The sequence below is a fragment of the Cryptomeria japonica genome, chromosome 10, assembly GCF_030272615.1.
Source record: "Cryptomeria japonica chromosome 10, Sugi_1.0, whole genome shotgun sequence".
In the NCBI taxonomy this organism is placed as follows: Eukaryota; Viridiplantae; Streptophyta; class Pinopsida; order Cupressales; family Cupressaceae; genus Cryptomeria; species Cryptomeria japonica.
Window position 1 is genome coordinate 689977232 of NC_081414.1, and position 144179 is coordinate 690121410.

The following is a 144179-nucleotide window of genomic DNA, read 5'->3' on the forward strand; positions in this document are numbered from 1 at the left end:
GTAGTTGTACAACAGTTGATGGCCTAACCAACTGTGAGCTCTTTATATATGGATCCTGTAATACTAAGGGGATGGCATGTAATGGTATGAATGAATATACTAGTTCCACAATACTTTTATCTTGTAACAGATTGTTCCATGTTGACGAGTAATACTATATGCCATTTCTACTCTATGTTGTTCTATCTTTCATGAATGTTTTTACTGTACGTGTGTGTGCCATATGTGTGCCAAGTCTGTTCCTGTTCGTCCACACTCTATCAACACTTAACAGGGAGGTTGGGTGTGGGGGGGGTGAATCAGTATCTCAATATCTTTATTCAGATTTGATAAAAACAAATTGAAACACATAACAAATTGAGAAGACACATGAATTATCTTGTAGAAAACCCTTTCGGATAAAAAACCACAACACAATTAAACTTCATTAAAATTAAATGGGCTCCAACCCTGAATTATTAAAAGAGCACCAACTCACGATTTAAGAGGCTCCTACCTCAAACTAAGAACCAACACACTAAAGACCACTTTCAAATTTTTTATGAGAATTACAACTAAGAGTAGAGTGTTTTATGCAGCAGTGCATAAAACTCTCATGATACACAACACAACAACATGCTCTTCTTCAGTTAAATTTTTATATTGAATGAACTTTGACTGCACATTAATCCTTACCAAAAAAAAAAAAATCACACAACTTCCATAAAATCTATAACTACTCTGAAATTTTTTCACTCAGCTGTCATAGTGACTTTGATAATCATTCTTAACAACACTTTTTCATACAGTCTCCTCCAAGGCGAAACTCATCATATGGATGTCATTTTAAAAAAAAACTCTCATAACAATTACAGCAAATATAGGCACGTTATCTGCTTCCAAACTAAATCAGCAAAAGTCATTGCAGATTTTGAAATGATTGCACATAAAATAATCTATCTGAAGCTCTCTTCTTACAACTTCATCATCACTGCTCGATATATAGGACCTTTATAATAACAGTTGCAATACACTTTCTGACAAGTAGAACATGTCCAGCGATGACCTTCAATGAAATATTTTCAAACACACTTCGAACACCCTGTTCATTAGAATCATGCATTCCTTACTTCTTCAGAGAAATCTGCATATCAAATACTCTAACACTAAAATCACACGCATTCCTTCTCGATTTTCCTACCACACATTCACTCATTCAAGGACATCGAGAATCAACACTCCAAAACAATTATCTAAATCTGTTTCATCTTATTTTCGAATACCACACTTCCTTTTTCATAAAAAAACTTATCCACACATAGATCAATCATGCCGGATCTTTTTGAAGTCATTATTATTACTGGCAAAAAAATATCAAGTGAAGTGAACTGTTACACTTCTCTACCTCCATTGAACTCAAGTAATGACAAAATCCTTTAAAAACAAGTGTAGAAAAAACTTAAGAATACACCAAACCTTCCAGAATCAAAGCTCATACAAGATAAGCTCCCAGCTAAATACGTTATTTAAGAACGCGCCAACATACTTTTTCGGAAAAAAACACCTGTCACTAATAAGAAACCGTTGCAACATAGCTGAACATGAAATGTGAAGGGTCACCTGAAGATTTCAGAAAAAAACGCCTCAAGAAAGACGACATACAGACAGGTATTGCCACTTGTCATACGGCTCAACAGAGACAAAGAAACTGAAGCTGCTTTTTTTACAAAAATGTAGAAATTTCAGAGAATAGAAGAAGACTACGCTGCAGAAACCTCTGACACAATAAAAAGATGCTGCCATACAGGTGGCACAAGCTGAAGAGAAGAGAACACTGCTCTGCATTGATCAAGATCATCCAAAACACATGTCACAGTCACAGATAGAACAAAGGAAATCAGTCAACTGAACGAATAAAAAACAATCTGCACTTGACATCAATGACATCATTCAACAGAAAATACATTGATCATCTGATAACACACTATGAAATAGCTTATTTGAAGGCAAAATAGCTTGTCTTTTATTGATAAAGTAGTTTTATAACAGTATATAAATTTGAAATTTGAGTTACAAACTTACAATGCATAGTAGGCAAGGAAGAATCTATTTCAAGTTACAATGCCTAGGTAAAACAACAAGAACTAACTTAAAGTTGAGCTTTATAGCTGTGTAACAACTTGCTACAATAAAGGAACATGTGCTTGAAGAAATAAAGTCATTTGTTACATTACTTGTTGAGTCAAATTCCTTGAACTTCCAACTGAGTTGTTCCCATGATTAAGCTTTCAAAAGTGCTCCAAAATGTTGTTTGAATAAAGGAAAGTTATTTCTCTCCAAAATGTTGTTTGAATAAAGGAAAGTTATTTCTCTAACCTTATCTATCAATTAAGGTTCTTTGAACAACTCCTAAATGCTTGGATGATGCTCAACTGAGTCAAAAAGCTTCCAAAATTATCTCAACCACTTGAAAAAGTCTTCAAAATGCCCTATATTCTCTTCTTATATTGCAACTGCTGACTTTACTTCTTCAACTGCCGTCATCTCTTTAGCCCACACATTTAGGGCATGTGTTAGAGTGTTGAAAGAGTCTTGAACCTTAATAGGCATGGAAAATATTTGGGCCAAAGGTCATGTCCTATGTCATAATCACAAGGCTTTCCCTACTCATGCATACCCATTATATCTGAAAGATTTAGATGAGCCTTTATCTTCATTCAAGTCACCTTTACAAATGCATTCTATAACTTTTGACTAAAATTTGTTCCAAGCACGAGGCCATTGTTTGGTATATGTGCTTTTACTGTCACTTTGAAACTTAACATGAAAGGTATACTATCATGGAAGAAAAACCTTGTTATGAACTCTTTCCCTTTGGTTACATATTCTCATTCAGTGTGAACTCCTAAAGCATGTCTCAGAAGCTTGATTCTTTCTCACCAATAGTCTATAGAACTCCTCAAAACAATGCTCATTTCTTTTTGATGCTCTTTCTTACTGTTATCTCAATCTCATTGTGCATTCTCTGTCGTGTGGCTTACCATCATCATGGACTTGAATTGTAAAATCATCATAGGACTGTCCCTAACAATGGTTGTCCATTACTCTCTGCATGTCATTGTGTTTGTCCACTTGGATCTCGCTACCACTGTCTTCATGCCATAGGATTGTCATATTTGTTACACATCTCATGCATTTGCTTCTTGAACCATAAACTGCTAAAACAAGGTCTTTGCTAATGACAAGTCAACTGGTTTGGCAGAAGCAAGACCTGTAACTGATTGCTCACTATGTTCTTGGTGCATCACTATCATTTGGGACTGTCTATGATCATCTTGACTTTGTTATGCTTTGATACTGCCCTTGAGGATAAAGGAATACTATCATTTGATGTTTCCACCTCCTTGTCATTATACTACTGTGTGCTTTCTGCTATATCATACCCTTGCTAGTTATCAATCCCTTTTTAAACATACTGTGACTGTTTGGAATATCTTAATGTTTCCCTTGACTGTTCTTTAAGCTTTTCCTTTTAGACTTCACGAGCCTTACCTTAGCACACCCCTTATTATGTAAAGGACTACCACTTTCATGATTACTTTTGTCTTGTCATGCCACTGTCCTATAAGGGACTGTAACTTCATACTTCATACTTCCATGTCAATAACAACACTTTGAGCTCACTATCACATATAGTTGATGCTTTACCTCCAAACTCTGTCATGCATTTCCCGACTGTTAGCTCATGAAGGTGTATCTCTGTGTATCTCATGATTGTAGTGTGTATTGGCCTCTTAATCTCACTGAATGTTGCCCTTTTGAAGCTCTGTCCACTGCATTTGTGATATTTTTCCCTCTTGTGGTGCTCTTTCTCTCTGCATTCTAAAACTATCATCTCTGCTTATTCTCCTCCTGTCATACCTATTGCATCCTCTTATGACTACCATTAGGTTTTCTTCGATTGCCTATGGATCACTGTCATACTCTCTCTCTTGTGACTTGCATATGCAGATAGAGGGAATTGTTCTTTTAGCAATGTCTACTTGTATGCTGCCTAGGTTGCCATAATGCAACATTTGTGGCACTGTGCATTGCCAACCAATAAATCTAGCAAACTGATTATGATGACAAAACATTACAGAACTTCTTGCCACTCTCAACAGAGTTGTAGGCTTCCTTTGTGTAAGGCTTCATGAACAACAAATATCGATAGAAGCAGCAACAAAAGTGTATCAACTCTACCAATATCAACAACTGCATCAGGGGTTATCACAAGCATCTTCCAAGTGCAAGACAATCTCATTCTTCAACATATGAATCCACGACTTGGTATAACAATCAGTATCACAACACCAGTATCAAGAAGTCATAAAAATGTTGTACTAAGGGACACTTTAGCAGCAACACAATGTATCACTTTAATTTGAAGAAACAACACAAGTCTACTTTGTAACATCAACTCTCCCTCTTGTCAATTACAACTACTCTTTATGGCAAATTTTTGCAAATGAGTTTCATGTATATCAGAATTAATGATTGTCATATAACAGACCTCCGAACTGTTCCTTTTCCTGCACAAGACTGCCCCTTACTTGTACAACCATTACAGTCCCTTTAAGTCTTCAATCACCTTCGAGAGCATTTGTAATCCTTTTTTTTTTTGATTCGTATTTGCAATCCTATATTAATAAACAAACCTTCGAAAAGATTTTTAGCAGACATGTTTAGATCCCTAGCATTCCTTTTTACAAGGTTCACCAACACAACATGGAGATTATTTTGAAGTATTGATAGTTTTGACTAGAAGAAATAGTTTTCTTTGTTGCTGATAAGGGCTTTGTCTTAACCCCTCTTTGGACATTGGATTATTGTGATTAAATAAATATGATAATTAAAACATTTATTAATTAACATTTAATAATATTGGAAAATCGTCTCATTTATGAGACTTCACGATTTTTTTTCTAAAGTGAGAGGGTTGTCATAACCCCACATCCTGGTGATGTAATTAATAATAGATTTTGTGATTCTTCATCATAATAATAAATTATCATTTATTATGTAATTAATAATTGATGTTAATAATATTAATAGTAATATTAATCATTCATTAATATAAAAATAATATTAATATTATAATAATACTATAATCATATCAATATTAAATATTATTTTAATACAATATCATACCCAAGAATGTCCAAGATTATTATTAAATGAATAACGGATTAGGGTATTAGAAGCAGTGTGATAATACGACAAGGTGGAAGTGGACAATAATCAAGGAACGATTCCTCACACAAAATATGATAATTGACTTCATAAAGATTGTCTATTACATATTACAGTCGGCATGGCATCTCAGAACTAATCGATATCCCAAAACCCATGCAAAGCTGGATAATTAAATAGTATTAAAAATTGATTATCATCTATACCTAGCGATTGATATCATATGAAGAAACATGGTATTGACCAGTCCGTGATTACCAAAACTATTAGCAAGCACCGACTATTAAGAAGATTAATTATGAGATATACAGTGACACTTGATTACATACAACAATAACAATCAGATCATTCATCGAGCAGTGATTAAGAAGTCTAATTGATAACCATAATCATCTTCAAGAGGTGCGATTAGTATGAGGAAGGGACACGATGATGAATGGACACGACTTGTCATTCCAATTGCAACATATAAGAAGACATTTGAAATCACTTCAATGGGAAGGGGGTCGGGGAAAAATAGGGTCTCTTATCTGTGTCGGATATTAGTTCTTCTGAGGATCGAACATTTAGTTATTGACAAATCTAGTTATGGGATTATTTATTCCTTTTTCTTATTCATATGGGGGTTAGGGGATGAAAAGGTGTGCGACGGAGTTAAAGAGATTAAAAATATCATATACGCCAGTAAATAAAGAGTAAGTATTAAGAGGATTGTTAACAGATTTGCAAGGAGATATTAATAATGGATTGGATCAGAACAGAACTGTTATTTAGTTACAGGCAGTAGCATCTTTATTCTTTATGGTATGCACGGGAATGTGCTTAATATATATATGCATAATATATGGAGCCCGATATCATCCTTATGTAGGATTTAATAAACTTAATAATAATAATAATAATAAAGCTGTAATTATAATTATTATATAGTGTTAATGATATTATGTGGGAATACAACTCAGAAATTATTCTTTTAGACTGATCTTCAGCAGACTTGTAAAGGAAATCCCAAGATAGGCAAATTACATAATATTAGCATAAGAGCGAAATATATGTAAAGCCAATATAGAAGAACATAAGAATGGCAGACGAGATCTGTTATGTGTCAGATCTGTCTGCCACATTACTATATTTACTTATTTATGTATCTATATAATTAGAATGATCAATGAGGGATAACATAAAGATGGATAATAATAAATATTAATATAATAATTATAGTTAATATTAATATAATAAAAAGTAATTATTAATTAGTAAATTAATAAATATTTATTAAATCACCAAACAAAGTATTTATTAATTAATTGATAATAATAAGTATTTATTAATTAAAAATTAATAAATGCGTAAATGGTTTATAAATCAAAAATAGGATTAATAATTTAATTATATAGTATGGTAAGATAGCTAGTACTTGATAGACTAAAGAAAAGGTAGAACATCCTAGGTTGGATTCATGTTAAGATAGTTTTGTCTCTTAACCGTTTTAGTTAAGTTATAAATATATTGGAAATCGATTAATTATGGTTAAAACTGTCTTGAACCAAGTAGGGGACATTACAGGCTTTCACAGTGTCTAACCTCCTTGGATCTACTCTTTGCTTACACCATTTTCTTACTTAACAGTCATGATTAACATTACAAAAGTTCTTCACACTTGCCATATATCCCCTTGAAATATGTTTTGAAGTTTCTTGATCTCTTGAGAAAACTCACACAATACCAAACAGGTTCCTTGACAATATCTTTATGACTGTCCCTCCACCTATGACTGTGTATATTGGTCTTCAACTGACAACCCTTTCTATAATCCGTTCACAAATCAAACTTGTAGTCTCTAAAATAAATGTCATCATGATGTTTTTCTTGGCATGCTTGACTGATCTTTCATTTTCTGCTATCGTCCTTTGCAAAAGACTGTCACTTCCTTGTTGAGTTGTCTCCTCATATGGCCCTGGTTTTGCCTAAGTGATTTCCCTCGAATACTGTCATGTCTTTGGTATATCTTCTGCTCATTCATGAATAGCAGTACTAATAACTTCCATGAATAATATTATGGACTGTGCTGCATCATTATTAATTTTGTGCTGCATCATTATTAATTTTTCATAAGGTTGTAAACTCTGCTCTTCAAAATCAGGACGACACTCCAGAAACATGCATAATATAGGTTTGCCATCCTTTGTTGGCAAGATCTTCTTCTTCGATAAATCTGCAATGATCAAAACTCATCCTCTATCCTTAATGGCCTGTCATCTCTCTATTCACTGTTTTTTGCTTTCTTTTTCCCACCAGCACGTGATAGTTGACTTCATGGAGCTACCTAGAACTTCTTTATTTATCTATTTAAAATCTGAGCAAGTCATTAGATTATCTTCTATTAAGAAAGAGCTAAAGCAGCTGAAATGGTATGATCAGTGCTCTTCCATGGTAAAATGTTCAACACTATTGCTCTGTACCTGACCTATCTATCAACATTGCCCCTACAATCTTATCAAGGATTGGTAGTGTCCACTGTTACATGACCTTGTAGGAGATTTTATAATGGGTTTAAAACTTCTTAGACATTCACAACATTGATATTGCATGCTCATTAAGAACACTTTAGGTGCTTCTTCTAGGTCTTGCATTGTCCTAGGATTTATAGGATAACACAAATTCTGAATATCCTTCATATTTGTTCTCTTCATTGACACCTGTTTCCACAGTCCCTTCATAGTATTCAATAACCGTTAAGCCATTGATGCATTTTCTTTTATTTGGCCACTCAAATTCCATGTTTTCCAATGAGTTTTCTATACTAGATACCACTGTTTTACTCCACATTTGACATCCAGCTGCAGTTAGCTCTTACCTTTCATCACTGACTTCTTCAAGCATCTGGAATTCTCTATGCCTTTTTATTTACTCCCCAAAATCCCATAAACTCCATTGATGATAGAAAATCAGGATCAGAACTAACATCATCCCCAATCTCACTTGCTTTCATGTGAAACTCCTTGTATCTGTGACTAACTGACAGTCCTAATAAACAATACTTTACTCTTGGTATGGATAAAAAATCAGTACTACCGTTCAGACTTTTGTACCAAATTATAGTCACCTTTGGTTCTATATCCACAAACAAACTTTTAAGAAAGCTCTTCCACTAGTATGTCAAGGATCTTTGTCCTCTCATGCTCATGAACAAGACTTATTATTGTCCAGATGACCTCAAAGCTCTCAGATTCCTTATTCACACTTAAGATCACGTTTCAATGTTTCAAGCTTCAGTGGCTTTTCCAGAATTTAAAAAATATGCATGAATAAGTTCTGTGCAAGTAACCTAGCTATGCAAAGACATATGTGCCCTACACTTTGTATACAATCTTATCAATGAAATCTTCATGCTAAATTTGAACTGAGCTTTCATTAACTCCTTTCAACTAATACCTGAGTTTAAAACCCCTTCATACGCCAGACATTAATGGCTATAAATAGCATTTCATAATAAGAAAAAAGTTAAAACTTCTGAGCTGCCATATTTTAAAACTCCATGTGTATGGTGATGAATAGTTTTTGAAACATGCTTCTCATAAAATCCTCCTTACATCCTCATGCAAACTTGAAGCCTCAAACTGTTCCTCAACTGCCTCATTCACACACAGGCCACTATAATAGCTCTTTTGTTGTTCTTTGCAGTGATGAAGCCCTAAATGTTAACTTATCCAATCTAGACACAAACTCTTTTTCACATGTGACTCTCTCTTCCTCATGCAACGTAGGCATAGAGAAGTTGTCCAAAATTGTTCCAGAAAGTGTCAATCATCTTCATCAATCCATCTAGACACACTAGCGACATCAAAGTACTCCTTTGATCATGTTGACACCAACCCAAAAAGCCAGCACCAACTACACTACAAGAGAACTTGAAAATGGGGACATTACGTAGTCCTTGTAAATCAAGATGTCCATACCTTTGGTGCCATAGTTGTTGTGCATCCTTAATAGTAGCTTAACAAACAATTGATTCACTTTTTTTTATTCTCAAGGGAAACATTTGTTCCCTTGTGATCTAATGTAGCAATTGGCTTTCCTTCTTGTTGCTTATCATAGATGGTAAAATCTTGATCATTCAATACTACTTTAAGTCATTTTCAATGATCTGTGTTGGATACTGGTGGTCATTGCTGCTTCTAGGGTATGTTGTTGTCATTGATGTCAACATATTCTTGTGATTTGTTCCGGTGTGTTTGAGAAGATCTTATGACCTGGTTTTGCAATGTTGTTCTGCTGATCACTATTTTGCAGAGCTCAATATTTCCTTTGGTATATTCTGGTGTGATCAGATCTTGTGCTGAGATTTTGGGATATTGCTTGGGATGGTCTTGTGTATCTTCTGTTTAGATGGATTGTGATTTGGTGCTCCACAAGTTATCTTTCTTCGTAACAGTTGCCGATTGGTTGTGTTCTTGAGCTTTTAGACGTTGACCAATGAAGATTTGAAAAGTGGTGTTGGTGCAACTGTTCTTGATGATTATGACGTGCTTTCTGGTGTTTCCTACTCGTGTCCTATTTTTTTTTGTGATCCACATTGATCGTTGTGCGAGTTTTTGGTGGTTTGCATCAACCGGTGATGATTTTTCGTGTTATGCGACATTTTTGGTGGTGTAGCGTGTTGCAGTTGATCTTGGTGTGATTTTCAGTGGAGTTGATCATTTGGGAATTTGATTTAGGTCCATGTTATGCTATGCAAATCATTGTATTGGTTTGGTGATCGATATTTGTATCGTGTGATGTAATTTTGTAATTGAGGGTTGAGGTTTTAGCTGACCATGTTATCAAGGTTGATGAATTGTATATATAGGTGATATATTCATGTAATTTAGGTATTGATGATGTGTTTGCATTATCAGAGAGAGGTGTATGTGTGAACAAGTTACTTATCCTTTGGTGTTGTGTTGAGGTGAGATTGGTGTTGTAGAGAAGACAACTGTGCTTAACCGAAACTATAATCAGGCATTTGGAGATGCTATTTCTTCAGTTCATTTCTTCCGTATTGTAGTCCAAATCTTATTGTAAGTCAGTGAGACTTCCTTGAGGTTTGTAGCCTTCCGGGCCATTATATTTGAGCAGTAAGCTCTAGGTAGTGTGCCTGAATGTATGTGCATTCTCCATTGCAATATTTTCACATACTACTGTAGAGTATCATCTTACTGTGGGTAGGTTCTCATCATGGTTTTTCCCTTAACCGGGTTTTCCACGTCAAAAATATTGGTGTTGTGTGTTGTGCTTTCAACTTGCTTATCTATCTTATTACTGCAGTCTATCTGATATGCTTTTGGTGATTAGAATTGCTTATCCGATGAAGACTGATTCACCCCCCCCTTAGTCTTCCTTGTTGGTTGTTGCTAACAATTGGTATCAGAGATAGAGCCTCCGGTAGAAGCTTGATCGCTTGAGGAGATTCAAGATGGCAGCTCAAGGTATTCTCTTTAAGAAAGACAGTTTGAGGTTTGATGGAAGTAACTATGCTATATGGAATAACCGGATGGAAGTGCACTTTAAATGTCTTGGAGAAGATTACTGGAAGATTACAAAGAATGCCTATACTGTTCCTTAGAATGGACCCACTACCCCTAATGAGATCAAGGAAGCTGAACATAATATTAGAGTGAAGGAAGCATTTCTTAGTGCCTTGATTGATTCTGAGATGACAAATGTAATGGGACTTTAGACCGCACATGAGATCTGGGAGAAGTGAGATCATGTATGAAGGTGATAAACAAGTGAAAGTTGCTAAGTTGCAGAGTTTGAAAGGAAAATGTGAGACATTGAAGATGAGAGATGATGAGAACATATACTCTTACATGGCTAAGGTGAATGATCTGGTCCTAGGTATCAGATGTGCCAGTGGAACAATTGAGGAAGATGAAATTGTTGCTAAGGTGCTGAGATCTTTGCCTCTTGCTTATAAACATAAGGTTCCTAGTATTGATGAGATCCAAAGTGTGACTACAGTAACAAGAGATGTGTTGGTTGGAAAGATTGCTGCATTTGAGTTGAGTGAGTTTGGAGAATCACATGGAAAGTTTGAGACAACATCAAGAGCATCTGCATCTGTATCCAGTAAGAAAAAGTATGATCCCGATGAGTGTAGAATATCTAGATATGAAAGAGAGAGAAAAGGGATGGAAGAGCAAGAAAGAGAGCTAGATGAGCTGGAAGCATTGATTGTCCGAAGATTGCCTGAAGGAGCCGGTAAGTAGATGGAAAGTTAACTTTGAAATCTTTTTCCTGTAATAAGATAGGACATTTTTGCTTCTAGATGCCTGGAGAGAAAGGCTAAGTATGACATGCATGATAAGTATGATAGGAATGATAGATATGAAAAGCATGAGAAGTATGATAAGACTTACAAGTCTAACCGAAGTTTAGAAATCAGAAGAACTGCTATTATGCTGCTGATGAAGGTTTTACAGATGAAGAATCAGAAGGAGATGAAGTTGTGTTTATTGCCATTAAAGAAGATAGACTTGTACCTATTGATTCCATAAGCTACACTATTGAGAAGACTTTAATTAGCTGCTAAGGTTGAAGAGAAAGATGAATGGGTAATTGATAGCGGTTCTTCACATCATATGATTGGTGATAAAAACAAATTTGTAAGCATGGAAATATATGATGGTGGAATAGTTAGATTTGGAGATGACAAAGCCTGTGTGATTCGTGGGAGAGGTTCTATTTCTTTTGATGGTAAGCATAACACTGATGATGTCTTGTATGTTGAAGGTTTGAAGCATAATCTTTTGAGTGTTGGACAAATGGTTGATAAAGGTTATGATCTACAATTCAAGGATGGTAAATGCAAGATCTTAAATGCCTCTGGTATAGATATTGCATCTGGAACTAAGACAAAGGTAACATTTTTCATTCGATTGCTGGTGAGAAAAGTTGTTTGATTTCTTAGATTGATGAGAGTTGGTTGTGGCATAGGAGAACGTGTCATGTAAATTTTGATTCAATGATTAAGATCTGTTCTACACATGTTGTTAGAGATTTGCCTAAGATTAAGCTTGCTAATCTAGTATGTAAGGAATGCCATTTGGGAAAGCAAACAAGGATTTCTTTCAAGAGAAACAATATACATCTGATGGACTACTAGATCTTGTGCATACTGACCTATGTGGACCTACAAATGTTAGAAGTGTGCAGGGTGATATATATTTTATGCTACTAATTGATGATTATTCCAGGATGATGTGGGTTGTTTTTTTAAAGGAGATATCATAAGCATTGGACAAATTCAAGATATTTAAAGCAAAGGTTGAGATTGAGTCTGGACTGAAGGTGAAGTGTTTGAGATCTAATAGAGGTGGAGAATTTTGTTTCGTTGAGTTAAATTCATTCTGTGAGATGCATGGAATTAGAAGACAATTATTTGCTCCTGGAACCCTCAACAAAATGGAGTTGTTGAGAGGAAGAACAAAACTGTGTTGGATGCTGCAAGGATTATGCTGATTGAGGGAAATGTTTTGAAGATCTACTGGGGAGAATCCATTAGCATTGCTATTTACACATTCAACAGAGGTCACATCAAAGGTGATACCGGTAAGACCCCTTATGTGTTATGGTTTGGTCATGTTCCTACTATGAGATATTTCAGAGTATTTGGTAGCAAATGCTATATCTAGAGAGATGAGGATATATGAAATTTTGATGCTAGAAGTGATGAAGGAATTTTCTTGGGATATTCTACAAAGAGAAAGGCCTACCAGTGCTACAATAAGAGACTGAGAAAGTAGAAAGTGCAAATGTGAAGGTGCATGAGAACCTTGGGAAATATATCAAAGCATGTGGTTATGATGATGGACAACATACATTATTTTAGCTCTCGTTCAAATTGAAGAACCTAAGCAGAATGATCTGGTAGATATAGTTAATCCGGCTGCTGCTGCTGCTCGTGAGGGAGTGCAAGAACCTGAGAATCAGAACAATCATAAGACTCCAAGGTATGTAAGATTGAATCATTCTGAAAATCAGATTATTGTTGATAGGAATAAAGGTGTAATGACTAGAAGAAGGTTAGTTGCTGAAGAAGTATGTTTGATTTCTAAAGTTGAACTTAAAGATGTTGCTGAAGCTTGTAAAGATGAAATTTGGATGAGAGCTATGGAAGAAGAACTAGATTAGACTGAAAAGAATAATACATGGGAACTTGGGCCTAGACCTAAGGATAAGAATGTTATTGGTACTAAATGGGTATTCAGACACAAATTGAATGAAGCTGGTGAACTTGTCAGAAATAAAGCTAGATTGGTTTGCAAAGGATATTATCAGAAGGAGGGAATTGATTATGAGGATCCTTTTGCTCCGTTTGCTAGACTTGAAGCTGTTAGATTGTTGCTTGCATATTGTTTTGACGTATTCACACATCGCCCCATTGCAAATGGGGACCCCTACTTTTTTTGCTTTCTGGGGTTTGCTTTCTAGGTGTTTAGGGTTTGTCTGTTAGCCTTTGCATTTTGAGTGTCGCCAGGGGATCAATAGGATGGTAGGCTTTGCTTGAGCCAGGGGAGTCAGTAGGTGCCCCAGAATAAGGGTTTCTTTGAGAGTCGTCCTTAGGGCATGGTTTTGCTCTCGTTGCTAATTGTGTCTTGCTTTGTGAGTGGGTATCATTCTTGAAGGTCCGAGCTAGGTCGAGTTGGTGAGTGATGAAGTCTGAAATGTCATCCTGATTTTCAAATGCCCTGAAATTTGGCTAAGTCTGGAATGTCCTGATCCTGAAATTTGACTAAGTCTGGAAAACTGAAGAATCCTACAAAAACTAGATTTTGCAATATAACTCCTGGAGGTCAGAAACCACTCTCAAACATCCTGAAAGTATATATGGAATATAACTAAAAGTATAAGAAAGGAAATGTCACTTATACTTAAATGTTATATTCCATAAAATGATCTTGTAAAATGATCCTGACGGAGATTCCAAAATGTCAAATTTCGCTCCTGACCCTTCCAAAGGGTCTAGAGCGAAATTCTCCATAGGACATTCTACTTTGACCAAAACCTAGAACTAACGCATTCCCAGACTTGAATGAAGGAAAAAATGCTTGTTTGAATGAAGAAATGTGAAAATGAAGTCAGGATCTTGGCCAAGATTAGGAATTTCGCTCTTGACCATTCCAAAGGGTCCAGGGCGAATTCCTTTGAAACGGCTATTTTTCACCTTGTTGGGGCTAGGCGAGGAGCTAATTGTGAGGTAACATTGAAAGGAGGTCTAAATGAGTCAGGAATGCAAAATTCGCTCCTGACCCTTCCAGAGGGTCTAGGGCGAAATTCTTATAGGGCCTGTCCCTGGAAAGAGTCTTGAACTAACTTCATTTTAATATCTTTTGTTGATGATTTAAGGTGTGAAATATTATGTTGAAATAAATTTATTATGTGTCCTTAATCATCTTTTGATTTGTTTTGCAGATGAAAGAAGATCAAGCCAAGACAAGGACGACCTTCTCCAGTCCGACATCAACAAGGACGACCTTCTCCAGCCCAACATCATCAAGGACGGCCTTCTCCGGTCCAGCATCATCAGGGGCGACCTCTTCCAGTTCAGCATTCGAAGGAAAGGTACACCATCCATCCTGCACATCGAAGACAAATGAAGTTAAAGCAAGGGTTCGTTGAAGAACAGACAGTTTTAGAAGAGTTAATTAAAGCTAGCTTCTCAGCGACATCAAATTGAATATCTACCAAGTTACAAGTGTCAGACAAGGTGGCATCCCAGTCCTCACTCCTCTGGTCGGATTGGTCCACCTCGGCGTGTCCAGATTCAATGTACCTGACTCATGGGGGATGGCACAAACTTCGATGTACCTACCCCGGTTTTCCATTGGTCGAATATTCCAGAGAAGACATGTGTCCAAATAATGCAATTATTTCATTGGCCAGAATTGAGTTTGTTGTAACAAACCCTAATTAGGGTTTTCATTGTAAAATCTCGGCCATTGATCTCAAATTGATCTAAGCCATTGAATTGTATTGTGGGCACTATATAAGCCTTGGCTCTTCATTTGTAAAAAAGCTAATAGTTAGTCAGTAGTTAGAAGGTGAATAGTTAGAAATAGTGAATAATCAGTTGATAGAATAGCAATTAAAGTAGAATAGAAAGAGAAGGCAAAGATTGTTGCCAAGATGTTGTAAAAGACTTGTAAAACTTCATTGAAGAAATGGTGAAATTTATGGGTCGATTCAACAATTTGCATTGTCTCTATACTTCTCATATTTGATTTCATGTTATTAGATGAGTGGAAGAAATGTGTTTGATTGATGGTGAAATTCGTATATCCATACTACTAGCAGTTTGTTGATTACAGACTTGCCTTGTGTAGTCAACTGGAATCATTCGGTTTAAGCTTAACTTCAATTGTCGCTTCTTCACTGATATGCATCAGCTTGATGGTGTCTATGCATGTAGCGATGATCTGAACATCATAAAGCTTTCCTCCGAAGATCGCACTAATCTTGTGGAGATGGTCCTGGGATGTCAAAACAAGACTTAGTTAGAATTTCATCGAAGATCATTCATTGCTCCTACATTCTTGGTGTCAGAATTAGATCCTTTCCTCGCCCTCATGCTTTTCCTTTTCTTTCAGAAATCTAGGCTAGTGAAATCCTATTGTCCAACAATGTTCAAAGCAAATCAGCCGTTTAGTCATCAAGTGTAAGTCCCCTTGTGATTCCAACAAAATCACATCATACCACAAAGAGCTTATCCACGAGTAGAGAACCTACATGCAAGAACCTTGTAGTTGCCTCGATTGATCCTTCGACGAGATCTTCAGCAGTCAGGAAACTTTGCTCAAGAGAGGGTAAGATACCTCTGGGTATTTTATTCTGTGTTTGGTCGTGTATAAAATACACATCAACACATGTCGCTTATAAAGATTTCAAGGTATATCAGATGGATGTCAAATCTGCCTTTTTGAATGGTGATCTAGAGGAAGAAGTCTACATTGAGAAACTTGATGGATTTTCATTGTCAGATGATGGAGACATGGTATCTAAGTTGAAGAAAGCTCTTTATGGATTGAAGCAAGCCCCTAGAGCCTGCTATGCTAGATTAGATAAATATTTATTGAAATTGGGATTTACTAAAGGTGTTGCTGACATTAATCTGTATTTCAAGATTGAGAATGATAACATCCTGATTGTTGAAGTCTTTGTTGATCATATTATCTTTAGTGGTGAGGATGACTTGAGCATGAAGTTTGTCAGTGATATGCAAAAAGAATTTGAGATGTCTATGATTGGTGAGATGAAATTTTTCTTAGGTTTGCAATTTGCATAGACTGAAAAAGTTATATTCATATCTCAAACTAAGTATGTGAGGGAATTGTTAAAGAAGTTTGGGTTAGATGACTCCAAACCTGTTGGAACTCCTATGGTGACTGGTTGTAAACTGTCTAAGAATGATGAATCTCTGAAAGCTAATAAGAGTTTGTACAGATTATGGTTCGTGGATTGCTATATCTTACTCAAACTAGGCCGAACTGTATGCATACTGTGTGCATGGTTGCTAGATATCAAGCTAATTCGAAAGAAAGTCATGTCATTGTTGTGAAAAGAATATTTAGATATCCGAAGGGAACTATGGATTATGCTCTGTGGTATTCGAGGAATGATGATTTCATGCTATGTGCCTACACAAATGCAGATTGAGCTGGTGATATTGATGACCGACAGAGCACTACCAGTGGAGCATTCTTTTTGGGTAAGAAACTAGTTTCATGGGCTAGTAAGAGACAAGATTCAGTGTCCTTATCTATTGTTGAAGTTGAGTACATTGTTGCTGCTAGTAATTGCACTCAGGTAGTTTGGATGAAGCAAATGCTGAAAGATATCAGAGTTATCTATGGCGAGCCTACTATCATTTACTATGATAATTCCAATGCTATTAACATGCCAAAGAATCTGGTGCAACATTCAAAGATTAAGCATGTGTCAATCAAATATCATTACTTGAGAGAGCAAGTCAGTGAAGAGAAGGTGAAGCTAGAGTATGTATCTACAAAGGAACAAATTGCTGGTATTTTCACTAAGCCTTTTCCTGCATATACATTTGTCTATTTGAGAGACATTTAGGGGTATCGACCCCTTTTGATAAGAACTAGATGCATTGAGTTGCATCAATTCGGTGGATTTCAGAGCCTTATCCCTTTATCCAGATTGATGAGTTGGTGTTGCTCCTCTGCTGGAGTAGTCTATTGACTTGGTTGTGTGTTCCAGGGGGAGAGCGATATATGTTTCTATTTTGGAGAGTGAGTTTGGTTTTCTGTTTTGAGATCTTTGGCATTACTGTCAAAGGGAGAGAGAGATCATGTGAAAAAGTACTTTATATGTCTTGATTTTAGGGGGAGTTTGTTGGAGATATCTTCTTTCTTTGCATTGACTGTTTTTCACATTCATATGTTGCTATCAATGCCAAAGGGGGAGATTGTTGGATATTGGTGGTCATTGTTGCTGCTAGGATATGTTGCTGTCATTGATGTCAGCATATTCTTGTGATTTGTTCCGGTGTGTTTGGGAAGATCTTATGATCTGGTTTTGCAATGTTGTTCTGTTGATCACTGTTTTGCAGAGCTCAGTATTTCCTCTGGTATAATCTGGTGTGATCAGATCTTGTGCTGAGATTTTGGGATATTTCTTGGTATGGTCTTGTGTATTTTCATTTCAGACGGATCATGATTTGGTGCTGCACAAGTTATCTTTCTTCGTGATAGTTGTTGATTGGTTGTGTTCTTGAGTTTTCATACGTTGACCAATGAAGGTTTGAAAAGGGGTGTTGGTGCAACTGTTCTTGATGATTCTAACGTGCTTGTTGGTGTTTCCTAGTCATGTCCTATTTGTTTTGGTGATTTGCATTGATCGTTGTGCAATTTTTTGGTGGTTTGCATCAACCGATGATGATTTTCATGTTATGTGGTATTTCTGGTGGTGTAGTGTGTTGCAGTTGATCTTGGCGTGATTTCCGACAGAGTTGATCGTTTGGAAATTTGATTTAGGTCCATGTTATGCTATGTAAATCATTGTATTGGCCTGGTGATCGATCTTTGTATCATGTGATGTAATTTTGTAATTGAGGGTTGAGGTTTTAGCCGACCTTGTTATCAAGGTTGAAGAATTGTATATATAGGTCATATATTCATGTAATTTAGGTATTGATGTTGTGTTTTCATTATTAGAGAGAGGTGTATGTGCGAACAAGTGATTTGTCCTTCGATGTTGTGTTGAGGTGAGATTGGTGTTGCAGAGCAGACAATTGTGCTTAACCGAAATTGTAATCAAGCATTTGGAGATGATATTTCTTTAGTTCATTTCTTCCAGATTGTAGTTTGAATCTTATTGTAAGTCAGTGAGACTTCCTTAAGGGTTGTAGCCTTCCGAGCCATTATATTTGAGCAATGAGCTCTAGGCAATGTGCTTGAATGCATGTGCATTCCCCATTGTAATATTTTCACATACTACTGTAGAGTATCATCTTATTGTGGGTAGGTTCCCACAGTGGTTTTTCCCTTAACCGGGGTTTCCACGTCAAAAATCTTGGTGTTGTGTTGTGCTTTCAACTTTCTTATCTGTCTTGTTACTACAGTTTGTTAGATCTATTTTTTGTGATTAAATTTTCTTATCTAGTGAAGACTGATTCACTCCCCCACCCCTCTCTCAGTCTTCCTTCTTGATTGCTGATAACAATCTGTCCAACATTTATTGGATTATGCTTTAATTGTGATGGCTTATATGCATCAATAATTTCTGCTTTTCTTTGTTTGGTGTCTATATCCATCTTTACTTTTATACAAAGTTTTGAGTAATTTATTATCACCCAACTTTACTTTACTTTTGAAATTTTTCACCAGTCTTTGAGAATGCAACTCATTATTTGGAAGTACAATGGATCTTAATCTGTATCTTTGAAATATTCCTTCTGCAAAATTTTCATAATTCTCAAATTTGATGGCCTCATCCTCCATCATGGGTCTCAATTGTAAAAATGTGTCCAATATTTTAATCTAGGAGTGTGTGGTACATTTTTTTGAGCCATCGAATGTAGGAAGTGTCAACTTATCTAGTGCTCGTTTGAGGTCTTGTGGATTTGTTTTTTGTTTTGTCTCCTCTCTCTAACCACCCTTGTTTTTCTTCTAGCTCATTAAATTTGTGAGTGACATGGCCTCCTTAATTTTAGTTGGTAGGAATTTGTACTCCTTGTAACTAGCCACTGTCCACAATTATGGAAGTCTAGATTTACAGTTCAATAATTACTTCTTCACCATAGATAAATTTATGTTGGAAAGGTCCCGGAGTGGAACCTGCAACTATTCTTCGATTGTTTTGGTGAATGTTTTCCCTTGACAAGCTAACTTCATCATTGTGTGCCCTCAATATGTTGTTATTTTGCATAGTTGAAACCAACTATTCTTGAATATTTGCAAACTGTTCCTATCCTTGTACAAGCCTCTCAAATCGGGCATCCATTGCATTCCTGTTATTTTGATCCATTCACTTGTCTTTTTGAGGTTCCTCTCTATCGTGCTATCTTGTAATAGTTTATGACTGATCCAAATGTTTCCTCCTTTCTCTTTGATAACGCTTGAGTTCCTTGTCATTTCCATGCATCAAGTTGGTTCTAAATTTTTTCACAAATTTAGTTCCCGTGATTGGTAAGAAATCTGCTTTGATGCCATTGAAATATTCCTTTTACAGATCTTAAAATTCCCAAAATATTTTTGTTTTCCAAGAATGTCATTTTATGATTCCCACAATTCCTTTTTTCTCTTTTCTGCTTTCAAATAATTTATTATTTCCTTTTATTTTCCCTTTCAAAATATGTTTTGACAACATTTTATTGAAATAAAATAATATTGATAAAATTAAAATTAAATATTAGTAATATTTTAATTTTGCATCACCTCCTTGTCTTTTTGAGGTTCCTTCGCAACCTTTTGTCCTACAATAATTTCTTGTTGATCTGAATCTTTCCTTCTTTCTCTTTGATAAAACTTGATTTCCTTGTCACTTCTGTGCTTGAAGTCGGTTCTAAAAATTTTCACACAAAATTATTTCCCATAGTTGGCAGGAAATCTACTCTGATACCATTGATATATTCCTCTTGCAAAATCCTTACATATCTTGTTTGATTTATGTCCGTAACATGTACGATTCTTGTCTACTTTGTGTATGCTCTATGACTTGTATGAGTTTACTCTATGTTTTGTATTTTTTGTGAATGACACTGTGCATTCACTAAGTTCCTTGATGTGTTTGTTAAATTCTAGGGATGACACTTGGTATTAAGACAACCGTACATGACGAGGTCTCTTTACCTCACTTGGAATATTTGTTTGCTAAGATTGTCATTATATGCTTCAAGCTTGTCTTGCATCCCATATGTGTTTTCTCCGTGTCTTGCATGTTTTGTGTGTGTGCTCTGTGTCTGATGTATATACTTTGTGCCTTACATGTTTGTATCATGTTTGCTTTGTGTATGCTTTATGTCTTATATGTGTCTACTCCATGTTTTGTATTTCTTGTAAATTAGATTGTTGATTGATTAAATTCCTCAATGTGTTTGTCAAATTGTGATGATGGTGCTTGGTGTTGAGACAATCCTTTATATTGAGGATTTTTTACCTCATTGCTTTGGAAACTATGTTTGCTAAGATTGTCATTATATTCTTTGTATTTGTATTGCTATATATGTTATATGTGTTTGCTTCATGTTTTGTATACCGCATGAATGATATTGTGTATTGATTAAGTTCCTTAATTTGTCTATTATATCTAGGTGATTCTAGGGATGGTGCTTGGTATTGAAACAAACTTTCTTATTGAGGTCTCTTTACCTCACATAATTGGACTCTTTGTTTGCTAACATTGTCATTATCTTCTTTGTAATTGTCTTGCATATCATAAGTTTTTTAGAGTCACCCATGTTTTGTGTTTTCTTTGTGTCTTGCATATTTGCTTTGTGTCTTACCTCTTTGAATATCATGTTTTATTAATGTTTGTTTTGTGTCTTCTCTATGCTCTATATGTATCCAATACATGTTTTGTATTTTCCGTGAATTATATTGTGGATTGATTAAGTTCCTTAATGTGTTGTTTGCTCCATGCTTTCATGATTTGTGTGTTTTCTTCATCACTTGTGTCTATGTTTTCTGTCTTACATGTCTCGTACTTGGAATCTTTGTTTGCTAATATTGTCATTATTGACTTGGTATTTGTCTTGTATACAAAATTTGTTTGGTATGTGTCTTATACATTTTGTGTGTGTGCTTCTTCTATTCGATATATGCTTTGTGCGATTTGTGTTTTCATCATCTCTAATTCATGTTTTGATTTGTGTATTATGCTCTATGTTTTTGCTCCGTGTTTTGTATCTCACATGAGTGATATTGTGTATTGATTAAGTTCCTTCATGTGATTGTCATATTTTTGGATTATGTTTGATATTTAGACAACTTTTCATACTGATATCCTCTTCACCTTACTAACTTAGAATATTTGTTTGGTAACATTGTCATTGTAAGCTTTGTAATAGTCTTCTATATCACATGTGTTTTCTTAATGTCTTGTTTTTTTGTGTGTTTGCTCCATTTTTAGCATATATTCTTTGTGCCTTAATGTTTGTATCATGTCTAATTGATTTCTACTTTGTTTATGTTTTATGCCTTGCATGTGTTTGCTTCATATTCTATATTTCTCGTGAATGACATTGTGGATTGATTAAGTTCCTCAAAGTGTACACTAAATTTTGGGGATGATGTTTGGTATTAAGACAACCTTTTATATTGAGGTCTATTTATGTGACTGCTTTGGAATCTTTGTTTGCTAACATTATCGATATATGCTTTGTAATTGTCTTCCATATCATGCCTTTTGTTAGAGTCGCACGTGTTTTGGGTTTGCCTGTCTGTATATCATGTCTTTTGTGCCTTGCCTGTCTTAATATCATGTCTGCTTCATGCTTGCTTTGTGTATGCTTTATGCCCTACACGTGCCTGTTCCATGTTTTGTATTTCCTGTTATTGATATTATGGATTTATTAAGTTACTTAAAGTGTATGTTAAATTATGTGGATAATGTTTGGTCTTGAGACAACATTGCATACCAAGGTCTCTTTACCTCACCAATTGCAAACCTTTGTTTCCTTAAATTGTTCTTATATGCTTCCTTTCTATCTTCCATGCCATATTTGTTTGTTCGGTTTTAGCAACAAATTTTGTGGATAGTTGCTTGCTCAGATGATTCATGACATTGACCCTTGGCAAAATATATTCAGGATCATAGAACCTAGTGTCGGAGGCCTGTTCAGTCAACGTTAACTTTCTATCCCAAGTTCCTCTCTTTATTTCATTTTCAAATCTGCTTTCCTCTTTTGTAGTTTTATTTTGTGCTTTCTACTTTATGTAAAAATTGTTTAATTTAAACGACTTAAGACTAGTTCATTGCACACACGGAACCAAGATCCTTTTGCAATCGAGTTGTTTATTATGTTGCAGCTAATATAAGAAATTTGTAGTTCTATATGGGGATTATTGTCATTCATAGTGGTCTATGAATCAACCAACAGAAGGAATCTTGTTGGATAGTTGAATTCATTAGACTCATATTCATCACCTAGTATAAAACATCTTTCTAGTTTGTGATATTTTGCCAACTACATTCCCTAAGGCATTGGTGGTCTTTGAATCACCCAAAATGACACAGCTTGCTGGCTAGTGGAATTTATGTCTCACCTTGATCACTTAGCATAATATAGCTTGCTAGTTTGTGATCTTTTGTTGGTTATTCTCTTTGAGGCATTGATGTTGTGTAATCACTTAACATAACATAGTTTGTTGGTATGTGGAATTCATATGACTCACCTTGATCACCAAGTATATTGCAACTTGTTAGTTTTTTATTTTTTGTTGTTTATGCTACTTGAGGTGTTACTTGTTTATGAATTATCCAACATAACACAACTTGCTGTCTAGTGGAATTCACAAACATGGTTTGTCATGCATGGTCAGATAGAATACAACAAGTTGCTATAGCTATTAGGCCTTCATCTTGATGATGGATCACTGAGTGTGATCCGAAACATTGATGCAAAAATCTTGTACACAATTAAATCCAGAAACTGCACTCCTGTTTCTATTAGGCCTTTTTAATATGCATAAACCCTAGCAACAAGCATGCGAGTGCTCAAGTTATGCACACTTATGGTCATCTAGCATAATTTTTCTTGGTAGCTTGTAATTTATAAGTCTATTTTGGCATGCATGACCCCTAGTGGGAAAGCAAAGGTAGTGCGAGAGTTATGTACCCCTGCGTGTTTGCATTAACTAAGTACATGTGTGTGTTTTATTGAGTTCCTGCATATGTTTATGTTCTTCTATGTTTATTGTATATTGAGTTCTTACATTGTTATATGTATTGATTAAGTTACTCAATGTGTTTGTTATATTCTGGGGAGGATGTTTTGCATTGAGACAAAATATCATCCCGAGGTCTCTTTACATTACAAAATTGGAATCTCCGTTTGCTAACATTGTAGTTATATGCTTAGTAATTATCTTGCATATCATGTCTTTTTTCAATGTTTTGCGTGTTTTGTGTTTGCTCGGTGTCTTATGCATATGTTTTGTGTTTCTATCATGTATGATTCACATATACTTTGTGTGTGCTCTATACCTTGTATGAGTTCAATCCATGTTCTATATTTAATGTGAATGACATTGTGTGTTGATTATGTTCTTGAATGTGTTTGTTAAATTCTAGGCATGATGCTTGGTATGGAGATAGCCTTTCATGCCGAGATCTCTTTACCTCAGTAATTTGGAATTCTTGTTTGCTATGATTGTCATTATATGCTTTGTATTTGTCTTCCATGTCATATGTGTTTGCTCTGTGTCTTGCATGTTTTGTGTGTGTGTGCTCTGTGTCTTGCATGTTTTGTGTGTGTGTGCTCTGTGTCTTGTGTGTATGCATTGTGCATTAGGTGTCTACAACATGTGTTATTCATGTTTGATTTGTGTATTCTTTATTCCTTGTATGTGTTTGCTACATTTTTTGCATGTCAGATAAATTACATTGTGTGTTGATTAAGTTTCTAAATATGTTTATCATATGTAGGGGATGACGCTTGATATTGAGACAACCTTTCATATCAAGGTCTCTTCAATTGCTTGACTTGGTATCTTTGTTTGGTAACATTGTCATTATATGTTTCGTAATTGTCTTGCATGTAATGTGTAGACTCTATGACCTACGTGTTTTGTGTGTTTGCTCTGTCTCTGACATATATGATTTGTGCTTTATGTGTTTGTATCATGTATGCCATTTGTATGCTTTATGCCTTGTATTTGTCTATTCAATGTTTTGTATTTCTTGTAAATGAAGGTGTGGATTGATTAAATTCCTTAATGTGTTTTTGAAATTATGGTGATGACATTCGGTATTGAAACGACCATTCATATCAAGGTATTTTTACCTCACTGACTTGGAATCTATGTTTGCTAAGATTGTCATTATATGCTTTGTTTGTGTATTGCATACCATATGTGTTTGCTCCGTGTTTTATGTGTTTTGTGTTTTCTTCTTGTCTTGCGCATATGTTTTGTGCCTTGTGTGTTTGCATCATGTCCGATTTATGTTTGATTTGTGTATACTCTAAATGGACTATCGGTGCTTGCTTCATGTTCTGTATATCACATGAATGATATCATGTATTGGTTAACTTTCCCAATGTGTCTGTTATATTCTGGTGATGATGCTTGGTGTTTAGACAGGGTTTCATGCTAAGGTATCTTCACCTCATTTACTTTGGATGTTTGTTTGGTAACATTGTCATTATATGCTTCGTAATTGTCTTCCACATTAATGTGTGAGCTATGTGTCTTGTGTGTTTTATGTGTTTTCTCGTGTCTTGTGATATCGTTTGTTCCAGAAGTGTCTGTATCATATATGTATCATGTTTTCTTTATGTATGCTTTATGCCCCAAAAGTGTCTTCCACATGTTTTGTATTCAGCATGAATGACATTGTGGATTGATAAAGTTTTTGAATGCGTTGTATTTCCCATGAATATCATTGTCGATTGATTAAGTTTCTCAATGTGTTTGTGAAATTCTTGGGATGATGCTTGGTATCCAGACAACCTTTCTTACTAAGGTCTCTTTACCTCCCATACTCGGAATCTTTGTTTGGTAACATTATCATTATATGCTTCGTAATTGTCTTGCATATCATGTCTTTTCTTAGAGTTGCCCCTGTTTGGGGTTTACCCGATGTGTTGCATATATGTTTTTTGCTTTTCTTGTTTGTCTATCATGTCGGATTCATGTTTGATTTGTGTATACATTATTCCCTACACGTGTTTGGTCCATGTTCAGTATTTTTTGTTAATGATATTATGGATTTATTAATTTCTTCTAAGTGTATGTTAAGTTTGAGGGATAATGTTTGGACTTGAGACAAGCTTTCGTACCGAGGTCTCTTTACCTCACTGATTTGGAACCTTTGTTTCCTTAGATTGTTCTTATATGTTTCATTTTTTGTCTTCCATGCCATGTTTTGGGGAGGGGACCATGCATCGAGATAAAATTTCATACCGAGTTCTCTTTACTTTACATACTTGGAATCGTTGTTTGCTAACATTCTCATTATATGCTTAGTAATTGTCTTGCATATCATATGTCTTTGCTCACTGTTTTGCTTGTTTTGTGTTTTCTTCGTGTCTTGTGTATATGTTTTGTGTCTGTATCATGTATTGTTTATGTTTTTTTGTGTATGCTTTATGCCTTGTATGTGTTTACTCCATGTTCTGTATTTGTTGTGAAGGACATTGTGCATTCACTAAGTTCCTCAATGTGTTTGTTAAATTCTGGGAATGATGCTTGGTATTGAGACAATTGTTCATGATGAGGTCTCTTTACCTCACTTGGAATATTTGTTTGCTAAGATTGTCATTACATGCTTCGTTCTTGTGTTTCATCCCATATGTGTTTTCTCTATGTCTTGCATGTTTTGTTTGTGTGCTCTATGTCTGACATATATGCTTTGTGCCTTACATGTTTGTATCATGTCTGCTTTGTGTATGTTTTATGTTCTATATGTGTCGTCTCCATGTTTCGTATTTCTTGTAAATTAGATTGTTGATTGATTAAATTCCTGAATGTGTTTGTTAAATTATGATGATGGTGCTTGGTATTCAAACAACCCTTTATACTGAGGTCTTTTTAGCTCACTGCCTTGGAAACTATGTTTTCTAAGATTGTCATTATATTCTTTGTATTTGTATTGCTATATACGTTGTATGTGCTCGCTTCATATTCTGTATACTGCATGGATGATATTGTGTATTGATTAAGTTCCTCAATTTGTCTGTTATATCTATGTGATTCGAGGGATGATGCTTGGTATCGAGACACACTTTCTTACTAGGGTCTCTTTACCTCTAACATTGTCATTATCTGCTTCATAATTGTCTTGCATATCATAGGTTTTTTCAGAGTTGCTCGTGTTTTGTGTTTGCTTTGTGTCTTACCTGTCTAAATATCATGTTTTTAATTAATGTTTGTTTTCTGTTTTCTCTATGCTCTATATATACTCTGTATGTATTCAACCCATGTTTTGTATTTCTCGTGAATTATATTGTGGATTGATTAAGTTAGTTAATGTGTTGTTTGGTCTGTGCTTGCATGATTTGTGTGTTTTCTTAGTCACTTGTGTATATGTTTTCTGTTTTACATGTCTTGTACTTGGAATCTTTGCTTTCGATTATTGTCATTACTAGCTTGGTATTTGTCTTGTATGCAATATTTTTTTTCTATGTGTCTTATTGATGTAGAGGTATGGTTCAAATAGCTTGAAAATGTTCCAAGTTACTCACTTGCTCAACCAAGCAACAAACCCTCCTTTTTAAGGATTCACTCCAACCAAGCCTCACACCTTTAAGAGCATAAATTCAACATCCCATCTCACCTATTTCCATCCCCATAACCCCACAATGGGACATTGTGCAAAGTTATCAATATTTGGTTTCAAACCCCACAGGCAAAAATGCTCAAAATGGCTCAAATTGCTCACAACCCCTCCAAATGGTTTGATAGGCCTACCAAGGCTCAACCTAGGTTCAATAGGTTCCTACAAACTCAAATGATTCCCAACAACCCTCTGATTTGGTTGTTCAAGTCCCAAAAGTCACAAAGTGCAAAGTGGCTCCTTAGACCTATTAGCCTTCAAAACTCACTTTATAGCTTCCCACCCAAAAACTCCAAAGGACAGGCTAATATTGTTTGATTTTATTGAACACCAACCTGGGGTAGCACTTTCCACCAAATGACAAGTTCTGGAACCTCTTGCAAGTACCATTACTAATGAACCCTCATCTATGGCTAAAAGGGCTAATTTAAGCACTTAACAAAGGAACTACCCTCAAAAGCTGCAATTTATCAAGGGCAGGAATTGGAACACCTTGGGGTAACCAAATAATCACCAAATACCAAGTTATAGCTTCTGGTTTGCATTAAAACTAAAGTTATGGGAACTGTTCATGAATTCTATTCAATTCCCACAACCAGTCACATAGAGATGCTTGGCCAAATTTAATAAAATCTCACCCAAACTGCATCCTTTCGATCTGAAACCTTTTGGATATTAAAATACACTCCCAAATCCTCCATTTCACCAAGTTTTAGAATTTTCCCATGGTGGATTTGGAAGAAATGGGAAATTGAAGTTGAAGCCCTAGGAAAGGGCACTTTTCCGGGCTGTTTGGATCTGTTACAACTTTTCTCCCTCAATACTCCACCTCCAGACCTCTGGTTGGATTCAAAAGAAAGGTATTTCACCCCTCTAACTCCCCATGAAAGAATTTTTCAATTTGGAGGTCGTGAAATTGCGTACCAACCAAAAGAACAACAAATTTTCTGGAAAATACAGTTTTTTTTATTGATTTCAAATATCAAGTTTTGCAAATTTCGACCACACACAACCCCCAAACGAGTTTGTCGAGGCATTTTATAGTTTTCCCAACACGTTCAAACTGATTTTAGATGGTTATGAACATTGGGCAACTAATTACAACAACTTTTTGAAAAGTTGCTTTACAAATTGACAACTTTGTCAATTTTTGACAGTTTTTGACAATTTTTGCATTTTGCCATTCAAACTAATTTTATCATCAACCTAGGGACCTAAACACATTGAAATGGATCTAAATAGACCAAAACAATCTTGACTCCCTAATTCTATTCATCCTAAGTCCCTTTGACCATAGTTGACCATAGGGTTTATAATGCACCCTAGGCCACTAGGCCTTACAAAATGGACAACTAGGACCTTATTACAAAACAAAACATAAACAAAGGATTCTTTGATCCTTTCCAACACCTTGCTATCAGAAACCTGAAGTTTTCAATCAATAAATTATGAAATTGAGGCTTGTGCCCCTGCACCATACTCCAAGGGTGGGCTGATCTCATTTCCACATGAGATAAGTTGGTCCAATGAAGTGCCATGCTTCAGAATTTCTGCCTCATCCATCCATATTGCCTCTTCAACAGGTTGTCCTACCCATTTCACAAGGTATTGTTTGTATTCTTTATTTCTGGTCTTCTTAATGACCCTTTCATCAAAGATCTTTTCAAGTTTCTCTGGTGCATGAGGAGGTATACCAGCAATGTGCTCTTGAATCTCCTCCACATGAAAGTCTATACCTACAGCAACATGCCCTTTATAGGGTGTTAGATAACATACATTAAAGATAGGAGAAATACCAAGGTTAGAGGGAAGAGATATCTCATAGACATTCAACCCATGTTTCTTCAAAACCTTGCAAGGATCCACTTTCTTCATGAGTAACTTTGTATGCTTCCCCTTTGGTAATCTTTCTTTTCTCAGGTACACCCACACCATATGACCAATCTGAAATTGTACATCCCTCCTCTTCTTATCAACAAGTTCCTTGTACTTTTGTGAACTCTTTTGGAGGACTAGCCTTACTTGATTATGCACTTCCTTCATGCTATCAGCAAATTGTTTACCATGAGCACTTGTTTGCCCATCATGTGGAAGGTCTCTCAACTCCAAGATGCCTCTTGGGTTCTGTCCATACACAATCTGAAATGGACTCCTTCCTGTACTCCTATTCATAGAATCATTGAATGCAAATTCAGCTTGTGGAAGTACAACATCCCACTTCTCTCCATATTGTTTTGTCAAGCATCTCAATAGGTTTCCCAAGGACCTATTCACAACTTCAGTTTGCCCATCTGTTTGTGGATGGTAGGCTGAACTAAAGTTCAAGTTTGTTCCCAACCTCTTCCATAAGGTTCTCCAAAAATGGCCAATGAATTTCACATCCCTATTAGACACAATTGTTAGAGGAAGTCCATGTATCCTTACAATCTCTTTGAAAAACAAATTTGCTACATAGGTTACATCACTTGTACTCTTACATGGCAAGAAATGTGCCATCTTGCTGAACCTATCTACAACAACAAAGATGCTATCAAAGCCTTTTTGAGTCCTAGGCAGCCCCATTACAAAATCCATACTACAACTTTCTCAATGCCTTGTAGGTATGGGTAATGGTTTACACAAACCTGTATTGGTGGAAGCGCCTTTGACTTTCTGACAAATAGTGCATGTTTCAACAAATTTCCTCACATCACTTCACATCTTGGGCAAAAAATAATGTCTTCTTACCTGCTCAAGGGTTTTATCCAACCCAAAATGTCCACTCATGCTTCCACAATATTCTCCCTCATTGAACACCTAGGAATGCATAGTTGATGTCCTTTGAACAATAAACCATCTTGGATCAAGTAATCAATATATTTAACATGGTATGCTTCAGAAAAATCAGAACAAACTTTATAAATTTCATAAAAGTCTTCATCACCTTCATACATACCTTTCAAGGAGTCAATCCCCACACTTTGCAACTTCACCTCTTGCACTGTCAAGGATCTTTTACTCAAGGCATCTGCCACCTTGTTTGCAACTCCCTTTTTGTGTTTGATTGTAAAGGTATATGCTTGGATAGATTCTAACCATTTCATATGCTTGTGACTCAACTGCTCCTGTCTATTCAAGAAGCTAAGTGCCTGATTGTCAGTAAAAACAACAAATTCTTTTGGAAGGAGATAATGCCAACACTTTTTCAAGGCTTGAACTAATGCATACATTTCCAAATCATATGAGGAATACTTCCTTTTTGCCTCATTGAGTTTCTCACTAAAAAATGCAATGGGCCTACCCTCTTGGCTCAAAACAGCCCCTATAGCAACATTAGATGCATCACACTCAATTGTAAAAACCTTTTGGAAATCTGGAAAAGCAAGTACAAGTTGCTTTGCTACCTTTTGTTTGAGACTTTGAAAAGCCTCCTCAGCTTCCTTGGTCCATACAAACTTGCACTTCTGCCCCCTTTTGATTGTTTCTAGGATAGGTGCACAAACTTGGCTAAAACCTCTTATAAACTTCCTGTAAAAGGAAGCCAAGCCATGGAAGCTTCTAACTTCAGTCATTGACCTTGGAGAAGGCCAATTCAAGATGCTCTCCACCTTCTCAGGATCCATCTTGATGCTCCCACCTGAAACTATGAAACCAAGATACACCAATTCTTCCTGCATAAAAAGACACTTGTCCACATTGATTAGGAGCTTTTCTTCCTGCAATCTCTTAAGGACCAAATTCAAATGCTGCATATATTCATCTCTATTCTTACTGAAAATAAAAATATCATCCAAGTAAACAATAACAAATTTACCAAGGAAAGGTTTTAGAACTTCATTCATGAGTCTCATGAATGTACTAGGTGAATTGGACAAGCCAAATGACATCACTCTCCACTCATAAAGGCCTTCATTAGTCTTAAAGGCTGTCTTCCATTCATCTCCAACCCTTATTCTGATTTGATGGTACCCACTCTTCAAATCCACCTTTGAATACCACCTTGCACCTCCTAGATGATCCAACAAGTCTTCAATCCTAGGCATAGGGAACCTATACCTGATAGTAATCTTGTTAATGGCCCTTGAGTCTGTACATAACCTCCATGTACCTTCTTTCTTAGGTGCTAGCACGACTGGAACAACACATGGACTCATACTTTGAGAAATCAAACCCTTATCTAAGAGTTCTTGGATTTGTCTTGCCATTTCCTCATTCTGTTGGGGTGTTAACTTATAGGCAGCCTTATTGGGAAGTGTAGCCCCTGGAATCAGATCAATGTTATGGCTAATCTCTCTAATAGGAGGTAAGGAATCAGGTAACTCCTTGGTTACAATGTCTTTGTAGGTCTCAAGCAAATCAACCACCTCCTTTGGTCCTACCCTCCTAGATTCTTCCTTCTTTTTGTGCACCTTCTTTTCTTCATGTTTTAGCAACACAACCAAAGCATAACAAGGAGTATCGTCCTCTTTCAAGCATTCTAAAAACTCTTTCTCACCTACAAACATGATTTTAGAGTCTTTTGCTTCTTCACCATTATCAAGTAGGGGTAGTAAAGTTACCTTCTCACCATCATGCCTTGACTTCATGTCATATTGCCATGGCCTTCCAAGCGGCAAATGGCATGCATCCATGGGTACAATGTCACAAAGTACCTTGTCCTTGTACTTGCCAATAGAAAACTCCACCCATGCTTGTTCTTCAATGATGGTTTGCTGCCCCTTTGTGAGCCATGATACCTTGTAGGGTTTTGGATGTTTAATCCTCTTCAATTTCAGTTTCTCTACTGCCTCAATGGACAACAAATTATCAGTAGAACCTGAATCAATCACCACACTACATACTTTGTCACCACTTCTACAAGTAGTTCTGAAAAGTGCCTTCCTTTGGGGTGGCTCTGGTGGACTAGGTGCTTTGATCAATGTCCTCCTCATCATCATGATCTCTCCTTGTTCAGGCTGCACAAAGGATCCATGAGAGTGAACACTATGTGTGTCCTCATCTCTCACCAAATTTGCTCTCCTTTCACCTTGTTTGTTTGCCTTATCTGGACATTTGGATGCAACATGCCCCATTTGATGACACCTATAGCATTTTATGCCTTCTAGGTCTCTTCCTCCACCTCTTCCTCTAAAGTTTCCTCTCTTTCCTCTGAAATATCCTCTAGAATTGCCTTCCCCTTGTTCATTTCCTTGACTTGATTCACCAAGGCCTTTGGAACCTTGTCCTCTTCCTTGAGACATATTTCTGCCCCTATTTCCAAAGTCTTTTTGTCCTCTCCCTCTACCACTTTGATCACTCTTCCTCTTGAGTTTCTCCTCAACCTTCAAAGCAAGTTGAAAGCATTTTTGGACTGTGGGAGGGCTGCTTAGATTGAGTTCATCTTGAATGGTAACTGTCAACCCTTGCAAGTATCATTACTAATGAACCCTCATCTATGGCTAGAAGGGCTAATTTAAGCACTTAACAAAGGAACTACCCTCAAAACCTACAATTTATCAAGGGCAGGAATTGGAACACCTTGGGGTACCCAAATAATCACCAAATACCAAGTTATAGCTTCTGGTTTGCATTAAAACTAAAGTTATGGGGACTGTTCATGAATTCTAGTCAATTCCCACAACCAGTCACATAGAGATGCTTGGCCAAATTTAAAAAAATCTCACCCAAACTGCATCCTTTCGATCTGAAACCTTTTGGATATTAAAATACACTCCCAAATCCTCCATTTCACCAAGTTTTAGAATTTTCCCATGGTAGATTTGGAAGAAATGGGAAATTGAAGTTGAAGCCCTAGGAAAGGGCACTTTTCCGGGCTGTTTTGATATGTTACAACTTTTCTCCCTCAATACTCCACCTCCAGACCTCTGGTTGGATTCAAAAGAAAGGTATTTTTCCCCTCTAACTCCCCATGAAAGAATTTTTCAATTTGGAGGTCGTGAAATTGCGTACCAACCAAAAGAACAACAAATTTTCTGGAAAATACAGTTTTTTTTATTGATTTCAAATATCAAGTTTTGCAAATTTCGACCACAACAACCCCCAAACGAGTTTGTCGAGGCATTTTATAGTTTTCCCAACATGTTCAAACTGATTTTAGATGGTTATGAACATTGGACAACTAATTACAACAACTTTTTGAAAAGTTGCTTTACAAATTGACAACTTCGTCAATTTTTGACAGTTTTTGACAATTTTTGCATTTTGCCATTCAAACTAATTTTATCAACTTAGGGGCCTCAACACATTGAAATGGATCTAAATAGACCAAAACAACCTTGACTCCCTAATTCTATTCATCCTAAGTCCCTTTGACCATAGTTGACCATAGGGTTTATAATGCACCCTAGGCCACTAGGCCTTACAAAATGGACAACTAGGACATTATTACAAAACAAAACATAAACAAAGGATTCTTTGATCCTTTCCAACATCTTGCTATCAGAAACCTGAAGTTTTCAATCAATAAATTATGAAATTGAGGCTTGTGCCCCTGCACCATTTATGCATTTTGTGTGCGTGCTTCTTGTATTCGATATATGTTTTGTGTTATTTGTGCTTGCATAATCTCTGATTCATGTTTTGATTTGTGTATGCTTTATGCCCTGTATGTTTTTGCTTCATATTTTGTATATCATGTGAATGATATCGTGTATTTATTAAGTTCTTGAATGTGTTTTTCATATTTTAGGATTATGCTTGGTATTTAGACAACTCTTCATACTGAGGTCCTCTTCATCTCACTAACTTAGAATTTTTGTTTGGTAAGATTGTCATAGTAAGCTTCATAATAGTCTTCTATATTACATGTTTTTGCTCAGTGTCTTGCTTGTTTTGTGTGTTTGCTTCGTGTTTAGCATATATTCTTTGTGCTTTAATGTTTGTATCATATCTGATTGATGTCTGCTTTGTTTATGCTTTATGCCCGACATGTGTTTGCTCCATGTTTTGTATTTCATGTGAATGACATTATGGATTGATTAAGTTCCTCAAGGTGTACGCTAAATTATGGGGATGATGTTTGGTATTAAGACAACCTTTATATCGAGGCCTATTTACATGAATACTTTGGAATCTTTGTTTGCTAACATTATCGTTATATGCTGTGTAATTGTCTTGCATATCATGTCTTTTGTTAGAGTCGCATGTGTTTTGGGTTTTCCTATTTGTATATCATGTCTTTGGTGCCTTGCTTGTCTTAATAGCATGTTTACTTCATGTTTTCTTTGTGTATGCTTTATGCCCTGCACGTGTTTGCTCCATGTTCTATATTTCCTGTTATTAACATTATGGATTTATTTTCTCAAAGTGTATGTTAATTTATGAGGTTAATGTTTGGTCTTGAGACAACATTTCATATCGAGGTCTCTTTACCTCATTGATTTCGAATCTTGTTTCCTTAGATTGTTCTTATATTCTTTCTTTCTATCTTCTATGCCATATGTGTTTGTTCGGTTTCTTGTATGTTTTGTGTGTACTTCTTGTCTCGTGTATATTCTTTAGCCTTATGTTTTTGCATAATGTTTGATTCAAGTATGATTTGTGTATGCTTTATGTTTTGTGTTTGCTTAATGTTGTGTATGTGTATGTGTATGTCTATGTGTGCAATTGTTTTTTTCGTGTTTTGTGTGTTTGCTCCTTAACTTGTGTATATGCTTGTGCTTTACGTTTTTGCATTACATTTGATTCAAGTCTGTTTTGTGTATGCTCTATGTTTTGAATGTGTTTGCTTAATGTCCTGTATGTGTGTGTGTGTGTGTGTGTGTGTGTGTGTGTGTGTGTGTGTGTGTGTGTGTGTGTGATTTTTTTCTCCGTGTTCTATGTGTTTGCTCCTGTTTCTTGCGAATTTTCTTTGTACGTGAGGTGTCCATATCATGTCTTCTTCGTGTATGCTTATGTTGTGGATGTGTCTTCTTCATGCTGTGAATTTGTCACAAATGAAATCTTGGATTGATAAGTGCCTTAAGCCTCGATTTCTCTGTAATTTATCATGTGCATGGGCGTAAGCGCATACCTTTGCTAAAGTCAGGGCTATACGTAGTCTCATAAATTGTTCACTCACAATTTCACATTGTGTTTAACACCAATTTTTCCGTTTGTGACTAGTCATGTGTGAATGAACTTTCCCCAAGTTCAGATTGGCAATGTTGGGCACATCTTATGGTGCTTGGACCTTTGAAGAACCAAATGTGGCAGGCCAGTAGTGTCAATTGCTAGTGTCTCGACAGTTTGGCTTCAATATCTAAGGCTCAAATGTTGGCTTTAGGATCATATCAGACATGTCCTTTTTTGTAGTTGACCTTTTTCAACACTTTGTTTATGAAAAGGTGTAAGTTGTGTATAAATATGACTCCTCTCTTTATTTGTAAAGCCTTGCTAGACAATCTATCTAATCTCCTAAGCAATCTATTTAGCAATCAATCGAGATCAATCAAGTGCGAGCATCATGCACAATGAATTAATTTTGTTTCCTATTTATTGTTATTATTATTATGTTTTATACTAACCCTTGTAGGTCTACATCATCGCCTTTTGTTGAAAGCAAGCATGAGCTTCACATCTAAGGTAATCATTATTAGTTGTGTTATTTGTCTTTGCCTCTAGTTTGTTAAGAGCACACAATTGTTATTATTATCATTGTAGTTGTTGTGAAGGTGGGAACACCAATACAAAGTTTGACCAAGGAAAGCCTATATACAACACAATGTTTTCAACTCTTTTGTGTGTGCAGGAGTAGATCCAATGAATTCAAACTTTGATGATGGCATAGATGGACATAGCAGATTACGATGAATTGTTTTACACTTTGAACAATAGAAAATCCTTGGACATTACGGACCAACAATTTTGTCCTCTTGTTTTAGGAACAAATTTTGTGGATAGTTGCTTTTGTAGATGATTCATAATATTGACCCTTGTTGGAATATATTCAGGATCATAGAACCTAGCGTTGAAGGCCTGTCCGGTCAGCATTAACTTTCTATCCTAGGTTCTTCTCTTTATTTTATTTTCACATTTGCTTTCCTCCTTTGTAGTTTTATTTTGTATTTTCTACATTATGTAAAACTTGTTTAATTTAACGACTTAAGCCTAGTTCATTGCACACACACAACCAAGATCCTTTTGCACAAAAATATAAAAGGAACTCAAATGCATAGAGTAAAGAATAATAAAAAGATGAAAGCACCGATGAGGAGGTAAAAAAGGAGAGATTTTTTTATTAATAATAGAAGTAGAAAGGCGAAATTTGAAGAGACTGTTGAAATGGAGCCTCGAGTGAAGAAGCTGAAAGAGGATTGTCCTTCAGAAAGGAAAAAAGTAAGCTTGCAGAAAAGAGAAGAGTTCGAAGGTAGAGGTCTTAAGAGTGGATAGCTTGGTTAATGCTCTAGTTGATAATCAATCTTTGAGTTAGGTTTCAGAAACCTATGACGAGTCTAAACCAGTGAATACGGATATTTTGCAAAAAGCTTGACAAAACATTGAAAAAAACTAAAGATGAAATCTTGCAAGAGCTTAATGAAATTTTGGTAGAGAAAAGAAAAGATGCCATGACCAAAGAAAAAAGCTTCAAAACTGTTGCAATGGATAGGGTCTTTAGCCCTTTGGGTAAATATTATCATGGGTGATGACCCTAAGGATATTAAGAGAATAAGAAGATAGAAAGATGATATTGCAGAAGAAGTTACCATCTCGTTATCTTCTCATCCAAAGATCTTAGAGGAAATTGATTCGAGTGAACCTAGTGGGAGTTGTGTTGCTCCAGTATCCAGAGTAGATGTGCTTGTAGATAAATCGAAAACTGTTTCAGATATAATAGATGTTTCAGATACAAAGGTTGAAAAAGTGGAAGGGAAAGAGACAAAATGGGAGTCTAAAGATGTGTTTGATTACCCAGAGGATTTGCATGATGATAATGCCTTAGTCTTTATTGCAGTCATATGGAAGTGCCACTAAAGGCAAAAACGTACATAAGAATATTACACAGATAGAAGGAGAGGGAATACCCAAGGAAGAGATGAAAGGAGTAGAGTCTGAGAAGACTTCGGTAATTCTATTGGCTACTATTCTTGACACTGTCATTTCCCTTGATTTGCTACATGTTCTTGTTTCTCAAGGTAAATTGGATGTTGACATGTTATCTCCACAACGAATGTTATTACTAGGTAACTCTTTACTTTCTAAAGCAAGAAAGAAAAGTTATGTCTCAAGAGTTTTGGTTGAGGATATGTTGAAGTTTCTCCATGAGAAATTTCCAGAAGTTAAAGTAGAATCTTGAAATGATGAAGGGAAAATGAGGAATGTATTCAATAAGCTCAAAGTTGGAGCAATAAATTTTGAGGAAAGACTTGCTAAATCTGCTGAGCTGAAGATGACATCATAGAGATTGCAATCATTGCAGAACAAGTGTATAGAATCTCATGTTAGGCTAAAGGAAAAGATCACCTCACTTGAAGCCAACTTAGATCGTGCAATAGAAATATTTAGAGTTATCTTGTCTTGGCTGAAGGCCACTAAGGAGATTGTGCAATAGAAATATACAGAAGAAGATTTCAGATATAGAAGAAGCAATATTGGATATTTCAAAGAGTTTTGATCCCTGGATTGATGAAGAGGGTATAGAGAGGATGAAACTTCTACAAATGAATAAGAATTTGGAGCTATGGATTGTTTAGAAAGAAACTATTAAGAAAGAATTTGATAGGCTACAAGACATAGTTGAAATACATATAACTGGAATGTTGAAAGTAACAAAGAATTCAAAGTTATCTGCTATTGTTTCGTCTCCAACAAGCTGTGAGGAAGCTAAAAAATGTATTCTAGAAATGGAGAGTCGGATCAGAGTTCTTGATTTAGTGGATATAGATTCGAATGTTGTTTTACAAGAATTCCAGAGAATGCATGGTGGACCAATTGCTCCAATTTTGCAAGGTTCTTAATTTCTTTTTCCTAGCACATTTAATTTTTGTATATATGGACTATTTCTCTTAGGGAGAGTCTTTGTATCCTGTCCTTGATGACAAAGGGGGAGGAAAGGATAAGATAGAAAGATAGAATAAAATTTTCGATAAATGGATTGGCAAGTTGTTTGGAAGGTGTTGTCATCAATGACAAAGGGAGAGATTGTTACAAATGTGTCTTTATCTTGTCATTGATGCCAACCCCTTTGATCCGGAAGTAGATCGAAAGTAGAGCTTTTGGTTCAGAAGTTGTGTTTTGGTCTAAAATTGGTCTAGTGAGTTCGTGTTTTGATCTGGATAAGTTTATGTATGGAAATTGTTTGTGGAGTTTATCGGAAAAATCTTTCATGTATCAATAGATGATCTAGTTACTTCTTTTTGGTCTGAAGCCAGATGTTTGGTTTCATTTTTGATGTAGATTAAGATCATTACACTTCATATTCTGGTCTAGTATATTTTTGGGTCAGAAGTGTGCATACACATTACAATCTCTCTTGTGGCTGACTTGGTGAAGATAATTGTTCTGGATTGGTGTATACACACACACATGGATGATAGATGATATACATATATGTGTGAAAGTGAAATACTACAGTGAATGAATGTGCGACTTAATGTAAGGATGGTGATGTAAGTAATATAGAGATATCAGTTGATACAAGGTCAGTAATCCAGAGACTTGGAGGTTTGAATATTTCGTCAAGTTTGAATTTGTGCTCTAATAGAAACTATGATCAACATACAAAGATGCTTTTGTTCATGCAATTCTTTTTCTATAAATTATATTACTATATCTTGCCTTGTGGTTGTTAGCTTCAATGTGCATGTATCTTTTCATATCTTGCCCTAAGAACAGTAGGCCCTGGTCAACAAGTCCGGAGCAGTGAGCTCCCTTTTTGTAAAACATTTCTATATAGTGGATTAATTCTGTGAGTCGATGCTCACCGTGGTTTTTCCTAGTTTGGGTTTTCCATGTATAAAATATTGGTGTTCTTGTGTGAATGTTTTATGATAACGTGAATGCCTAGAATTAGCCCGTTGATGCAAGATTGAAGTATGGAATTTTAGTTAATGCCTATTCCCCCCCCCCCTCTCAGCATCCGATGTGTGTTCAACAATTTGTTGCTTCATTTACGTCTCTGTACACATGTGTTAATGTAAAGTTCCCCATAGTATCCAAAATTTTCCATGCTTCCTATACCCATACTTTTAGTTTCCAATTTGTAGTGTCTCTTTTAGATAATGCTTGAATTCTCAATAATGATTCACCTTCAACTTCAACATCCATGATATTCTTTTCCGTACACATCCATAATCATAGTGTAAGTGCTTCCATCTCCACTTTGTTATTCGTGGCTAGATTAATCTCTTTGGATAATGCACATATACACTTACCTTAATGATCCCTAATAATACACACAACTCCTACTAGTCTTTGGTTCCCTTTCACTGCTCCATCAAAATTTATTTTGTATCTCCCAAGTGCTGGGCAATTCCACACCACATCACTTCTGTCTTTGTTTTTTTGGTTTAACTTAGGACTATTCATCTTATTTCATTGGCTCTGAATATCTTCACCCCATCTTATAATAATTGTGCTTGATTGAATTTTAACTTTCGCATTCAACAATTCACATATACCTTATTGTATTTTTTGAATCAATGTTTCTACATTCATTATTAGTCCCTGCCTTAAGCAGGGAACTATATGTTTTCATGTAACTCAATTAGTTTGTCAAATGAAATCAAAAATATTTAATTCTAAAGTTTTCTAAAGTTTTAAGTATGATTCTTTTGATTTTTTTTATTTTTCAAATTATTTTAATTTTTTCCTAAAAACATTATTGGCTGATAGAATTTTCCTGGGGGCTTAAATAAATTTTCAATAAGAAAAAATATAGAAATTAGTTGGCACTGTGTACAATTTCATTAATGCTATTTACTTATTTCTTAAATGCGCTGTACATTTCATTAATTTTTTAGATTAAAAACAAAGTAAATTTCATTAAAGGCTATTGAATGCAGAATTTAGTTGACGAAAATACTCTGGCTGCCTTCGCATCGAATAGTTACTGAGGTTCATTGCTTCTACAATTTTGTTGCATTCTCATTTGGCAGGGGTGAAAGATTTAAGGAAGCAGAACATTTTATTTGCGAAAAGTTTCCTAAGAAGACTGCATAAATCCAGGTATGATTTGTCAGCAATTCTTAGTTGCAGAAAGCTACCATTATTTCTCTGTTTTTGTTAGTAAAAAATTTCATTATTTGTTTTTTAATTAAAACCCCTATTTTTTTATTGCTCAACTTCATTGTTATTACTAATGTGGGTATTTTCCAGAATCGCTGATTATTGCCTGAGACTTTCATTCATTTATTTGTTCACTGACAGGGGTTTTAGAGAACAGTATCCAGACTTTTTTGCAGGAGCTTTGTTTACTGTGACTTAATTTGAAGAATTTTCATTTAGCTTCATTTTCATTTTCAAGAATTTTGGCTCTATGGCCAATGCATAGGCTAAGGCTACTGATATCCTTCTGCACAGACACTTTGTCCTGCATGTCGTCCTTGTGTTGAGAAAAATTCTCCTTACAAAATCATAGATTTATCGCTGGAAACGAAGCAGAAGAGGGGAAATGTTTTTCTTTTTATATTCCGTTGTCCACAAAATTCGCCACAACAATGGCAGGAATTTGAGTCGTTTCTGTAATGCATATGATTTTTTTAATCCAGCAAATCAACATCAGATTGGACAGTTTTGTTGTCCACTTGCATTAGGGATTTTTTAAGTCTGCACACCACTACAAGCTGGTCTTGTTACCCATCAACTACTCTTTGATCCCAACAAACAATTTCGAGGGGCCAACCATCCTCCCACCAAGTCAGCCATTCGCCTATCAAATATTTGTAGGGAAAATTCTATAATCCTATTCAATTTGACCCTTCCATTTGGTGTGCACTTAATAGGCTAAAGCTCGGGACTCTTTTTTGCAAATGTAGATAGAAATCTGCATAATACCAATTCCATTGTTATTTCCCCGCAACTGGTAGGGGTTTCACCTTCAAGGCTGTTTGTGCAGTTGCAACAAATAACTCAGACAAAATTTGTGTGTATATTACAAACATTGCATTTCATGGCAGTTACAAAACCTGGGCATTCTCCATTTTTTCCGTTTGCATAATAGTATTACAGTATCAGCATGGCCTGTAGCCTTCTTACATTGCTTACTGGTGCACGGCGCCTATCCTATGCATTCCCTGTTTATTTTTCAAATTCATTTTGTACTGACATTTTGCATTTCTAATTGAATTTGAGGTCTTGTATCGAATATTGAATGAAGTATTCTTTAAATGAAATCCGTGTGAATTTGATAGGGATAATAGCTATCCTTGTTAAATGGAATCATAGGATTATAAATTTATAAATTTAAGCAGAATACAAGGACACTAGGGTTCATTTAGATTGAAGTTGTGTAATTATTTTGCAAGTGGGTATGATAAAAAATTCACAATGGAGTAAAGTGGATTCCTGAATCTTAATCTTTTTCCTTTTTCCTTTTTCAGTTGGCTAAAACTTGAGTGAGCATACATCTGGCTTTATCATTCATGGAGTTTGATAGGGATATTCAGTATTTTAATAGTTTTATTATGCAACGCTTTTTGAATGGATTCGGGGGCATATAAATTTTAGCAGAATATAGGGAAACTGGGGTTCACTTTTCTTGAAGTTGTGTTATTTTTTTTTTCTTTATTATTAGACAAGTGGGTTGGGTAAGAAACACCCAATAGAGAAAATGGATTCCCAAACTCAGCTTTTCTTCTTTTTATTTCAAGCATTGTGAATTTTTCCATTCTTAGTAAAGGATAATATTATGATATGAATTGACAATATAAATGTGTTTTTGTCTTGCAGGGTATCCTTTGCACAACACAGTCTTACCAATTTCACATGCTTACTGCTCAAGGTAGGTAACTATTTCTTAAAGTTGTTTCTTTTGATTTGTTCTTCAAACATATATACCAAAATATTAGGCTTTGGTTGTTTTTCCATCTAGCCTAGGTAATAATTCACTGAGATGGAGTTTATTCATAATTTTATTGTCATACTGAGAAACTTATTGTGGTTTCTCTTACTAGTTGTTCCTATTGTAATGTATCTGAGTCCAGTCGGAAAACAGTACAACACTTATCTTATTTTGTTTTGTAAATAACTAGTTAATTATCTTTAGCTAGAAACATTCAATAATATGCTTGGTTTTTGTAAATATAAATCTTCTGCACTGTCTACTTGTATAACAGTTTTGAAGACGAGTTCTTAGAACACTACAACACATTATCTTTTTCGCATTCAATATCAGTTGTTAACTATTTTCAAAATTACTTAATTGTTTTTAACACTTCAATGCATTGCTAGCATGTTTTTAGCTAAAGGCAGGGACTCATGCTGTCTCACAGCTCTTGTTTTCTTTTGGAATATTCTTCTATTCCTCTTTCCATATGTGCCAAACAATCATGGATGGTGCTACTATCCATAAATTTGCCCATATTGTGCTCTTATTTCTTCTTGGCCAACTTATTAGCCAATTTTTAATTTCGTTTTGCCTTGTACTTCTCCATTTAATTATATTTTGTATCCAATCCCAACATTTACTTGCACATGTGCATTCTAGCAACAAATGATTTGTTGTTTCCTCCTTGCCATAACATAGTGTGCACCCACTTGGCCCTAGGTATCCAATTCATTTAAGTCTGTTAGTAGTGAGTATCCTTTTATGTAACTTTGGCCATAAGAAAGCATCTTCCTTTGGAAGTATCCAACAAAGATTGCTCAACCAATCTTTATTAGCCTGCGTGGTTGTTTGTATCTAATAACCATTTCTCATTGTGTATTCCCTTGACTTTTGCCCACACCATATAATCTCATCTTCCTTTTTAGTCAATATCATACTTCTTTTTGATAGTTATTTGTTAAGGATTGCTTTTGCATTCTCCATGATTGGCCAATTCTCTACCTTTATCCAATTGTGCTAAAGTCCGTATTTTGGCTCATCCTTCATGATGTAATCGCACACCTTTGAGCCGACAAAATCTGTGATAAGATTAATATGTTCTCTAATATCATCAATTTATCTAAGAGGTGTGTACCCATTCCACGAGTCCCACTAAAAGTTGGCTTGTCTTCTATTTCCAATTTTCCACGTGAGATTTAGGGAACCTAAAGTGTTATTATATTGTTTATAATCAATTTTGTTTTAGGTGAGTTTATGTTGTGTCATGTTTCCACCTTGTGAAAAGTGGGCACGACAAACTTATTGCATGTGTTTTTTATATGTATTGCTTAAGTATCTCTACATGTTTGTTATATTTAGGGATGAGACATGGTATTGAGACAACCTTTTATACCGAGGTTTTTTTTTACCTCACTAATGAAATCTTTATTTGCCAACATTGTCATTATATGCTTCATAATTGTCTTACATTTCTTATGTTTTTCCTTTATGTATGGTGTGTTTTCTAAATGTTATGGGTGTTTTCTTTGTGTCTTGCATATATGCTTTGTGCCTTTTGTGTTCGCTTCATGTCCAATTCATGCCTAATTCATGTCTACTTTCTGTACAATTTATGCTTTGTATGTGTTTTCTTAATGTTCATTATATCTCATAAGTTACTTAGCCTCGATAAGTCTTTGAGTTATCATGTGTATGGGCGTAAGTTGATTTCCTTGCTAAAGTGGATGCTAAAGGTAGCATTGTAAATTGTTAATGCCCACAATTTGATGTTGTGTCTAGCAACCCTTTTGGCATGTATAACTTGTCATTATGAAAGTTCTTGTCTAGGGTTTAGATTGGCAATCCTAGTCATATTTAATGGTGCTTGTCTCTTTGAATAGGTGAATTTGGAAGGACGCTAGTAGCCAATGGTAGGGTCCTCATAATTTGGCTCCAAATTCTAAGGTTCAAATTTTGGCTTTGGGCTTTTAATAGACATGACCTTGTAGTTGGCCTCTCCCAAATAAACAATCTATGCAATCTCTTAATCAATCTCTCTAGCAATTGGTCAAGATCAATGAAGCTAAGAAGTACGAGGATATTATCAAGTGCACCATCATCTCCAATTAACTAATTTTGTTTGTTATTTATTGTTATTATCATGTTGTGTACTAACACTTGTAAGTTTTCATCAACACCTTATGTCGGATACAAGCAAGGGATCTATAACTGTTAGTTTACAAATTTGTCATTTAATTCTATTCTTTTTCACCTATATAGATGATGAATGTAACTACTAGTTGAGTCAGATACTATGATACTTCATATATGCTATCATCTTATTTTATAAGGGACAACTACCTTCTAATAATATACAATGAATAATAACCATGTATTGTTTTAACCAGTAAGAAAATAAGGTGGATATTTCAACCAAAAAGATTTAAAAGGTAATGATCATAATTGAAATTTTAAAAAAAGTAGAATCCAAAGATTCTATAGAGTACCATATGAAATTTACTATATTGAAAATAGACATTACTACAACACTTGTTCAACAATAAATCATCCACAACAATGCACACAAACATTTTTCAGATTATCCAATAAATATAAGAGAAAGCTATAGAATCAAGATTTATTTAATATAAGATGAATAAATCATTCATTCACCATAACACAAAGTCTACGATTCTTGAAATTGTAACCAAATAACTTCTATTGATATTTCTCCAAAATTTTTGCATCCAAAGATTTAAAAAAGTCCCTAAACATCAACATCCATTCACAATAAATAGCATCAAACTAAGTAATTGTCTTTTGAAATAATGGTGTCTTGAGGAAGACCATTTTAAAAGAACATAAAAGTTTCTTAAAATAAAATATAAATGGCTCTCCACAACCCAAAGTTTTTTCTTTCAACTTTGAAGAGAAATATAAAAAGCCAAAAACAAAGAGTAATTTATGATGACTGCTTCATCATCTCCTGCTCCTTGCTCTCTTCTTCATACCTCCTATGCTGACACCTTTCCTTGAGCTTCCTATGTTCGTACCCTCACTTCATAGGTCCTGTATTTGGGAATGATCGGAGTTAAGTGTATAGGATTTGGGCCATTGGTAACATTGACCCTTAACTTGCACCTACTAACTGAGGACCATGCTTGTTTTGAAACTTCATGATATGTTAGTGCTTTTGCTGAATGCCTCTCCATCCTCTTCAAATATGTTTACTTCCGTGATTGCAAGGTCGTGTTTCAAATCTTTTAAGTTAGAGAGGCATTGTGCCAAGGCTATGCTTATTTTTGTATCTAACTCTTCAAACAAGGAGAATTTCCATTTGATCATATCCACCCATAGTGTTGATTCATTCTCTTTAGGGTCACACATGCACACACACACGCACACACACATACACACACAGACAGACACAGACAGACACAGACATAGACACACAAACAAACACAAACACATAGACAGATAGACACAAACACAGACACAGACACAGACACATAGACACACACACACACACACACAAAAACACCAATGATTATTAAATTAAACTATTTTAAAACAAACATTTTAATAAAATATATTTTAAATAAGATAATTAGGAAGGGAGGTGGGGGCACCCCATATAGGGGTGTGCACTCATATGGCACACACACACACAGAGAGAGAGAGAGAGAGAGAGAGAGAGAGAGAGAGAGAGAGAGAGAGAGAGAGAGAGAGAGAGAGAGAGAGAGAGAGAGAGAGAGAGAGACACATACACATACACATATACATACACATACACATACACACACACATACACATACACACACATATCTATATCTATATCTATATCTATATCTATATCTATCTATCTACACACACACATACATACACATGCACATGCACATACACATACACATACACATACACATACACATACACATACACATACATTAGATGCTGCTATTAGAATACTTTTGAAAATAGTTAGAGGAGATTAAACAAAAAAAATATTATTAAATAAAACTATTTTAAAACAAACATTTAAATAAAATAAATTTTAAATAAGATAATTAAAAAGGGAGGTGGGGGTACCCCATATGGGGCGTGCCCTCCATATGGAGGTGTGTGACCCGCCCCCATATGGGGGATCCCACCCCCATATGGAGGTGCATCCTCCAAATGGAGGCCACGACCTCTCAAAGGGGCAATACTATCAATAAAAAAAAAAACACAAAGATTGAAAAAAGATGCAACATTTTTTTTTAATGCAATACATATTTATATACAGGTCAAAAATAATAATAAGATGCAGAAAAAAATGTTGTTAAAACAAAGGAAACTTAAGTTTCCTTGACAAGTTTTTGAATCTACAATTAAATAATAACCATGCTAAGGGTTCATAGTTGGGTGGGAGGGGATGGGTGGGTTCCTTTCTCCTACTGTCGGGGGCCTAGAGAGATCATTCTAAGTTCAGTCATCCCACACCCCCGGTAGTTGAATTCGAGCTCAACCGTGGAGGAAGGAAAGGGCCAGAGGAAGGACACTCCATCGGGTGGAAGGATGGCCCTGGTGGAGGATGGGTAATTCAATTAAATTAGAGGATGCTCTCCCTCTACAGATGGGTAATTCGGGTCCAGGGTTACCTGACTCTAGGATGGATACATTCTTTAACTCCCTCCCAACTATAATAGGTAGTCTAACCACTTGGACTGATACTCTATCAAGATACTTTCGGTAAAACAATCAATCAGGGGTGTTCACGGGGAGGGAGGCCAAGAGCTAGCCAAACAACAAATCTACTTATACTTACTTCCATCCTTGATGAGCTTCCATCCGAGGGCGTCTCTCTTCAACGAGCTTTCGGTTTCTCTCCATCGGTTAGGAGGTGGTGTGTGTATGATTCAATTCTAGAGCTAAAGATCGTAGTTCTCGACTGAGCAATCAAAAAGATTCTGTAGCAGTGCTAGGTTTAGGCATTGGTTCTCTGTTGAAAATGACACCAAATATTTTTTCAGGAGTATCCATATGGTTAGATTTTAAAGTAAGCATCTTGTGTAAAATGGAAGCAACACCAAAACCTTGTAGAGCCCAAACTTCCATTTCTCCTACTCGTTGCCCTCCTCGGTGGGATTTTCCTTTAAGGAAGAAGTTTTATATTCAACACCATCCATGCCAAGACATAGTTTGAGCTTGATATCTTCCTCAATCTTCAATCTGCACAAACAAAATGAGCAAAATGATTAAGGAAACCCTTTTCTATTGCTTCCATAAGGAATAGGGTTTTCCTAAGTTGCCCTAAGATCCAATGGTAGAGAAAGAAATGATCCAACGCTGGAGATTTCTTGCACATACAATTAGGGTTGTGTTGGAGAAGTTGAGTAGAGTTTAAATTAATTAATTTGAATTAGTTCCTTGGTGGTGGTCTATGCTACTAGGTACCCATCACTTATGCCTATAAAACAACTTAAGTGGTCAAATTATAAATTGAATTTAAATGAATCTATGTGGTGGAAATTTAATATCTATGTTGGATGAAACTACAAGGGAATTTAAAGATCAAAAAATATAAAAAACAAATGCTAAATATATTGAGAGGATATAGGGCCAAGTGGATTATTCAATTTTTGGGCTAAAACTTAAGCACAATATTTGTGGAAATTAATTAAATTAGTTTTGGTGAACATACTGGTAAGAATAATATTAAAAGGTTGAGAATTTCAAATGAAGTTTCTTTAAATATCTAAAAGCTTTGTGTTACCCTTATTGCAAAATTTTAGCTTCGTTAAAATTAGCAAGTTAGTGTGGAATACTATTCCTTGTAATAGGGCATCTATCGAATTTGTTTATTAGTTAATGATGATTATTAAATTTAATGAAGAGGGTTACGCCATATTGAGTTATTATTACAAAAAATGTACAAGGTGATTTAACTTAGTATATGGTCAAATTAACTTTTGAAAGGTATACTGAGATTTAAAAAAAATAAAAAAATGGTTGAGTTTAGGTTGTGTCATGATTTCTCCATGTGTAAGGGAACAATGTGACATTTTAGGTTAGTGGGCGCCTTGGAGCAATTTAGCCACTGTGTTCACTTTTACATCTACCATCAGAATGTAACTCTTTTTCTTCTCGTGTGTCCACTTATACATCTACCATCAATGTGTAACTCTTTTTCTTCTTGACAACCTTCTTCAACCAAGGGGGAAAGGCAATCATTAAATAACTGGGTTGGATGTTAGCAATGGTATTATTTGGTGGCACAAGAGAATAATCATTTGTATAGAATCGCCAAGAAACGAGAGATCAAAATTATCGAAGAAAGCACTAGAAACGTTATCTCCACCAATTTGGTTGAAAATTAAGGAATCATTATCTAGGGTGGTAACAACAAGAGTTGATGCCGTATTAGTAATTTGGGAAAGGGGAACATTAGCTCGTAGATTTATAATTTTCTTAGGGGATACTAGTGGATCCCCTTCACACATAGCCTTCAATTTCTTGTTATCTTCAGGTGGCTCTCCACCTTCTCTGAGTTGGGTGTTAGCCCTTTGAGTAGCAGGGCTTGTGTTTATTGGAACTTTTAAAATGTTGGAGCCTTGAGACATACTTTGTTCATTACTAGGAACTCCCTTTGCTAAAGAAGAACCAACATGCTCTCTAGTTTTCTTTTCAATCCATTTATTTGTTCTTTCAAGAACATGGGAAGTTTTGTCCACAATGTCTATGACCTCTTTATCAAACCAATAGATTTGAAGAAGAGGATTGCGAGAAATATTTTGATATGCTTCATCAATCAATTTAGAGCCATCGTCTATACATTCTTCAAGAAATAAAAGTGGCAGGTTGAAAGCTTTGAATTTCTCTATAGTTAGCCTCATCCAATCCCTTCTCTTTACTTCGTTCCCATCAGTATAATCATACCAAAAATATTTCAGTTGAGGTTGATGTATGTACACACTCCCTCCATGGAAATAAGCTTTGATAAAGCTTTTACTATCAAAGTGTGGCCATGGAGACAAAGATTCAAAATTAAATCTCACTAGAATCCTTTCTGCAGTCTTTGCAACTTCATTGCTTTTACGTGTGTGTTCAACAAGAGAAACAGGGAAAGAATAGCCCTTCTTTTTAGTGTTCACCACATATTGGACATTAATTTTGCCATTTTCTGACAAACTTCTAGAAACAAGAAGTAATATGAAACATACCTTGGCAATTTTAACGAGGCATCTTCATAACCCTCGATTCTTAAGTAAGAAAATTTGTCAAATTGTAGAAAATAACTTCCATATTTGGTTACTAGGGATGTAGTTTATGAGCAAATCCTTCTCTCGGGATACCCTTCGATTCATTTGATTACAATGCATAGGAAAGGATAATTAACACACAAAATTCTTTAACCTAGCCTGTCTCTACAACAATGGGAAAACTTCAAACATGTGCGTGTCAACAATAGGAGAGTCTAGGTTTGCAAGCCTAGTCAAATAGCTTCTTTGCTAATAAGAATATAAATCAATAAAGAGCACATACGAAATGAGATCCTTTGTCTATAACTTGACAGTTACTAATGTAAGTGTTCACTTATTAGTTTGGCCCACTTGATATATTGGTTTTCACCACAAATAATTAAAAATAGACGACACATCTAATAATGGAACTCTTCAGAATCAACACTTCACATGATATGGTGGAAGATAGTAATTACATCAACAATTTCTTCTTGAAAATAATCCCTTTTTAGGCATGAAGGAAGCCTGCATTTACCCTTCTTTTTCACTTTGAGCCACCCTCTACCAATGTGGTTCAAACACCAGTCTTCTTTATCATGAAAATATTTCCAACCTAAGCCTATCAAGAATTCCATAAATTGTTCCCTTTCTGGCAGTTTCACCACTTTGGAGATGGTCTTAAGTTCAACTCTAGAAATAATTAAGCCATCAACAATTCAAATTTCTTACAAATCAAGGTGGTAATGGCTAGCACACAAAACTATCAGTTCGGGGCATGAGATGTGTTGACTCTAAATTTTGCTTTGGGAACAAACAGCTTTATGGGAAATTCAGTGCTGGGGAACCAATTTGTGTAGGAAACACTGAATGACCTCCGGGATTGAGAAGCCGACTCTTCTTTGGGTTTTGAGGAAAGGGGAAAGAAACAAATACTCTTTAAAAGTAACACTAAAATACTTGGGCGATACACCAGATCATTAAGAGACAATTAACCAACAGAAATTAAGAAGCATATAACTTCTATAAGTCCATTCAACAATCTACAAGTTAATATCAAGAACATAATCAAAAGCCACAACCAGATTTACTTAAAAAACATATGGAAATATTCATCACGCATTCATCAGATAACAAGTGTAGAAACATAGTTTAATCAGTGAAGTCTTGGATAGAGATATTCTCGAAGTTATCGGAATTTTCAACACGAGCACAAAAAAATACCATTAATAGCATACTAAAAGAGGCATCATAAAGGCCGTAGGCACAATTTGAATAATCTTCTTCTAGTAGAACTAAAATAGTTTTTAAAGGTTGGAAACAAAAAGAAAACTCCTACTTCGCAAACTGGATTGTTCTTTCTTTTCAAGTTCTGAACCCCTTTACACAAGGGAAAAGACATTTAAAGAGGTCCTCGCTTCTGACAACAGCTTCCCAAAACACCAAAATGGCACAACCCCTTCCTAACAGAAAACATGTCATGTCGCTATGGAGGCCGCACCCAGCAAAACAAACCCTGGAATTCTACTTTTCGCCCACAACGGTCTATAGGTTACCATGAACTGAAAAGATCCTGCTAACCGCGAACGAACTGTAGAAAGAGACACAACCATAAGAAACCATTCGCATACTGCGTTAACGAGTGGGCCCGCCAAAAACAGTCAGCACACATTGCCATTTGTAACCCCCGCGCTGCTTCAAAAATTGGACACCAAAGACGAACCGAGGGAGCAACGCCGTGCCACCAAGTGTCCTACGCGCTTTGCCCTGCTGGCTAAAAGGCGATAACAACCGGGCCCGCTGAAAACCTAAACCGGGGGAAAAATAAAGTGAACATTTCTTGGTGACTAAGAGGGGAAATTTTGCCTGCGGAATAGGAGAACCCAAAGTTACTAGCTTCACAGACCAAACTTCAAGCCACAATAGGACGGAAAAGATCAAAAGCCTGTTGCAAAGGCAACCATTCGTCTTTAGAGAGCCTAACTTGCGCCTCCAAATCTTGGAAATATTGATCTAGGCAAATTACTTCATCAAAGGGCAGAGGTACATGCTCCTTTTGGACCTGGTTCAGGAGAGCAGAGAGCTGGGCTAGAGGATGCAAAAAACATTCCACCTCATTTACCAAAATGGGACTTCCTAGCCATGATAGGAAAGCTCTATCCTGCTGCACATTTTCGACCTGTTGCAAAACTTGCTCAATTCATAGCACATAACCATTTGCAGGGAAAGGAGAAGGTAGGCCTAAAGAAACGAATTTCTCGACATGCCGTTTGATGTCTGGTACTGAAAATTGCAAAGGCGCCAGAGCCACTGACACTTGCATAATTATCCTGTGTCGGTTTATGAAGACATTAGTCTTTTTAATTAATTGCTGGCGATCCACAATCCCTTTCTCCCTAAGTTCTTCCTCTTGAGCGGAATAAAGCAACTGGATAAGATCCTGGGCTATTGGGAACTTTAGACTGATGACAAGCATAGAACTATTAATAAGGTGCCTAGCCTCGGCACAGAGGGACTACGCGTCACTAAGAAATCTTAGCATCGCTGCAAGGATGGTCTGTACTGTTTTACTCTTTCCCAATGGGAAACATACAGCTCTGTCAGCATGGTAGAGAAGTCTAGAGCAATCTGCTGCGGAGGTGGGAGACTTAGCAATCGAGATATTTCATTATCTTTCACAATCGCCTCCTGTTGGAGCTGCCGACTTTTGCTTTGTTCAATGGCCACTTGATTTTCCAAGGCTAAGATTTTTGCCTGCCCAGTCCTGACTGCCTGCTGTAGTTGCAATGTACGATTCTGCTCTTGCTGCAGAAGAGTCTCTACTTCTGAAACACGCTTGTTGGATTTTTCAAGGCTAGTTCTCTCTCCTTCAGTTCGGCCTCGAAATTCGTCTTTTCCTCCGACCGTGACACTTGGGCCTCACTCAGTTCACGGGCATAATCCTCTTTGAGAAGGATTTCTTCGTGCAATTGCATCTGAACTTGGGCAACGTCCCTAGAGGTAGCTTTCAATCGTTGTATCTCAGAGTCTTTATCTTGCAATTCCTTCAGGGCCACATTTCTTGTCACTTCTTGACCTTTTAGCTGGGAACCTACGCTGTTAAGAGCTGACTACAACTTTTCTTTATCTGAATTAGCTTGAGTTAGCAGGCTTCGCAGACGATTGATCTCTGATACCTGTGCCTTATCTTCCTTCATTTGCTGGGAAAGGGAATCACGGAGGCTAGCGTTCTTTGCTTGGACCTTTTCTAAACGATGGCTTTTCTTGATAAAGTCCGTGGATACTGCTTTGGAAGTTTCCTCCATCATTCCGACCTTGTCAGATGCCGTGGCGCTTTGGAGACTAACGCCCATTGCCTGTAGTTCATAATCATCAGGCCTCATCTAAGCTTCTGGCTTGTAAATCTTGGGAACTAGATTTGCAAAGTAAAGGCAATCCCTTTGCTCGCTGAAATGGGTTTGCAAACGAGGGCGAGCGCGACGAGCACCTTCCTTCTCCTTCTACTTATTGATCTTACTCAAACTGACGGTTCTATCATAAACAACCTGCTGCTGGAACCTATCCGGATGATCGATGGCTTGACCTGCAAAAGCTACACCGGGAGGGACTGCGAAAGGGAAATGCGAAAAAGGGACAGCGAAAGAAGATTGGACTGGATGAGTCACAGCCAATGGGGAAAATAACGGGACAAAAGGGAAACCCACTAACGGGAAATAACTGACAGACGCCGTGGCCATACTCTGGGGGGGAAGACTCTTTAAAACCTAGCCTACGCGACATAGGGACTGCTTCTGGTGTGGGCGACTGAAAAGATGTAGATATGGAAACCATGCCCGGGAAGGAACGGAAGCCTGTGTGAGCACATCTTGGGGATTGACCGGCATACCCGCTAGGGCCAAAGTGAGAGCAATAGGGACTGAGGTTTGCATCATGGGTGTGGGGGCAATTGCGAGGACATCCGGAGAAAGAGAAGAAGGAAAAAAAGGGCGTACCTGATCAACAGAAGGACGCGACGGTTGAAGATCTGCAGATGTTGCCGTCGATGTATTGGGTGCAACCCCATTTGACCCATTGAGATATGGCTTCTTCTTTGGAGGGCCCTCAGAGGACTGCTTCTCGGATTGCCTCTTACTAGACTACGAACGAGGCTTGCGAATAAGGCCTGCGAGTTGCACTGTCTAAAGAAAGAGGGATCTCTGGCTCCAGCTCTTGCCCTTCGATATTTATAATCTCGACCTCTTGCTGGGCAGCTATCTCGGCAGACGAGTCTCTGCGTGAGGAACTGCCACCTGTCTCATCGTTAGATTTATTTACTTTGCTCCATTCTTGTTCAAAATGTTCATCCAGGGGTGCATTCCCAAGGCTAGCTCTAAGTTGATTTACTTCCTGACGATAGACCCAAAATTTTTCCCTTTTCTTTCTGGGCGAGGATAGAGTTTTCATGCCCTCCAACAACGCTCGAGAAATAGGCTTCGCGGGGTTGAACCTTTGTACTGGGGAAGAAAATTTTAACCATGGGGGATGATCCAAAATAGGAAAATCATCAGGACCCACATATTTGCCTGGGTCATCAACTCGGGGATTTGTACGTTCCGTCCATGAGTCCCGAGGCTCATGCCTCACAACGTTTTTCCTTTTGCTTAAGCAGCCATCAGGGTCGTAACTCCAAGAGTCATCAATTACCACGAAACCCAGCTGCACCATCTTTGAAGTCAGGGTTTTCTCTTCTACTTTTCTTCTTACTAGAGTAATTGGACCAATGGCCTTGTTATCCTCAATAATGGGGGTATCGTGCTTCCCAACACCAATCGCTTGCTTGACTCTTGCCAACTGTCTTGCCATTTCCAGAGCTATGGTTCGGTCAGTCACATAAGTGGGTAGCCGGAAAGGCTCCTCAGAAAACCCACACACACGGATGAAGGAAAAATCAGGGCCCACGAACCAGTCTCAAGGAGGGCATTCATTCTGCATCTAGTTCATTTGAATCTGCGAGAAACGGGCTAGAGGTTCGCCAGGAATCACTCCAAAATCTTTGAGCACGAGAGCCAAGAACGAATCTGAAAACTGGTAGGAATCATAAGAGGCCAGCAACAGAGGTGTCCAACAAGACACTGATATTACACTTCCCGCCTCATCGTAAGTGGCCAAGCGCATGAACTGTGCGAAGAAAGCTTCATTTTGATGCAGAAGCAGATGCACCAACACTGAAGAGAATCTGAAGCGTCGCAACTGTTGAAACTCGGATAACTGCTTAACCATGGCCTTAGCAATAGTCACGGAGAAGTCGAAGTGGAAAGGCTCTCTTTGCTTCCTGTATTTAAAAAGAAATCCCATCATGGAAGCTGTGATATCCCGGTCGTTATCATGACCACACAGCCATGCCAGGGTAGACAAGATATCTCCGAGGTCATCTTGCTTCAGATCGCTGTAGGAGAAAGGGAACTTCGGAAGCCTCGCCGACAAACTCCGGTTGAGGGCATTTTGACAAAAAGTTAACGCATCTCTCCTGGTGTTCCAAAATTCGTCCATAGATTTTTGTGAGAAAACCTCAATGTTTTCAAGGATTGGGGAGCATAGCATTTCCCTAATGGCCTCTGGAGATATCATCAATTTTAGGTGCGAGTCGCTGACAGTATACGAGTCAGGATCAAAAGACTCTGCACAAGCGGCCACGAGCTTAGGGCAGTAAGGAACTGCGGGGACCAAAGATTGAGAAGCACCACTCTTCCAGAAACGCATCGCTACGGAATGAGGATCATTTCTGTGATGTAGCATCCTCGAACAAGTAGCCTCTCTAAGGCTTTTGGGCTGCCTTTGGACCTCGGGGTCATAGATATTTTCTGAAGAATCCAGAACAACCGATGAATTCCGGGTCATTGTTTTATTTTTGGCTTTCGTCTTTGGATACTCCTCCTTTGGGGGAATAGCGTGTGAGGAGTAAGATAGTTCTTCAAAAATATTAACGTAGAAACCTTTGGGAGCAGCCCTCGCGGATGAAGCCTCAGGATCCATATAGGCAGACAATCTTCCTTTCCCTTTTGCTAGAAACCCAGAAATGAGAGATGGAAACCTGCATGTCTTCCGCTGGCCTCACTTTTCAACAACAAAACAAACAGATTGATGACGAGGAGAACCTTTGAATTTTAAATGCATGACATGCCTTGTTTTTTTGCGAAAGCTAAGGATCGGTTAGTACTCGCGCCGACTCAAAATGCTACTGCGATCAAACTCCATGAATGAGGGGAGCCGTCATTCCCACTTTCCTAAAAAACTACTTGGTTGCTTTGATGTTCCTCGGGAAACGTTTCTTAGGCTAAATCTTTCTTTGATCGAGAGGATCGGTCAAAAATAATGGCCGCGTGAGCTGTAACAGGCTGGCGGAGTTTTCACATTTAAAGGCGACGTACCTGAATGTACGTGTGGGTCTTTGCTTTCATCCATTCCTCTCTTCGAGGTGACTGACGGGATGTCGGTATCTTGAAAATAATCCCATTTGCATGACGCGAATTAATAGAGGCGTGATAGAGACATTGGAATTAGGGAATGGGTAAGCTCTAGTTGCCATTCGCTTACCTACCAAGATTTTTGCTATAAATATGTCTTTTCAGATATCCTTTCACCACAACGCGAGCTCTAACGACAGAGCTTTTGAAGAAATGGATACTCCAGTTTGGCTTGTCAGCAGAAGGGCACAAGTCGCTTTCTTGGGGAACATATCAAACGAGAGGCTACAAAGGATGACGCGAAGGAAGAACGCATTAATAATTGCCGCCATCAAATGGATACTTGGGGAAGATTTCATTGGTAATCCGGACTGATACCGGGTAAATACGGATATTTGCTCGCGCTTCGTGGCTTCTCTGTTGGATTGTGGCCAACCCGGGTTACTAATGACGCAGTTGACTCAAGTGCTTTTTCCTGCAGACTACCTGGGTGGCCTTGAAGATGTAGTCGCGTACCATGTACCCTTCCTAGGACTCCCTGTGGCATCCGACTTGGAGCGGTTCATCTCGTAGAACGAAGAAGTGGAGTGACATCCACTTATCAATGGTTTGAAAACCATGACGTTGTCTTCCCATAGGTACCGCATTGAGCTCGCTGCAGACTTCCTCCTGCGAGTCCATATGATAGTCCCCATTTCGGAAAGCACGCACTGGTATACTGGGTTCAGGGACTACATTTTCCCAAGAATCTTGATGTCGGATCAACAGCCTGACTTGGTGGTTATATTCATGCACGGGAAGACTGAGAGTTCCTGTGACTCAGAATGGCCGTGGAAGAAGAGAACTCTGACACTGACGAGGAATACATTGAAGATAGTCTTTGAAAAGAGTAGCAAAACAAGACCTGCGTCTGAACCACAAGATGTAAACAAAAGAGAGGCCGAGGGCCCACACATTTTGTAACAAAAATATTAGAAAGTCTTAATATAATGATTTTACTTTTCTCTTATCGGATCTTTCTCTCTTGATGCTTGCTAGGCTGGAAATAATTAAAATAAATACACAACACACATATGCACATAATATACACTATTTACTTGAAAAGGGAAGGGGACCCTTAATAAAAAGGCTTGAGATGAAAACCGTTAACCGGGATGGACAGGGGGTCTCCATTCATATCTTCTAACTCGAAAGCATTGAAACCCTTGCATCCTATGATGCGGAAATGACCCTCCCATAGGCAGTCGAATTTGGCGTGCTGACCTGGTTTCACCATCCTCTCGTTGTACTTCAGAACAAGGTCTTTGAGGGCAAAAATCACATTAGAACTCTTTTTACTATTAAACAACCTTTTTACGACTTCTTGTCTGTCTTGGAGAGCTGTGAAGGTGGCCTCCCTTGCTTCTTCTAGCTCCATAATCTCTGCTAACCTTACGGCCATTGGACCATTTTCAGCAATATCCATGGATTTTAGCAACTGCAACGTCGGAATTTCCAGTGACAAGGGGAAAAGTGAATCTTTCCCGTATACCAGCTTGTACGGGGAGGTTTTTAGAATCTGTTTAGGTGTTATGCGGTCCGCCCATAATGGGCTCCTTAGGTGATGGTGCCACTCCCTCTTATATTCTGCGCCTATCCTCTTGATAAGTCGGATCAGGTTCTTGTTAGTAGATTCGGTAAGACCATTCCCTTGAGGGTAGTAGTTAGAGGAGGTCTTGAGGTAAATACCTTTGCTAAGAGCGAATTGTGTGATTCGCGAGTCTGTGAAGGCGCGTACGTTGTCTGATATAACGATTTTTGGGGGGCCGTACCGACAAGTTAGATCTTCTAGGAAAGCCAACACTTCGCTTTCAGATGAATTCCGTAGAGGGACGGCCTCAGACCATCTGGTGAAATAGTCGGTGGCGGTCATGATCCATTTATGTCCGGCTGAACTTGGAGGATTGATCATCCCAACAAAATCGAGGCCCCATTGAGCAAAGGGCTCTTCCACTTACACAGGCCTAAGTGGCATGGCCACTTTTTTACCTCTCCCAGTATAATATTGGCACTCTTTACATCGTCTTACTAGGATGTGTACATCTTTGAACATGGACGGCCAAATGTATCCACCTTGGGTAATTTTGATAGCGGTCGTGGGTGCGGAGAAATGGCCTCCCGAGGGGCCGTAGTGAAATTCTTGGAGGATTTTATCAACCTGGCTCCGGTCCACACATTGGAGCAGAACTCCGTCGAAATTCCTTTTGAAGAGAATTCCATTTATTAGGCGAAAACCGCTGTTTTGGAGTCGGTAGAATCTTCTCTTAACTGAGGGAAGATTTTCGGGAAAGATCCCTGTCTTCATGAACTGTTTCCTTTTGTCAATCCAACTGTCGCTGGGGGTGTCAAGCATAAACATAACCGTTTCTTCTGCGATGGCTTCGAAGCCACGGGGTTCACTGTCCTGCACTATATACTCACACAAGCCCCTCCCACGGACCAGCTTTGTAGGCTTGATATCAACATCATATTCTAGGATCTTAGTGATCCAATTCGCCCTTTTTTCCGTGATGTCACCCTCCATGATGTACTCCCTCACTGCGGGATGAGCTACATACATCGTGGTCTTATTGCAGGCAATGAAATGTCTGAATTTTTTCAGTCCTTTTACGACATCTAAGGCTTGCTTTTCCACAAAGTTGTAGCGGAGTTCATAATCTTTGAGAGTTTTTGAATGGAAAGCTATGGGGTGTTCTCCTCCATTTTGTGTGTCCTTTTGAGTTAACACCATGGCGATACTATGCTGACCAGAATAGACATACATTATGAAATCCTTGGATATGTCTAGATTAGATAACACTGGGGCTGAACAGATGGCGTGTTTTATTTGGTTCAAGGCATTTTTGGCTTCAGCAGTCCATTTGAAATGTATATCTTTTTTAAGCATGAGGGTGATGGGTCTTATTATTCCAGCAAAGTCGGAGATGAAGCGACTGACAAAATTGACCTTTCCCAGGAATGATTGCACTCCCTTTTTGTTGACCGGAAGGGGGAGCTCTTTAATAGCCTTGACCCGGTTTGGATCAATATAGACGCCTTCTTTAGAAACTATATGCCCCAGCAACTTCCCTTGAGGAACCCCAAAGATACATTTTTTGGGATTCAAGGAGATTCCAAATTCAAGACATTTTTCCAGGACTAACTCAAGATGATCAAAGTGATCTTCTCGGTGTTTGGAAAACACGGTTAGGTCATCTAAATATATCAAGATAATCTTATTAATTAGTTCTTTGAAAGCCAAATCCATGGCCCTTTGGAAAGTGGCCCCAGCGTTTGACAAGCCGAAGGGCATCTTTTGATATGCAAACGTTCCCCACTTGGTAGTGAAAGTCGTCTTGTGTTGATCCTCTGCTTTCACACTTACCTGGTTATATCCTGAGAAACCATCAAGCATAGAGAACATTTCTGACCTAGCTACAGTGCTTAATAATTGCTCCATCGACGACAAGGGATAATGATCTTTGAGCGATGCTCGATTCAGGTCCTGGAAGTCCACACAGAGTCGAATATCTCCATTCTTTTTCCTAACAGGGACCAAATTTGACACCCATGTATTGTGCTTTATGGGGTAAATAATCCTTGATTCAATCAGTTTCTTCAACTCCTGAGTCATGAGGGATTCGATCTTGGGGTTGACCGACCTCTGCTTCTGTCGGACTAGCTTAGCTTCATTTGTGAGTTCAATGGTATGCTGGATGATGTTAGGATCGTAACCTTTTAAATCGTCATAAGACCAAGCCATGACACCTTCATATTCATCATAGTATCGGGCCAACTTCTCCCTGTCTTCAGAAGAAACACCTTTGCCCACTTTGAGGATTCTTCCGCTATCGACTGACATTTCAGCGTAATCTCCTTTGTCTGCTGTGAGCTTCCGCTTATCCTTCTTAACATCCTCATGATCAAACAAGTTCTCTAAGGTAATCAAACCATTAGGGAGCTTGTTGGATTTTAACTGAATAATCCTGGTTTCATAAGCTTCTTTGATCCTAGGTTGTAGCTGATCGGCAAACTCTCCCAAGCTTTGAATAAACAGGGCAATCTGCTCATCACTTTCAAACACCTGCCAATATGTATCATTCTCAGGAATAGCCGGACGTACCACGATACTGACTGTTGGGTGGTTGGCTAAGAGGTCTACAGCTAGATCAAAATGAGCTCCTATGGTCGCCATGTGATCTGCTACAATATTTAGTGTCTGAGGAATGCTTGTGATATTGAAAGCATCGAAACTTTCTATTAAATCCCAGACTCTGGAATGGTAAGATCTCATGCGAACGTGCTTGGCACTGGATATCCCTCGAACTTGGTGTACTACCAGTTCGGAATCACCGAGGACCTTCAGTTTTTTAATGCCCATTTTTTCAGCCATGTTCAAACCTTGAATTAGCCCTTTGTACTCTGCTTCATTATTCGAACATGTGAACTACAATCAGAAAGACTTTCAGATTTGATCGCTCGTAGGAGTGGTGAGACAAACTCCAGCTTCGGATCCCATTTTGCATTTGGCACCGTTGAAGCGTAAAGTCCATGGTGTTGAAGACAACAAATCTTCGGAGAACGGATCTTTAGTGAGTTTTGGGATCAGTTGATCCTCTTCAAAAATGCAATAAGTACCTAGGTCAGTGGCATGGTAATTAGAGAAGGGGTCGAAGTCTATGAACTCATTTAGGAAAGCTTCTTGTTCGGGTGGGATTTCCCCGCTTACTTCTTCATCTTCTAAAATCTCTACCACCTTTCGCTCATCATTGGTTATAGAGGTGTGGGTAGGCTCGAAATTCATCAAGGCTTGGTCAGCTATATGCTCAGCGTGAAGGGGCTCTGAAAGGATCTTCATCTTAGCGGCGTGTCGGGTACGAAGGATAAGGTGAGACCAATCTAAGGACATATATCCTCCTATTTTAGCAGTGAAATCTCGAGACAGACAGAGCCCAAAGACGGGAGGGATATTGATGACCACTACTTCTTGAGATACTGTTACACTTGGACATGCAAATAAAGTCAAGGGGAGGGTTTTGATGAGACCTATCATCTGAACTTTATTTCCATCGAGCTGCATTACTCCCTTATTTAAAGGGTCATACTTAATGTTTAATACTTTGGCAATTTTCTTAGGCATGACTGTGGTACTAGCACCAAAATCTATCATAGAGTTATGCAAAAGATTATCTCCAACTATAAGGGTGAGGTAAAAAGGATTCGGCTTAGGTTTACCTTCTCCTGGTGCAGTGGAGGGTGAGCTCTCATTTGTCAAAGTAGTAGGGAGACGCGCCTTGCTAACTGCTGGGTGGCGATCCATTCCATTCGTCTGAAGGAGCGGCGGAGCTATCGCACCTGCATCCTTTTGATCATGGGACAATGCCTCTCTTAGCCTGCTTTTCTATTCTGGGATACTCAGGAGGTCCCATAGAGAGACATGAGCTGGAGCTTTCTTCAACTGCACTACTCCATCTAGCGCCAGGGGCGTGAAAACCTTAGGCTCTTTAGGTTTGTAAGGGATGAACTCCTTCCTGGGATAGGCAGAAGTGCTAACTGGTGGCTCCGGGGGCCTATTTACGGGCACTGATCTCATATTGATGGCGTCCTCCCCAGTTAAACGCCTTTTAGAGCGAAGGTTGTAATCCGAATGCACCATATGGGTTCCATCTTTTGGAGCTCCTACATCATTAGTTAATACCGTGTCGTCATCCTCCATCCATTAAAAAAGTGCGTGATCAGGGGTGATTTCCGCTTCTTGTTGTAATGACATTCCTTGCATCTGAGCCACGAAAGCCGCATTATCCATGCCCGAAGATGTATACGTGGGTTGATCCGGCATTATACTTGAGTTTCTTTGTTCCGTGACCTTCTGTTGCAAATTTCCCCTTGGGCAATTCCTCATAGCATGAGCATTATTGCATGGAAAACACCAAGAATTGGTGTTGTTCGCCAAATTATTTTGACCTACAGTCAATTCTCTACCAATGTTTGGGTGGACGAACTGTAATGGATTGGGGACAGGGATAATTTGGCCATTGCGGGAGAGATTTCTCAGCCCGATAATTAGGATGTTGATAGGGAGGTCGGTTTCCTTGGAAGCTTTGTTGAAAAGGGGGTTTGGTAGGAGAGACCTGGGTCCTTTTTAGGTTGACAATTTCATTACAGAAGGATCTTAAGAGATTTTTCATATCGTTGACCTCAGCAGCCAGAGAGGCGGTTTGGGGAATAGCTTAAGGAGTAGGGAACGAGTACATAGACTGCGGAGCTGAGGTGCTCGGGGTGGTTTACTCCATGACTTGGGTAGATATTTCAGGGAACACTAGCATTGTAGGGTGAGCTGCGAGCTTTCCAGCGTCGATAAGGTTACTTTCAGCCTGAACCGCTAAGTCAAATGCCTGCAGAAGAGTATTACTCCCTAAGGATTGAATCATTAGTGATATGTCAGAATTGAAAGCTTTTAGATAGAATACGAAAGCCATATCTGCTGGGGGGCAGGCGGACAATGGTATCCTTTGCCAGGTTCGTTGGAATCTCAAGTTGAAATCAGTTAATGCCTTTGTGGGAGCCCTTTTGATTGTAATGAGCTGGTGCATTAGGGATGATCTATCGGCTTTGTCTGAAAATCTCCGAAAGAAACGATCCCCCAACTGGTCCCAGTCCCCTATAGTACTAGGGCCTAGAGATCTAAACCAATCTAGAACTTTCCCTTTGAAAGATGCTACGAGCAACCTCAAAGCTACATTCTGCTCGGTGATGCCATGTACAGTACAGACAGTAGCCAAATCTTGCAGATGTTCTCCAGGGGTTTTATGACACTCTCCCATGAATTTGGGAACGACCTTTAGCGCTGCTGCCGGAATGGCTCCCCAAACTACAGGTGGAACTGGGGGAATGAGGGGGCTACCATTGTCCCATGTCACAAAATTTCGGGGAGGGACTTGCGCCATTATAGTGTGTATGATAATGGGGAGACCCTGTGGAGGCGAAACTGTGGCAGAATGGACGGTCACCAATGGAGGAAAAAGAAGATGAGGGTGTAGGGTCGTTTGACACATGGTGACAGGCCTATGACTCATAAACTAGCTAGGCTGTGGTTTAAAATATTGGTCCCACCAGGCGTGCCAGAAAAAGAACTGTTGACTCTAAATTTTGCTTTGGGAACAAACAACCTTATGGGAAATTCAGTGCTGGGGAACCAATTTGTGCAGGAAACACTGAATGACCTCCGAGATTGAGAAGCCGGCTCTTCTTTGGGTTTTGAGGAAAGGGGCAAGAAACAAATACTCTTTAAAAGTAACACTAAAATACTTGGGTGATACGCCAGATCATTAAGAGACAATGAACAAACAGAAATTAAGAAGCATATAACTTCTATAAGTCGATTCAACAATCTACAAGTTCGGATCAAGAACATAATCAAAAGCCACAACCAGATTTACTTAAAAAACATATGGAAATATTCATCATGCATTCATCAGATAACAAGTGTAGAAACATAGTTTAATCAATGAAGTCTTGGATAGAGATATTCTCGAAGTTATCAAAATTTTCAACACAAGAGCACAAAAGAATACCATTAATAGCATACTAAAAGAGGCATCATAAAGGTCGTAGGCACAATTTGAATAATCTTCTTCTAGCAGGACCAAAATAGTTTTTAAAGGCTGGAAACAAAAAGAAAACTCCTACTTCGCAAACTGGACTGTTCTGCTTTCTTTTCAAGTTCTGAACCCCTTTACACAAGGGAAAAGACAACATTTAAATAGGTCCCCGCTTCTGAAAACAACTCCCCAAAACACCAAAATGGCACAACCCCTTCCTAATAGAAAACATGTCGTGTCGCTACGGAGGCCGCACCCAACAAAACAAACCCTGAAATTCTACTTTTCGCCTGCAATGGTCTATAGGTTACCATTCGCATACTGCGTTAACGAGTGGGCCCGCCAAAAACAGTTAGCACACATTGCCATTTGTAACCCCTGCGCTGCTTAAAAAACTGGACACCAAAGACGAACCGAGGGAGCAACGTCGTGCCACCAAGTGTCCTACGCGCTCTGCCCTGCTGGCTAAAAGGCGATAACAACCGGGCCCACTGAAAACCTAAACCAGGGGAAAAATAAAGTGAACAAGATGATAGGTGGATAACTTTCAACAATAAAAATCTCACTTTCAACAATCTTTCTACCAATTGAGGAGAGAGAGTTTTGTTGCATTCTTTTGAGGATCCTAGGAAGCTTAACACCACCCAATTTTGTATCCTTAACATTTTCTAACCCATCTTCTATTACAGGCAACATTGTGGGCACAAAGATTTGAAATTCACAATGCAAGAGAAAGCTTACACAATATTCTAAGATTTTGGCAAAGAGGGAATAATTTGGCAAGGAACTTGCAGGAATTCCACAACACAATCTCATAAGAGAAACCTAAAACTATTGCACTAACCAATGCTTTAAAGAGATTCCGTGTTCAAAAATCAAAGAGAGTAGAGAGAAAGAGGACTTTAGTTCAAACCTTTCACCATTTAAATAAATATTTTATTTATTTAATTATTTTGCCCTAAACCTTCTATTAATTAAATATATTTTTATTTATTTAATTAATTTACTAAAGCTATTCTTGCCTTTTCCTATTTAAATAAAGATATTTTTTAATTTAAATTATCCTTTCCCTAGATTAAATAAATATTTTATTTATTTAATTGGCCCCACTTCATCTATTAATTAAATAAATCTTAATTAATTAATTAATTATTTTTTTCCCTCCATGGCACTTGTCATTCATATCTTAATTTACCTTTAACCACATCTCTAATATTTTCCTATTTTCTCTACTTACCCTCTAATTTGAGCCGACCATTTATCCCTCCACCTCTTACTCCTATTCCTCCATTTTATAGGGTACTCTCTATATAAGAGGATCCTTTCATCCCGATCAATCCCTAATGCAAATCCAACCATACTCCTAATCCTCGTGTGAATCCTCATAGCTATCAAGCGTCTACTAAACCACAATCTGTTCTTTGTTGAGCTCTTGTGCACACATAAAATATGAGAGCAACAATATTAAATAAGATCAATGGAGATAAGAAACAATGGAGATCAAACCCTACTAAGCATGTGAAGGTATACTTTTATATTTTTAATTTGCATGTTTTTAGGTTCTTCATTGGTGTATGGTGGATTTCATTGTAGAACTAGGGTTTATGTGGTTGGATATTTATTCAAGGTTATACAATATTTTAGTCTCCCAATTTCACCATATATATAAGGCATTACATTCATAGTAGCATAGTTAGGCTTGTGATGATATGCACAAATAAAGAGATTCATTTGATCATGTTTGCGATTTTTATGATATGATGGGGAACAAAGTGTAATCAAGTGTAATGTCCCCATTTTCAAGCTCTCTAGAAATGCAATTGTTGTTCAACTTCTAGGCTTGTGTTATCTTCTTCAAAGGGGCAATTTGATGGTACCAATGAGCTTAGATGGTTTAGGGGAGTCATATGATGCTTTCAGATGTTATGTCCAACCTTTGGTTTGGGTTTGAAGATTCTTAGAGGGAGTTTATACTTTCATAAGTCACCCAGTCAAGCCCATTTATCATATATTTCATTATCAAGATCACTCCTACACAGTCAAATTTTAACTCTGATTCATTTCAACCATTGTTGCTAATTGGGTGCATTATTGAGCTATATTTAATTAAGGATAATGAATAGTTTTAAATGATGGGACACTTAAAAGTGACTTTAAGTGCTTAAAATATTTTAAAAGTAAATTAAATCTCTAGAGATAAAATGATTAATAAATTAATTTTAAAAAAGAGTTTCTAGAAAGGTTCCTAAAAGGATCATAAAAAGGGGAATTGAGAGCTAATTTGGTGTGTTGAGTTTATAATTTTTGATATTTCTCTTTTAGAAAAACCTGCGTGGTTCAAAATATTTGAACTTGGTCCATCTCAGCCTTTCTGAGGAGAAAATCCCTCTCGAAGAAGAACAACTATGGTAGTGAAAGATCTACTTTGGTTGCTTTTTATTGGAGATATTGTACATGCATCACCCAACTAAGGTATTGGAACATGAGAATTAGTGAGGTTATTTTCTATATTTGAAAGCTGCAAAATCATCTTTTAGAGGTGTTTAAAATCTGCACCACCATATCTATTTATTTCATGACCTTTATTGAAAATTGACATCCAAAATGCAAGTGCCAGTTAGCTGATTTCAATACTATTTTAGTCTATTTCATTGCTACATTTTTTGGGTATGTTTGAAATAGATATGTAATGTCATTTAATGATTTGGGCTGTTCATAGTTTTGAGAAATATCAATTGAATATTCAACTCAAAATATAAATCTAGAATTTTCAACCTGAATGTGTATTTTTTTTATTATCGTCATATTTTTTAATTGTTTATTTGTTGCAAACCTCTTTATTATCTGCACACTATTTTTCATCTCAAAACTATTGCAAAACACAAAGCAAGCAAAAGGATAAAGCAAAAACAAGGTAGTATATTATATCAAGTAGGCTTTTAGAAGCCTTAGCAAGGTGTGCTAATGTCTTGATATAGGATAGGGAGAATGAAGCAATCTTATCTCATGTGAAGTAAGATTTTTTGTTTCTTAAAGATGAGGTAATAGAGAAGGAAGAGAATAAGGAGAAATCTAGGTACCTACATGCTCTCTATAAGAGCGTGACATCAAATCTACGAGGACCATAAATCTTTGTCCCATATGCGACATACCATGCACATTATATCCACATTTAGAAAACATTTTAAAACCTTTATTATAATATCTATCCAACTACAATACAAGGTTAGGAATGACAGTTCTAATGCCAGCAAAATGAGATGTATAATCATATTTTGAAGCATAAATGGGACTAAAAAGAGAAGAAGAGTCAATCCTTTTGTAATAATGTAGATCCTTGTTAGCCTTATTCACTCCCAAACTATTATCTAAGGATGTGTTATAAGATGTACTATTAAGGAAAATGAGATCCTCTTGCGCCAAGATATCCTTACCAGTCAAACAAATTTCAGGACAAGGATACAAATATTCATTCAACAATGCTTCATCTCTAAAAGGGAAAGCATTGATATAAATTGAATGTGAACTGTCATTAGGGAAAATTTCACTAGCATAGTCCTCTTGTGCTAAAATATCCTCATGGGTAGGATCAATTTTGGGAGAGGGACAAGCATCCATATTATCATCACTAGAAAAATCATCAAAGGTACAAGAAAGGTACGAGAAGAATTATCTGATAATGATTTAAGAGTATAAAAATGAGAACAACTCTAGAAATGCCAGCAACTAATCAATTTACCAAACACATGTAATGAAATAAAAAACATGCAATGCTCTAGATAAAAGTGATAGACAAGATGGATATGCTAATGTGATGTGAGGGGAATGTGTTTTGAAGGGCTTTTTTTAAACCTAAACACAATATTACTAGAGAGGTGAGTGGGCTTGGCTACTATCCATAAAATGGAAACTATCTTGGATTTACATCTCTATTGATATTGTATTTTATAGGGAATAATTGAGAATGTGCAATGAAATAGTCTAAAGAAGGCTAACTTGATTTTTTTTAACAAAATGTAGAACAAAAGTACAAAAGATGAAAGATCTAAGAATGATATATAGAGAGGAATCTAGAACAAAGAGCTAAAGTTGATTGGGAAGTACTCCAGTTCTATTTTCTAGTGTCCTAAAGTTATTTTGATAAGAGCCAATGATTGGATTTATTTGAGCAAAGGCCTATGCAACTATCCTCAAAATTCGGAGCTAAAACATGAGGACAAAAGTGTTGTGTGCTAATGTCCTAGTGTTTTGCACTATTCGAATTTTAGAATTGTTTATTGTAGTTTGCCATATATATCTATTCCACTAGTGTATTCTCAATTCTTTAGATACACACCTCCACATATGGAGGAAGACAATTTTTGTGTTCTATACGGATTGAACTTTGTCAAACCATGTGTTGGTGTTCCCATCTCTATAACAACTATGATGCTAAGAACATCAATTGTGTGCTCTTAGGAGAGCAGTGTTAGATACTTGATCAGTTCCAAAGACACTAAGAGGGGGTGGGGGAGGGGTGAATCAGTGTCTAACTGATGAATGAAAGATTTAAACTTATTTGGAACTTTACAACCCAAATTAATATACCGGTAAACAAACAATAAAGCAATAAAGAGAAATAACAGTATAACCATCAATGCACACCATAAAACAAATATTTTTTAGTGAGGAAACCCGGTAAGGGAAAAACCTCGGTGGGATTTGTTACCCACAATATTGACTCAATGACCAATATGAATAAATATTACTTATACAATAGGGGCCTACACATGCAGGAAGGCCAACAGCCTAGAGGTCACTACTCAATCACAAAAAGGAGTCACACTGACTACAAAATTGGCTAATTAAATCCAATGACAATGTACTGTTCAAAATAGAATCTACAATGCTGGATTCAGTATCGGTTTAAGCTCTGTCAAATACCTCTGCAATAAACCTTGCTTCGCTCGGCTCTGCTCTTATTCACTCATAAAATTATTACATCAAAATGCATATATAGTTATTCGCTCTCATATTCATTACCTAATTACATATCCTTACTTCGCTTACATATCTTTTCTACTTACAAAATGAACTATAAGATCTCATACATATATCAGTCTTTACAATACATCATGTCGGCTATACAATATAATTACAGTACAAAACAATATAAAATTCCATGTAGGCTGGGAGTGTCGGTAAGATTTTCTATCGGTGTAGAAGGAATGCCAGTGAGAATAATCTTTGTAGTGCCTGCCGGTGCTGATAGATGATGTCTATTGCCGGTGTAACCTGTGAACCATGTTACCAGTTGGTTGCCATCAATGAGAACATCAACTATTTTCATCTGAGTGTATAATGCCAACAATCTCCCCCTTTGGCATTGATGGCAACACTCATGAGAAAAATCCAAAAACTTATATCGAAAAATGACGTCCAAAACTGATATCCAAAAATGAAGTCCAAAACTGATCCAAAAATAAGAGTGCTCCCCCTGAACAAATGTTATCTTCTGTACATTTTTCTCCCATACTACTTGTAAAGCGGAAAATCGTGATCGAACCCTAGTTGCTCTCCCCTCTTTCAACTCCAAGGAGAGAGAAGGGAGAGTCACTCTAGGGTTGATGTTTTTCACTTAGGAGGGACTTTACATTCAAAAGAGGGGTTGAAACCCACAAGATCCAATCCCACACAATGCAAGATTGGATGCTAAATGAGTTTCAAGGGTTGAGAAAGCAAGGCTACCCTCTTTTGTAAAGAATGTTGATAGAAGAATTAAGCTAGGCATGCATAGAAAGTGAGAAAGATTCGCTTATAAACTGAGATAGGGATATAGGATGAAGCTGCGGACCTGGAATTAGCAGTAAAATGTCGATACGGCGCTGTCTTGCAAATTTGAGCAAAAGTTGTCGGGACGATGGCGCCCAGCGCCACGGTCCTTCGAAAAATCCGCGAAACGAAGGGGGATCTGTTCGTCTCTGCACAAGGATTCCAGATCTTCAATTTCAGCCGCGTACCTGCAACCTACACACAGAAAAGCGAAGACGATTGGGGGGTTAGGGATTAGGGGTTTGCCCTTAGGTCAAACCCCGGTTTTGGAATTAACCAAGAAATGAGAAATGCTGTAAATGTAATGTAAAACAAGTACTAATACCTTGTTGTAAGGATGTTTGTATCCTTATGTGCGAAGGTATAGATGTTGTTGTTTGTTGTATGTTGTATGTTGTAGCATGTAATGTGTTGTAAGTGATCTCCTCTTCAATGGTTGAATCCTTGTCTTGAATGCAACACTTAGCCTTGAATGGAGACTTAGAAGAAATGCTTGAATGCTTGAATGCTTGAATGCTTGAGTATAGTTTCCACGCCTTTTCCATCATGTCGAATGAAAGAGGAAAATGTAGTTTATATACTTGTCAATTAGGGCTGATAGACTGATTTTTCCGACCTTAGGCCGACTAGGAAAGATAATTTTCCAATTTGCAAACATAAAGACCCGAAGTCCAAAAGAGACCGGGCCCAAAATAGGACCCAGGGACCAGGGCGCTGGGCGCCATGGTCCTGGGGAACCAGGGCGCTGGGTGCCCTGGTCCTGAAGGACCAGGGCGCTGGGCGCTCTGGTCCCACCTCCCGGGACAGTAGGGTGCAAAGGAGGTTCAGGCTAGGGTGCAAGAAAATGCAGTTTTTGGTGTCATAATCAGGTTTCGGGGTCTCCATTCAGGTTACGTGTTGCGTCGCCATCGTGAAGACCCAAATGCGGTCGAAATTGCAAGTGTCGCAATTTTAGGACGCTACACTAGTACTCCCCCTTTGACATCAATGACAAAGGATGTCAAAAAAAGAATCAAAGAATTCAAAATTCTACCCCATATCCTGTAATCGGTTATGTACAATTTGAAAGATATCTGCCAAAATCAGATTAAGACTCTGCATGAATTTAGTGTTGTCAGAAATAATGGTTTCAATTTGTTGGATCGTCCTAGTCAGATAATGCATCTGTTGCTCCGATGATCTTTTTCCTTGAATTGTTACTTTAGATAGCTCAATTCGTTGTGTTAGAAGGTTGTCCAATCTAGGACCAAGTTTATTTTTCAACTCCCGGGCCTTCATTCTTACCCTTTCTTTTTCCTTTTCTAATTTGTCAATCTTTTCTTCAAAAATTGCCATTTCTTGATAAAAAACTGAGGTAAGTTCTGAAGAACCTATCATGTTGTCTATTATATCATCAATTTCTTTTTGTGTTTTGTTTATCTCCTTATCAATGTCTTCTGTTAGGTTGTGAGGCTTGCATGCTTCCTTATACAATTCTATATATTCCAAAATAGTCGAATTAAGTGCCAGTAATAAGGAATCAATATGCTCAGTATAGTACTTGATAGTCTTATGAAATAATTCACTTTTCTCTTTATTCACCCTTTCCTTAATAGTCTCTTCATTAATTTTGTCTACAGTTAGAATATTTGAAGCAATGAATTTGGACAATGTGTCCAATTTACCAAAAGATCTAGAAATATGATCTATCTTACATTCCAGTGCAATCATTTTCAAAATAGGTAATGTATCATCAATGGCCTTAAATGCTAAGGCGTTGCATTCAGTGATCTTCTTTATGGAATCCAAAAGTACATCAGTCACATTGGTAGGTTTGCAATCCATGATGGAAGTGCTAGGTGGAGTGTGATGTTTTGCAGTTGGTTTCTTCTCATCTCCGGATTCCTGCACATTAACCTTAACCACTTCTGCTATCTTGCTTCCATCATTCACTGTTTCTTCCTTTTTCTCACTCTGTGTTCCAACTTTGTTTTCAACCTTATTGTCATCCTTACTTTTTGCCTTTTCATCTGCTATTTCTTTTACTCTGCCTGCCATAAGGCTAACCTGCTGGTGACCACTCACAAAAACTGTTCTTTTTGCCTCTGAAATTAAGTCATCAATTTCTTGTTTGGAGTGAACAGGATGCACAAGAAGTAGAGCCTCTACTGTTAATTTCTTATCTAATTCCATTACCGACATTCTTTTAGCCTCTAACCTCAAATAAAAATCATTAGGCAGGTCATCTACAACCTCAATAAGAACTTTCTTGTAGATATCAAGGTGCAAAATAATGCTTTCCTCTATAGTATCCTTATCTGAATCCTTGAAAGAATGATAAAGTTCATTCACATTACTAAGGTTACCTTCTTGAGTGATTTCATTGATCAACTCTTTCGGTGTAAGAGTATTCGGTGCCTTTGGTTCTTGTTTCTTCTTTGGAGTCACTTTCTTCTTCTGACCAATGGCCTCTCTTACAACTTGTTGTTTCTTTCTTTGAGTTCTTGTCTTCTTGGGAGATGGAGTAGGTGCTGGTGAGGGTTTTCTTTTCTTCCTGTCCACTCTCTTGAATTCAGCTGCCTTGTCACTATCAGAATTAGAAGAAGTAGCCACAGGGGAAATGTGAGCTTCCGATATCTGCTCTGATTGACTTTTTGTCACACTAGCAACAATACCGGTAAGATTCATCAAACCTTCTGTAACATCCTTTAGAATTTTAGAAGCATCTTCCATAAAGTTGTCTCTTTTCTTCCTCTGCTTCATCATAGGAACATCACTTTCAATGGTTTTAGCATTACCAAATATTTCCTTTGTTGGTTCTGGTGGTGCATCTAGGAGTATTTTAGCATATGAGTCCAAAATGTGAGAGTCCACCTCATATCCCATTTCAATAATTCAGACAGTTTTGGGTCTAACTGCTTCCATCTAGATTTCATCTCTCTTCACTACAAAGCATATTTGTTTGTCATATTTATGTACGATGCTCTGTGGAATCCTTTCCCTCTGTTTCATTTTAGTTTGGAAATTCTTCAAATACTCTTTTACCAACTCATCACTGTTATCTCCCATACCAGTAATGGCCTCCTTTATCTGTTTTCCAATATAAATATCATACGCAAAATCCTTATGTCCCATACCGGGGATCTCCTTCGAAAAGTAAAGCATTAAACACACTAGCAAATTTCCAAATTTGAAGGTTCCTTTCTTATCACCTTTTATCTTATCCAAATTTTCTATCAATTCATCTTTCAACCATTCACAGATGTCAATCTTTGCATTGTTTATAATCATCTCATGTGCACTATGAATGCATGAACTTGACACATTATTCAACCTATTTGTATAGCCAACTTTATATCAAATGACCATGCTAGCAAATTTAACATTTTTATCCTTTATGTCATTGACCCTAAGTGACTGGTTGTCATAGGTAGCTTCGGTTAAGCTCATAACTTCCTTGTTAGGGATTTTCTTCTTCTTGTCAGGTCTAGAACCGGTGGAGGGTAAACCAGTAACAACCCTTATAGCTTCTTTGGTAATCTTAAATACTAAGTCCAACCACATAAATTCTCTGTGAACCTTGCTAAGGACATAGCAGACAACTTCATCTGAGAATTCTGGCATATGGAGGATATCTATGAAACCTAAATCCTCAACTACCTTATGTTCCGGTTTCACTACCCCATTCAAGTCAGTGATTACATTCATGTACATGTTCTTCAAATCTTCAAATCCTAAACTTTCTATGTAACAATGTATGTATGCCCTAGGGTCTTTAGTAAGCATGACTCCCTTCTGGATTTTAGAATATGCACCAATAGAGTCATCCTATTTTGCTATCTTAGGAATGATCTTGAAAACAGGTCTAGGTTGTTTAATGTTTTTCACAATAGTAGGGTTTGCTACGAATTTGGGAACAAAAGATGAAGATGCCATTGTGAAAGATAAATACTTTTTAACTGTGAAATCTTTGAATGCTCTGAAAAGACCTTTGCTTCTTCACCTTTAGAATGCCTTTGCTCAATTTCGCTCTCTTTGAATGCTTGGATGCTTGGTGAATTGAAATGAGAGGTTACAATGCTTTTATAACCAAAAATTGACTTATAACCGCAATAAATGCTTCATTGGTGAAGTGAAAACTCCACATTTCTACTGGTAAAGAAGAAATATAACTTCTTATCGCCAACCGAGGGTAAATGCATGATTTTCAATTTGTTGCCTTACCCCTAAGGATTATTCCTTAGTTAGATGAAGAATCTCCTGCCGGTGCAAGATTAGCCTGTTTGCTGGTGCGGTGATAGATTCATCTTCTTTTTGATCTTTCTTCCTAATCCATTGTTTTAAAAATTCTTTCTTGATTTCAGTCACCTTCTCTTTGCCTTTGTTATTAGATCCTTTATTGTCCGGCGATATAGTCTTGCTTCTACAAAATTTTGCAATATGCCCAATCTTGTTACATGCATAAAAAGTTACATTGTTTCTCTGAATAACCTTTCCATAACCTTGATCGGTTTGAGTTATGCATTGATTAGATAAATGTCGAAATCTACCACAAACATAGCATTTCACATTCATTCTGCATTTGTTTGAGTTATGACCATTTTTATTGCATTTGGAACATTGACCGGTGGGTAAGTTTGTATTATGATTATTCCTAAATCTGCACTGATTTGCTCTATGACCAAATTTGTTGCAATTAAAACATTTCCCATTAAATTTATAGGCATTAGGATGCCTTACCGATTTGCTGTGATCATGATTGTTTGCAGTCCCAAAACTTTCTCCATGTTCAAATCCAACTCCAATTGTTTCTCCATCAGGTTTCTGACTTTTCAACATATCATCAAGATTATCTGAACTCTTTCTGAATTTGTCTTTGTATTCATTTGCAGTGATCATGTAATGCCCCGCCAGGAACCCTAAAAGAAAACAACACAACTAGGCAACTAAAGGGTGAAATAATTTAAAAAAAAAGAGATTAAGTGCATTAATTATAACAATAGCACGTTTAATAACATAGTGAAAGTCTAACACATGCTTTCCTAAGGGTTACCAACGAAAATTAAGTTCACAAATTTTATTAACACCATGGTTAATCCAATTGTCCATTGAATTAGATAAATTAAATGCTCAAGACTTAAAGCTACACATATATCTAAATTCCATAATGAAAGAATCAAAGTATTCCAATGCATTTATTTATCCATAAACCATCTATACAAAAGACCAAAGCAACTGAATTAACATACATTCCACTAACATAATATTACAATATCTATAAATGCATGGCTTCCAAAAATACCACGAAATCCAAAAGTTACAATATCAAGGTTACATAAAAATTTTGATACAATGATCAGAAGGTCTCAACTGAACAATGATCACGAACAAGAGTTGGTACATGAACCACGAACCAAGAAACACCAGCGAAGCCTTTCCTTGCCTGAAGATACAATCCAAAACATCCAATGGGGAGTGGCACTACCACCGGACCATGTGATCCCGAAATGGAACCACCCCACCGTGCTAGGAGATAGTAGAAAACCCTCAAGCAAGAAAAATAAGACAAGTACGAAAGAACTACATGACTCCGCAAACATCCATGTGACTCAACTCACAAACACTAGTGACTCTAAGGAGAGAGTGTCATCGCATAGCTTACGTTGGTTACCATGGTAGGCCTCCATAGGTCCCGGCCCCCATCCTGGGTTATCCTGGTAACCTCTCCCGAACCTCCGGCTCCATCTAAGTCTCATGCGGACCCTACCCATCATTTCGTGAAGACAAGGTGGTAAGTTTGCCATTCCAGGCCTTCTCGCAACATTATGAGCCCTGTACTAGCACTCACCTATGCACGCGGTACATTATCTTAATTTATATTTAATCTACCCACCGCATAATCAATTATTAGGTTATCACTTCTTAGTTGACTTTCGAGGGGTTATCCTTGCATCCACTTTGGGCGCGGCCCCCGCTCGAAAGCCACTCTCTCTCATAGGACACTAACAGGAAAGGTCTCTCTACGAGAACTCTATGGCAAAATAGACAGCCATAACTAATCCTGACAAACTACAGGTGAAAGATACGCAATCACTAACCCATGATTGACCATTTGGAACAAAACACACAATGACTCACATCAACAGGGCTATACAACAAAACCTGACCAAGGGGGTACAACAACATATGACATAATGACAACTCAACCAGACTTACAATGAAATTAACCTTGACTGCAAACACCAATTACACAAGATCCCAATACATGCAATCTTTTCTTAAAATAGCCAAAAGCATAAATAACTTGCAATTAAAGATTTTCCAGAAAATAAGAAAATACAACTATACTAATACAAAGAAATCAACGTTTTCATTTGTTCAATAAAGTTAAATAAAATCACATAAAAATTAACCCCCTAATTATATGTTCATGATTAATTTACAAATAAACCCGATTAAATTATATCGGTAATCTAAATTCAATTCAAAATTCAAAATTATATATAATAATATAATATAATTACATAAATATATATATTCTGCGAATATAATATTATATAATTATATCACATTAAAATATATAATAAAAAGAAGATTTAATTTTGAAATATCTTTCATTTCCAAAACAACATAATTAAAACCACAGAAAATACTATATATATATATTATTATTATTATTTTTAAAAGTGGAAAATCCACTGAACTTGTATATTAATGAAAAAAGAGTTTACATCGGGTTCAGATGTGGCATATCGGTAGGAAAGAACCCGCAAAGAAAACCTTCAGTTGTAGCCATTTTAAAACGTAACAGAAGTATATAGTACCCTTACAACATATATGTTGACGAAACCCCCCCCCCCCCCCCTCCTATTTCTACTATTTTTACAATAGTCACATAGGACAACTTTCAACCAGAATAACCCCACCGAAGAAGAGATGGACATGAAGAACCACAAGGCAGATGAATGAGAGAAAATTCTCTGTTAGAACCATAGCTAACCATTTCGAGCAAAAAAAGAGCCATGTCTCCTTCATACCTGGAAAAACCATACCACCAGCTACAAGAGAGAAAATATGTTAGTTATCCAAAAACCAGGAACTGGAACTCTCTTCCGGTGGCTCATGAGATGAGAGCGGAGGTGGAATCACCCTTATAGGGAACGCCACACAAGCAGGAGCAGAGCACATAAAGCCCAACGAGATTAATGAATGCAAAGCCTCAAACACAACCCATGCTTTATCCACATATTGATCAGGAGCCAAATACAACAAAAAATCCATAGAGGCTCTAGTGTTTTCCAAGGAATCACATATCAATCCCATGCGTAACTAATGAAGCAAATGACCAGACCAACCATTAGCCAAAAGTTCATGGCGAGGAAGAAAACCCCCGTAATAAAAAGAGCCCATATCAAATCGATAACTAGCCAATGCAGGAGAGACCATCTCCCAATTGCACACTGTCGGAAAGACAAACGTGGATACCAAGAGGCGAACCAAATCCATATCAAGCTGAACATAAAAACAAATAGTAAGAAAACGCGAGAGAAGCTCATCATAAGAAATTTGATGACCAACTTGTAACCACCGATATCCCAAAAGTCTGCGAAACTCAAAGGCCAGCGCGGGAGTAAATAGGTTGAAAATCTTGCCAAGTTTAACAGAATTGTCGACAATTGTATTTTCTTCCCCCAATGATCGAACTTCTAAAACCACTCTATAAACTCCCAATGGCAAAGAGGAAGGCATTTGCAGTATGGAGGACACGGAAAGCCAGAAAGAAGCAAGCTGATTTTGAAAATGACAGAAAAGAAATGTATTTGAAAGAGAAACTGTCTTGAATTTCCCATAAGGATATTGAAAAAAACCATTTCAAGCGTGCTTGAATCAATTCGCACGAATTTAAAAGCCTTCCACTAAAACCCATAAGTGACTCTCTCGCAAGTAAGGATATCAACAACCAAAAAAAAATATCATCCGTAAGCAAAATCTCTTAGACCCGGACAAACACAAGGCAACCAGCATAATGATATTTACATCGAAGAATAAAACCTTAGGAACGTACCGACGACTTAAGAAGATGAAAGCATGCGAAAAAATAATGAAGAACTGAAGATAAGGACTACACAGAACTCACATGCCACATCCTAAACTCGATATTAATGACGATATTAGTGATAAGACATAACGTCAAATCAACATCGGAAAACAAATCTTAAGGAAATCTCTCCTCGACTTGGGATAGAGAAGCATTTGAAACATTAGAGAAAGCTTCCATAATCTACAAAATAAAATCATTTAACCCGTATCACCCAGGATATACACCCCATCCTTCTGCTCGAATCAATTTTACCAACACACCATATGTAAACAAAACAACGTAAACCAACTAATTCACATATGTGATGTAAATATAATCTTGAACCAAGAGGAGGATGACATGCATATCTCAAGTAATGAAGGAAAACAGATGATGTAGTTTAATTTCCTGCCCATGTAATTAAGCCGATTTGTAAGCATGTAACCATAACAATAAAAGGCCGTTGAAGTGAACTGCCACCTGCATATTACTTCTCCAAACTTCAAGAAAACACACATATTAACATCGTACCCAGATGTAGAAGTGTAAAACTACTTCAAATGCCGATAGCAATATAAGCCTCCTAACAACATATGAAGAACAGATTACAAGCAGAGCTGAGGAGATGATAATATGTATACTTCAATAAGAAATGAAGAGAATAACTCAAAATTGAATAGCCTCTCCAAACCTCAAGAAGTACACACATTAACATCTAACCCAAATGCAGAAGTGTAGAAATGCTCCATATGCAAATAGAAGTAAAAGCCTCCTATCAACACATGAAGAACAGATACAAACTGAAACTGAGGAGAGGATAATATGTAACTTCAAAAATAACTTAATCATTGGGATTGGACATATACTCGAGGAGGACATCCTTAGGAATGTCGCATACTGCTACATTCATATAAATAGGAGCCAAGTCAATAGCCAAATTTGCTAGGAAATCTGCCAGTTTATTTAATTCTCGAAAACAATGAGAAAATACATAAGTATCAAAGAAGGATAATTTCTCCAAAATGTGATCAATTAAGTACTTCAAGTGCCAACAATTACTTTTGCAGTTCAACACACTTTGAATAACTACCATTGAATCCCCCTGGATGGAAAGGTGTTTGATCCCAAGGGAAATAGGCAAATCAATTCCAAGTGACAAAGCTTGACATTCAACAAAATTGTTTGATTGAGACCCAAGGGCATGACATTGAGCAGCTATTAAGACCGCATTATGATAAAAAATGGCCATACCAGCCCTAGTCAGACCCGGATTCCCCCTAGAAGCACCATCAAAATGGAGTTTGAAATGACCTGGAGGAGGAGGCGCCCAGCTGGCCACAAGTCTCTTATTTTTATTCGCTAGGCCCTTTGCAACTGGCCCATGAGAAGGGATGCTAGACAAAGATTTCCGTGTCCTTGTGATCATACCATCCCAATGGGAAAAAGAAGTCAGATTTTCTAAATTCTTATGAATATATGACAGGGCCACCTCCAAGATAGAATCCTCTATCTTGACTAATATACCAGAGAGTGAAGCAGATGACTTTTTAAAGATCCTATTATTACGCTCTAACCATATGTTCCAAACAATAATCGATGGAGCTAGGACCCAAAGACAAGCATAAAAGGAAGAGGAAAACAAAAAAGGCCAAGCTCTCAAGTGAGAGAGAAGATCCCCGCTAATAACAAAAGACAGGCCTAGCTTCTTGAAAAACCAATTCCAACATCCTAGAGAAAAATCACAATGAAGGAAAAGATGAGAGGACGATTCCAATTTCTGATTGCACAAGACACAAGGCAAAACAACAGATAAACCCATCCTATCTAGTCTCATCCCGGTAAGAACCCTATCTTGAACAACAAGCCAAGCAAATGCTCCGGCCTTCGGGAGACATGCTGGATGCCAGAATAATTTATAAGGCCAAGAAGAGAGATCCTTAACCGGCATAAGAGAGTTGTACCCATCCTTAACTGAATATTTTCCAGATGAATTCTTAGTCCAAATCAGCTCATATTCCTTCCCAGACAGGATGATGATTCTATCTTTAAGAGTAGAACAAAAATCTACTTTCAGGATAGAACTAACAGGAAGGAACTCAATCGATTTCCATTTAGCCATCATCATGTGTCCATTATGAACTATATTAAAGTAGTCCGATAAATAGACCCCCCATTTATCCAGAAGCATTGATTTCATGGGAGACCAATCCCTAATAGAATCCATAGGACAATAACCATTCCAAGCATCATCCCAAAATCTAATTTTCGTACCATTATGCACAACCCAAGAAAGATGCGGCAACAAGACACTTCTACATTTTCCCATGAAATTCCAAATAGCCGACCCTTGAGGCAGAGTCAAGGCCTGAAAAACAGACTCCCTAGATCCATTAGAAAGATACTTGGCAAACATGATTCTAGCCCAAAGGGAAGTTGGATTATCATACAATTTCCATACTAACTTGGCCCCCAGGGCCAAATTTTGATTTTCCAAACAATGAATTCCAGCCCCCCCAAGTTCTTTAGGAAGACAAAGCTTGTCCCAAGGTAACAAGGGGATTCTAGATTTCCCATCCCTATTATTATTCCAAAGAAAAGACCTCAGAATCTCCTTTAAACTGACAATAACAGCCTTTGGGGCTTTTAGAATTGACATTAAGTAAATTGGCACCGCATTCAATGCAGACTTAATCAGCACAATTTTCCTAGCCATGGTGAGCCATTTGTGGTTCCATGCCAAGATTTTCTTAGACACCCCTGAAACTACTTTATCCCAAAAACTTGCCTTGAGCTTATTAGCAAAAAAGGGAACTCCTAGATAGGTGCAAGGGAGATCCCCAAGTTGGAAACCCCAAAACTTTTAATGCTTATCCTGGAGCAAGGAGTGAGTGTTTAAGAAGAAGATTTTAGATTTTTCCTTGTTGACCTTTTGCCCCGAAAAAGCTGCATAATTCCTGATCACTTTATCTATAACTCGAGCCTCCTTCAAGGTTGCACAACCAAATAAGAGGGTGTCATCGACAAAAAGATAATGGGAAATCCTCTAATCAAAATTCTGAATTTTGATACCCTTCCATAACCCATTCTCCCGAGCTGAGCTAATTGCCCGACTCAGAGTTTCAGCTAATAAGATAAATAAAAAAGGTGAAAGTGGGTCCCCTTGCCCTAATCCCCTAGAAGAGTGAAAGAAACCACAAGGGGACCCATTAATAAGAACCGAGAATCTTCCCGAGGAAATACAGGCCATAATCCATTTTATCCAAGCCAGGGAGAAAACCAACCTCAGCAGGACAATTTTTAATGCATTCCACTCAACCCTGTCATAGGCTTTCATCATGTCTAACTTAAGAATCATGGCAGAATATTTCTGGGCTGAGATCGAATGTAAGACCTCATGAGCAACTATAGCCCCTTGAGGAGTTTCCCTGTGTGGAACAAAACCTCCTTGCTCAAGGGAGATTATTCTAGGTAAAAGATTGGCCAACCTCATAGCAATTACTTTGGAAAATATCTTATAAATGGTGTTACATAAAGCTATAGGACGAAAATCTGCAAAGGTTTTAGGGTCCTCCTTCTTTGGTAAAATGACAATTAAGGTAGTGTTCATTTCTTTAAGGATAGACCTATTTCTCCTAGCTTACTCTAAAGCCAAAAGGATATCCTGACCCACAAAATCCCAACATTTTTGGAAAAACAAAGAAGTAAAACCATAAGGCCCGGGAGCCTTATCCGGATTCATAGCAAAAACAACCCCCTTAACCTCTTCTATTGAGAAAGGAGACATTAACATTCTATTATCCTCGTGAGAGACAAGAGAGGGAATAAAAGACGAGATATTGTTAGAATCATCCATATTCTCATATGAGAGAAGATTCTTAAAGAACTTAACCGCTTCCTTAGAGATATCCCCATCCTCAGAGAGAATATTCCCCGGACAATCCTGAATACAAGAAACCCTGCACCTGACCCTTTTCATTTTAGTACTAGCATGAAATTTTTTTGTATTCTTGTCCCCATTAGCTAGCCATAACTCCCGAGATTTTTGTCTCCAATAAACCTCTTCTCTAGCCAAGATTTCTTCTAATTCCCTCCTAAGAGACTTGATTTCATCCAATACCTTAGATCCCAAGCCATGCTGCAAAACATGCCTATTCAGGACCTCTAACATGTCTAAAATCCTTTGTTTTTCTTCAAAAATATTCTTGAAATGAAGGGAGTTCCATCCCCTAATATTTTTATTAAAAAAACTGATCTTCTTGACCAACTGGAACATTCTAGAACCTCTAAAGAATGGAGCCTGACCCCACCATTGTCGTAGGAGGGGAAGGAAAGAGGGATCCCTAAACCACATTGGTTCGAACTTAAAAGGAAGTTTGTGGGAAGGTCTATCCCTAACAACAGTCAGAGAGACCGGGAAATGATCCGACCCAGACAGAGGAAGGATGGAAGAGAAAAACTCAATGTCTGACTCAAACCAATTAGATGAGAGTAAAAATCTGTCCAATCTTTCTGCAATCTGAGAGAAATTTTTCCTCATATTAGTCCATGTGAATAGACCATTATTAGGCTTGCAATCAAAAAGGGACAAATCAAAAGTGAATGCATTAAAATCATCCATAGACTTCTTATTTGGACAAATCCCTCCAGACTTTTCACTATCATCCAAAATAGCATTAAAATCTCCCCCAAAAATGACAAAAGAATTCCTAAGAGGGGATGATACCCTAATGAGTTCTTGCCAAAGATTGTATTTAGCCAAGACACCTGAGGGGGCATAAATGTTAAGCACCCAAACTTTAAAACTAGAAACTCTGTATGAAACTAATGACAACATGCAATTTGGCTCAGACGCAACCAATTTCACATCAACTACAAAATCGTTCCATAACATAGCAAGGCCACCCGATGCCCCAGCAGCCGGACAAGATAAAAACTTCCACTTTTTCCAAGAAGAAAAAACGAAATCCGAGTTCTCCATCGAAAGTTTAGTCTCCTGAAGGAAACCAAGGTCCCACTTAACCAAGTCTAACCGAGACTTGATCAAGCGTTTGTTGTTAGGGGCATTTAATCTCGTAACATTCCAAGAGATAATCTTCATTGATCTTGAGGGGAGGTCGACACTCCCCTCTTTTCTCTAACGGGAGAAGAACAATTCTCCCCAAAGCTTTTATGTAAGCTTCTCTTAACCGCCATAGATCGAGTTATCGAAGGACTGATAACTCACTTTTTTTTCTTTTTAAAAGAGCCACTACTTTTTTCATCCCCTAAGGACAATAAGGCAACCTTCTTGAAACCAGGGGAAGATGACAAAACTTGTTGAATACCCACATCAATTTCCAACTGAGTTTTACAATTCTTTGGAGGTCTACCCCTACCCGACGATACTATAGCAATGGGGGAATTCAGCTGAACTTGGGCAACAGAGGATCTAATGGGCGTTTTAGCCGGAGTTGACCGATTAGACAAGGCTACTTCCTGAAGACCATCTTGAGAGGCATTGATAGGGACCTCAGAGGGCTTTAAGGAAGGAGAGATTGACAAACTCTTATGGATTAAATCCAAGTCATTTCCAATCGAGCACAACACCTTTTCCGAGACCTCTTCTTCTGCCAAATCCATATTAGATTTAAGCAACTGCTCAACTTGCTGAGCCGTATGTTCATCTGGAGAAATATGTAGAGAGTGAGGCATATCACATTCCCTAAAAGGCTCATTATGTAGTAACTCTTTCACTTTTTGAATTAAATCATCCTCAACATGATTGATGATGGTAGACACAATCGGAGCAGTCACCTCGATATCTGCAATAGGACCAGGCGAACGTTCTAAAGATTCAGGGACCACATCCCCTACATTAACACCAAGCCCCTCCTTCTGAACAGGGCAAACATTAGAGACTTGTAATGGAGGAAGACATGACTGGCCGCCTAGATTAGGAATGCCATCTTTAACATGACCGACAAACTTAGGAACTTCCAACACAGCCTGAGATAAAGTGTTTGCCTCACTTTCTAGAACAACAGTGACAACATTTTGATTAAGATGAGCAATATTGTTGAGATCCTCCTTGAATTGACGAACAGACCCAACCAAGTCCTGAGTAGATTCTTTACCAGTAGTATTATGATTAAGATGAGTGGCATTATTAAGATCCTCCTTGAAATGACGAACATACCCCACCAAGACTTGGGTGGAGTCTTTAGCAATGGCAGGAACATTCCGATCTTCCTTACTGTTTACACCAGCTTTTACATTGCGAAAATAAAAAAACAGGGGAACATCCACAATAATCAGATTTTGACTCAGATCATCATTCATCTTCACAATAGGTTGTTTCCAAATGCCATCATATGGTTTAAGATTACAAGAAATTGGGCATACTGATGAAGGGGAAACCATAACGCATATTTTTACCAGAACCTTCCCTTCCTCAAAGACAGATGTAGATGTCAAAAAATTCCCAAAATTATCCCCTATGGATTTCAACACCTCTAGATCCATGAATTCAAAGGGAAGCTGTGGTAAGCCAAGCCAAACCAGAAGAGATTTAGGTTTGACCCATTCCGAAACAAAAAAGGGTTTCCAAGCAGAAACCTTGACTAAAACATTTCCAAACCAATGAAAAGAATTTGCAAGAACATCATGCTTCGAACGGGGGGATTTGAAAACCAAAACACAGGAATTAGAAGATAACAACTGAAAACAAATCAATGCAGACCAACGTTTGCATAATTTAGAATGCAATTTAGATAAGTTGGTCACAGGGCCCCAGAGTTCCCCTAAAATAGCCACAGAATGTAACTTGGAGGCCCTATCAGCCACAAACGAACCAGAGAAATCAAAAAAGGGTCGTGGAAACCAAACCTCCTTCGATGCAACAGTATGAACCATGCTACCGTTTTCCAAATGAGCTTTACTACTCGAGCTTCCCGCATCTTTACCGACAATATCATCGACATCCGCTTGCTTAACAGACCCAGATGCCCTAAGACCAGCCAAACCAACAACATCCTTTTGTTTTGCAGACCTAGATACCCTAGGAGCAACTTGGGTTCCCTCGGCTACCACTTTAGCAAAAGATCGGTTTGCAGAAATGAAATTGGCCGACTTTCCCCTGTTGTTGTTTCTCCCATTATTATTCAGACCTCTCCAGTTGGATCTCCCCATACGCCGCCGCTGAAACCCCTTGAAAAAACCTTGAAAAAATTTGGATACCGGACAAAACTCACTGCATTGCCTTCTAAAAAACGGAGCCCTGTCTTCCCATCGACCCTTGTGTTGGGTCTCAAATCAACAGATTGGATGGGTTCTAAGGCAATGCCAACTCCTATGATTAAACCCTCCAATTGACTTGGCCAACCTATAGAGTGAACCTATTAGTTACTAACTCTCTCTCTTTAGGCTCTGCAGGACCTAGGCGGGTATACCTATTCACTGAATGTCTCCAATAAACAGTGCTTTTTATAGCAGATATGTTATCCTATTCTGATATCCCCTGATCTTGGAATGGCATGAGTTCCTTGAATGGAGATATTGCAGACGAGTTCAAGATTGTTATTTTGTTTTGTGTTTCTTAATTACTCCTGTAGCTGTCAAAATAACTAATTGTGAAAATAAACGATGAGTATGACTTGAGATTTAGGCCAGTGCCTTCTTTATTGCATGGGTTACAGAGTCATTACAATTTTCTTCAGGGCTTATAGTGCGAATCTGTGAGACAGTTTTTTAACTCATCCCTTATGAACCTGTCAGTTACTATTTCTTTCAAAACCAAATGAATGCTTATATTATGTGCTGATTGAGTGAATTTAACCCTACCCTTAAGGGACCAGTCAATTAAGCTTTGCAGGGAACAATTACAATCCGCGAGCAAAACTTTTGTTACAACATTATAACATAAAGCATAGATTTGATCTTAAGAATATGAATAACCCTATCTTTATCAGATAATATCACAGACGATTGCCAAAAGAAAATGAAATAATCCACAACACATATGCAGGGAAACAATTGATCAAAATTTGTATTCCATTGAAGTTCGTACACGAAGACTTACAGGCTGTTGTTCTTTTGCTCATAATCCTATCTAATCATGTCTTTTTTACATTACAAAAAACATTCTCATATATATATGAGGACGCAAGCTTTTCATGAAGAGACACGACTTTTCAAAATATTAGTCGTCAACTCGAGTGTTTCTAAACTTAAGCAAAAAGAGATTCAAAAGTCCCAAATGATGAATGTAATCATCGTCTTTGAATGTTCTGATTCGAGGCGTTTGCCTTTTTAATTCATCCCCTAGCGTCAGGTACTTGAATATCATCTGGTTGACGGTGGGGGCCATATCCTTACTCCGATCAATTTCTGACAAGGCCAAATCCTTGACGCTGACAAGCTCCTTTCGCAAATCCTCCAAGGTTATTACTTCTCCTTCCTTGTAGACGGAAGGCATTCCAACGGGTCTTTCATCATCTAATTCTTTTAGATCTCTTCTCAGCATATCTTCGAGTTTGACATGATTATCCATATACGCGTTACCCTCAGCCTTTTCTTCTGGCGTCATGGAATCGTTATTGCTTAGCACCCCCTGCAATCGTGCTCTTAACCGCTCATGCTCTGTTAGCGCTTTTATGGTTCCATGGTAAACTATCCAATATGGTTCAACCTGTAAGAGCATGGTGTTAAACCGATGTCCTATGATGTCATTGACCAGTTTGTCCATTTTTTGCTGGATATTGTCTGCGCGTTTATTGGCCTTCTCTGCCTGATATTTCCAGTACAGGGCATCAGAGACGTCATCCAAGCTGCGTCCTGCAGGGTATGAGGTGTATTCGCTGATAGGAGTCCCCGTTTCTAATTGCAATACCTTTGCCTGCAGCTTCTGGTTTTCCTCCTTGGATTTTTCATATAATCCCTTGTATGTAATGTTTTCTCTGACCAGAAACTCTGTTTGGTCCAAGTTCCATCTTGCAACATCTAGGTTGAGCTTCGCAGTGACCTTGGGATCGGTCTTTCCAACCTGATGAACCATGAGGTGCCCAAAGGTTTCTTCTATAGCCACAATGATTGGCCTCTTCCCTTTTGGATATAGTGCCCACTGTAGGAGAGCCTTTTTGTCTGGATCATATCCAGAGCCTAGGAACAGTTTATCTACCTCCTGGGGCAGTACCTGCTGATTCAAATCTTGCTTTTTCAAAAAACCATCAAATAAGAGTGCTGAGTTGATATCCCAACCAGAGAAGATGATCACACCGGCCTCTTTTAATAATTTCCTCCCTTTTTCAGGAGTCATATCTTTCATGAGGACATCAATTTCATCCTGTAATCTCTTCATCTGTTCTTCCTCTGGTTTTCCAGCCATGCTTCGTTTGACATGAGCCCCTTTGTATTGATATAGAAATGAGAGGAATTCCCTAGAAGAGGCGAATCCATCATCAGCAATGAAGTCCTCATGCTCAGTCATTCTTATGTCAACAACATCTTTGATGTTGATTTCTCCTGTGTCCATGTTCATTTCTGTTTCGAAACCAGGAGGATAATCCTCTCGAGGAGAATCAGGTGGGATACTACTGGCGGTTGATTTTGGTGACATGTGAGCTAGGGGCTGACTGTCTCTTTCAGTATTAATGAAGCGAAGGAATTGTGAAGGAACTCTGTGCATAATTTCAGCTTCATGTTGAAGTAGCCTTTTAGCTACCTCCAGAGGATCTTGGATATTTCCAATTAGGTCTCCGTCTATCATTCCCCTTGCCCTTTTCCATTTGTAGGCCTCCCAGACTAATTCACTCTTTCCTTTCAAAACTTTGGCCTCCTCTCGCTCAAGGTTCTTAATTAGGTCGTCTGGCATTTTGGCCATATGTATCCCAGCTTTGAGTTTCTGTGAGGCTCTGGCAGTTTTTATATATCCTTCAGGATCAAAATTCTCCCTAGGCTCACCCAGAGTCATGCCATAGTAATTTAATTTATTCTGTAATAAATGATAACTCTTTGAACTTTTGATAATGAAATCAGAGAAAACTAATAGACTTGGAACAATAGATTGTTTACCAAAATCAGTTAAATGTTTAGCACTGGCAATAGACAATTGCCTTATAATCTCCAAGCTAGCCACTCTGTCTGGCACCGTAATTGGAAGCATGTGTGGTTGCCCTTCATATCCAAATACCTTTATCTCCGTGTGATTATCATGGCAATACCAATCACCCCAATTGTGTTCAATCTGTGATTCTGGAGAGAAATCCTTTGGCCTGAGGAACTTCTTAATTTCAGGGGACAAAGTATAATCCCTGCGCTGTCCAAAAGCTGCACTGAGAGGTTTCACAAAGTATTCTTGAAAATGCCAATATTGGTTGTTTATAAACCTCTGGTCCCATGCTGATACCCACAACTGAACCGGCTTCTTTAGACCATTCTTATCATAAGACCTGATGCTGAACTCATCTGGCCAGAAGTTAATTTCTTGTCCACAATAGAGAAGAATATGCATTAACATGGAGTATAATGAAAAGTGAACATTCACAAGGTCTCCCTTCATCTTTTCCAGCCCATGATTCAAGGTATCCGCAACATAAGTAGCAAAATCAAATGACCTAGGGTCTTTTGATTGAATATCAGCACACAAAACCATAATCCCAACATCCATGAGTGGATGAGCCTCTATGCCTAGTACTTGGGCTGCAGTGTAATATGTATATTTGAAATATGGATGGAAGTGGTTGACATCAAATGGCACCTTGTCACTTTTGCCAAACTGAACAAATGACCCACCCACTTTTGGCCTATGAACAGGTAGCCTCCAAGTCCTGTAGATATTTTCCAAACTAAAGAATTCCTGTGAGAGTTTCTTCATATCAACGCTTTCCTCGACTTCCCAGTCTAGATCAAAGACCATATCAATAGTCTGCTTGTTGATTACTACTAATGTATTCCCTCTGTAATCACATATGGTTTTAGTTCTCGGGTTGTAGCAATTTACCAGAGCTTTCATTAATTCTACGTCTACAAATACATTTGGAACTACTAACTTGCCTAAGTTCCTCTTCCACAGATTACTAATGGGTTCGGGTGCATCCCTTCTTTTGTAACCAAACAAAAATAACTCATGCCCTCGTATCTCAGTCCAGATGTCTCCTAGATTTTCAAATTTGTCCTCTAATCCTTCTTCTTCACTTTTAATCCTTTTGGACCTTACACTAGACGATGGACACTGGTCTAATAAGTCCTGAGTCAAAGCTCTCCCTTCTTTCTTCTGTCTCTTGGGCTTCTCTTCAGGGTTTAACTCTTTTCCTTTCCTACTCTTTTTAGAAGAAGAAGACGAAGGTTCCATAGTTACAGCAAATAAGAGAGACAATACTTACTTGGTAAAATGCTCAACTCTTCTGGTTATCGCTTGCAAATCTCTGCAAGTTCTTCACAGCTTTCAATCTCTTGGCATCGATCTGATTCTTACGAAAATTCACTCAGCTTAACTGTAATTGAATGGGCAACTTGCGTATAGTTAATGTTCTGCATCTGTAACGGCTACTCAAGTGTTTTAAATTTAATTGCAGATGTGACACTTTTCAACTGGGCCTTTAATTCCTTCGCGGGAAGTACAGTCCGCTCAAAGTGCGCGCGTTTCAAATTATCGATGAAACCCTTGCCTTCGGCCGAGTGTTTGAATCTTCCATCGAAAGCTCATTTTCTTTGATAATACTGTTTCGGTGAAAAACTTATGTCGAGAGGCCGCTTTCAAGACTCATCGAAATTACTTTTTCATCGATAGTCTCCCTTTTCGACAAGTTGCTCGCGAGTTTCATCGATGCCATACTTTCGATGAGTTTCTTTCTTCGATGAAGGCTTATGAGTGTTCATCGATATCTCCTTTTTCATCGATATCCCTTTTTTTTGATGAAACAGCTTCTCTTTTGTTCGACGCCACGTTCATCGATGAAACTTGCATTTCGATGAATGTCTCTTGAGTTTCCTCGGTAACGACATTTCTTCGAAATCACCTTTTGCCTTTTCGCCTTTTCGATGAAACATGGGGTATCGATGAGCGGTTTCTTGCGTTCATCGAAGGTAACTTCTTGCCGAAACACCTTTGCTTAGCGCTTTATATGCCCTGTGTCGATGAAAACGCTCTTTCGATGAAACCTCTCCTGCAGTGCTCGACACAGCTTACTGGCCGAAATATCCATTAGTCTTGATGCTTATGGAAACATATAGTATTATTTTTTCATTTTTATTATATTTTTTCTTTTTTTTTTAAAAAAAAGTGTTCAACAGCGGCTCTGACCGAGGATGAAGGCATTCTGAACTATGCCTTCAAGAATCCAGAATCTCCGGTTTCGCAGATATAATGGTATTTACAATGGAAACGGATCCTACCCTACTGTACAGGTGATGCGGAGTGCTTCAGGAGAAGAAGTTCTTTAAGAACTGCCCATGTACTGGCAATTCTTGGACCTCCCCTGTCGCGTTTTGGAGCAAATAAGAATCCTCCCCCCCTTTGTCTATGATCACATATGGGCCGATCCATAAGGCTTCAAATTTACCATGCTTGCCTTTGTCTTGACTCCTGGCATTCCACATTAAAACCCAGTCTCCTACACAAAATTTCCTGTGAGATGTCCTCTTGTCATACAACCTCTTCATTTGATTTTGAATCCTGATATTTTGCTTTTGAGCTTCTGCCCTGACTTCATCAAGTTCTACCAGCTGCATTATTCTTTCTTGTGATGGATCTTCAACATCTATTTCCTCTTGAATCATAAATCTATGTACAGGTAGAAGATTATCCAAAGGTAGTCTGGCCCTTTTGCCATAAACCAATTCAAACGGGGATTTTCCTGTGGATCTTTTCACAGTTATCCTGTCTGCCCATAATGCAAGATTTAACTTTGAGTCCCATGCCTTTTTGTTCTGCCCCAGTATCTTTTTAATGATCTTCAGGATGTTCTTGTTGCTTGATTCAGCTTGCCCATTCCCCTGGGGGTGATAAGGAGAAGAATGTGATATCTTAATGCCATATTCATCACAGAAATTGTTGAATTCCTCTGATCTAAAAGACATGCCATTATCTGAGATGATTCTTGCAGGAACACCAAACCTAGTAATAATGTTCTCCATTAAGAATTTTATCACCACCTTGCTAGTGGCCTGTTTGGTAGGTATTGCCTCCACCCATTTGGTAAAATAATCTGTAGCAACCAATATCCATCTGTGTCCTCCACTGGATTTTTCTGATATTTCCCCTATAAAGTCAATTCCCCACTGTTGGAATGGTTCCTCAGTCAACATTGGTCTCAACGGGAGTGATCCTTGATACTTTGTTTTGCTTGAGAATTTTTGACAAGCTTCGCATTTTCTGACATATCTATAGGAATCATTGAAGACACATGGCCAATAATATCCGGCTCTCAATATTTTATGTGCTGTAGTCTTAGCTGAGAAATGGCCACCACAAACCCCATCATGCATTTCATGAAGAACCTTGTCTGCCTGGTAATTGTCCAGACACAATAGCAATATCCCATCTCTATTTTTCCAGTATAAGTCCCCATTTACAATCACATACCTTGCTGATTTTAACTTCAAAGCTCTCTTCTGACTTTCGGTCATAGCATCTGGACACTTTAAGTGCTTAAGGTAATACATGATATCAGTGTACCATGATGTTTTCTCAATACTGAAATTAGCTTCTTCCCATCCAACCTGATTCACATCAGACTCTTCAATTTCAGTTCCTGTCATGAGTTTGGCCAGTCCTTGTCCTTTGATAACCTGTGAAATCTTAAGCTCAATGTTAAATTCTTGTATCTGATTGATCCATTTGCATCTTTTGCCCGTGACCTCAGTTTGTCTGAAGATATCTTTTACTGCTGCATTGGGAACATAAGCAATAACTTCGGCCCCTACTAGGTATGGCCTGAATTGTTTTACTGCTTTGACCAGAGCATAGGCCTGTTTTTCATTTATCTCATATTTTACTTCTGAAGGGCTTAAAGACTTGCTAAAGTATGCAATGGGCTGCTCATATCCCTCTGAATTTTTCTGTAACAACACTGCTGCTATAGTATGACAAGAGGCAAATGAAAATATCATAAATGGTTTGCCAAAATCTGGGGAAATTAGTACTGGTGCCTCAGAAATTGCTCTTTTAATAGCCACAAAGGAATCAATTGCATCTTCAGTCCAGTCAATTTTTGCCTCTTTCTTCAACATCCTTACTATAGGTTTTACTATGTCTGCGAAATTCAAAATGAACCTTCTCACAAAATTAATTTGTCCCAAAAATGACTGGATGGCTTTGATAGTTCGGGGGATGGGAACCTCATTAATAGCTGCTACCCTTTCAGGGTCAATTCTCACCCCCTCCTTGGATACTATGTGTCCAAGTAGTTTTCCCTCTTCAACACCAAAGTGACATTTCTTGGGATTCAAGGAAATTCCATATTCTAAGGCTCTTTTAAATATCTTCTCAAGGTGTTCACAGTGATCATCAGCTTTCTTTGAGTACGCAGTCAGATCATCTTGGTATACTACCATGATTATGTCAATCAATTCTGAAAAAGCCACATCCATTGCCCTTTGAAAAGTAGCTCCAGCATTGGTCAATCCAAATGGCATTCGTGCATAGACATAAGTGCCCCATGGAGTTGTGAAGGCTGTTTTATATTTTTCAGTTTCTCTAACTTTCACCTGATTGTAACCCGAAAATCCATCCATCATGGACAGCAACTCACACCCTGTTACCTTCTGCAACATATTATCCATGTTTGGCAATGGATAGTTATCCTTTAAAGACGATATGTTTAAATTCCTAAAATCTACACATAATTTAATATCCCCATTTTTCTTCCTGACTGGTACCAAGTTAGAAACCCAAGTGGAATATCTGCATGGTTCTATTATTCCTGCATCTTTCATCTTTATAATTTCTTCTCTCATTTTTGGTAGCAATGTAGGATTAATTGGTCTCTGTTTTTGCCTAAATGGCTTAGCTTCTGGCTTAAGTGGTATCTCATGTTGAAAAAGATCTTCCCTGTAAGCTTTGAGATCCTCATAAGACCATGCAAACACATGTTTATATCTTTTTAACAAGATTATCAGTTGTTGCCTCATAGTAGGAGTCAATTTTTTTTCAATAAAAACATTCTTGGGGGCTTCTTCATTTCCTAGATTGATTTGTTCAACATCGCTTTCTTTAACAGCTGACCCTTTGGTTTCAATTACATCTTGAGCATTAAAAGTTCTCTCTAACGCTACCAGGCCTCTTGGTAATTTATTTGACTTCAGTTGTATAATTTCATGTCCAAATAAGGTCTCCTTACCTTCAGTTTGTTCCACAAAGTCATTAAAATTTATAGCTTGAGCCTGATAATGATCAGCACACTGTAAGAAGTTCAACAGATCTGCATCATCTTGAAACACTTGCCAATTATACAAGTTGTCAGGAACAGATGGTCTCACTTTCATCTCCACTTCAGATATCCCAGTTAGCGTTATATCATTACCTTTTAGTGCAATATTTGCTAGAAAATCTGCCATGATGTTCTTTGATCTATCTATCCAGGTTATCTGAAAAGCATCAAAAAGCTCCATGGTATCCCATACAACATTCCTGTATTGTTTCAGTCTTAAATGCTTCGAGGCATATCTCTCCTTTACTTGTGAGACTATTAGTTCTGAATCACCAAAGACACTTATCAACTTGATTCCATGTTTGACTGCTATGTTAAGACCAGTGAGTAGGGCTTCATATTCAGCAATGTTGTTTGTACATTCAAATAACAACTTGAAAGAATACTTGTAAGTTTCTCCTGTAGGTGAGATAAAAAGGATTCCAGCCCCACTCCCTTCTTTACTACAAGACCCATCAAAGAACATCTTCCATATCTGACCATCATTTTCAGTTAGACATGACTCAATGGGGATCCACTCTTTAAATTTAGGTTTTGTCAACTGTACCTGGAAGTTGTCCATATCAGTTTGTAAAAAACATACTTGGTTCACTGTTCCTTCCATGTCTTCTATGATATATGTGGACCGAGGCTCCCTGTCAATTTTTATTTCCTGTCCATTTATTGGAATTGTAGCATAAGACAAATCCAGCTGCACATATCCACCAATCATATTCGACCATTGTCTAGACAACAACATTCCATAGTTTGGTGGAACATCTACCACCGTGATATCTGTTTTATATGATGCTTCTGGACAGGCTGCTAATCTGAACTCTACATTCTTCATGATACCAACCACTAGGACTGATCTATTGTCCATGGCATAGCATTTTCCAAAGGTAGTATCAACTTCCAATCCTAGTTCTTTCATCACCCCAACAGGCATGACATTTATGGCTGCTCCTGAATCAATCATACAATTCCTTACCCTTCTGTTGTTTATCACCAAAGTGAGGTAAAATGGGTCTACTTGTGTTGGATTTTTAGTTATAGTGGACCCTAAGTATATAACTGGAGCCATTTGTTCATTACTGCCACCTGTTGGGACTTCTCGTTTCTGTTCATTAACCTTCCCTTCTTGGACACCTAAAATCATTTCCAAAGTTTTTTCCCTATATTCAGGAAACCTCATGATTTCCATTAATGGGACAGAAACTTTTAATTGTGTTAGTGCAGCTGAGATATCAAACGAGGTAGATTGCTGTGATCAAAGAGTTTTTACCGTTTCTTTCTTTTGAACATCAGGACCCTGATTATCATCTTGCTTAGTCTTAGTTGCCTTATTCATTCGCTTAAGTGCTTCATTGTTTTCTTTCATGAAAAGACTAGCAGGTTTACCTTGTTCTGGATTCACCATCCTGTTTCTTAAGTCATAAGTCCTTTTTGCTTGTGCAACAGCATAAGCTGTAATTTTTCTTTTCTCTTCTTCAGTAGGGACTCTGAGTCTGACACTTTCATTTTTGCTGGTGGTTACAGGTAAAACAGAGCACTGATCAATATTTATAGAGTCCGACCTTCCTTCCTGACTAAATGACATCATATTGATAGTTGAATCATCCACATGATCTTCATAGCCATCCTCCTCCTCTTGCAACCCTTTTGCTACTGCACACAAAGAGGAAGCGTGTGGCATATTGCAAGCATAGCACCACATGTCATCGTCTTGAGTGTAATTTACTGCTCTTTTTAAAGGATCTGGTATTTGTTGATTGTCTCTGTGGTTCCTTTCTACCGGTTTTCCATCCTTCCATGTAGTGTTATAAGGCATGTCATGTAGTCTAGGCAAATACTCATAAAAAGGTCAAATGACAAAATACAAAGACTGAACAAACTGACAGGACGACCAACTGACGACACTCACATGAGTGTAACTGAGTAAGATAGGGTTAGCTACTACCTCCTCCACTTCCGTTGGAAAATATAAGGCACACTCAGACCTGTGAAGCCGGGTGGAGACGATACCCCATACCTACCCGGTACTTGTACCTGCAATATCCTGCATCACTGAACCACACATGCATATATACAATATAGAAAACATGACATACACACTGATGCAGGAGAATCGCGACGTTCCCTGTCTCACCGAAATGAGTGAAGGAAAATTGTCGCCTTCCATCCAATACACTTGCAGACACACAACATATAATTTCACATTGCATAGATAAAGTAAAGTGTCAGTACATAGCAATAATCCATAAAATGCCATAAATCACAAGTACTGAATTACTGCAAACAAATTATGCATCTCATATCTAGATAAAGCATGAAATAATGTCATATAAGTCTGAATAACACATCATGGTAATGTATCCACTGAAAGTAAACAATAATAAAAAATGAGTCTAATGAGTTCACACGAGAAAGGGTACTACAGATCAACTCACTTTCCAAAGTGCTAACTTGTCTCAAAAGTTCCTCTTTGTCATGTTGCATGTGAATCAAATCTGTTTTAAGTATATCATTTTCATAGCTAAACCGTTGAGATTCATCTGATCTTTCATTAAGTTTTTTGGTCAAATCTTCCTCATTTCTCTTTCTATCTTCAATATCCTTGCATAGACTCATGGTTAAATCTTGCATCTCATTCTTCATGTTGCTGTTCTCTTGTCTCAATTTGTCTACAATATCTCTGAGAGCTTTTTTTCTTCATCATCTTGATTTTGCAATTGCACATGTAGTTCTTTTCTCTTATTCTTTGCTATAACCAGGTTATCTTGAAGTGCTTTGATAAATTCCCGAGCAGTTCTAAGTTCATCTTCCAGTTTGATATTCTTCAATTTTTCTGCATCAAAATCTTCAAGAGCTCCTTCCAACTGTTGTCTCAAACTTTCCATCGGTACCCGCTTCAGAATCTTCCTCAACTTGTTAGGCTTCTGCAAATAGAGGACTAGGCTCTGATACCAATTGTTAGATACTTGATCAGTTCGAAAGACACTGAGAGGGGGGTGAATCAGTGTCTAACCGGTGAATGAAAGTTTTAAACTTATTTGTAACTTTACAACCCAAATTAATATACTAGTAAACAAGCAATAAAGCAATAAAGAGAAATAACAGTATAACCATCAATGCACACCATAACACAATTTTTTTTGGCGAGGAAACCCGGTAGGGGAAACACTTCGGTGGGATTTGTGACCCACAATATTTACTCACTGACCAATATGAATAAATATTACTTATACAATAGGGGTCTGCACATGCAGGAAGGCCAGCAACCTAGAGCTCACTGCTCAATCACAAAAAAGAGTCACACTGACTACAAAATCGGATAATTAAATCCAATGACAATGTACTGCTCAAAATAGCATCTGCAATGCTGGATTTAGTATTGGTTTAAGCTGTGTCAAATACCTCTGCCATAAACCTTGCTTCGCTCTGCTCTGCTCTTATTCACTCATAAAATTATTACATCAAAATGCATATATAGTTATTCGCTCTCATATTCATTACCTAATTACATATCCTTACTTCGCTTACATATCTTTTCAATTACAAAATGACCTATAAGATCTCGTACATATATTAGTCTTGACAATACATCATGTCGACTATACAATATAATTACAATACAAAATAATATAATTTCAATGTCGGCTGGGAGTGCCAGTAAGATCTTCTGTCGGTGTAGAATGGATGCCAGTGAGAATAATCTTTGTAGTGCCTGTCGGTGTCGGTAGATGATGTCTATTATCGGTGTAACCTGTGAACCATGTTACTAGTTGGTTGCCATCAATGACAACATCAACTATTCTCATCTGAGTGTATAATGCCAACAAGCAGAGACAAATAAAAATAACATAAATGATAATGACTACCTTAGATGTGAAGCCCACACATGCATTATACATGTAAGGTAATAAAATTCTGCAAGTGTTAGTACACAAAATGATAATAACAATAAACAAGAAACACAACTACTTGATTGTAGATCACGACACATGATAATATCCTCACATTTCTTAGCGAGAATCATTTTAACATTTTTTTCTATAGAGATTGATTAGGAGATTAATTTTATATTGTCTAGGCTCTAAACTTTTTAAATTAGGAAAGGAGACACATTTGTATGTGACTTACGCCTTTTGATAAATAATTATTCGAGAAAGGGAAACTACAAGGTCACGTTCGTTAAGATCTTGAAGTTGACATTTGAACCTTAAAATTTGGAGACAAATTGGTAAGACACTACTGTCCTACCATATTTAGTTGTTTAAAGGGTTAGGCACCATAATGAGTGACACTTATTTCCAATTTGAACCCAAAGCAAGCACATTCACACATGAATCAGACATGAATACAAACATGTAAGACACAAAGTATATACACAAAATACACAAGACAATGACCAAACACATATGACATGTAGGAAAATTATAAAGCATATGATTACAATTTTAGAAAACAAAGATTTCATTTTAGTGAGGTAGAGAGAACACGACATGAAAGTTTCTCTCAATAACAAGTGTCATGCCATAATATAACAAACACATTTAAGAGCTTAATAAATGTAATATCCCCACTTTGAAATAGAATTTAATAATAAATGATAATAATATCCCCACTTTGAAATAGAATTTAATAATAAATGATAATAATATCCCCACTTTGAAATATAATTTAATAATAAATGATAATAATAAAATTAAAATATAAAATGATATAATTAAATATGATTAATAAAAAATTAATTAAGTTATTGAAAAGTCAAAAGACATGAAAGGAAAAGTTGCGACTCCCTCAACAATAATATATAAAAGGGAGAAGAAAACCTCATTTGAGAGGGGGGATAATTTGGTGATGAGAAGTGCAGATTTGATTTAAATAATAAGTGCATATTTGATTTAAATAATAAGTGCAGATTTGATTATGAAAGGTTGTGTCCCTTTCAAATGGTAGAAATAATGAAGAGTTACACTTTTTCAAAGGGTGCTAATGGTGAAAGGGTATGTCTCTTGCCAAAGGGCATACATGATGAAGAGGTGTGACCTCTCCCTCAAATTGAGAGATATAAAGGGAAGGAATCAAAAGCATCTAGTGACATCACCATTGATAAGATCAGATTAGAATTGTTATCAAGTTACAGGAAGTAACATTTGTGTTCTTTGTGGTATGCCTCCCAATTTGCAAGCGACATCTATAGTGCGAACTCCAACCGCAGGCTACAATTTGCATACAGGTAAGAGGGGTTAAGAAGTCTTAAGGTATATATGTGTGTGGACGCGTGTACCACACACACACACATATATTAATGCATTTTTATGAATACATATATCTGTAATGATTACTTATATGAATGTAGCAATAAAGATAGGAATCTATGTAGAATATGTATGTATATTTAGGATCATTAGAAAGATTAAAGAATATGTAAATGAAGACGTAAATTATGGAATGGAAAACAGTAATGAATTATAAAATGTAATATTAATGTGATTATATGATGAAGGTTATAGGGAAGAAATTCCCTTAGCCTAAAGGAGGGATTATGATAATCCCTGGTAGGCAGTATATACTGAATATCTATATGCATATATATGGCTTGGTTGACTAAGTTCATCCAAGAAGAGACAGATCTGGCCGGTCCCCTCTGAGGACTTGGACGATGGGATGCATTATCCAAGGCAAGGAATTGACATAGGGTCTTCCAGACAGGAATCGAATTAACCTTCGATTTCCTTGAGGGCTTGGATGTAAGAAATTACATTCAAGATAGGAGTCGAATTAACCTTCGATTTCCTGGAGGGCTTGGATGTAAGAAATTACATTCAAGATAGGAGTCGAATTCACCTTCGACTTCTTGGAGGGCTTGGAACCAAGATGGGTTCCAAGAAGGCGAGCTTCCCGACCGCCTAAGGACATACTTTCGTATGACAATCGTATCCTTTTTATTAGATAAAAAAGTTATGATTATGTTAAGTAAGTATTTTAAAGTTAGATTGCAATTTAGATTACTTTTATATATATATATATATATATATATATATATATATATATTGTATTCTAACAATCTATTTTGCAGGTTAATGATCTCTAACTAGTAGGGACATTACAATCAATACAAAATTTCATTCACCAAAAATATAAAACATGAAGCATACACACACAAGTTATAAAGTATACACATGGAAGATATGAATAAGATATAATGCTGACACATAAGACACATAACATATATGCATGACACAAAGAAATCACACAAAATATGCAAGACATGGAACAAACACATGACAAGTAAGACAATTTTGAAGAATATAATGACAATGTTAGAAAAAAAAGATTACAAGTCAATGAGTTAAATAGATCTCAATATCAAAGGTTATCTCAATACCAAGTGTTATCCCAAAAATACAACAAACATGTTAAGGAACTCAATCATTTCACAATGTCATTCATAGAAAATACATAACATCAAGAAAACACATACAGTGCACAAGTCATACACAAAGTAGGTATGAACAAAACAAGATGTAGACACAATATGCAAGATATGAAGCAAAAACATATGGCATGCAAGACAATGTTAGAAACCAAAGATTCCAAGTCAGTAAGGTAAAGAAACCTCATTATGAGAGGTTGTCTCAATACCAAGCATCATTCCCAAAATATAACAAACATGTTGAGGAAATTAAACATATAACAAACAATGTAAGAAATCAATATGTAATAAACATATAGAAGAAATTTTTTTGTAGGAACTCAATAAAATATACAAGGGTACATGACTTTGGCACTAGATTTCTTTATCGTTAGGGGTCATGCATGCCAAAATGAACTCATGAATCACAATATAGCAAGATAGATTATGCTACATGGCTATGAGTGTGCACAACTCTAGCACTAGCTTTCTTTGTCACTAGGGGTCATACACATTACAACATATAGAAGAACATAAAAATATACAAGAAGTCAATAAATCACATACAAATACTCAGCTAATGCAAACACATAAGTATACATGACTTTGATACTAGCTTTCTCTGCCACTAGGGGTCATGCATGAGAATATGGACTCATGAATTCAAAAGCTAGCAAGTTGCCTTATGGTACTGACCATGAGTGTGTAAAACTCAAGAATTAGATTGCTTTGTCACTAGGTGTCATTCAAATTACAAATCCTCCATGGGTCTAGAAAGTTACCATATGCTAGATGACAATGGATGACAAGTCACATCTATGAATTTCATTGGACAACAAGTTTTGTTATGTTGGGTAATTCATAAATAACCAATTCCTCAGGAAGCGTAAGCAACAAAAGATAAAAAACTAGCAAGCTATAATATGTTAGGTGATCAAGGTGAGTCACATAAATTTCGTTAGGCAACAAGTTGTGTTATGTTGATCTTTGTATCTATAAATGAAATATCGCATCGAAATAATAAATTGCAAACAATTTTTTTAATCATTAAATAATACAAGCAAATTTCATGATATTAAGCAAAAAATGCAGGGCTCTAAATTCAATAGACTACCCACAAAAGATGACATGAAAATTGCCTTCCGAGAGGGCTATGGATTCGTGGCTGAACGTCTAAAAGGATTGAGTGGGAAAATAGAAGAATCCAGTGCATTCGTGAATCATGTAAATAAGCTAAATGAAAATTATTTAAAATTGAATGCTTGAGCAATAATCTATTCGATGTTAATTTCCAATATAATGTGACTATATTTGTTTTAAATAATCAAGCAATCATAACAATGCACATGACATTAGAATGCAACCTACACAGGGTGGAACACAACGTGCACATGATGAAGGTCGTGGTGTGCATCCCAGTATTGGAGGTATTCACGTGCTAAACAATTTTTTTAATGTAATGATCATTACAATTAAACATCTTTAATTGAAATTGGTGTAGTAATTAATGTCACCTTTTTTATTTTTATTTTAGAGCATGTAGACCGTGGCGAGCAAGTTAAGCATGATCCAGGTAGACAACATCAAGAACATGATGGGACCCCACCAGGTAAAGAGGACCACTGTTATTCCTTTAAACGAATTTAATTGCAATTGGTGTATTGATTAATGTAACATTTCGTGTTTCAACTCCAGAGAATTTAGAGGGTGTTCAAGATGTTGAGGATGAGTATGTAATGATTATTATAATTAAACATCTTTAATTGAAATTGGTGTAGTAATTAATCTAACCTTGTTTATTTTTATTTTAGAGCATGTAGACCGTGGTAAGCAAGTTGAGAATGCTCCAGGTAGACAACATCAAGAACGTGATGGGGCCCTACCAGGTAAAGAGGACCATTGTTATTCCTTTAAATGAATTTAATTGCAATTGGTGTATTGATTAATGTAACCTTTCATGTTTCAAATCCAAAGGATTTAGAGGGTGTTCGGGATGTTGAGGATGAGGCTAGACAAAATGATCAAGAAGATGATGTGGTCCCATTAGGGAAAGAGCACCCCTGTAATTTTCTTTTAATTAATGAAATACTTGTAACAAGAATAATAAAACGCATGCATTTAACCCATTTATTTGTTATTGCAACGGACTCCCCTTTGCATATGCATCCTCATTGTGAGTACAGGACTAGGCATACATTAACTAGATCACGAGTAGAGGGCAGAAGAACTGAAGAGGGGACAAATGATGAAGACAATGATCGTCCACTTAGTCTTTACCTCCAAGCTTCAAAAAGAAAGAAAAAATAATAATTGTAATTTTATTATATGTTAACAATTGGATTTTATGTGTTAATGAATTATGTTCCTTGTTAATGAATGTTAATGAATGATATGTGGTAATGAATGTTGATGAATGTTATTTGTTAATGAATGATATGTGTTAATGAATGATTTGTGTTAATGAATGTTGATGAATGTTACATATTAAGGAATGTTAATGAATTATATGTGTTAATGAATGTTGATGAATGTTACATGTTAATGAATGTTAATAAATGTTATGTGTTAATGAATGTTACGTGATAATGAATGAATGTTATGTTTCATTAATGAATGAAAGAATGTTAGACGTTAACTGGGAATTTAGAGTGATATTAGGGGGGGGGGGGGGGAAGGGGCTAAATGAGATTCCACCTTCACGTGGTTGGCCCTGTTAAGTAGATAATATTAAACTATTCCTGAAACAAAGAGAAGCTCAATAAGGTAACACATTTTTCAATATTTCATTATGCTCCAGTGTTAATCTTATTGATGCTAAGCATCTCGTTTGCAAGTTACATATTCGGTGTTGAGGGTTGTGAACATGCTTCTACGAGACAGTTCCCCATTATAAGTGAATGCATGCCTCATTGGTTTTGTGAGTTTATTTTGTTCTAGAATAGACACTCTATTCATTTCCGAACATTTGTTCATTCTGTTTTATAATAGACACACTACCTCATTTTTTTCATTCATTGTTCATTTTGAGTTTATTTTGGGTCAAATTCGAAGAAAGAGCATGCATAAAAGGAGGTGGAACTGTTGGAAACTGACTGCTAAACTAAGTTATTGATTCTTCACTAAAACTCCTAGATCTTGATTCTGATTCTGCCCCGGTCCTGGTCCGAGCCTGATTTGCCTTAGATTCCTCCAAGGTCCTTCTTAGGTGGCTGGGTCTTCACACAATTATCAATTGATTTTGAACTTTAACCCACGAGATTACCAACGTAACTTCAACACTAAGCCCTCTCAAGGGACCAAAAATTGACTTCAACCTTCCCAACTTGGTTTGCCACTTCCTAGGGTCTTCTCATACCCCCAAACACACGATTCAACATAATTAAAACTCCCAAATGATCGGTTTATACCCAAACCCCAAACTAGGTATCAACTAGGCTTATTTCCCCAATTAGGTCTCCAAACCCTATTTTTTGGACTTAATTTCCAAAATTCCCAAAACCATTGGAAAAAAATCACATATTTAGATACCCTTTTTAGAGTTACACAACATATCAAAAATAATCACACTACTCCTTTGGACCAACTATACGAAATGATGACTTTTACCCCAAAACTAGGCCTAATTAGGCCACTTTTACAAAGAAAGTACCCACAAAATTTACAAAAAAGACTCAAAACCCAAAAAAGGTCTTGAGTTACCTTCCAAAACAAAGGATTTTCATGCCCATTCAAAGAGCCATGCTCATTTGTTACCCCAAAACACAAACCTTCCTTTCTAGGAACAAAAACTAGGGCCTTCTCAAAATGAACCCCACAAACACTTCCAAACCAAAAAAAAGGTTGTATCAACTTGAATTAAAAATATCTTAACACATTCCATTAGAAAAACATACCCTCATTAAGGAAAATCTTTAGATCAAATACATGGTACCATGTACCCCCTACTCACAAAACACACAACTTGCTCATTTGGTGATCACCATTCAAACATTCATGCTTCTCTTGCACACATATGGTTAGTATATGTTATTTTACAACATATTGGACCCATTACACAAGCCAAAGTAGAAACAAAAAGTGGAATGGGTCATTCATCCATAATAAACCCCAAAATCCAATAAAAACTGTCAAATAACAACCTTCAGAACAATCAACATTTTGGTGCACAAAATGATTGATTAAACCTTCAAAATGAATTTAAATTATTCTTAGAACATCCACCAAACACTTTCCAATGGGTTCAGATCAATATGAAGAAATAAAACCACAATATGATTCAGATTTCACTCATGAAATGCAAGGAAAACGTTGAATTTTTATTGCAGCAGTTTGTTTTCACATAGATCAACCTTCAAATCAACATCAGCAACCTGTCCACACATGAGAATGAGTTTTTTAAAAACTATTATGATGCCTTATGATAAGTCTTCTCATGCATTCTTGTAGCTATTTCATCTTTATCTTCCTGATAATGAAGTACCTATTGCGCTTAATCCTTTGTAAGCTCACTAATATTAATGTTGCTGTTATTAATCATTTGTAAGTTGCAAAAGTCAACCCGATGGTAACACCAAAGAGTACAAGCATGTGATCGAGATAGCATACATCGTTTAAGTCCATCGATAGAACACACACTAGCAGCAATGGAGAAATCTTGTCTTGCCGATAGTTGATGAGGCTATCGGTAAGACTTATCCCGATGCACACTGGCAAAAAGTAAAATGCATCGACAAAGGTTAAGGCGATAAAGGGTCATCGGTGTAGACAAGAGCAGTCGGATTTTTTTTTTTAATGTTGGGTAAGGTCGGAATTCTGACGAACACCACAAGACAACCGATGATGTTGCCATACCTGCGACGACGAAAACGTTGCAAGATGTAGCCTCTTCCGTAGTCGTCATCGTCAAAATTTCGACATCTCCTTGAAGATGGTCCATTGGCAGAACACACACTAATGACAATGGAGAAATCATGTCTTGTCGATAGCCGATGAGGCTTTTGATAAGACTTATCTTGATGGAAACTGGGAAAAAGTAAAATGCATCGGCAAAGGTTACGACGTTAAAGGGTCATCAACAAAGGTTATGGCGATAAACGATGCAACGAGGTCAGAATTTTGACGTCTCCTCGTCAAATAAACATGTCGCCTAACGGAAATGGAGAAATCTTGTCTTGTCGATAGCTGATGAGGATATCGGTAAGACTTATCCCGATGGACACTACCAAAGTAAATGCATCAGCAAAGGTTACGATGATAAATAAAGGGTCATCGACAAAGGTTACAATGATAAAGGATGCAACGAGGTCGGAATTTTGATGTCTCCTCGTCAAGAAAACATGTCACGGGTGCATAGAAAGTTTTGATGTGGTGTCGTCTGAATTTCGATGTGAATCCCATCGTCGGAATCACTGACGACAAAATAGCGATGAACAAATATGTCAGAATTCCGACGTTTAGTTGTCTGAGTTCCACATAACGGTCATCGGAAAACTGCTCCAAATGTACTAGTGACTATTCCTATAAGTAACAAATAAATGGAAGTTAAATTTACCAAGTAAAGATTAATTTCTAACAGAATTACATGTGTGAGATTAAACCTTAATTTCTAATCATTGGACTAATCTAACTTAACTAAAAGTAGTGTTAACCATTGACTCAAGGATGGAATATTCAAATTTGTACAAAATGGTGTTGTATAAAAGGACAAAGCCTAGGGTCATATAAGGCATCAATTAATCATCCATAATTAATACAAAATTTAACCAATGGAGCATTAAAAGAGCATTGCATCAACATGTGTAATCATATGGACATACGTGGGTATTTTTATTTTACTTAACTTGTCTTCAAACATAAAAAATCATTAAGTCAATCAAGAGGCTCACTAAGGCATATGGTGGAACACTAGTCAACTTTCCTTTTTTAGCAAAGTAAGTTCCAACAATAGTTTTAAACACCACCATTTTTAAATATACCAATGCAAATAGGAACATGAAGTCTTAAAGTTTTCTGTTGAATGTCACACATAATATTCAACATTTTAGAAATAGATTCAAGGCTATAAGTGTAAGGATCAAGGTTCTAGGTGTGGAGTTGAACTAAAACATACTGAGATTCATTTTTCAATATGTAAGGGCTACAAAATTATAAGTCAGATAGAAAAATAAATGAAGTTGGTTACTCAATATTCCCCATAATAGAACGTAAATATTGCATTAAGAGCTAAGCACTTATATCATCTTTTATCATTTTTATGTTTTATTTTAGTGTCCTAAACATAGCTCTTCTCTAGGTTAATTTTTATTGTGTTTATTTTATTTTATTAACCTAGATAGACCTAAAGGATTAAATTTTCCCTTTACATTTTGGTGAACCGGCATATCCTAGACCCCCAAGGTTTGGCCTTAATGTTTGAAATTTTTATTTTGCTTCAAATTTGAGTTTTTTAATTTTTATATAAAATACAAACCTTCTATTTGTGTCTTATGTCTTCTATTTATATTTTTCTTGTAGATCAAGTCTCATCATCCCCCTCAATTTCCATTAAAAATTCCTAGAACTCTATAATGGTTGAATCAACATAAACAAGTTGTGGTTTGTCATCCATGGTCCTCTAGGATAACATAACTTGCTAGACCCATTGAGGGTTTATATTGTGAATGAACCATAGCGACAAAGCAAGATAGTTCTCAAGTCATGCATAGTAATGGTCACCTAATATAACATAGCTTTCTAGCTTACAATTCATGACTCTATTTTGCCAAGAGTGAGCCCTAGCGAGAGAGAAAGTTAGTGTTTGTCATGTACACTTATGAGTTTGCATTAACTAAGTACTTGTATGTGTCTTATGGTGGTCGTACATATGTTTATGTTCTTAGATATTTTTTTACATATTTGGTTTATACATGTGTTTATTATATGTATTGATTAGTGTTAGAAATGTTTGATTGGTTGTCATTGATGTTAATCCTAGTGATCTAGATTGGTTTGGATACTGTAGTATATAGTGTTTGCAGTGTATGATGAGTATGCAGAATGTTGGCAGTGCAAAATGGTGGAAGATAGGTATGTATGAATGAAAGGTTGTCAATAGCGGTTGTAAGTATACTCTTCCGATAGATTGTTGCTCTTGAATTGCATGGTGTCAATTTGTGGATATTTTTCTCATAGTGTTTGAGTTTTGGTGTTGGTTGTAGCAATCGATTTCATGCTCTAGATGTATATGATTTAATTTATATTGTAGTTTGGTGATATTCAGTTGATAGTTGACAGGATTGCAGTGCTCCACATTATCGTCTCATTGCATATATGATAGCACATTTTTGATATGTTGGTTGTCATTGCTCAAGATTTATGTATTCAAGTTTTAGTGCTTCGAAAGTTGTGCTCTAGAGATATATTCAGTTGTGCAATGTTTGACAGTTCTATGATCTTCGGTTTGCCTTCGGATTTTGATATCTAAATGTTAATCATGTTGGTGATCAATTGTTTATGTCTTTAATTGTTCCTATGTTGAGGTTGATTGTGTTCATTATACTTCGATAGCATGCTCTTGTGGAAATTTGAGATTATGTTCATTTTGGGTATTTTCATTATTGTTTTGCTCCAGTGACTGTAGTGTGTGATCTAACCATTGGAGTGTCTTTTGGGTAAGTGTGACTAAGGTCGACTTGATGTATATTCTTATTGGTACACACACACACATATGCATATACATATTATGTTCGGATATATACACGAGAGTAGAGTTAAGTGTGAGCGAAGAAGGTGATGAGCGACAGAGTGAGAGAGTTGGGTGAAAAAGAGGGACTATTTTTTATCGATAGTATTTTGAGTGTGAGTAGCCAGATAGTGAATGAGTTGTAGAGTTTCCTAAATATATATATGACAAGTAGTTGATGTGTAACTATCTGAGCTTAACAGGAACTGATCCCATGCATATGGGAAAAAGCATGAAGTTGTGTTGCACTTGGGGTTAACTGGGGGTAGTTCATCTGGATTGAGTCCGACCGGACTACCACCCTACCACGTGGCGCCCCGTGTCGCTAGTGTGGTGCCTAAATGGCACTTTTTGTGAGTTCTTGAGCTTAGAACTTTTTAAAAAAATTCAACATAGTTCAACCGAACTTAGTCCAACTAAACTCACCTACGTAGAAAGTGATGTGGCATCCTCATCACCTATTTTGTCTATATTTCTGAAACTTTTCACTTCTGCTCAATTTTTCTTCAGGTGGAATATTTTTTTTACAAAAATAAAAAATACCCTTTTGCAGAGCTCAAAGTCACAAATCTAAACATATTTTTTAAAGTATTTTGATTAATTTTAATATTTTTTATTAATTAGACATTGCGAGTAGGTTTTTTAAGTTAAAAAATATGTTGATTAGAAATTTAAAAAATATATTAAATGATATTAAAAAAATTGAAAAATATATTTTTCACTAGATGGGAGAATCTTCTCCAAAAGGGTATTGTTTTTTATAATCATAAATTTAGTAGACAAAAGGTGACGTTGAATGAAAACTACCAAATTCAGCTATGCTGGACTTAAAAATATTATTATGAGAAAAATATACATCAAAGTTTAATTTTTTTTTTAACATTACATATATATGTCCTTTATTTGGAAAATTAAAACCAACAAAAAATAAGTTATTTTTTATTTTGTTTGGTGACGCCGATTAGAACCCCTGATTTTTAGCATTTTCAGTAATAAAAAATTTGTCTTTGAATATATAAAACAAATGTCATTTAAAAAAAAAAAATAACAGACATAAATTTCGTTAATATTTCTATATTCAACCAATTTACATAATTTTGAAATTCAATTTTAAAATGTCACTTTTATGTTGTCAAAGTTAAATAGTTTTAGTTGTGTTGGCCACTTCCTTTATAAAAGTGTGACAACATTGTGTTTTTACCCATATGTAGATGCAATTTTCTTAGTTCACTTTTATTTCTCTTGGCAATGAGTCTTTCGACAGTAAGCCATTGTAATCTGAGTAGTGAGCCCTCCGACAGTGAGCCTCCATTTATAATATCATATAACTAGTTATATTATCTTGAGAGTAAACCCTCTCCATGGTTTCACATTTGAATTTTCCACGTTTAAAAATCCAGTGTCTCTCTTATGGTTGTGTGTGTTTTGGATTTAATTTCAATTACTTCATGCTAAGATTAATAAAGATCAAATTTAGTTTCAAAATTTCTATAGGTTAAATTTAGGGAATACTGATTCACCCCCACCTCAGTATTCCAGTCTAATCGACAATTGGTATTAGAGATTGGTCATTTGTTTCTAGCTTAATCGCTTGAGGGAGATCTTGATTTGAACAAATGGCTCCTTTGGATATGACAGGAGAATACTATTTGCATGAAGAATTGAAGACAACCCTTGAAGATATATAGAGTGTGGAATCTGAGAATGAAGATTTGAAAGAAAATGTCACAACAACAAATGAATGTGTAAAGAAAAGAAGTTGTGAGATCAGATCTAGAAGTTTAGAGCAAGGCATCAAGAAGTTAACAAGGAATTAAAACAAGCAAATGAAACTATTGTGAGTTTGATGCAACCGATTGAAGAAAGAAAGAAGGTGGAAAAATGTTTGAAGGATACAATTAATCAAAAGTTAAAAGTATGTGGGAAGATGGAACAAGAAATCATGAAGCTGAAGTTAGAAGGAAAAGTCAGTGAAAGTAGTGCATTGTTGGATAAACTCTTAACCTTGTAGAAATATCATTAGGACAAAGAAGGATTAGACTTTTCTGGAGAATGCTCAAATCGGAATGACAAAAGCAAAGGCAACGAGAAGGTGGACACTGAGAAAAAATGTGATGATTCAATCAAGGTCCAGAATCCAAGACCTGTTGCAAATAGACCTCCGATTCATCAACCTAATGCTCAAAGGTACCCATCATTTAATGGTTATTTTTTTAGCGCAATTATTTAGGACATAAATCTATAGATTTGCAGAAGTAAAGTAAATCATAATACTCAATGCTTTATCTGGAAAAGTTTTGGGCATAAGGCCAATAACTGCAGTAATAAAGTTACGAATAAAAGCTATAGACCATTTATGAATGGAGTGAATGGATCACATATAAATAAGCCCTTTCAAGGTTATTGTCACATATGCTATAAATTTTCTCACAATGCTAATCAGTGCAAGTCTAGAACAAATTTAGTGAATTTTGGACAGAGGAGTATAAAATGTTATAATTTCAACAAATATGGACATTTTGCTAACCAATGCAAGAATGTGAATGCTCCAATAAAATCAAATAAACTTGAGAAGAAGAATGCTATGGTATAGAGAAGGAAAGATGCGATTATGTTTGTTGCACCTGAGTCTAGTACGGGTGCCTCTTCTTTCAGAAATTGATCCGATAGCTTTGGCTTAGGGGGAACTCCGAGGAAACATCTATTTGTACCCCCTCTCACGAAGGAAATGCATGTGGTAGCTTGTGCATGTTGGTGTAGCTAATTTTGTTGGTGTTACACAGTGTATGCTCTGGTAGATTGCCAATAAGTATAAAATACAGTTGGCATCACTATGACAAGACAATTTTTGGTTGCAGAACCCTCGGTATAGCGAACAAGTTAAATAGCTATTTTTAAAGATTCGTTTTACATTATGCATTCAAGAGTTTGAAGAGAAAAAGAGAAGAAGGAAATTCAGAGCAGAGTAAGCACAAAAAAGTAAAAAAGTGAAATTGGAGGAATATAATCATGAGAAGATCGGGAATTTGGGAAGTTCTTTGTCAGATGAAGAATTATAGAAAATCACAAAATTAGGGCAGAAAGGCTTGGATATTTGGAGTGAGTTTCAATGGTTTGCAAATAAGGATTCGATCAAGTTTTTTTTAAAATCACATTAAGGATGATCATATGATGTTGGACAAATCCTATCTAATTTTGAAGGAAGCAATATTAACTATTTCTCATCTGTGTGATGATGGACCCATTTCGATGAAGAGATCTATCAAGAAAAAAGAAGTTGAAACCCTAACTAGTGTTACAGGTGATGATCAGACATTGATAATTAATATAATCATTCACCCTGTAGTAAGGTATGTTTCTTATAGAATTTATTACAAAATTTATTTCAAAAATAGAGGAGGATCAAATTTGGCGATAACAGATGGTGAAAGAGAAAATATTTGATTTGTGTGAGTTATTACAGTCACAATTAGTAGAGATTATTACATTGACTAAAAATGTAGGATACCTCTTCTGATTTGGTTCTTTTATCATGTGCTTATGTTTTACTTCATAAAATCCTTAGCATTGAAAGAGAATGGTGTGTGGAAATCAAATGTTTTTATGGGAAAGGAAACTTGCAGATATCTAGATTGTTTGGCAGAGAGAGATCAAGCATGCAAGAATCGTTTCATGAAACTTCAAAAGTTGTTATTCTCTAGTTTGGTTCCTAGCATTGTTAGTACTCCTAAGGAGATTCCTTCCTATGGCAAGAAAAATTCAAAGAAAAGAATTGGTGTGTCCCCTCCAGAACCAATGAAGATGAAGAGTGAGGAGACGAAAGAGATAATTTCCCTTGATGATTCAGAACCATCTACAAAAGTTGAGGGAAAGATGATTTTAGTTGAGAAACAAGAAGGTAGTATGGATGAAAATGATCTTTGTAGTGTTGAATTTTTTTGAAGTTTGCTTGGTGAATCAGATGGCTTGAAAAAGATTGGAAATTTGTGGCTTGAGCAACCTTCATATGATCAAGATAAGATTGAAGAAGTTGTAGTTGATTATTTTCTTTAGAAAAATATTTCTTTGAGTAGTACTGCAAATATACTCCTGGATATTCTATTTGAAATGCTTGAAAACCATATGAAGAAGCATCCTAAAGAATCAAGTGAGAAAGATGAGTTTCAAGAAGATTTGGAGAAGAGGTGTTCCTATGCTCAAAAGAGATTGTTTGAATGCATCAAGGAAATGAAATATTGTATTGGAGAAGCAACTAGAGTGTATAAGTATTGTCTTCAGTGGCCTGTGACTATGGAACATTTCAAAGCTAAAATTGATTCCATTAAGTCTAAGTTGAATTCCATGGGTAAATAATTTGACATTTTGTCACAAAGATGGTGAACAGAGAAAGAAGATAAACTCTTTGCAGTCTAACCTTATATATTTTTAGAGGCAGAAAGAAAATATGGTGAATATTTTCTAGAAAGTGGAGTTAGTTGAAGCCTGATTGGAACATCTTTCTAGTCTTCTTATTGAAGTAGAAAATTGTGCAAGGAACCCTTCCATATTTGAAGTTGTTGATATCTTGATAGTAAATGACAGTCTGGGTGTGAGTCTCAATTTGGCCATGAATTCTTGGAAGACCTTTCTTTTGGAACTCAAAGAGAAGTACACAAGAATTTTCTAGGCAAAGCATAATTGAAAACCCTTTTTGTAGTGCAATTTTGGTAACCTTTTTGTTACCCTTTGTCCTTGATGTCAAAAGGAGAGAAGTTTGGAGATTGGGAGAGATATAGTCATTTTTATAAAAGGGGATCGAATATTGTGAATTAAGGTGAATTAAGGAAGCATTATCTAAGGGGGAGATATGGTAGATAAGTTGCAAGTGTTTTGTCATCAATGACAAAGGGGGGGATTATTAGAAATGCTTAATTGGTTGTTATTGATGTCAACCTTGGTGATCCAAATTGATCCAGATATTGTAGTATATAGTGTTTGCAGTGTATGATGAGTATGCAAAATGTTGGCAGTGCAGAATGATGGAAGATAGGTATGTATGAATGAAAGGCAGTCAGTGATGGTTGTAAGTATACTCTTTTGATGAACTGGTGCTCCAGGATTGTGTAGTGTCAATTCGTGGATATGTTTCTCATAGTATCTAAGTTTTGGTGTTGGTTGTTGCAATTGATTTCATGCTCTGGATATATATGCTTTAATGTATATTGTTATCTAGTGATATTTAGTTGGTAGTTGATAGGATTGCAATTCTCCACATTATTGTCTCATTGCAGATATGATAGAATATTTTTATATTTTGTTTGTGTTTGCTCAAGATTTCTATATTCAAGTTTTGGTGCTCCCAAAGTCGTGCTCCAAATTTTGTGTTCTAGAGATATATTTAGTTGTGTAGTGTTTGACAGTTCTATGAGCTTCGATTTTCCTCTGGCTTTTGATATCGAAATGTTAAAGATGTTGATGATCAATTGTTTGTGTCTTTAACTATTCCTATGCTAATATGGATCGTGTTCACACAGATGAGAAATAGTTAATATTGCTTCCTTCAAAATTAGATAGGGTTTGTCCAACATCATATGAGCTTCGGTAGAATTCTCTTGTGGAAATTTGAGATTATGTTCATTCTGGGTCAGGCCAGCCTTGAATGTTTTTATTATTGTTTTGCTTCGGTGATTGTACCATGTGAACCAACCGTCGGTGTATCTTTTGGGTAAGTGTGACTAAGGCCAAATTGATGTATATTCTTATTAGTATACACACATATATATACATATACATATTATGTTCGGATATATCCAAGAGAGTAGAGAGAAGTGTGAGTGAAGAAGGTGATGAGCAACAGAGTGAGAGAATTGGGTGAAGAATAAGGACAATTTTTGTGCGACAATATTTTAGTGTGAGCAGGCGAATATTGAATGAGTTGCAAATTTTCTTAATCGGATCTACTACAACTAGTTGATTTGTTATCTGGTGTCTCTCTTATGGTTGTGTGTGTTTTGGATTTCATTTCAATTGCTTCATTCTAAGATAATTTGAGATGAAATTTAGTTTCAAAATTTTTGTATGGTAAATTTGGGGAATACTGATTCACCCCCCTCTCAGTATTTTGGTTTGTTCAACATTAAGTTCCTATATGTGTTTTTTATATTCTAGGGATGCCACTTGGTATTAAGACCTCTCATAGTGAGTTCTCTTTACCTCATTGACTTATAATCTTTGTTTTCTAACATTGTCATTATTTGTTTCGTAATTGTCTCGCATGCCTTATGTGTTTGCTTCATAATTCCTTTCATGGTTTTTGTGTTTTCTACTTATCTTGCATGTTTGGAATGTTTACTATGTGTCTACTTCATGTCATCTTTTTGTATTATTTATACTCTATATGTGTTTGCTTCAGGTTTTGTGTTTCATGTGAATGGCATTATGGATTGGTAAGTTCCTTCGCCTTAATTTCTCTATAATTTAGCATGTCTATTTGACGTGTTATGTACAAATGTTCTAGCCCTTGGTTCAAATTGGTAATCTTGGTCACATCTTACAATAGCAAGCCCTTTGAACAACTAAATATAGTAGGATACTAGAATATAGTGCTATTTTACTACCAATTTGGCTACAAATTCTAAGGTTCAAATGTTAGCTTTGGGATCTTAATGAATATGACCTTTTAGTTGGGATTTCTTCAATATTTTATTAAAACATGTAAGTTGCATATAAATGTGACTCTCTTCCTCATTTGAAATGCTTGGCTAAATAATATATCTAATCTCCTATTCAATCTCTCTTGCAATCAACCAAGATCAATCAAGCTAAGAAGTGTAAGGATATTATCAAGAGCACTATCATGTGAAAACAAGTAATGTTTCTTCTTGTTTATTGTTATTATCATGTATATTAACATTTGTAGGACTTCATCAACACTTTGTGTGGAACTTAGGCAAGGGCTTCACATTTAAGGTAATCATTATCACTTATGTTATTTGTTTTTTCCTTTGCTCCCCTAAGAGAACATGATTGTTATTATCATCGTCATAGTTGTTATGGAGGTGGGAACACCAACATTGGGTTTGACCAAGTCAAACCCCTATCTAACACAAAATTTTCACCTATTTTGTGTGTATAAGTCCAGATCTAAAAGATTTACACTATGATATTGGCATGGATGGACACAACATATTACGATGAAGAGTTATAGACTTTAAATAGTACAAAACCCTAGGACACTAGCATCCAACCCTTTTATTCCCATATTTTGGCTCCATATTTTAAGGATAGTTGCATAGGTTTTTGGTCAAACCATTCTCAACATGAAATATTCTCATAACTTTAGAATGTTGACACTTAGCATTGGATTCTTTCAGTAGTCATCTTCAACTTTTTCTCTCATTCTGCTCTTTGTATCTTATTTTTAGATCTACTCTCCTTTTCTATAGTTTTGTTATGTATATTTTGCATTTTTGTAAACTTATTCAATTTAGTCTTCTTTACCCTAGTTCATTGCATACACTCAACCAAGAGCCTTCTTTAGCCTAGTTTTGTATTATGTTGCAAATCACTATAAGACATTGATAGCTCTATATGTCATTTTCATTTTAAGTCTAGCTGGTTTTTGGAGTTGTGTGTCACTCTTAAGAATCCCTTTCTGTTCACTCTCATATTACTTAAAAAATATCATTGCACAATATGCTAATATTTAAAGGGGAAATGTTGCAACCTAGGTTGTGGACTTATTGATGTGCCCTCTTTGTGGTGGTCTAGTTTTTCATAATGCCCCATGAGGAGTGGTTATCAATATTTCTCTTGCAGGTTTTGGTATCTATGGATCACCTAGCATAAGGGCCAAAGGAATTCATATGACTCACTTTGATCACCTAGTGTAACTCATCTTTCTAGTTTGTGATCTATTAGTGTTTACACCTGTAGAGGCTTTGGTGGTCTATGAATCACCCAGCATAACATAACTTTTTAGCTAGTGGAATTCATGTCTCACATTGATCAAATAGCATATTGTAGCTTGCTAGTTTGTAATCTTTTGTTGTTTACACTCCCTGAGGTGTTGGTGGTATATGAATACTCAACATAACATAACTTGTTGCCTAAGGAAATTTATATGACTCACCTTGGTCACCTAACATATTATAGCTTGATAGTTTTTTAATCTTTTGTTGCTTACGCTTCCTGAGGAATTGGTTATTTATGAATTACCCAACATAACACAACTTGTTGTCCAATGAAATTCATAGATGTGTCTTGTCATCCATTGTCATCTAGCATATGGTAACTTTCTAGACCCATGGAGGAATTGTAAATTGAATGACACCTAGTGACAAAGCAATCTAATTCTTGAGTTTTACACACTCATGGTCACGTAGCTTAAGGCAACTTGCTAGCTTTTGAATTCATGCGTCCATATTCTCATGCATGACCCCTAGTGGTAGAGAAAGCTAGTGTCAAAGTCATGTATGCTTATGTGTTTGCATTAGCTGAGTACTTGTATGTGATTTATTGGCTTCTTGCATATTTTTATGTTCTTGTATATGTTGTAATGTGTATGACCCCTAGTGACAGAGCAAGCTAGTGCTAGAGTTGTGCACACTCATAGTCATGTAGCATAATCTATCTTGCTATATTGTGATTCATGAGTTCATTTTGGCATGCATGACCCCTAACGATAAAGAAATCTAGTGCCAAAGTCATGTACCCTTGTATATTTTATTGAGTTCCTACAAAAAAAATTCTTCTATATGTTTATTACATATTGATTTCTTACATTGTTTGTTATATGTTTAATTTCCTCAACATGTTTGTTATATTTTGGGAATGATGCTTGGTATTGAGACAACCTCTCATAATGAGGTTTCTTTACCTTACTAACTTGGAATCTTTGGTTTCTAACATTGTCTTGCATGCCATATGTGTTTGCTACATATCTTGCATATTGTGTCTACATCTTGTTTTGTTCATACCTACTTTGTGTATGACTTTTGCATTGTATGTGTTTTCTTGATAATATGTATTTTCTATGAATGGAATTGTGAAATGATCGAGTTCTTTAACATGTTTGTTGTATTTTGGGGATAACACTTGGTATTGAGATAACCTTTCATATTGAGGTCTATTTACCTCATTGACTTGTAATCTTTTTTTTCTAACATTGTCATTATATTCTTCACAATTGTCTTACTTGTCATATGTGTTTGTTCCATGTCTTGCATATTTTATGTGATTTATTTGTGTCATACATATATGTTATGTTTCTTATGTGTCAACATTATATCTTATTCATATCTTCCCTGTGTATGCTCTATAACTTGTGTGTGTATGCTTCATGTTTTGTATTTTTGGTGAATGAAATTTTGTATTGATGAAGCTCTTAAATGTGTTTGTTATAATATGGCATGACACTTGTTATTTAGAGAACCTTTCATGTCGCGTTCTCTCTACCTCACTAAAATGAAATCTTTGTTTTCTAACATTGTAATTATATGCTTTGTAAATTTCCTACATGTCATATGTGTTTGGTCATTGTCTTGTGTATTTTGTGTATATACTTTGTGTCTTACATGTTTGTACTCATGTTTGATTCATGTGTGAATGTGCTTGCTTTGGGTTCAAATTGGAAATATTGGTCACTCATTATGGTGCCTAACCCTTTAAACAACTAAATATTGTAGGACAGTAGTGTCTTACAAATTTGTCTCCAAATTTTAAGGTTCAAATGTCAACTTCAAGATCTTAACGAACGTGACCTGTAGTTTCCCTTTCTCGAATAATTATTTATCAAAAGGTGTAAGTCACATATAAATGTGTCTCCTTTCCTAATTAAAAAAGTTTAGAGCCTAAACAATATAAAATTAATCTCCTAATCAATCTTTATAGAAAAACATGTTAAAATGATTCTTGCTAAGAAATGTGAGGATATTATCATGCGTTATGATCTACAATCAAGTAGTTGTGTTTCTTGTTTCTTGTTATTACCATTTTGTGTACTAACACTTGCAGAATTTTATTACCTTACATGTATAGTGCATGTGTGGGCTTCACATCTAATGTAATCACTATCATTTATGTTATTTTTATTTGTCTCTGCTTGTTGGCATTATACACTTAGATGAGAATAGTTGATGTTGTCATTGATGGCAACCAACTGGTAACATGGTTCACAGGTTACATCGGTAATAGACATCATCTACTAGCACCAACAAGCACTATAAAGATTATTCTCACTGACATCCATTCTACACTGACAAAAGATCTTACCGGCACTCCTAGCCAACATGGAAATTATATTATTTTGTGTAGCTGACATGATGTATTGTCAAGATTGATATATGTATGAGATCTTATAGGTCATTTTGTAAGTAGAAAAGATATGTAAGCGAAGTAAGAATATGTAATTAGGTAATGAATATGAGAGTGAATAACTATATATGCATTTTGATGTAATCATTTTATGAGCGAATAAGAGCAGAGGAGAGCGAAGCAAGGTTTATGGCAGAGGTATTTGACAGAGCTTAAACTGATACTAAATCCAACATTGCAGATGCTATTTTGAGCAGTACATTGTCATTGGATTTAATTATCCAATTTTGTAGTTAGTGTGACTCCTTTTTGTGATTGAGAAGTGAGCTCTAGGTTGTTGGCCTTCATGCACGTGCAAGACCCTATTGTATAAGTAATATTTATTCATATTGGCTAGTGAGTAAATATTGTGGGTCTCAAATCCCATCGAGGTTTTTCCCCTACCAAGTTTCCTCACTAAAAATATCCATGTTATGGTGTGCATTGATGGTTATACTGTTATTTCTCTTTATTTCTTTATTGCCTGTTTATCGGTATATTAATTTGGGTTGTACAGTTGCAAATAAGTTTAAATCTTTCATTCACATGTTAGACACTGATTCACCCCCCCCTCTCAGTGTCTTTGGGACTGATCAAGTATCTAACAATTGGTATCAGAGCCTAGTCCTCTATTTGCAGAAGCCTAACAACTTGAGGAAGATTCTGATGCGGGTACCGATGGAAAGTTTGAGACAATAGTTGGAAGGAGCTATTGAAGATTTTGATGTAGAAAAATTAAAGAATATCAAACTGGAAGATGAACTTAGAACTGCTCAAGAATTTATCAAAGCACTTCAATATAACCTGGTTATAGCAAAGAATAAGAGAAAATAACTACATGTGCAATTGCAAAATCAAGATGCTGAAGGAAAAAAGCTCTCAGAGATATTGTAGACAAATTGAGACAAGAGAACATCAACATGAAGAATGAGATGCAAGATTTAACCATGAGACTATGCAAGGATATTGAAGATAGAAAGAGAAATGAGGAAGATTTGGCCGGAAGAGTTAGTGAAAGATCAGATGAATCTCAACGGTTTAGCTATGAAAATGATATACTTAAAACAAATTTGATTCACATGCAACATGACAAAGAGGAACTTTTGAGACAAGTTAGTACTTTGGAAAGTGAGCTGATCTGTAGTACCCTTTCTCGTGTGAACTTATTAGACTCATATTTTATTATTGTTTACTTTCAATGGATACATTACAATGATGTGTTATTTAGACTTATATGACATTATTTCATGCTTTATCTGGATATGAGATGCATAATTTATTTGCAGTAATTCAATACTTGTGATTTATGACATTTTATGGATTATTGCTATGTATTGACACTTTACTTTATCTATGCAATGTGAAATTATATGTTGTGTGTTTGCAAGTGTATTGATGCAAGGGGACAATTTTCCTTCACTCATTTTGGTGAGGGAGGGAACGTCACAATTTTCCTTGATCAGTGTGTATGCTGTGTTTTCTATATTGTATATATGCATGTGTGGTTCGGTGATGCAGGATATTGCAGGTACAAGTATCGGGTAGGTACGGGGTATTGTCTCCACCTAGCTTCATAGGTATGAGCATGCCTTATATTTTCCGATGGAATTGGAGGAGGTGGTAGTTGACCCTATTTTACTTAGTTACACTCGTGTGATTGTCGTCAGTTGGTCATCCTGTCAGTTTGTTCGATCTTTGTATTTTGTCGTTTGACCTTTTTATGAGTATTTTCTTGGGGTTTGTTCAGTTTGTGTGTTTTAGTAGATTTAATTAATTAATTAAATTTATGGAGTTATCTCATAGTTTGTATTTTTGAATTATGTATTTTATGCATTGAGATTATAAATTTAGTTAAAAAAAAAGAAGTTATTAAATTAAGTTGCAAGCTGCATGATATTGAAAATATATTTTATTTAAATTTTAGTGAAAAATAAATTAGATTAATTTCATTTATTGTTTCCTAGAATTTTAAATAAATAAAAGAATAATATTTAATTTTTGTTTCGATACTTGGCTATGGTAGTCCTTTTTAATATTTGTGTATCTCTGTGGAATTATTTAGTTATTTTAGAAATAAATTTAATCATTAATTAAATTTATTGTGTTATTAAAAGTTAAGGGAAATTGTTTTGTTATATTATTTTGGAGAAATTATGTATTAATTAATTTCCCTTTTAATAAATTTGATTGGAAATAAATTTTGGTTGAAAATAGAATTTACTGGTTTTTAGGTTATATATATATATATAAAATTTAAAAAAAAAAATAAAAAATAAAAAAAATAAAAATAAAAATAAAAATAAAAATAGTAATAATAATATTATAAATATATATATATAGTATTTTTTGTGGTTTTAATTATGTTATTTTGGAAATGAAAGATATTTCAAAATTAAATCTTCTTTTTATTATATATTTTAATGTGATATAATTATATAATATTATATTTGTAGAATATATATATATATTATATTGTTATATATAATTTTTAATTTGGAATTTAATTTAGATTATTGATATAATCTATTCGGGTTTATTTGTAAATTAATCATGAACATATAATTAGGGGGTTGATTTTTATGTGATTTTATTTAACTTTATTGGACAAATGACAACGTTGATTTCTTTGTATTAATATAGTTGTATTTTCTTATTTTCTGGATAATCTTTAATTGCAAGTTATTTATGCTTTTGGTTGTTTTAAGAAAAGATTGCCTGTATTGGGATCTTGTGTAATTGGTGTTTGCAGTCAAGCTTAATTTCATTGTAGTTTTGGTTGAGTTATCGTTATGTCTTATGTTGTTGTACCCCCTTGGTCAGGTTTTGTTGTATAACCCTGTTGATGTGAGCCATTGTGTGCTTTGTTCCAAATGATCAATCCTGGGTTAGTGATTGTATATCCTTCACCTGTGGTTTGTCAGGATTAGTTATGGCTATCTGTTTTGCCATAGAGTTCTCTTAGAGAGACCTTTCCTGTTAGTGTCCTATGAGAGAGAGTGGCTTTTGAGCGGGGGCCGCGCCCAAAGTGGATGGCAGGATAACCCCTCGAAAGTCAGTTAAGAAGTGATAACTTAATAATTGATTATGGGGTGGGTAGAATAATTATTAATTAAGATAATGTACCTCGTGCATAGGTGAGTGCTAGTACATGGCTCATAATGTTGCGAGAAGGCCTGGAATGGCAAACTTACCACCTTGTCTTCACGAAAGGATGGGTAGGGTCCGCATGAGACTTAGATGGAGTCGGAGGTTCGGGACAAGTTACCAGGATAACCCAGGATGGGGGCCGGGACCTATGGAGGCCTACCATGATAACCACCGTAAGCTATGCGATGACATTCTCTCCTTAGAGTCACTAGTTTTTGTGAGTTGTGTCACATAGATGTTTGTGGAGTCATGTAGTTCTTTCGTACTTGTCTTATTTTGCTTGCTTGAGGGTTTTCTACTATCTCCTAGCACAGTGGGGTGGTTCCATTTCGGGATCACATGGTCGGGTGGTAGTGCCACTTCCCATCAGAGGTTCTGGATTGTATCTTCAGGTGAGGAGAGGCTTTGCTGGTGTTTCTTGGTTCGTGGTTCATGTACCAACTCTTGTTCGTGATCCTTGTTCAGTTGAGACCTTGTGGTCATTGTATCAAAACTTTTATGTAACCTTGATATTGTAACTTTTGGATTCCGTGGTATTTTTGGAAGCCATGTATTTATGGATATTGTAATATTATGTTAGTGGAATGTATGTTAATTCAGTTGCTTTGGTCTTTTGTATAGATGGTCTATGGATAAATAAATGCATTGGAATACTTTGATTCTTTCATTATGGAATTTAGATGTATGTGTAGTTTTAAGTCTTGAGCATTTAATTTATCTAATTAAATGGACAATTGGACTAACCATGGTGTTAGTATAATCTGTGAAATTAATCTTCATTGGTAACCCTTAGAAAATCATGTGTTAGACTTCCGCTGTGTTATTAAACATGCTATTGTTATATTTAATGCACTTAATCTTTAAAAAAATAAAATTTCACCCTTTAGTTGCGTAGTTGTGTTGTTTTGTGTTAGGGTTCCTGGTGGGGCTTTACATGATCACTGCAAATGAATACAAAGAAAAATTCAAGAAGAGTTCAGATAATCTTAATGATATGTTGAAAAGTCAGAAAGCTGATGGAGAAACAATTGGACTTGGATTTGAACATGGACAAAGTTTTGGGACTGCAAACAATCATGATCACAACAAATCGGTAAGGCATCCTAATGCTTATAAATTTAATGGGAAATGTTTTAATTGCAACAAATTTGGTCATAGAGCAAATCAGTGCAGATTTAGGAATAATTGGAATACAAACTTACCCACCGGTCAATGTTCCAAATGCAATAAAAATGGTCATAACTCAAACAAATGTAGAATGAATGTGAAATGCTATGTTTGTGGTAGATTTTGACATTTATCTAATCAATGCATAACTCAAACCAATCAAGGTTATGGAAAGGTTATTTAGAGAAACAATGTAACTTGTTATGCATGTAACAAGATGGGCATATTGCAAAATTTTGTAGAAGCAAGACTATACCGCCAGACAATAAAGGATCTAATAACAAAGGCAAAGAGAAGGTGACTGAAATCAAGCAAGAATTTTCAAAACAATGGATTAGGAAGAAAGATCAGAAAGGAGATGAATTTATCACTGCACCGACAAACAGGGTAATCCTGCATCGGCAGGAGATTCTTCATCTAACTAAGGAATAATCCTTAGGGGTAAGACAACAAATTGAAAATCATGCATTTACCTTCAGTTGGTGGTAAAAAGTTGTATTTCTTCTTTACCACCAGAAATGTGGAGTTTTCACTTCACCAGCGAAACATTTATTGTGGTTGCAAGACAATTTTTGGTTATAAAGGCATTGTAACCTCTCATTTCAATTCACCAAGCATCAAAGCATTTAAAGAGAGCGAAATTGAGCAAAGGCATTCTAAAGGTGAAGAAGCAAAGGTCTTTTCAAAGCATTCAAGGATTTCACAGTTAAAAGGTATTTATCTTTCACAATGGCATCTTCATCTTCTGTTCCCAAATTCGTAGCAAACCCTACTATTGTGAAAAACATTAAACAACCTAGACCCATTTTCAAGATCATTCCTAAGATAGTAAAACAAGATGACTCTATTGGTGCATTTTCTAAAATCCTGAAGGGAGTCACGTTTACTGAAGACCTTAGGGCATACATACATTGTTACATAGAAAGTTTAGGATCTAAAGATTTGATGAACATGTACATGAATGTAATCACTGACAAGAATGGGGTAGTGAAACCAAAACATAAGGTAGTTGAGGATTTAGGTTTCATAGATATCCTCCATATGCCAGAATTCTCATATGAAGCCGTCTGCTATGTCCTTAGCAGGGTTCACGAAGAATTTATGTGGTTGGACTCAGTATTTAAGATTACCAAGGAAGCTATAAGGGTTGTTACTGGTTTACCCTCCACTAGTTCTAGACCTGACAAGAAGAAGAAAATCCTTAACAAGGAAGTTATGAGCTTAACCAAAGCTACATATGACAACTAGTCACCTAGGGTCAATGACATAAAGGATAAAAATGTTAAATTTGCTAGCATGGTCATTGGATATAAAGTTGGTCATACAAATAGGTTGAATTATGTGCGAAGTTCATGCATTCATAGTGCACATGAGATGATTATAAACAATGCAAAGATTGACATCTGTGAATAGTTGAAGGATGAATTGATAGAAAATTTGGATAAGATAAAAGGTGATAAGAAAGGAACCTTCAAATTTGGAAATTTGCTAGTGTGTTTAATGCTTTACTTTTTGAAGGAGATCCCTGGTATGGGACATAAGGATTTTGCCTATGATATTTCTATTGGAAAACAGATAAAGGAGACAATTACCGATATGGGAGATAACAGTGATGAGTTGGTAAAAGAGTATTTGAAGAATTTCCAAACTAAAATGAAACAGAGGGAAAGGATTCCACAGAGCATCGTACATAAATATGATAAACAAATATGCTTTGTAGTGAAGAGAGATGAATTCTGGATGGAAGCAATTAGACCCAAAACTGTCTGGATTATTGAAATGGGATATGAGGTGGACTCTCACATTTTGGACTCATATGCTAAAATACTCCTAGATGCTCCACCAGAACCAACAGAGGAAATATGCTGAAGCAGAGGAAGAAAAGAGATAAATTTATGAAAGATGCTTCTAAAATGGTAAAGGATGTTACAAAAGGTTTGATGAATCTTAGTGGTCTTGTTGCTAGTGTGACAGAAAGTCAATCAGAGCAGATACCGGTAGCTCACATTTCCCTTGTGGCTACTTCTTCTGATTCTGACAGTGACAAGGCAGTTGAATTCAAGAGAGTGGACAGGAAGAAAAGAAAACCCTCACCAACACCTGCTCCATCTCCCAAGAAGACAAGAACTCAAAGAAAGAAACAACAGGCTGTAAGAGAGCCCATTAGTCAGAAGAAGAAAGTGACTCCAAAGAAGAAACAAGAACCTAAGGCACCAGATACTCTTACACTAGAAGAGTTGATCAATGAAATCACACAAGAAGGTAACCTTAGTAATGTGTGTTGGCATTATAACAGACAATGAGAGATTGTTGGCATTCCAATTACAATAAGAGATTGTTGGCATTTCAATAAGGATATTGAGAAGGTTGTTGATGATTATGGATATAACTGATTAACGATGTTTACTGTCTTAATATTATTATTTTGTCATTGATGTCAAGAAATTGATTTTCTAATTCAATATGATTTTGCCATATCTTAAGAAGTATGATTTGGTGAGTATAAAGATGTCGGTAAAAGACATAGAAAGAATGTGATGAATAAGGGGAGGAATAAGTTATTCAATGGGCAACTATTACCGAGTTAGACAATGATGAGATCATGATGTTTACATTATTTTCATATCCTACATATGTTGTTGATTGTAAGGTTAATACTATACTATGTTATCGAGCAAAGAACCTAGTCGGTAAACCCTAAGGAACCTAGTCGGTAAACCCTAAGGTTATCGCTATCAGTTAATGAAGGCAGAATGTCTACCAAGTGAAGTTTAGTATTTATCGAGTTGCAACCAAGTAATAATAGAATGCATTGAATGAATAAAAGCATTATTTAATGAAGGAAGTTGATGAACTGGTTATGATTAAATGATTGGTATGCCGTGCATGAAGTTTGTTAAAGAATCTATGGCAAAGGAAAATCGGTAGGAAGATCTACAACTCAGATTGAATCGCAATACCCTAGTACAAGTTCCAAGAAATGTATGCAAGTTCCAAGGCGAGGTAAAACATTTTCAGATCGAAGGATACATTGAACTTGGTCAAGTTTGAAGATCTGATGGCTATGATTGATCATGGGATATGTGATCAAGGAGATTAAGTGGTTGGCAAATTGTTTATAAATAAGGAACTGTTGATAAACAATGTATGCGGGCAAGTGTATGCATAGGGATGCTACATAGTGATTACCGAGCACAGAAGCTTGAAGACCTATTTTGAATAACAGAGTATAGAGCCTAACAGATGGACAAGATAAGTCCTATGACTAGATTGTATTGAGCAAATAAGAATCTTCTTTAGCATTTTAGATGTGAAGTTGCAGATAGATTTTTATTACTGTTATTTTGTAAAGTGACAAAAAATCTCTTAACTGAGTGGACTTAACAATCTTATTTGTAAAACCCTCTAGAAAGGTGACATTCTGATAGAGTGTTTGACATCCTTTAACAAGGTCACTTCTAACAAGGTGAAGATCCTAATAGATCTGAGGAAAATCCCTTAACCAGGTCACATCTAGAAATGTGTTTGTAATCTTTAACAAGACTTGCTTTTAACCGAGCATACTCTAGAAGAATATATTTCTTAGTGGGCCCGAAATCCCACAGTGGTTTTTCCCTATTTGGGTTTCCACGTTAAATCTAATGTTATGAGTGTTATGATGTTTATATGCTTATGAGTTTGCATGTTTAGCAGTTTTGGTTATATTACTGAAGTATATGTTACCAAGGTTGAATCTGTTATTTTTATGGAAGATTAAGTTTGTATGATTCACCCCCCCTCCCATCTTGTTAGTTTGGCATCTGTACTTAACATTAAGTATCAGAACTATCAATTGGTATTAGAGCTTTGGACTTTGGAAGAAAAAGTTTAAAGGTACTTGAGGCAAAGATCCAAAGATGTACAAGAGGGATGCACCAAAGCTGAACAAGTCAAGCTTCTCTACAGGGTAGAAAAGGATGAAGCTGCACTTATCAGGAGTTGGAGAATATGCTGTATATTATCTGGAGAATGATTTCGTTACACCGAGCACCTATCCATTGACAATGGAAGAGATAAAGGTAAAGCAATAACATATTCAAGCAATGATTGAAATAACATCTGCATTGACCGACTCAGAGTTTAATGATCTAGAAGGCTGCAATGATCCCAAGGCAATGTGGCATAAGCTCATATCTGTGTATGGTGGAGATGAACATGTTCAAAGAGCAAAAGTGGACAGTCTAAGAGGACAACTTGAATCTATGAGGATGAATGAAGGTGAGAACATAACCCAGTACAGTACAAGACTAAAGGAGATTGTCAATCAAATCAAAGGAGCAGGTAAAACTATTGAAGAAAAGGATATAACAAGTAAGTTGTTAAGAACCCTTCTACCAACTTATGCAATCCGAGTCTTTGCAATCAATGAATTGAGGTCTGTACCCAATATGCTAGTTTCTATAGATGCTACTATTGGTAAGCTACATGCATTTGAGTTAAGTAATTTTGATAACAGTGGGTCATTGGTAAATAAATTTGAATCTGCATTTAGTTCTTTTCATATTGGTGAATCTAATGATTACAATGATAGAATGAGTAAGTACACTGAAGGGGATCACAGTGGAGCAAGTGAGAGATTTCACAAGAACATGGAAAAAGTACACAAACTGTACGAGGAAATCAGAAAGCAAGAAGAGTTTGAAGCACTATTAGCTAGAAGGTTACCGAGAGGCAAAGGTAAGTATAAAGGAAAACTACCTTTGAAATGTTTCAATTGTGATAAGATAGGACATATGGCTTCTAACTGTCCTGACAGAGATTCTACTGAAAAGAGAGATTATCGAGATGACAGACAGAAAGATAATCATTACAGAGGACATTGAGACTTCAGAAGAAGAGATAGAAAGTCATGCTTAATAACTGATGAGGAATCCAATGATGATAAATCAGATGAAATTGATACAGAGGAAGTAATTTATGTGGCTATCAAAGATGGATCAGATGAATAAAGGTATGAAGAAAAAGCTTTAATATGTCACATAAATACTAATTATTCTTGGATCATAGATAGTGGATGCTCACATCACATGACAGGTGATAAACAAAAGTTTGTTATATTAGAACATTATGACGGAGGCTATGTAAGATTTGGTAATGATGCACCATGTCCGGTAAAAGGTAAAGGATCTATAACACTTCTTGACAATGCAAAATGCAATGATGTTTATTGGGTTGAAGGTTTGAAATACAATTTGTTGAGTGTAGCACAACTAAACAATATAGGTTACTGAATATAATTTTAGAAAGGAACTGTCAAAGTTCACGACAAGCATGGAAAGTTAGCTGCTACCAGGACACAAACAAAAGGTAACACATTTCACCTTGACTCAACTCAGAACAAGTGTCTGTATGCAAAGATAGATGATACCTGGTGATGACATAAAAGGTTTTGTCATGTAAATTTTGATAATCTGATCAAAATAAGCAAGAAGCACAGAGTAAGAGGTCTATCGAGTCTTGAAAAACCTGACAATGCTATGTGCCGAGGATGCCAGATGGGTAAAATGACAAGATCAAGCTCTACAAGTAAGTTGATTGTTGGCATTCCAATTACAATAAGAGATTGTTGGCATTTCAATAAGGATATTGAGAAGGTTGTTGATGATTATGGATATAACTGATTAAGGATGTTTACTGTCTTAATATTATTATTTTGTCATTGATGTCAATAAATTGATTTTCTAATTCAGTATGATGTTGCCATATCTTAAGAAGTATGATTTGGTGAGTATAAAGATGGTGGTAAAAGACACAGAAAGAATGTGATGAATAAGGGGAGGAATAAGTTATTCAATGGGCAACTATTACCGAGTTAGACAATGATGAGATCATGATGTTTACATTATTTTCATATCCTACATATGTTGCTGATTGTAAGGTTAATACTATACTATGTTACTGAGCAAAGAACCTAGCCGGTAAACCCTAAGGAACCTAGTCGGCAAACCCTAAGGTTATTGCTATCGGTTAATGAAGGCAGAATGTCTACTGAGTGAAGTTTAGTATTTACCAAGTTGCAACCAAGTAATAATAGAATGCATTGAATGAATAAAAGCATTATTTAATGAAGGAAGCTAATGAGCTGGTTATGATTAAATGATTGGTATGCCATGCATGAAGTTTGTTAAAGAACCTATGGCAAAAGAAAATCAGCAGGAAGATCTACAGCTCAGATTGAACCACAATACCCTAGTACAAGTTCCAAGAAATGTATGCAAGTTCCAAGGCGGGGTAAAACATTTTCAGATCGAAGGATACATTGAACCTAGTCAAGTTTGAAGATCTGATGGCTATGATTGATCATGGGATATGTGATCAAGGAGATTAAGTGGTTGGAAAATTGTTTATAAATAAGAAACTGTTGATAAACAATGTATGCGGGAAAGTGTATGCATAGGGATGCTACATAGTGATTACCGAGCACAGAAGCTTGAAGACCTGTTTTGAATAACAGAGTATAGAGCCCAGCAGATGGACAAGATAAGTCCTATGACTAGATTGTATTGAGCAAATAAGAATCTGATTTAGCATTTTAGATGTGAAGTTGCAGATAGATTTTTATTACTGTTATTTTGTAAAGTGACAGAAAATCTCTTAACCGAGTGGACTTAACAGTCTTATTTGTAAAACCCTCTAGCAAGGTGACATTCTGATTGAGTGTTTGAAATCCTTTAACAAGGTCACTTCTAACAAGGTGAAGATCCTAACAGATCTGAGGGAAATCTCTTAACCGGGTCACATCTAGCAATGTGCTTGTAATCTTTAACAGGATTTGCTTTTAACCGAGCATACTCTAGAAGAGTATATTTGTTAGTGGGTTCAAAATCCCACAGTGGTTTTTCCCTATTTGGGTTTCCATGTTAAATCTGGTGTTATGAGTGTTATGATGTTTATATGCTTATGAGTTTGCATGTTTAGTAGTTTTGGTTATATTACTGAAGTATATGTTACTGAGGTTGAATCTGTTGTTTTTATGGAAGATTAAGTTTGTATGATTCACCCCCCCCTCTCATCTTGTTAGCTTGGCATCTATACTTAACATTAAGTATCAGAACTATTAATGTGAATAAAATTTATCATTCTTTCAGGGATTCAGATAAGGATACTATAGAGGAAAGCATTATTTTGCACCTTGATATCTATAAGAAAGTTCTTATTGAGGTTGTAGATGATCTGCGTAATGATTTGTATTTGAGGTTAGAGGCTAAAAGAATGTCGGTAATGGAATTAGATAAGAAATTAACAATAGAGGCTCTACTTGTTGTGCATACTGCCTACTCCAAACAGGAAATTGATAACTTAATTTCAGAGGCAAATAGAACAATTTTTGTGAGTGGTCACTGACAAGTTAGCCTTATGGCAGGCAGAGTAAAATAAATAGTAGATGAAAAGGTAGAAAGTAAGGATGACAGTAAGGTTGAAAACAAAGTTGGAACACAGAGTGAGAAAAAGGAAGAAAAGTGAATGATGGAAGCAAGATAGCAGAAGTGGTTAAGGTTAATGTGCAGGAATCCAGAGATGAGAAGAAACCAACTGCAAAACATCACACTCCACCTAGCATTTCCATCATGGATTATAGACCTCCCAATGTGACTGATGTACTTCTGGATTCCAAAAAGAAGATCACTGAATGCAACACCTTAGCATTTAAGGCCATTGTTGATACATTACCTATTTTGAAAATGATTGCACTGGAATGTAAGATAGATCATATTTCTGGATCTTTTGGTAAATTGGACTCATTGTCCAAATTCATTGCTTCAAATATTCTAACTGTAGACAAAATTAATGAAGAGACTGTTAAGGAAAGGGTGAATAAAGAGATAAGTGAATTCTTTGATAAGACTATCAAGGACTGTACTGAGCATATTGATTCCTTATTATCGACACTTAATTCCACTATTTTGGAATATAAAGAATTGTATAAGGAAGCATGAAAGCCTCACAACCTGACATAAGATATTGATGAGGAGATAAAGAAAACACAAAAAGAAATTGATGATATAGAAGACAACATGATAGGTTCTTTAGAACTTACCTAAGTTTTTTATCAAGAAATGCCAGTTTTTGAAGAAAAGATTGACAAATTAGAAAAGGAAAAAGCAAGGGTAAGAATGAAGGCCCGGGAGCTGAAAAATAAACTTGGTCCTAGATTGGACAACCTTCTAACATAGCAGATTGAGCTGTCTAAAGAAACAATTCAAGGAAAAAGATCACCGGAACAATAGATGCATTATTTGACCAAGACGATCCAATAGATTGAAACCATTATTTTTGACAACACTAAATTCATGCAGAGTCTTAATCTGATTTTGGCAGATATCTTTCAAATTGTACATAACCGATTACAGGCTATGGGGTAGAATTTTGAATTCTTTGATTCTTTTTTTTGACATCCTTTGTCATTGATGTCAAAGGGAGTAGTAGTATCAGAGAAAAATGTACAGAAGAGATCATTTGCTCAAGGGGAGCACTCTTATTTTTGGATCAGTTTTGGACTTCATTTTTGGATATCAGTTTTTGGATTTTTCTCATGAGTGTTGCCATCAATGCCAAAGGGGGAGATTGTTGTCATTATACACCCAAATGAGAATAGCTGATGTCGTCATTGATGACAACCAACTAGTAACATGGTTCACAGGTTACACTGGCAATAGACATCATCTATCGGCACCTACAAGCACTACAAAGATTATTCTCATTGGCATCCATTCGACACCGACATAAGATCTTACCGGCAATCCCAGCTGACATGGAATTTTGTATTATTTTGTATTGTAATTATATTGTATAGCCGACATGATGTATTGTAAAGACTGATATATGTATGAGATCTTATAGTTCATTTTGTAAGTATAAAAGATATGTACGCGAAGTAAGGATATGTAATTAGGTAATGAATATGAGACTGAATAAGTATATATGCATTTTGATGTAGTAATTTTATGAGTGAAAAAGAGCAGAGCGGAGCGAAGCAATGTTTATGGCAGAGGTATTTGATAGAGCTTAAACTGATACTGAATCCAACATTGCAGATGCTATTTTGAGAAGTACATTGTCATTTGATTTTATTATCCAATTTTGTAGTTAGTGTGACTCCTTTTTGTGATTGAGCAGTGACCTCTAGGCTATTGGCCTTCCTGCATGTGCAGGCCCCTATTGCATAAGTAATATTTATTCATATTGGTCATTGAGTAAATATTGTGGGTCACAAATCCCATCGAGGTTTTTCCCCTACTGAGTTTCCTCACCAAAAAATATTTGTTTTATGGTGTGCATTGATGGTTATACTGTTATTTCTCTTTATTGCTTTATTGTTTGTTTACCAGTATATCAATTTGGGTTGTAAAGTTGCAAATAAGTTTAAATCTTTCATTCATCGGTTAGACACTGATTCACCCCCCCCACCCCCTCTCAGTGTCTTTGGGATTGATCAAGTATCTAACACTACTCTCCTAAGAGCACACAATTGATGTTCTTAGCATCATAGTTGTTATAGAGATGGGAACACCAACACATGGTTTGACAAAGTTCAATCCCTATAGAACACAAAAATTGTCTTCCTCCATATGTGAAGGTGTGTATCTAAAGAATTGAGAATAAACTAGTGGAATAGATATATATGGCAAACTACAATAAACAATTCTAAATTTTGAACAATGCAAAACACTAGGACATTAGCACACAACACTTTTGTCCTCATGTTTTAGCTCTGAATTTTGAGGATAGTTGTATAGGCCTTTGCTCAAATCAATACAATCATTGGCTCTTGTCAAAATAACTTTACAACACTAGCAAATAGAATTGGAGTACTTCCCAATCAACTTTAGCTCTCTGTTCTAGATTCCTCTCTATATATCATTCTAAGATCTTTCATCTTTTGTACTTTTGTTCTACATTTTGTTAAAAAAATTCAAGTTAGCCTTCTTTAGACTCTTTCATTGCACATTCTCAATTATTCCCTATCAAATACAATATCAATAGAGATGTAAATCCAAGATAGTTTCCATTTTATGAGTAGTAGCCAAGCCCACTCACATCTCTAGTAATATTATGTTTAGGTTTAAAAAAAAACCTTCAAAACACATTCCCCTCACATCACATTAGCATATCCATCTTGTCTATCACTTTTATCTAGAGCATTGAATATTTTTTATTTCATTGCATGTGGTTGGTAAATTGATTAGTTGATGGCATTTCTAGAGTCGTTCTCATTTTTATACTCTTAAATCATTATCAGATAATTCTTCTTGTACCTTTGATGCTTTTTATAGTGATGATAATATGGATGCTTGTCACTCTCCCAAAATTGGTCCTACCCATGAGGATATTTTAGCACAAGAGGACCATGCTAGTGAAATTTTCCCTAATGACAGTTCACATTCAATTTATATCAATGATTTCCCTTTTAGAGATGAATCATTATTGAATGAATATTTGTATCCTTGTCCTGAAATTTGTTTGACTCGTAAGGATATCTTGGCACAAGAGGATCTCATTTTCCTTAATAGTACTTCTTATAACACATCCTTAGATAATAGTTTGGGAGTGAATAAGGCTAACAAGGATCTACATTATTACAAAAGGACTGACTCTTCTTCTCTTTTTAGTCCCATTTATGCTTCAAAATATGATTATACATCTCATTTTGGTGGCATTAGAACTGTCATTCCTAACCTTGTATTGTAGTTGGATACACATTATAATAATGGTTTTAAAATGTTTTCTAGATATGGATATAATGTGCATGGTATGTGGCATATGGAACAAAGATTTATGGTCCTCGTAGATTTGATGTCACACTCTTATAGAGAGCATGTAGCTTCCTAGATTTCTCCTTATTCTCTCCCTTCTCTATTACCTTATCTTTAAGAAACAAAAAATATTACTTCACATGAGATAGGATTGCTTCATGCTCCCTATCCTATATCAAGACATTAGCACACCTTGCTAAGGCTTCTAAAAGCCTACTTGATATAATATACTACCTTGTTTTTGCTTTATCCTTTTGCTTGCTTTGTGTTTTGCAACAGTTTTGAGATGAAAAATAGTGTGCAGATAATAAAGAGGTTTGCAACAAATAAACAAATAAAAAATATGACGATAATAAAAAATAACACATTGAGGTTGAAAATTCTAGATTTATATTTTGAGTTGAATATTCAATTGATATTTCTCAAAACTATGAACAACCCAAATCATTAAATGACATTACATATCTATTTCAAACATACCCAAAAAATGTAGCAATGAAATAGACTAAAATGGTATTGAAATCAGCTAACTGGCACTTGCATTTTGGATGTCAATTTTCAATAAAGGTCATGAAATAAATAGAAATGGTGGTGCAGATTTTAAACACCTCTAAAAGATGATTTTGCAGCTTTCAAATATAGAAAATAACCTCACTAATTCTCATGTTCCAATACCTTAGTTGGGTGATGCATGTACAATATCTCCAATAAAAAGCAACCAAAGTAGATCTTTCACTACCATAGTTGTTCTTCTTCAAGAGGGATTTTGTCCCCAGAAAGGCTGAGATGGACCAAGTTTAAATATTTTGAACTGCACAGTTTTTTCTCAAAGAGAAATATCAAAAATTATAAACTCAATACACCAAATTAGCTCTCAATTCCCCTTTTTATGATCCTTTTAGGGACCTTTGTAGAAACTCTTTTTAAAAATTAATTTATTAATACTTTTATCTCTAGAGATTTAATTCTTTTAAAATATTTTAAGCACTTAAAGTCACTTTTAAGTGTCCCATCATTTAAAACTATTCATTAGCCTTTATTAAATATAGCTCAATAATGCACCCAATTAGCAACAATGGTTGAAATGAATCAGAGTTAAAATTTGATTGTGTAGGAGTGATCTTGATAATGAAATATATGATAAATGGGCTTGACTGGGTGACTTATGAAAGTATAAACTCCCTCTAAGAATCTTCAAACCCAAACCAAAGGTTGGAAATAACATCTGAAAGCATCATATGACTCCTCTAAACCATCTAAGCTCATTGGTAGCATCAAATTGCCCCTTTGAAGAAGATAAGACAAACCTAGAAATTGAACAACAATTGCATTTCTAGAGAGCTTGAAAATGGGGACATTACACTTTGTTCCCCATCATATCATAAATATTGCAAACATGATCAAATGAATCTCTTTATTTGTGCATATCATCACATGCCTAACTATGCTACTAGTGAATGTAATGCCTTCTATATATGGTGAAATTGGGAGACTAAAATATTGTATAACCTTGAATAAATATCCAACCACATAAACCCTAGTTCTACAATGAAATCCACCATACACCAATGAAGAACCTAAAAACATACAAATTAAAAATATTAAATTATACCTTCACATGCTTAGTAGGGTTTGATCTCCATTGTTTCTTATCTCCATTGATCTTGTTTAATATTGTTGCTCTCATATTTTGTGTGCACAAGAGCTCAACAAAGAACAAATTGTGGTTGAGTAGACGCTTGATAGCTATGAGGATTCACACGAGGATTAGGAGTATGGTCGCATTTTGATCAGGATGAAAGGATACTCTTATATAGAGAGTACCCTATAAAATGGAGGAATAGGAGTAAGAGGTGGAGGGATAAATGGTCGGCTCAAATTAGAGGGTAAGTAGAGAAAATAGGAAAATATTAGAGATGTGGTTAAAGGTAAATTAAGATATGAATGACAAGTGTCATGGAGGGAAAAAAATAATGAATTAATTAATAAATAAAGATTTATTTAATTAATAGATGAAGTGGGGCCAATTAAATAAATAAAATATTTATTTAATCTAGGGAAAGGATAATTAAATTAAAAAATATTTTTATTTAAATAGGAAAAGGCAAGAATAGCTTTAGTGAATTAATTAAATAAATAAAAATATATTTAATTAATAGAAGGTTTAGGGAAAAATAATTAAATAAATAAAATATTTATTTAAATGGTGAAAGGTTTGACCTAAAGTCCTCTTTGTCTCTACTCTCTTTGATTTTTGAACGCAAAATCTCTTTAAAGCATTGGTTAGTGCAATAGTTTTAGGTTTCTCTTATGAGATTGTGTAGTGGAATTCCTGCAAGTTCCTTGCCAAATTATTCCCTCTTTGCCAAAATCTTAGAAGATTGTGTAAGCTTCTCTTGCATTGTGAATTTCAAATCTTTGTTCCCACAATGTTGCCTGTAATAGAAGATGGGTTAGAAAATGTTAAGGATACAAAATTGGGTGGCGTTAAGCTTCCTAGCATCCTCAAGAGAATACAACAAAACTCTCTCTCCTCAATTAGTAGAAAGATTGTTGAAATTGGGATGTTTATTGTTGAAAGTTATCCACCTATCATCTCATGCCTCGAGCTGATAGTTTCGTGTGCTAGCCATTACCACCCTAATTTGCAAGAAATTTGAATTGTTGATGGCTTAGTTATTTCTAGAGTTGAACTTAAGACCATCTCCAAAGTGTTGAAACTTCCAGAAAGGGAACAATCTATGGAATTATTGATAGGCTTAGGTTGGAAATATTTTCATGATAAAGAAGACTGGTGTTTGAACCACATTGCTAGAGGGTGGCTCAAACTGAAAAAGAAGGGCAAATTCAGGCTTCCTTTATGCCTAAAATGATAGTTCTGATACTTAAGTACTAATGCCAATAGCTAACAAGATGAGAGGGGGGGGGGTGAATCATACAAACTTAAAGTTCAATGAAATCAACAGATTCAACCTCGGTAACATATTCTTCAACAATATAACCAAAAACTGCTTAAACATTCAAACTCATAAACACATAATCATCATAACACATATAACACCAGATTTAACGTGGAAACCCAAATAGGGAAAAACCACTGTGGGATTTCGGACCCACTAAGAAATATACTCTTCTAGAGTATGCTCGATTAAAAGCAAATCCTATTAAATATTACAAACACATTGCTAGATGTGACCTGGTTAAGGGATTTCCCTTAGATCTGTTAGGATCTTCACTTTGTTAGAAGTGACCTTGTGAAAGGATTTCAAACACTCATTTAGAATGTTACTTTGCTAGAGGGTTTACAAATAAGACTGTTAAGTCCACTCAGTTAAGAGATTTTCTGTCACTTATAAAATAACAGTAATAAAATCTATTTGCAACTTCACATCTAAAATGCTAAAGCACATTCTTATTTTCTCAAAACAATCTAGTCATTGGACTTATCTAGTCTTCTTCTAGGCTTCCTACTCTGTTATTCAAAACAGGTCTTCAAGCTTCTGTGCTTGGTTATCACTATGTAGCATCCTTGTGCTTACATTTGCCTGCATACATTGTTTATACAATTTCTTATTTATAGACAATTCTCACCGCTTAATCTCCTTGATCACATTTCCCATGATCAATCTTAGCCATCAGATCTTCATTCTTGACCAGGTTCAATGCATCTTTCGATCTGAAAATGTTTTACCTTGCCTTGGGACTTGCAGTCCTTTCTTGGAACTTGCACAAGGTTATTACGGTTCAATCTGTGCTATAGATCTTCCTGCCGATTTTTCATTGCCATAGATCCTTAACAAACTTCATGCATGACATTCCAATCATTTATACATCTCCAGCTCATCATTGTCCTTCATTAAATAATGCTTGTATTCTTTCAATGCGCTTTGTCATAACTCGGTTGCAACTCGGTAAATACTAAATTTTACTTAGTAGACATTCCGCCTTCATTAACCAATATCGATAACCTTAGGGTTTACCGACTAGGTTCCTTAGGGTTTACTGACTAGGTTCTTTGCTCGGTGACATAGTATAGTATTAACCTTACAATTTAACAACATATGTAGGATATCAAAACAATCTAAACATCATGATCTCATCATTGTCTAACTTAGTAATAGTTTCCCTCTGAATAACTTATTTCTCCCCTTTCTTATCACATTCTTTTTGTGTCTTTTACCGACCACTTAATTCTCTTCAAATCAATCTTCTCAAGATATGGCAACATCATACTGAATCAGAAAATCAATTTATTGACATCAATGACAAAATAATGTTATAAAGATAGTTATCATCCTTTTTCAGTTATATCAAATAATCTTCAACAACCTTCTCAATATCCTTAATGAAATTCAACAATCTTTCTTTCGACTGAAAATGTCAACAATCCCCCCCTTTGGCATTGATGGCAAAACCAACAATTAAATGGTAATACCAACAAGATATTCAGATTGATTCGAATTCAGATTGCTATTAGAGTTAGACTTCTCCTGTTATCCTTTAGTTGTAGACTTCTTCTAAAAGTCTTCTCCCTTTTTCATTAGTTTTCTATTATCTTCTTCATTTAGGATTTTTACTATTTAGTCTTCTCCCCCTTTGACAGCAATGCCAAAAAGTAAAAGAAATAAATCATGATTTCTTCCCCTGTGAAGTGATTTGCCTTGCTGTGTATCATCTTAGTCTTGGTCAGAGCAACTTGTATCTATTCATTATTTCCTGCACAATGTTAGGTGACCTCCTAAAGTGTAAATCAACATCAATCCACACATAATATTCTATAGATTCATCGAATTGATGCTTTCACCAAACTTGGTTAGTGAGTAGAAGATAGGGGTAGGACCTCTAACTTGCTTTTGAGATACTCAAAAGTGTCCCTTGGCAGTGGCTTTGTGAAGATATCTGCTAATTGCTCCTTTGAACTGATATAATCCAGCACAACTTTCTTCTCTTAGACTTCTTCTATGAGATAATGATACTTTATAGATATATGCTTTGTCTTAGAGTGCATTACCAGGTTCTTTGAAATGTTAATGGCACTAGTATTATCATAGAATATAGTTACTATCTCGGTAAATTTTTCATTTATACCTTCCAACAGTTGTTTGATCCATGCTATATTTGTCCAATTCAATGCTGCAGTAACATATTCAGCTTCTGCTGTTGACTATGAAATACATCCTTGTTTCTTGCTAAGCCAACTTACTAATCTTTCTCCTAAAAAGAAAGCTCCACCACTTGTGCTTTTCTTGTCATCAATGTTGCCTGCCCAATCAGCATCAGTATAAAATTTTAAATCAAAATCATTCCTCTTTTCATATACTAAGCCATAATCTTCAGTGCCTCTCATATATCTGAAAATTCTCTTGATTGCTGTCATATGGGTTTCCTTGGGATCTGCAGAGAATCTTGCTACAATACCTACTGCATGTGCTATATCCGGTCTACTATGCACAACATATTGCAACTTCCCAATCATAGATCGGTAAAGTGTCTCATCAACAGATGCAGATTCGTGATTCTTTGATAATTTACAGTTAGTAGTCATAGGAGTACTTACTGGTTTAGAATCCTCCATTCCAAATTTCTTCAATATTTCCTTTATGTACTTGGATTGAGTAATGAAAATCTCATCTTTCATTTGTAGTATCTGTAGACCTATAAAATACTTTATCTCACCGATTAATGACATCTCAAATTCTTTGCTCATTTCATTTCCAAAGTTCTTGCATAAGGAGTCATTACCACAAAAAATAATATCATCAACAAATATGGATGAGATCAATATTCCATTATCCTCATCACTCTTCATGTATATGTTGCTGTTTTCACTTGTCCTAATAAAATCAATCTTGATCAAATAAGAGTGCAATCTCTCATACCATGCTCTAGGTGCTTGTTTCAGACCATATAAAGCTTTGTTTAGTTTACATACCTGATCTTTACTCTTGTCTTCAATAAATCCTTCAGGTTGTTCAATGTAAACTTCTTCTTCTAGGAATCCATTCAAAAATGCAGATTTAACATCCATTTGATATACCTTGAAATTTTTGAAAGCAGCATATGCCAACAATGTTCTTACTCCCTCAAGTCTAGCCACTGGTGCAAAAGTTTCACCATAATCTATTCCTTCTTCTTGAGCATAACCTTTGCAAACTAGTCTTGCTTTGTTGCGAATGACCTCACCTTTTTCATTTAGCTTGTTTCTGAAAATCCACTTAGTACCGATTACATTTTTGTCCTTCAGTCTTGGGATCAGTGTCCATGTGTCATTCTTCTTGATTTGATCAATCTCTTCTAATCTTCACTATTAAATGCCTATTTTACTATTCTCGGTTCAAATTCAGAAATTAGACATGTGTTCTGTCTCAGTTTGTTCCCTGTCATCACTGGATCATCCTTGTCTCCTATAATCTGACTTGATGCATGATGTCTTCTGACATATTTGGCTAATATAGGCTCGGTAGACTCTCTATGATCTTCTTCATCACTCGGTAACTGGACATTATCTTCATTTTCGTCAGCAGCTTTCTCGGTAAGACTTCTCGGTTGAACATAAACAAATTCTTCATAATCTTCTGGTTCTTCATCATTTCTTTCTGCAAATTCATCAATTTTCACATTTGCACTTTCTACTATTTTGTTAGATGATTTGATCAGACATTTAAATGCTTTACTTCTTGAAGAATAACCTAGAAATGTTCCTTCTTCACTTTTCTGATCAAACTTTCCATTTCTTTCATCTTTGTGAACATAGCATCTACTTCCAAATATTTTAAAATAGTTTACATTAGGTTTCTTGTCATACCAGATCTCATATGGTATCTTCATAGTTCCTTTCTTCAATTGAACTCGGTTCAGGGTGTAAACTGCAGTGCTGATTGCTTCTCTCCAAAATGTTTGAGGTACCCTCTTTTCTATCATCAGGGTTCTGGCACAATCCACAATTGATCTGTTTCTTCTCTTGGCTATCCCATTTTGCTGAGGTGTTCTTGGTGCAGACACTTGCCTTTTTATACCATGATAATTGCAGAATAAGTTAAATTCATCAGAAGTGAACTCTCCTCCTCTATCAGATCTAAGACATTTCAGTTGTCTTCCTATTTCATTTTCAACTCTTGCCTTGTACCATTTGAACATTTGAAAAGCTTATGATTTTTCTTTTAAAAACATGACTGACATCATCCTTGAGTAATCATCCACAAATAATAAGAAATACTTATCACCATAATAACTTTGAACTCTCATAGGGCCACAAAGATCAGTGTGTACTAGATCTAAAATTCCTTTAGACGTGTAGGAATTACTTGTAAAGCTTGATCTTGTCATCTTACCCATCTGGCATCCTCGGCATGTAGCATTCTCAGGTTTTTCCAGACTCGGTAGACCTCTTACTCGGTGCTTCTTACTTATTTTGATCAGATTATCAAAATTTACATGACAAAACCTTTTATGCCACAACCAGGTATCATCTATCTTTGCATAAAGACACTTGTTCTGAGTTGAGTCAAGATGAAATGTATTACCTTTTGTTTGTGTCCCGGTAGCAGCTAACTTTCCATGCTTGTTATGAACTTTGACAATTCCTTTTTGAAATTCTATTCGGTATCCTGTATTGTTTAGCTGTGCTATACTCAACAAATTGTATTTCAATCCTTCAACCCAGTATACATCATCACATTTAGCATTGTCAAGAAGTGTTATAGATCCTTTACCTTTCACCGGACATGGTGCATCATTACCAAATCTTACATAGCCTCCATCATAGTCTTCTAATTTAACAAACTTGTGTTTATCACCTGTCATGTGATGTGAGCATCCACTGTCTATGATCCAAGAATCATTATTATTTATGTGAGATACTAGGGCTTTCTCGTCATACCTTTCTTCATCAGATCCATCTTTAATAGCCACATAAACAACTTCCTCAGTGTCAGTTTCATCAGATTTGTCATTGCTGGATTCCTCATCAGCTATTAAGCATGTCTTTCTATCTCTCCTTCTGAAGTCTCGGTGTCCTCTGTATTGGTTATCTTTCTTCCTGTCTTCTCGATATTCTCTCTTTTCACTAGATTCTCTATCAGGACAGTTGGAAGCCATATGTCCTATTTTATCACAATTGAAACATTTTAAAGGTAGCTTTCCTTTATACTTACCTTTTCCTCTCAGTAACCTTTTGGCTAATAATGCTTCAAACTCTTCTTGCTTCTTGATTTCCTCATATAGTTTGTGCACTTTTTCCATGTTTTTGCGAAATCTTTCACTTGCTCCACTGTGATCCCCTTCAGAGTACTTACTCAGTCTATCATTGTAATCATCAGATTCACCAATATGAAAAGAACTGAATGCAGATTCTATTTTATTTACCGAAGACCCACAGTTATCAAAATTACTTAACTCAAATGCATGTAGTTTACCAATAGTAGCATCCAAAGAAATTGACATGTTAGGTACAAACCTCAATTCATTGATTGTAGAGACTTGAATAGCATAAGCAGGTAGAAGGGTTCTCAACAACTTACTTGTTATATCCTTTTCTTCAATAGTTCCTCCTGCTGCTTTAATTTGATTTACAGTCTCTTTTAACCTTGTACTGTATTGGGTTATGTTCTCACCTTCATTCATTCTCATGGATTCAAGTTGTCCTCTTAGACTATCTACTTTTGCTCTTTGAACATGTTCATCACTGCCATATACATATATGAGCTTAGTGCACATTACTTTTGCATCATTGCAACCTTCTAGATCATTAAACTCTGAGTCGGTCAATGCTGATGTTATTTCAATAATAGCTTGAATATGTTCTTGCTTTGCCTTTATCTCTTCCAAGGTCATTAGATTGGTGTTCGGTGCAATGTAATCATTCTCCAGATAATATGTTGCATATTCTCCAATTCCTGATAAATGCAGCTTCATCCTTTTCTTCCATGTGGAGAAACATGACTTGTTCAGCTTTGGTGCATCCCTTTTATACATCTTCGGATCTTTGCCTCAAGCACCTTTTAAATTTTTCTTCCGGAGTTCAAGCTCTAATACCAATTGATAGTTCTAATACTTAATGTAAAGTACTGATGCCAATAGCTAACAAGATGAGAGGGGGGGGTGAATCATACAACCTTAAACTTCAATGAAATCAACAGATTCAACCTCGGTAACATATTCTTCGGCAATATAACCAAAAATTGCTTAAACATGCAAACTCATAAACACATAATCATCATAACACATATAACACCAGATTTAATGTGGAAACCCAAATAGGGAAAAACCACTGTGGGATTTCGGACCCACTAAGAAATATACTCTTCTAGAGTATGCTCGGTTAAAAGAAAATCCTGTTAAAGATTACAAACACACTGCTAGATGTGACCTGGTTAAGGGATTTCCCTTAGATCTGTTAGGATCTTCACTTTGTTAGAAGTGACCTTGTGAAAGGATTTCAAACACTCATTTAGAATGTTACCTTGCTAGAGGGTTTACAAATAAGACTGTTAAGTCCACTCGGTTAAGAGATTTTCTATCAGTTATAAAATAACAGTAATAAAATCTATCTGCAACTTCACATCTAAAATGCTAAAGCACATTCTTATTTGCTCAAAACAATCTAGTCATAAGACTTATCTAGTCTTCTGCTGGGCTTCCTACTCTGTTATTCAAAACAGGTCTTCAAGCTTCTGTGCTCGGTTATCACTATGTAGCATCCCTGTGCTTACATTTGCCCACATACATTGTTTACCAACAATTTCTTATTTATAGACAATTCTCACCGCTTAATCTCCTTGATCACATTTCCCATGATCAATCTTAGCCATCAAATCTTCATTCTTGACCAGGTTCAATGCATCTTTCGATTTGAAAACATTTTACCTTGCCTTGGGACTTGCAGTCCTTTCTTGGAACTTGCACAAGGTTTTTGCGGTTCAATCCGCACTATAGATCTTCCTGCTGATTTTTCATTGCCATAGATCCTTAACAAACTTCATGCGCGACATTCCAATCATTTATAGATCTCCAGCTCATCATTGTCCTTCATTAAATAATGCTTGTATTCTTTCAATGCGCTCTATCATAACTCAGTTGCAACTTGGTAAATACTAAATTTTACTCGGTAGACATTCCGCCTTCATTAACCGATATCGATAACCTTAGGGTTTACCAACTAGGTTCCTTAGGGTTTACCGACCAAGATCTTTGCTCGGTGACATAGTATAGTATTAACCTTACAATTTAACAACATATGTAGTATATCAAAACAATCTAAACATCATGATCTCATCATTGTCTAACTCGGTAATAGTTGCCCATTGAATAACTTATTTCTCCCCTTTGTTATCACATTCTTTCTGTGTCTTTTACCGACCACTTAATTCTCTTAAAATCAATCTTCTCAAGATTTGGCAACATCATATTGAATCAGAAAATCAATTTCTTGACATCAATGACAAAATAATGTTATAAAGATAGTTTTCATCCTTTTTCAGTTATATCAAATAGTCTTCAACAACCTTCTCAATATCCTTAATGAAATTCAACAATCTTTCTTTCGACTAAAAATGCCAACATAAAGAGGGATTATCTTCAAGAAGAATTTTTGATGTAATTACTATGTTCCACCGTATCATGTGAAGTGTTGATTATGAAGAGTTCCATTATTAGATGTGTCGTCTATTTTTAATTATTTGTGGTAAAAATCAATATATAAAGTGGGCCAAACTAATAAGTGAACACTTACATGAGTAACTATCAAGTTATAGACAAAGGGTCTCATTTCGTATGTGCTCTTTATTGATTTATATTCTTATTAGTAGAGAAGCTATTTGACTAGGCTTGCAAACCTAGACTCTCCTATTGTTGACACGCACATGTTTGAAGTTTTCCCATTGTTGTAGAGAAAAGCTAGGTTAAAGAATTTTGTGTGTTAATTATCCTTTCCTATGCATTGTAATCAAATGAATTGAAGGGTATCCTGAGAGAAGGATTTTCTCATAAACTACATCCCTAGTAACCAAATATGGAAGTTATTTTCTACAATTTGATAAATTTTCTTACTTAATAATCGAGGGTTATGAAGATGCCTCGTTAAAATTGCCAAGGTATGTTTCATATTACTCGTTGTTTCTAGAAGTTTGTCAGCAAATGGAAAAATTAATGTCAAATATGTGGTGAACATGAAAAAAAAGGGATATTCTTTCCCTGTTTCTCTTGTTGAACACACATGTAAAAGAAATGAAGTTGCAAAGACTGTAGAAAGGATTCTATTGAGATTTAATTTTGAATCTTTGTCTTGATAGTAAAATCTTTATCAAAGCTCATTTCCATGGAGGGAGTGTGTACATACATCAAGCTCAATTGAAATATTTTTGGTATGATTATACTGATGAGAAGGAAGTAAGGAGAAGGGATTGGATGAGGCTAACTATAGAGAAAGTCAAAGCTTTCAACCTGCCACTTTTATTTCTTGAAGAATGTATAGACGATGGCTCTAAATTGATTGATGAAGCATATCAAAATATTTCTCTCAATCCTCTTCTTCAAATATATTGGTTTGATAAAGAGGTCATAGACATTGTGGATAAAACTTCCCATGTTCTTGAAAGAACAAATAAATGGATTAAAAAGAAAACTAGAGAGCATGTTGGCTCTTCTTTAGCAAAGGGAACTCCTAGTAATGAACAAAGTATGTCTCAGGGCTCCAACATTTTAAAAGTTTCGATGTACACAAGCCTTGCTACTCAAAGGGCTAACACCCAACTCAGAGAAGGTGGAGAGCCACCTAAAGATAACAAGAAATTGAAGGCTATGTGTGAAGGGGATCTACTAGTATCCCCTAAGAAAATTATAAATCTACAAGCTAATGTTCCCCTTTCCCAAATTACTAATACAGTATCAACTCTTGTTGTTACCACCCTAGATAATGATTCCTTAATTTTCAACCAA

At 36.3% G+C, this 144179-nt stretch overlaps 1 long non-coding RNA gene across 1 annotated transcript; it reads right to left on the minus strand.

The window, feature by feature from the left end:
- Nucleotides 1-1316: 1316 nt before the first annotated feature.
- Nucleotides 1317-47339, minus strand: LOC131076566 (uncharacterized). Its single transcript, XR_009113394.2, has 3 exons — nt 47206-47339; nt 46938-47111; nt 1317-1818 (listed from the first exon to the last, which is right to left on the minus strand). It is a non-coding gene; the product is annotated as an uncharacterized LOC131076566 (long non-coding RNA).
- Between the last annotated feature and the right edge of the window lie 96840 nt (nt 47340-144179).